This window comes from Pelodiscus sinensis, chromosome 12, assembly GCF_049634645.1.
Source record: "Pelodiscus sinensis isolate JC-2024 chromosome 12, ASM4963464v1, whole genome shotgun sequence".
NCBI lineage: Eukaryota > Metazoa > Chordata > Testudines > Trionychidae > Pelodiscus > Pelodiscus sinensis.
In genome coordinates, this window is record NC_134722.1 from 2380119 (window position 1) to 2493555 (window position 113437).

Sequence of the window (113437 nt, forward strand, 5' to 3'; positions counted from 1 at the left end):
AGCCCAAGCCCCACTGCTCAGCGCTACGGTTACATGCCCCCCATCCAGGGCAGCCGCCCTTGGGCTTCAACTCCCCCCCACCCCCGGCCGCGGGGCTCGGGCAGGTTTGGTCTTTGGTCCCCCTTCCTAGGCTTGTGCAGTATTTTTTGGTGCCAGAAGGGGGTTGCGGTGCAACGACATTTAGGTGACTCTTCCCGATGTGAGGAGGCCTGCTACGAGGTGGAACAGAGCAATTGTGGGGGAGGGACACGAAAGGGGGTTGGAGGCGGGCATCCATGGTGGAATGGGGCCCGGTGCTCTGGAGACATGAAAGGAGACCGGGGGAGAGCAACAGGCAGGGACTGCCTGGGGCAGGGGCTTGCAAGCACCGAGTCTGATGCACAGTGCAAGGCAGAGCCAGAAGATGATTCACAAGGTGGAGGGTGGAAGTAGACCTGCAATGATGTTGGGAAGGCTGATGGATGGGCTGGAGGGGGGAGGAGAGACAGCTCAGCACGCTTGGGATCGTCACAGGGACCCCACTGGAAGGGACCTTGCGGGGTCCTCTAGTCCAGTCACCCGCACTTGGGGCAGGACTCAGTAACGCTGACGGGTTGCAGAGAGGTCGCTGTGTTAGTCTGCTCAGCAAAAACAACAAGGAGTCGGATGGCACTGTAACAATCTGGCTTTTCTGTACCCATGTTGGAAGGCCTGTGCTAGGCCTGAACCAAAGCCGCCTTCTGCAGCCAGACTGAAGAGCAGCAGCCATTCCTGTAAGGCCTGGAGTCACATCCTCACAGTTCCATCTAGATTGTATTACAAAGTGTCACACCAGGCTGTGAGGAGGGGACTTTGCCCTGATCGCTCCCCCACTGTCACCAGATACAGAAACAGATCCCAGGATGGGTAAAGAAAACGTAAGTCCCACCATTCTGTCTGGCAAGACACTGCTTATCCATAGAGAATGTCGTGCAATCCTCGTTCTATGATCATTGTCACTACACTTTCCTATTGTTTGTCCGTGTGATCTCTGGTTTGTAACCGTTTCTGTCTGTTGTATAATTAATTTTGCTAGGTGCAAATCAATGAAGGTGGTGGGGTATGACTGGTTAGGTCATTTTGTTATGATTGGTTAGTAAAATTATACTAAAATAATTGGTTACAGTATAGCTAAGCAAGACTCAGGTTTCATTAGATAAACTGGGGTCCAAGAAGGAGGAGAAGAAGAAGAAGATCAGAAGTGACAGAAGGAAGAAAAGGCGAGAAGAGGACCAGCAGGAGGGGGAAGAAGAACTCACCTCCGAGACACAGCGTAAGACCAGAGAGACCGATATTGCCTGGCCAACGGGGGAAGTCTGCCTGCACCTGGATTAGTGAGCATAACCCTGTGTGCTTAGCATGTGTATTCTGCTTGTTTGGGAATTGTCAGTCAATAGAGGAGAAGGATATTATTGTGTGAGGCTCTTTCAGCAGCTAAAGATCCTGCAAAACCCGCAGGAAGATGCGCCCTGAGCCCTAGGAATTGGGTAAGGGTGGGTGTATAAATTAACAGGGTTGCACCTTGAGTCCTAGGTAGGGGCGGCCCGTCCGTATAGGTGAACTAGGCAGTTGCCTAAGTTAAATGGGGCACCGAATGGTGGTGCAATATCATTGAGGGGTTTGGAGGTGGGGGCGCCCATTGCATGGTTCGCCTAAGGCACCAGTTGCTGGCAGCTAGTCTAGGGCCGGCCCTGGTCCTAGGAACTGGGTAAAGGTGTGTGTCCCTACAGTGTGGAAGGGTTAGAGAAATTTGTGCGGGTAACAAAGACTCCTTCTGCTTTTCCCTGACAGGTGTTTGTCTAACCAGTTCTACCAAGCTTTGGGTGCTGGAGAGTCCACAGCCTCCCTGGGCAATTCGGTCCAGTGCTTACCCACCTTGACAGCCAGGGAGTTTTCCCTAATGTCCAACCCGAGCCTCCCCTGCTACAATGAAACTCTTTGCTTGTCTATCCTCAGCCCTAGCCATCCCATGGCAGAAAGGCTCGGCTGAGAAAGCTGAGATCCGGGCCCTGGCTCCCCATAGCGAGCTGGTGTTTGGATTCATGTTTGCCCTGTAAATAAGCTTCCTGGCTGGGTTGTTTTAGAGACGGCCTTAGAAGGTGACCTCTGAGCACGCCGCCCTTTGCAGACGCAGAAGGGGGCGTGACTGAGCCCAGAGGCGTTTCCTGCTTTCAGTTTTGTTTACACACACCAGCCACTTTCTGTTTACACCAGCGAGTGCCCTCCGGGATTAGCTGGCAAGGCGCCAGCAGGGAAAGGGGGGGGACGGGACTCCCCAAGGAGATGGCCTCACACCAAGCCACAGAATGAATAGTGATTAGCAGCAAGCTCTTTGAATGGCAGAGGACACCCCCCTTGTTTGGGGTAATACCACGATTGATGCGCAATCAAGATATCATTATATCTACCTGCCTGACACCCTCCCGAGCACCTCCCGGTGGGTAGATGGGTTCTAAAGCAAGACTAAAAAGAGAGACGAGGACAAAGTCCAAGCCCTACACCCGGGTGAGAAATACTGTCCTGCCGCAATGCGTTCCCTCTGGGATCTCAAAGCGTGGTCCAGGCCTCCTGTTCACACTCCCGGGAGGTGGCGCATCAGAGTCTAGTCCGGTGGGTCCCAAACTTTTCGGCAGCACATCCCCCTTTTCGATTCTCAAGAAACCCTCAGGCGCCCCTGTGATGTAGTGTTGGTACCTTGCTGGTTGCTAAGCTGCGGCTGGGGGTGACCCCCACTGGCTGCAGCACGGCCCAGCAGGACAGGGGATGAGTCATTAGGCAAGGGTCACCCAACCTGTCTGACCAGTGATCTCCCAGGGGGAGAGACAAAGGAAGGAGGGGAGGCCAGCACCTGGCTGGGGGGCAGGGCTGGAGGGGACTTTTTAGTTTCTGTCTGGTATCATGGAGGAAGCAGCCTAGGAAAGGGCCTGGGATTTAGGGGCCATCTCCCCCATCTCAAGGGGGGCTGAGGCATCCTAGGCCTGCCAGGATTACATCTATGCTGTGCTGTATCCCGGAGAAGCAATAAACTCCCTCTGTTCTACTGGCTGGTGGAGTCTGTTCGTGCCACTACGGGGGTGCAGGAGGCAAGGGAACTCCGACGTGCCGTCACAGCCCCACCCTTGGCAAAAAAAAGAAAAGAAAAGAACTAACTGGGTTCAAAAAACAAAAATAGCAAAACTTAAGGGGGGATTGACGGGGGGAGGGGGTTGGGTCGCCTTGTGCCCCCCAGTTTGTGAGCCCATGGTCTAGTCATTTCACACACTGAGAAACTGTAGCCCTGAAAGGTTCAGAGTTCCCAGCAAAACTGTACCGGCCATGAATAGAAGCCAGGGGCCTGCTGCCCACCCAGTCCCAGCGCTCACCGTTGGACCCGAGGAGCTTTGCCGGAGGTTGAATGCTTTGCAAACGGTTGATTTTAGAAAGCAACGAACGAGGCTTCTCTCCTGAGGGGACCCTGGTTCCAGTTCCCACACTCAGATACCAGCCCCCGTGTCACGAATGCACCTGGGAGCGTCACGGCGGAAACGTGCTTTACAGATCCCGTTTGCTTTTCCTTTCTGCAGCTGGTTTCCTTTTGCGTGCAATTGAATTCGACAAAGCCGCTAGAGCACAGGAGTCCATTTGTCTTTCATTCAGAGACAGCTTCACTCTCCGGCTGTTCTGCAGGCGAGTTCCCCTGCAGACACGAGGAAGCTGTTTCTTTACAACCAAACCGCTTCCATTTTCAGTGACAAGAAACGCAAGGGCGCCATTGCAGCAAAGCAACGGATGCCGTCACAGCACCAGATAAACATACCCCCCAGGGAGCCAGCCCAAAGCACAGGCTCGCACTGGACTGTACCTTCCTTCGCAGGTACGACAAACAGCTTCCTTATTCTCCCCATGAGATCATGCTCCCACTCCGGAACTAATTGCATCTCCCCAGCCAGACGCTGCAGTTCTGCAAACCCAAACACCGGGCCCTAATCCCCCAATATGACCACATCCCTGCAACCGGACATTTGTTCCCATCGGCGTGTGCCGGCTGAGATGTCTTCGCTGTACCTGCAGCACATGCACCTGACGGAGGGGGACAAGAGGGGCCCCTAAATGATCGTCTCATGTAACAGAGGGTATGGTTACACTACCACCCTAGTTCGAACTAGGGTGGTTAATATAGGCAACCGGAGTTGCAAATGAAGCCTGGGATTTGAATTTCCCAGGCTTCATTTGCATATTGTCGGGTGCCGCCATTTTTAAATGTCCACTAGTTCGGACTCCGTGCCCGCGGCTACACGCGGCACGAACTAGGTAATTCGTGGAACAGGAGTACAAGGTGCGAGTCGGGGAAACAGGCCCTGAGAACAGCCCTTCAATAGACTGAAGCCAATGTGACCCGTAGAGCGCTCTTGTCCTTTTCTGGAGGAGCAGGGCTGGAGCGGGGCTGCCTGGTGAGCTAGGACTGGCATAGGGCACTACACCTGTGTGACCCCCCGGATTTCTCTCCGCGTTTCCTGGTTTACACTGGGGGGAGGAAAAGGAGACTCTGCCCACACACAGAACAGCTGGCTTCTGGATTCCAACCCATGATACTCAAATGATTTACCAGCCACCTGGACTGGGACAAATTTCATACGGCAGTGAAATGCCCAGACTGGTCATTGGCAGAGCATTGACGACGACGTCCCATTTCCTGTCCAGATTCTTTTTCATTCATATTTGAATGAAACCCCATCCTCTGGACAGGCTGCAAATAGTGCATCCCCTTATCTATAGCCACGGCGCTAATTGCAGCCTCGTGAGCCCGGAGGGCTGTGCAGAGCTGTTAGCAATATTAAACCCAGAGAAATCTGTTCCTACAGCGACAGCAGGAGGGGAAGTGGCTCCTGCTCATGACATATCAAATCGCACAGGCAACCTGTGGGAGACGGGTGCAGAGGTATCTGCCATAGAACCACCCCTTAAGTCCAAGGCGATCCGCCCTCCTGGCCTGGCCATGCAGACCTGTCCCCTGGGATATTTGCTAGTGATTTCTCCAGGCGAGGTTTAAAAGTCTCTGCCACTTCCCTGGGGAAACTATTCCACACCCATAGAGAGAACGCCTGCTCCCTCCACCAGTGCTGTGCAGGGTCCCAGAGGCAGCACACAACTGCCGTTCTGCAGCCTGCGGGTGCGGACCGAATGCGGGACCTTCTACAAGCAGCATGCAACCCCCCTGCAGGCTCCCTGCCTATCCCCATGCAGCAGGAGTCCAGGGATGGGTTAGATTGCAGGTGCACAGAGCAGTTCCCAATTGTCTATTGGAGCTGGGAGCCAGGGCCAGCAGAGAACCGGGTGCTGGGGAGAGTTCGACGGGGGATTCAAACGTAGCGACTCGAGTTTCACAGCAGAGAGACGGTAGCCATTCACGAGCTCGCAGACAGGCTAATCCCCCCAATGTTCCGCTTAATTGATCCTTCCCTTAATTTCATCCCACCTGCCCACCTGCTCTACTCTTTGTACAACGCTAAAGAATTCCTCCCCTCCCTGCAAATGTACGTCTTTCCAAGGCAGGTCCAGCCTCCCTTAGCTAGTCTCACTGGCCGATACTTGCATAGCGTGGCTATTTGATTCTGTCCACCCCAGCCCTCAACCATGTTAGGTGTTCTCTCTCATCTCCCTGCCAGTTTTTTCCACGTTTCTTGTAGGGATCCCGGAGTTAGAGTCAATATTCCACTTGCCATCTCACAGAGCCATGCCGAGAGGGGTTATATACGGACTGTTCCACGCTGTGATGGCTTTAACAGTATAGGCCAAACTTGCATTAGCCTTGTGTGCTGGGAGATCACATTGCAAACTGAGCTCCTCCCCAGTGCGGCTGCAGATCTCGCTCAGATTTAGAATCATAGAATCCTAGCACACTAGGACTGCCCAGTCCCCTGCCCTCATGGCCGGACCCAGCACTGTCTAGACCAGTGTTTCTTAAACTTTTGAAGACCGAGGAACACCAAACAATATATTTTTTTTATGAAGAACACCAAGGATTTGTTGAGGGGGAAAAAAAAAAAGGTCGGAGGAAAAAGGGTTGCGGGGGAGGGAGAGTATGCCATGCAACACAGTGTAAGAAACATTGGTCTACACCATCCCTGATAGATGTCTGTCTAACCTGCTCTTAAAACTAGGGATGTAAAATCACATTTTAATTGGTTAACCAGTAGGGTTACCAGGTGGCTTCAGAAAAAATACTGGACACACTTGATCTCAGATGGTGGGGGACCGGCCAGGAGGGGAGCAGGGCTGGCCGGATGGGGGTCGGGGGGAGCGGAGGTGGCCAAGGGAGATTGGGAGGGGGGAGAATCGGCTGGCGGGAAGCAGGGCTGGCTGAAGGTGGGGGGTCAGTGGGAGCGGGGCTGGCCGGGAGATATCGGGGGGGGGGGGGGAACCAGTTGACAGGAAGCAGGGCTGGCCAGGAGGGGGTTGGGGGCAGCAGAGGTGGCCAAGGGAGATTGGGAGGGGGGAGAACTGGCCAGCGGGAAGCAGAGCTGGCTGGGGGCGGGAGGTTGGGGGGAGCAGGGCTGGCCAGGAGATATCGGGGGGGGGGAACTGGTTGACAGGAAGCAGGGCTGTCCGGGAGGGGGTTGGGGGGAGTAGGGTTGCCGGGGGAGGGAGAATCAGCTGGCAGGGACGGGACTGATCCGAGCACACGCAGATCCTGGGGCGCTGCCTGTCCTGCGCATGGTCCCGGCGAAACACGAGCAAGTTCGTCCCCAGGGATTCCCTCCCGCCCTGCCCCCGCCCTCCCCTCACGTAGTTGCGTATCGCCTGGCTGGTAGACACACTCACGCAGAGTGAGCATGACTACCAGCCAGGCAGTACACAAGTACGTCCTGATGCTCCTAATAATAATAAAACTGACCTAATTAGAAAATACCCGACATTTTATATGTCCGGTGTTTTCTCAATTTGTTTCCTGGTCAGAACCCTCAAATACCAGACTGTCCAGTTCAAAACCGGACACCTGGCCACCCTACTAGCCACTTAAACGTTATGTTGAGCCGGTTGATCAATTAAATGACGTGAATGGGAGGGCCGCTCCAGCTTGGCTGGATTGGCTCCCCTGCCCAGTGGGAGGAGGCTGGAGTGCCTCCCTGCGGAGAGGGGCTGCTCTGGCCAGGCTGGAGTGCCCCTGCCCACAGTGCACCTGCTCCAGCCCCTGCTGGTTAACTGGTTAGACCTTCACATCCCTACGTAAACCCCTCTCGTCATGACTTGTAAATCATTAGTGGAACATGAAGGAAACATCTGTCCCTGAAGAGCTCAGTCTGCCTTTAACAAACCCAGCGTTCCGCCCTTGCGCGAGCACCGCTTTTATCTGCACCGGCGCCAGAGCTCACGGTACGTGGGCCGCGCTGAGAACAGTGGTGGCAAGTGAGCCACAGTCGCTCAGTCAGGGTGCCCACACCACGGTCTTCTTGTGTGTCCCACCAAAACCGTGGCTTTTAAAAACATGCCTTGGCGATGGAGTTTTGGAATGAAAACCCCTCCCGATGGATTCAATAAATGACTTTAACTAGCCACCCGTAGGCCACAATTTTACAGAGAGTTACATGTAGGCAGGCCTGTGTCGTGGGTGGAGCCCAATTCAGTCAGCAGACCTCTGTGCAGGCCTAGGGATTGTCCCCGGCATCCCTCATTGTGAGATCGGGCCCTTAAATTCCTCCTCCCCGAGGCATCCTTATTGCAGCCTCCGACCCAACGTTCAGGAAACAAGAATGGCAGCGCTGGTAAAGGTCATCAATTATTCCATGCTTCGAATTCCCCGCTCAGTCCGGCCCCTGTCGGAAGCGGATTCACTTCAGGGCATGTGAAATTAGGTGGCGGGACTGGGTTATCTTAATACCCATATGAAGCGTAGTCAGCCTAGCTCTGCCAAGCACATCGGACCGGCCCTCCGCCCTATGCCAGTCCTAGCTCACCAGGCAGCCCCGCTAAGAGATTTCAGCCCCTACTGGGGCAATCTTGAGCCACTTCTGAATAGAAAATACCACTTGCCCCAGCCCAAGGTGCATTTGCGATTGTGGACGAGAGGCGGTGGCCACACGGATTTCCCCTTTTCACCTCAGGCTTCTCCGCCTCACGACACAAGCCCCCAGTCCTGACCCCTCAGACTTTCCTGCTGAAGAAACTGCCTTCCAGAGAAACACGGGATGCTGCAAACTGGAGGCCTTCAGCAGGCAGCTGAGCCCAACCAACTCAGACAGCTCTGGACTAAACCTCACCACCATCCCAAGGAGGGTATTATGTTAAACCAGCCAATCCCCAGCTAACCAGCTTCAGAGTCTCAGTGGGCCAGTATGGCACTCACAAGACGGATGAGCATTTAGACAGACGGGAAAATCAGTCAGGGGCCGCACACGAGTGAGAAGCAAAAAAACCCCTCAGTGACGTGTCCACTGACTAAGAAGGAAAAAGACGCTCCCCACATTCCCCTCACACACCAGAGCCTGGGAGCCCCAGGCTAGTAGACTTGGTGTGCTCCGGCCCCAGGGAGTGCTGGCAGGGGGCTGGAATTCCAGCGCTGGCTCCCCAAGACTAGGGGAGCCCTGAGCCTTGGGGGCTGGATCCAGGCAAGCCCCTGGGCCGTAGGTTCCCCACCCCACTGTAAGGAGCTTTCTTACATTCCAGATATTAAACTCTGAGCTTTGTCTTCAAGTTGAGCAAACTCATAGGCTACGTCTACATTGGCCCCTTCTCCGGAAGAGGCATGTTAATTTCCAACTTCAGAATAGGGAAATCCACGGGAGATTTAAATATCCCCCGCGGGATTTAAATAAACATGTCCGCCGCTTTTTTTCCGGCTTGGGGAAAAGTCGGAAAAAAGCGTCTAGACTGGCGTAATCCTCCAGAATAAATCCCTTTTCCAGAGGACCTCTTATTCCTACTTTCAGGTAGGAGCCAGCCCTTTTCCAGAGGATCTCTTATTCCTACTTTCAGGTAGGAATAAGAGATCCTCCGGAAAAGGGCTTTATTCCGGAGGATCGCGCCAGTCTAGACACTTTTTTCCGGCTTTTCCCCAAGCCGGAAAAAAAGCGGCGGACATGTTTATTTAAATCCCGCGGGGGATATTTAAATCTCCCGTGGATTTCCCTATTCTGAAGTTGGAAATTAACATGCCTCTTCCGGAGAAGGGGCCAATGTAGACGTAGCCATAAAGTGTCTCCTGCCCACAGCACGTTAAGAATTGCTGAGAAAGATGCTAGAGGAACAAGAAGGATAAAATGCTCCACACTCAATTCCAACAGGCCATTCCCAGTAGCAGCTCCCATATTGGCTCGTGCGGAAGCCCCCACTTTAAGATTGGAGGAAACTGCTGGCGAACCTCAGCCCAAATGCAAGACTTCCTCTGCGGATCATGCACAGCCCCACTGACCTTCCCACCACGAATTCCTTTCTTCCTAGCTGGAAGCCATTGTGCTTCTTCCCACAGCCCCCCAGCAGGAATAATTCTGCTGCTTCCTTTCATTCAGAAATGTTTCTCTCTGTGCCCCTAGAGCACAGGTGGGGAACCTGCAGTGTGAGGGCTGGATTCAGGCCCCAGCTTGCCTGAATCTGGGCCCCAAAGCTCATGGCTCCCCCCACCAGTATCAGGGAACCAGTGCTGGTGCTCCACCCCACAGTACCCCCAACGTCAGCCTGCCAATGTACCCCCACTCTGCTCCTGCACCCTACTGCCCTCCCGGGCCCACCAACCCTCTATGTTCTAAGTCTGCTTCCTGGCAGCCCCTCCCATACACTGAACCTCTCAGTTTTGGCCTCACCCCAGAGGGGTCTACAAAATCTACTAGCTGGGCCCCCTAGGCTCTGGTGTGTGAGGGGAAAGTGGAGACTGTTTTTCTGCTCCTCAGTCTGTGCCAGGAACTTTTGTGCCAGGAAAGATAATGGAGCAAGTAATTAAGGAATTCATCTGCAAACCTCTGGCGGATAATAAGGCGATAGGGAACAGCCAGCATGGATTTGTAAAGAACAAATCATGTCAAACCAATTGATAGCTTTCTGTGATAGGATAACGAGTCTTGTGGCTAAGGGAGCAGTGGTGGATGTGGTATACCTAGACTTTAGTAAGGCATTTGATATGGTCTCGAATGATCTTCTCATCAGTAAACTAGGCAAATACAATTTAGATGGGGCTACTATAAGGTAAGTGCATAACTGGCTGGGTAACTGTTCTCAGAGAACAAAAGGGAAAACTATGTAGCACTTTAAAGACTAACAAGATGGTTTAATAGGTGATGAGCTTTCGTGGGCCAGACTCACTTCCTCAGATCATATTCTGAAAGGGAATTGGCATGACCATATATACCAAAGGAATACAAGGAAAAAGTGAACACATTATTAAACTGACAAATCAGATTTAGAACAGAAGGTGGGGCGAGGGAGAGGGACGGAGGGAATAGCTGTTTATAAGTCAATGAATGGCCAATCGGGGGTGATAAGTGGGGAAGCTGTCTTTATAATGTGTAAGGTAATTCGCATCTTTGTTAAGGCCCATTCATGAAGTGTCAAATTTAAGCATGAATTAGAGTTCTGAAGTTTCTCTCTGTAATTTGGTGTTAAAGTCTCTTTGAAGTAAGATGCATGTAGTAAAGTCGTTAAGACTATGTCCAGGTAGGCTGAAATGCAATCTGACAGGTTTTTCCTTGTGAAGATGTCTGATGTCTGATTTGTGGGCATTAATTCTTTGGCGAAGTGTCTGAGAACTCTGTCCAATATACATAGCAGAAGTACTCCACTTAGGAAGGAACAATCTGTGTCACACACACAGAATGGGAAGCGACTGTCTAGGAAGGAGTACGGCAGAAAGGTATCTAGGGGTCACAGTGGACCACAAGCCAAATATGAGACAACAGTGTGACACTGTTGCAAAAAAGGCAAATAGGATTCTGGGAGGCATTAACAGGTGTGTTGTGAGGAAGACACGAGAAGTCATTCTTCCGCTCTGCTCTGATTAGGCCTCAACTGGCGTATTGTGTACAGTACCGGGCATCACATTTCAAGAAAGATGTGGAGAAATTGGAGAAGGTCCAGAGAAGAGCAACAAAAATTATGAAAGGTCTAGAAAACGTGAGCTAGGAGGGAAGACTGAAAGAACTGGGTTGGTTTAGTTTAGAAAAGAGAAGACTAAGAGGGGACATGGTAATGGTTTTCAAGTACCTAAAAGAGTGTTATAAATGGGAGGGAGAAAAATTGTTCTCCTTGACCTCAAAGGGTAGTACAAGGAGCAAGGGACTTAAACTGCAGCAAGGGAGGTTTAGGTTGGACATTAAGAAAAACTTCCTGTCAGGGTGGTTAAACACTGGAATAAATTGCCTAGGGGGGTTGTGGAATCTCCATCACTGGAGATATTGAAGAGCAGGTTGGACAGACACCTGTCAGGGATGGTCTAGACCCGTGGTCACCAACCAGTAGATCGCGATCTACCGGTAGATCTCGGAGGCTCTAAGAGTAGCTCTTGAGCCCTCTCTGAACTGTGCGCCTGCGCGGTACATTTACATTAGAGTTCCTCATTTGAGGAGCAGCTACTCACCGAGCAACAGCACAGGTGAGGAGCTGCGAGGAATGGTGGGAATTTTTTTTTAAAGTAGCAGTATAAGGATTGGGGATAGCAAGTGATGGAAAAGAGGAGAATAGAGAGGGCGGGGCTTCAAGGAAGGGGCGGGGCGGTAGATCTTGGCTTGGTCTGTCATTTAAAAAGTGATCTTGGGTGTAAAAAGGTTGGAGAGCACTGGTCTAGACGGTGCTTGGTCCTGCCATGAGGGCAGGGGACTGGACTTGACGGCCTCTCAAGGTCCCTTCCCGTTCTAGTGTGCTAGGAGTCTATGATTCAGTTGGGGGCCACATCAGGGAGGTGTTTTCACCAGGGCGGGGGGGAGGGGGAGTGCTTCTCACTTTTGTGCAGCCCCCAACTGACTTGTCAGGGGGTCAGTGCCCTCCAACCACTGCCCTAGAGGCTGCCTCGCTCCCGCAGAATTCCCAGGAGGATCCCCCAACTGGATGAAATTCCAGGAGCTTCCAGCCCCTCCTCGGTTAATTACGCCTGATGCTTTAACCCCCCCTGAATCTTCCTGGCCCCTGCGTGCATTTGCAGCTCTGTGCTCAGGGGGCAGCTTCCTGCCACGCAGAGCCACCGCTGGGGCTGCTTCTGGACACGCCACGGCGCTCCTGCCTGCATTGGCGTGAACCCATCTGTCCAAGCCCCGCCTTGCGCGCGCTAAACTGGCGCCACTACCAAGATGGCGGACCCCCAGGCCATTACTGCCTCTACCAAGATGGCAACCAGGAAACGTCAGGGAGCCCGCTAGCCAATGGCTGGGGACGGCGTGTGGGCGCCGCAGCCAATGGGAGCGCGGGGCGCGCTGGTTGCGTTCTGTGGCAGCGGCCGGCGCTGAGGGGAAGGCGGTTGCGGCGCTCGGCCCAGCGGGGATGGCCGCCAGCTCGGGCGGGCGGAGCGGGAGCCGCGCTCTTTCCGAGCTGCTGGGTAGGGGCGGCTCCTGGCCGGGCTCGGGCCGTGCCCCACACGAGGGGCGGGGGGACACTGAGGGTGGGCGGCGCTCAACCCGGTGGGAAAGGGCCCGCCCCCGCCCAGCGAGTCGGGGTGGGGACAGCGAATGAGTGGGCGGGGCCGCGGGAAGGGGCGGCGCTCTAAAGGGCTTGGCCTCAAAGGGGGCGGAGTTCTAAAGGGCGAGGCCTCGGGAAGGGGCGGGGCTGGGTAAAGGGCGAGGCCTCAAAGGGAGCGGGTCTGGGTAAAGGGCGGGGCCTCGGGAAGGGGCGGGGCTGGGTGTTTGATTTTGTTGGGTCAGAGTTGCCAGCCCTGGGGTGGCGCTCGCAGTGCCCGAGGGGTGGGGGTGCCCAAGGCGGTGCCCTCCCCCTGCATGTGCCCCTCTGCTGGGCACCTGTCCCCAAGGGACTGACCCGGCCACCTCTGTGCTCTCAGAACAGCCCCGCCCGTCCTGGTTCACCATGTGGCTGGGATGCACCCAGCGTGCTGTACGCCAGGGGTGGGCGATAATTTTGGCAGGGGGGCACTTAATGAATTTTGGTTGGTGCTCATGGGCAGGCTCCACCCCTAGAAGGGTGAGCTCATGGGGTGAGGCTGGGGACTAGACTCCCTCCCCAGAGTTATTGGGGGGACTGGAGTTTTTGGATTAAAAACATTGTAAAAGGCTTGCAGCTCCTGGCCCTCCTGCTACCGTGTTGCCTGGTAGCCACTCGAGTTTGCTGTGGCTATTTAAAGGGCTCGTGGCTGTGGCCCCTACCAGGGGAGCATGATGACTGTGAGCCATTTAAATAGGATCCTGGTGTCTGAGCTACTGCCTGGAAATCCAGTGGCACAGGCAGCGCAGCAGCATATAAATAGAAAGCAGTCAGATGCAGTTCATGGGCTGGATCTAAGGCTGCGTCTACACTGGCAGCTTCTTGCACAAGAACTCTTTTGTGGAGGAGTTTTTGTGCAAAAGCTCTTCCAGAAGAGCGCATCTACACTGGTATGTGCTTTTGCCCAAGAGATGTGCTTTTGTACAAGAGCATCCATGCCAGTGTAGACGCTCTCTTGTGCAAGAAAGCTCTGATGGCCTTTTTAACCATAGGGCTTTCTTGTGCAAGAAATTCATGTTGCCTGACTACACTGGCTTCTTGCGCAAGAACAGGTGCGCAAGAGGGCTTATTCCTGAGCGGGAGCATCATAGTTCTTGCACAAGAAACCCTGATTTTATACAGTAGAATGTCAGTTTACTTGCGCAAGAACACACGGCCAGTGTAGGCAGACAGCAAGTTTTTGCGCCAGAGCAGCCGCTTTGGCGCAAGATCGCACCAGTGTAGACACAGCCTATGTGTTAGGCAGGGGGGATCTGAGCTGCCTCTTGCCCAGCCCTGCTGTATGCTTTCTTGCAGCTCTCCTTAGCCCTACCATTGCTGTGCCCCTCCATTTCTTTGCCCTGTAGCGTCTGATCCTCTGGGGCAGGGTATGCAATTCAGGTGGCACACAGAGCCAGGGCTGCTATTTTTTAGGCTGTTCAACCGTGATTTTTCCTAACAACTCTGAGCAGTCCAGCATGCACACCTGCAGTTGTGATAGAGAACCAAAGTCAGCATATTGTCTCCCGCACCTCCCGCTGCTGTTTTATTGGCTGTAATCTAAACTGGGTGAAGTTCAGACTATTTTTATGACAGCTGGTGGCTTTACAAGACTTGAAACCAAACTTATGTGGATGTTGGTCCTTCTTCCATGTCATCTGTGTTTGTAAAGCTGTTTGCCTCTCCCTTCCTTAGCTCCATCTTTTCTGAACTCTTTATTGTTCCTTTCCTTGATTGTTACACCTCCCTCTTCTGTGGCCTTTGCCAACCCCAGTTCCCCAGAATGTGCAGAATGCTGCTGCCCCCTTCTTCTCATGTACCAAGGAATGAAAAACAATATGCCCCCTTCTTCAAACTGATTTCTGTTTCATTTTGAGATTGTTCAAAGTTATCCTAAAATAGCACCTCAAGCTTGCTATAATCAGTGCAAAGAGTGTTTTTCCAACATGTTGAACAACCTGTCTCTTAAAAATTCTTATATTGCTGGTCTTTGTTTTGGCACAATGGGCAGTTTGTGTATAGAGCAATCTGGCCTAGGTTAAGGAGCAGCCTTGGGGATCAGAAGGCAGACATTGGCAGAGCTGTGTGTAGCATTAGTCCACACTTTGTCTGGCTCTTGTCAATATCAAGCCTTCCTCTTCATGAGCACAATAGTCATACATTTTAGAAATAAAACCACAGAAAGGGAGCTATTAAGAAAACTTTGAAATTAATTTTAAAATATTCTTAGCAGGAAGAGTCAAGAAACAGAAGTGCACATTTGAAAATGGACAGGAGTTTCAGAAAGCAGCTATTCACCTTCTGAGTTGCCATCAGAACCTGGATGACCTCTTGTTCGAGGTAAGGCAGCTGGCATTTTTGATTTTACCAGTCATAGCTTGGGTTTCTGTAAAACTGTGCAGAAGTTTCATCTAGCTACGAGTCTTTCTGATACAGGTCTAAGGTGTGTGCCAATAAAGGAGAATATCTTCAGTAAGTGAACATGAGGAAAATAGGCACAAAAGAAAACTCAGGAGATTTGTATTCATTCTTACTGTGTTGCTATGGCCTGAAAATGGGTTTAGGGTTGTATAGAGCTCATTCAGGTTAGAGATATGGTGGTAAATTACTATCCTCTTTCTTGGGATCAACACTGGCTTTTCTGTTGCAGAGGGGTTCCCCCCCCCCCCCCTCCCCGAGCCCCTCCTTTGGAGACTCATGTTCCATGCATGCCCACCACTTTCTAAGAAATGTGCTGGGAGGTGGGCTGCTTGGTACCCTTCAGGGAAGGGTGTCCTGTATTCATAGGGAATATGGAAGGAGGTATACTCACCAGGTTGCAGTTGAAGACTTCTTGCCCTGCAGAAGTTGGGCAGTTTCTGCTGCTGGGACCTGCTTCCTGCTTGTCTGCCTCCCATCCTGCTTAGAATAAACAAATGAGATGCTGTTGAAGGGCTAGGGTCAGCAGGGGAACCAAAGGCTGCACCCCATGAGTACTGGCTCATGCACTGACACAGCCCACTTCTGACCCTGGTCCTTCAGCATGGCACACTCTGCTTCCCTTGCACAGGCTCCTTCTGGGAGGGGAAGTGGTTGTGGCTCTGTCCAGAGGCTGTGCTAAGGCCTAGAGTTAGGAGGGGGCTCTGTCCCAGCATTAAGGGTCAGTAGGCCCCGGATGCAGCATTTGGCTCTCTCCTTGCAGAGGCCCTGCTGGCCTACCCAGCAGAGAAGGTTAACTGCCTGTTGGTGACTGCTGTAGCTGAGTCAGTGAGGGGCCATGACAGATAGGGACCCCTGGTCCCAGTAGCCAGTGCCCAGTCTATTTTCTGTATAGGATGGAGCCCAATCCGGACCCTTGTCTCTGCTCATTACTGATAACCTCATCGCTGCGTCCCCACCCCAAGGGTGCAAACTCCACACTTGGAACGCCTTTGGTAGGTTAGTAAGTAAACACAAATTTATTGGAGAGCATCGACTTTCTCTTAATAGCAACCCATGATTCCGCAGTGTGATTTTATAGAGATGTGAGAGATGCAGACATGGACATCGTGCCAAGTTTCTCACTGCATTATCTTGACCTCAGGCTGGAGAAAGCATTTGCTTTTGAGGACTTTTGTAGGCAGATGAGTACTTCCTAGAATTTTTTCTCTAGGATCTTTTCTTTCTATGGAGTTCAGTGGAACAATCTGAGGAGTGCAGTAGAACAATCTCCTTTTAAAAGGACACACTGACTCTTTCTGGTTCCTAATGCTTGTGGCCATCTATGTTTTGGTAAAATGTGACAGTGGAAGGAGCACTGGACTAGGACTCAGACTTGGGTTCTATGCCTGGCTGTACCATGTACCTGTTGGGTGACATTGGACAAGTTACTTTTCTGCTTCAGTTTCACTATCTGTAAAATGGGGATAACGAAGCTGCCCTCTTCTGTAAAGTGCTTTGAGAGCTACAGATGCAAAGTTGTATGCAAGAGCTAAGTAGTATTATTTAACTTTGGGTTTTTTCAGTTGCTGGAGGTGCCTGGAATGCTGCAGCTGGAAAGAGCCATGTAAAAGTTGATATATGTACATACACATGCAAACAGAGATTTAAAAGACTCTTTGTTTCTAGGTGGACAGTTCCAGTAAATCTGGACAGAGTGGTCCAGAGCCACAGAATGCTTTTTCAGAATCGTTTGTAGGTGAGTGTGACTGAAGAAGTATCTGTCCGAAAGAGATGGAAATTGTTTGCCTGACACGCTTGAGTTTCTGCTTGTCCTGTGCTATTAATTTCTTGTTCTGTCAGGCTGCTAGTTTGTTCTTTAAAATGCATAAACAGTTGCAAGTGTCTATAGAGCACAGTGGTTCTCTTTTTGGTAGAATGAGGACAGCAGCAAGCCACGTTTCCTATTGCTGGCTGAGCTTGTGAAGCCTAAATCAGTTAAAAATGCCAGGGAAATGTTTTGTGCATCAGGGGTAGAAATCTATTTATTTATTTATTTTTGAAAACGGGAAAATCAACAGAGAAGCAAATGAGGGATATGCAGAACCCCTGGGATCTGGATAGCAGAGCTAGCAGCTTCACACAGCTCTGTAATTGACCTTCGGTCAGAGAACTGGTGATGGCAGCCATTACCACATTGAGCCAAACAATACCCCTCATTTTAGTTCTGCCAAGTCACTTGAAAAATGTTGGCATCCTGAAAAGGAGAGATGAGGAGAAGTATGGGGAGGCATGGGGAGAATGGAGGCACACTCAGACCTGGGAATAGGGGCAGACAGAGATGTGAAAGGAGGGATAACAGGGGATGTAGCCAGGATTAAAACTCAGGAGTTGTCGGTTCTAGTCTAGTGCTCAGCCCACAGTCCTCTTAAACTGTAAACTTCTGCTTTGTAGTATCCGTTCTGCAGGAGCAGGCCTCGAGGCTGGGAGTACCAATGGGAATCTTGTCAGCCAAAACTACTGCTGCCAACATTGACCAGATTTGCAAGGCTTCCATGGAGTCCAAACCAGCAGCACTGTTGAACATGGAGCAGAGAGTAAGATGAAAATTTGCTCTGGGCATTGTTAATAGTTATTTTTTGTTTTTACACTTTCTTTAGGCCCACTCTCTGTCCTCCATAAATGGAAATGTCGTCCCCAAAAGATTAAAAAAATCCCCAAAGCCAGTAATGGAGCTAAATAGCTGATAGTTTGGTTTATATCTCATCTGTATGTTGTAATATGCTTGGAAATGGGACGTTCTTTTCATAAACGTGAAAGGTACTGAATTGACAGCCCTGGAAACGATGTCCTCTGGTCATCCATAGAGATATAATACAGTGTGAGTAGTGGCAGTGTAAGCTTCTTGTATCTGACTCTTTAGTATGCCCTAACCCTTCCCAATAGAGTTCATTTTGTCTGTCCGTTGTTTAATTTTTAGCATCCCTGCTTGCAATTTTAACTCTCTGTTGGGTTGGGTTTTGTGCGTGGACACCAGGAGCTAAGACTATCAATCGCTTCACCTAGGCCACTGGTGGTGTAAGGGTGACTCCCGCTTCTGATGCTTGTGTTCATGAATTCACATTGTAGTGCTGTCATCACTGGGGTGAACAAGAATAGTTGAAAAGCTGAATTTGACCCTGATTTCAGTCACTCTTGATGGGGGAGGAAAGGGGGGAGTGCATTGAAACTCCTAACCCAAAGGTGAAAGGCCCTCACCAGTCGATCCTTAGAGCCATTCAGTCATTTAAAAATCAACAAATAAGAAAAACCAGGAAAATGGTTTATAATTACATGTAATATTTACTGAGAGGATTTTTTCCATTTTATTTTTGGGGGAAATTCCAGAAGAAATTGTCTTGTTTGCTTCAAACCGTCAAGGATTTAGTGGTGGACAATGCCTTCTGTCGTTTGCTGTTCTGCCAAGAATTGTGGAAAATGCAGGTAAGAGCTCTGAAGACAAATGCTGACCCTGCAGACTGCAGGGACAGAACGCTTGGGTGGAATCCAGGAGTGCATACTAAAGCGAGGGGCAGTTCTAAAATAGGCTGCAGAAATCTAGTAATCTGACTTCCTCCTTGCGGTACTGTTAATGGTGCTTAGCAGCAAGATCAGGAGCTTAGTGGTCTTATTTTTGATGGATGGTGGCCATCTTGAAAACTCCTGGGAGTCAGCATGGTTTTGGGGCTTTAAAAGCATAATCCTGTCTTAATGTGATGGAGCATTGTTTTTCCCATTAACAAATATTTTACCAATAAAATCTATTTAAAGCTGTGAGAATTAATCTAAAAGGACCATACATAGTGGGGAATTAAGCCATTAAAGTTATCCTTTCCCGCAAGTATTAATGACTGTTCGATAGTAACTGCAACAGGTGAGTAGGAGATGGCTTGCAAAATAGTGTTGTTTTTTTTAATACTGTCCTATCAGCATTTTTGGTGGGGGAGGACAAATCAGTAAATTTTCTGGAAAAGAATTTAAATAAAAGCAAGAGAAAATTGCATGCATGTTATCTTCTTAATAATAGGCCTTCCCAGGTGTTTGAAAGCACTTTGCTTACATTCTACTTGACAGTGTTTCTGAAGCATGCTGATATCTGGAATAGTAAAGGTTCCTTTTCATATGCATTGATTCACAGTACCTTCATGTTGGCGGATGCTTGGGTCTGGCATGTAGGCAATGCAGTCTGGGTTGATTAGGTGGTGGTCTGTGCTGATTGTGGTTCTGCCACAGTGATTGCAGATGAGTAAATGGCCTTGTTTTGCTGCTTTCACTGTGGTGGTGTAATTCTAGAAATGTTGTTTGAGCTGTTGGCAGAGGGATTCAGAATATAATTTGCACCACCGGGGTTTTAACTTTCTACCTGTTTACTTCATCTGCAAATTGTGGCGATCTGTTTGGTTAGTGTGGACGAATGGATGTGTTGGGGCCAAAGCAACTGTGCTAGAGAACTTGTGTGCTTTGCTTATCTCCCTACCCTTGTGGAAAGGAGGGAAGGCTTGCCTGGATGAGATGGTGATCAGATTGGGAGAGTGGTTTGACTGTAGGGATGTGAAAGGTTAACTGGTAGCCATCACCGGTGATGCTTTCTGGTTCTGGTTAACCAGTGGGAGCTGGAGCAGCCCTCCACCCAGTGCGGGCAGGGGGTTGCTCCAGCCGTGCAGGGCCTGCCATGGACAGGGGCTGCTCCAGCCTGTCTAGAGCAGCCCCTGTCCATGGTAGGCCTGGGTGCATGACAGGAAGTGGCTGTTTAGGCGGGGTGGCCGCTCCACCCCAAGTGGGCTGGTGTACCCCTCTTAATCGGTTAACTGGTTAACATGGAATCCTGTTTAAGTACCACACTGGGCAGCAGCTCTGTAACTCCCTCCAGGAAATTGACAGGATTGCCATCTGGAAGTCTGTTCCCCACCAGGAATCCTAAGTTATCTTGTTCACCTCGGTGTGCCTCACAGATCGTATAGATCCATTTGTATGTTTTTGGGAAGGAAGGCTCCTGGATTTGAGACTGGAAGGGAAAAAGGTGGCTACATCACCTTCTCTTTTCTACTAATGCATTCTGGAGTCTGTCTTGGCTTGTGACATATGATAGGATGGACTATGGGCAGGGTTAGGGGGGCATAAAATCCTGTTTCAGTGATGCAAGCAAGGCTAGGTGTTTCATTCAAAATGAGATCATGGATAATGTTGGTTTTGTGGACTGCTGACCTTGCATTCACAGCAGACACTTCAGGCTATTTTCTTTCTCTCCCCCATTCGGTATAGGAAGCCCTCACCATTCATGGTGGACGGTTCCTGCATCCACTGTGAATAGTGAAATTTGTGAATTCTGGGAGCCACGGCAGCTCCCGAACTCACCGGGGGGCTGTGAGCAGTGCAGAACTCACTGTGGGGGCTGGGTGCCGTGGTGACTTCCCCGTGGCTCCCCTCTTCCCCCCTTTCCATTCCCTCAACCGGGACAAATGACCCACAAATATGTGGAACAGCAAATAGCGATTCCGCAAATCGCAAGGGTTTCCTGAATTGAGCTTTTGCTGAGAAGGATGCCAATTGTGGATGGCTGTTTGTGATCTGACTCTCAGGAACTGGTCTTGAGAGCACCAAATTCACTTCATTTCAAGCCAGGGAATATGCAGGAGGTTTACAACTTCCTTTGTCCTGAACTGGTGACTAGCACTGACAGACTGTTCTTGTCAATCCGTTGAGGTGTCCTTTTAGAAGACATGTAATCAGGGTTACTGCAGGACTGGAATACCCATGGGGCTCTTGATACATTTCAAAGGCTGAAGCGCTGCAGTGGGAACTGGCGCGAACGGGGACTGCTATAGTCCCCACTCGCGCCCTTTCCCTGCTGGGCCTCTGCCTCCGCTGCTCCCTGCAGAGACGGTGCTAGGGGGACCCAGCTCATCCCTGCACCGGCTCCTGCTCCCCTCCCCTGGCTGCCTCAATCAGCGTGGGGAAGCGACTAGTTGAATCGTACTCGACTAACTGAAGCTTGTGCTTATCGATTAGTCAGCTAGTTGCTTACATCCCTATTCCAGGGATGAATAATTGTCAATTTTAATAAACATTTCAAAAATGGGTAGGAGAGAATAGCTGTCGGATAACGTTCTTGGGATTGATGTTTCATATATTGCTGTTCCACAGAGCAGCTCACGTTTTTCAAATGCTTAACTTGACAGACAAACAGGTTTTTAATTTTCTTTTAACGTTCACCACTGGAAAGTTTGTGTTTTGTAAATGTTACCAGGGTTCGCACTAAGCTGCGCAGCTGTACACGTGCCTAATAAGTCACGCAGAGAACGGCCATGGCTGGGAAGAGATGGGCTTCCCCAGCTTCAGCAGCAGGGCTGGATTAAGAAAGGGACTTTAGGGGCTGTAGCCCAGGGCCCTAGATGAAGGATGTCCCCCTTAATCTGGGGCACTGGGCTGCTGCCCAAAAAGTCGCTGTGTTCTGGGACCCATGTATCGCTGTTCCTCCCATCCTCCCCCCCACCTCCTTCCACCATTCCAGCGGGAGCTGTGTGAGCAACACAAATCTCTGTCCCCACGCTGACTGCAGGTTAGCAAGGGCAGTGCAGAGCCCCTCCCCCCCCCATGGGGCTGCCCCAGGTAAGACCCTGAGCACGCTGCTGTACGCAAACTCTTGCCCAGACACTTCACCCCAACCTCCTGCCCTGAGCCTGCTCCTGCACTCCAAATCCCTTGGCCCCAGCCTGGAGACCTCTTCCGCCCCCCAAATGCCTCATCCTCAGCCCTACTCCAGAGCCCGCACCCCAGCTAGAGCTGCCCTCCTTCCAACACTGAGCCCCCTCCCACACTCCGAACCCCTCAATCCCATCACCACAGATCGTCCATGTGTAGCATGAATGTTTTACGTGCACCAATGTGTAGGTGATGTTGCACATCTTCTCCATATTGGTGCACATAACAAAATTCATTCTGCACATGGACATAAAAAAATAGAGGGAACACTGCATCTGACTGTAGCATTATTCCTTTTAGAACCCACCCATGCTGGAAGTTGTATGGCATCTGCACAGAGGCAACATCATCAGCTTGGGAGAGCTTCTAGAGTGGTAAGCAAAAGTTGATATGTTTGCAGATATCTTTATTCCCTCAACACGTAGCGAAACCTTTCCTGGGATGAGTGGTTAGTGCCTTGGCCTACCATGTGCTGCAAAAGTTCTTATTTGGCCATTGCAAATAACATTGGTCCAGAGTAGGAATCTTGCTGTGTGCAAGCTACATGCTTCTCTCTTTACAAGGCAAAGTATCATGACCGAGTTGTAGCCTACAGAAAAAATTGATCTTGGGTGGAGTGAAGTTAGAAGTTAAGATGTCCTGGAATGACTGTGCTTTCTGATAGACTTTCCATAAGTCCCATTTTAGGAATCATGAGGCAAAAATGTTATCATCCTGAGAATTTACAGATTCAGTTCCTGTGTAGCAGTGATGTGGTTGAAACCCTGCGCACTGTTTTGCAAGTGTGTTCCTCAGTATTCTAATAAGTAAAATCAAACATTAATCTTTCAGATGATTCTCTATGGCAGCGTTTCTCAAACTATGGGCCGCGGCCTGATACCGGGCCGCGAGAAAAAAATACAGGGCCTCAGCATGCCTGGTGACGGGTGGCCTCAGGCCGATTCGGGCCCCGCGCCCCTGAACCCAGAAGTGCCAGCTGGGTCTCTCCCCCGGTTCTGCCTGGTGCGGGCCCCCCCGCGTGTCCTCCCACCCCACCCCCAGAGTGTCCCCGCCGTGCGCGGCTCCTCCTCACCGCCTGCTGCTGCCCATGTGCAGCGTTGCACGTGGGCGGGGAGCACGCCCGGGCTTGACGTGACGTCATGGCCCGAGATTTTAAAAGTCTTCAGAGGCACGTGGCGGGGCCACGCTGGCTCTGGCGGCCTCCGGCCCTGCAGTGTGGAAGGCAGAAGGTAGGGAACGGGCTTGGGCGGAGGCGAGGAGAAGGAGGAGGTAGCGGCAGCGGTGGGCTTGCACGGAGGGGGAGGAGTGGAAGGAGAAGGGGCTTGGGCGGGGAAGGCACCAAGGGACAGGGTGCAAGAGACAGAGACAAATGCCAGGGGGCCAAGTGCAGACAATGAGGGAAAGGGCAGGAGGGGAGGTGTCAGTGGGAGGGGGGGACAGGGTTATGCTAGGAGAGGAGAGGGGAAGGGCATTGGGGGCTGGAGGGGGAGATGCTGGGAGAAGACATGAAAGAAGGGGTGGGCATGAGAGAGGTGGGGATGGAGCAAGTGATGTGTGAGGGCACAGAGGGGCAGGAGGGGATGGGGCAGAGAGTGCTGAGGGGGTGGGTATCAGGGAAAGAGAGGGCAAAGGGGGCAGGGGCAGTAAGGGAAGGGGGAGGCACCAGGAGAGTGTAGGGCTAAGGGAAGGTGCAGGTGCCAGGGGATTCTGGGGTGAGGAGGAGGGGAGAGCTGGCCACCGGAAGCAGCACTGGATGGGGGAATTGGGGCAGGCTGGGGAGATTGGAAGGCCGGTGGAAGCAGGGCTGCCAGGGGGTGCGAGGTTGGGGGCAGGGAGCTGGCCGGGGAAGATGGGGGCGGGGAGAAGAAGCGGCCGCTGGAAGGAGGGCTGGATACAGGCAGTGGGGCTGGCCAAGGGAGATTGGGAGGAGAAGTGGACCTGGCTTCCCGGGAGGGGGTTGAGGGAAGTGGGGCTGGCCAGTGGCACAGCGGGGAGAGCAGGGGGGAGGAATCAATCGGCCTGCGGGGAGTGGGACTGACCTGGCCATATGTAGATCTTGGGACGCTGCCCCTGTTTCCCCCTTACCCCTGCATGAGTTAGTCCAGCCTGGGGATTCTATTGACCCCCCATACACACTCCCCCTCGAGTAGTTGCGAACTGGCTGGCTGGTAGACACATGCAGCCTGAGCACATTTACCAGCCAGGCAGTTCGAAACTACAAACCGATACATCTAGTAATAATACAACTTCCCTAATGAGAAAATACCAGACATGTTATATGTCTGGTATTTTCTCAGTTTGTTTTTTGTGTTTATATTTTTGGGCTGCAAAAAGCAGTATTGGAAAAAAAGGGTTCCAACTAAAGTAAAAAGTTTGGGAAACCCTGGTCTAACCAGCTTTCTGTCTGTCTTACAGTCCATTTATCCAATCCATATTCCTTAACTTGCTGGCAAGAATATTGTGGGCGACCATATCAAAAGCTTTGCTAAAGCTGGCACTGGGGGTTTTGGGAGGACCAGAAACAACTTATTTGAATATTCATCATTTGATTAATGAATATGCAAATATGCAAATGAACATTACTGGTCCTCCAAAAGTTCGTGAATGGATTTACTGGTTCCCGTGTCAAAAAGTTTGGGAACCCCTGCTCTATGGTATGTGAGGAGGATGGAAATATCTTGGCTCCCATGATACTGATATTGGTTTATTTTTCTGTTACTGGGTGGGATAATTGTAGGTATTGCCTATTTTAATTAGTTGAACTTTGAAAAACCAACCATGTGAACTGAAGAAACCATTCACAGGCTGTTACCCTTAGGCAGTTAATTCAAGGCTATGTCTACACTAGCCCCCTGGTTCAATCTAGGGAGGCTAATGTAGGCATTCGAAGTTGCAAATCAAGCCCGGGATTTAAATATCCCGCGCTTGATTTGCATTTTCCCAGCCGGTCGCCATTTTTGAAATGTACAAGTCCAGACTAAGTGCCCGCGTCTACACGTGGCAGGGACCCGGTAGTTCGAATTAAAGCCCTAGTTCAAACTACCTGTTAAACCTCATTCCAGGACTTTCCAGGAGGAATTACAGGTAGTTCGAACTAGGGCTTTAATTCGAACTACCGGGTCCCTGCCGCGTGTAGACACGGGCAGTTAGTCTGGACTTGTAAATTTCAAAAATGGCGACTGACCGGGAAGATGCAAATCAAGTGTGGGATATTTAAATCCCAGGCTTGATTTGCAACTTCGAATGCCTACATTAGCCTCCCTAGTTCGAACTAGGGGACTAATGTAGACATACCCTAAGAGAGCTTTTTTTCTTGAAGTTCTTTGTTGGATATATTGCAGAAATAAAGATTTAATGTATTGAGATTTCAAGATCAGTTCTCTTTGTGGGGCACGATCATTCTATACAAATATTTACAAAGGAAATAGAGCTTTTAGTTTGCACAATTTAAAGAGAGAATACCAGACACTGAGTCGGTTATGGAGGTCTCTCTCCTTTCTTGAGTGTTAGTTGGAGGAAAAACAAATATCACAATTAAGAGGGTGAAACAAATTGAACCTGCTTTTTGTTGTTTTCTCAGCAATTCAGACCCCCCTGCTGTGGTGGAGTGGCTATTCAGTAGCCTTTGTCTGCTGTGTAAGCAGCCAGATAATTCTCCTCCGGATCTGGAGATTTCTGGGCACATACTTTCAGGTAATCCTGTGTGTTTGGTATTTAACACAATGTAGTTCCAAGTACTGAAGCTTTAGAATCTACAACAGACAATATTCAGCTCAGAACTTTAGGTTATGAAAACAGACTTCAACTTGTATTCTTTTGTTATCTCTTTTGATGAAGAGGGCCACGTTTAATAATTAAGAGAATGTCCATTCCAATATTGGTAATGATATCATCAGCGTTTTGGTGTCTCACATCTCTTGTTTCTCTTCCTCCTGCCCTGTCCCCACTATTCCTTTTGTCTTTCATTGCTTTCAGCATGGAGCTTTACAATTAAACTTTTTTTTATATTCTGTCACATTACATGTTAATAGCCTGAAGTTCAGTTTTTTGACCAGGGGTGTTGGTAGGTGGTGGGATGTCACCAGTATTATTTTTCTGCATCCTGATCATATCTTCTCCATATAGTACCCATCTAGATTATCCCTGATGGTTCATTGATATGTGGGTCAATGAACTGCGTCATCTATCTAAATTTTTGTATGGCCACTCTCAATGAAGTATCTGAGCACGTCTGTGATATCTGATCTCTCTGGTCTTTTATAATAAGAAATAATTTTACCCGCAAGGAGAGAGCCTAGCTAGGAAACCTAGCTAACTTCACCGTGTAACAAATGAAACTTTACCAGCAATAGCTCTTCTGGAAGCCTGGATGTGGTCTTTCATTGTAGGTAAAAGAATGCTGAAACAGTTGTCCATTCTTGGTTTGCAGATTTTGTGATTGTGTTTCTTCAGAATGGATTTCAGCAGACTTCAGATCTAGGAAAGAAGATGAAATTCCAGAAAATCCCCCATGTAAGGGAAAATGGTACTATTTATACACTTTTTTCAAGCACCATTGGTGTATGTGTGTTACTTCGCATGTGATAAAGCAAGACGCAGTCCCTGCTGCAAATTGCTCGCAATCTAATATTTATAGGACAATAAATCAGATGAGCAAATAGAAAAGTAAACAATGAGGAGACCAATGCAGGATGATTTTTTGAGAGTTTATTGTGGACCTTCCTGCATTAATTTATGAAACTGGATTTTCCCTCCAAATCACTAGGCTTTGTAAAGGTGGTTTTGGGGATCATGAATTGTCATAGTAATTCTTTTCAAGGTCACCATTTTTTTTTTCTACATACAGATTTGGCTTGATTGCTTCCTTTTGAATATGGAGTGTGAAATAATGTGAAGTAGTAGGGAAAAAATTTGGAAATCCTATAGATTGTGTTTATACTACAAATAGTTCTATGTTAAGAGTTAATCTAGAAAATTTAGGATAATTTAGTTTTTAAGCCAATTGACTTTCTTTGGACATATTTACAGCCTTCTTAAATGCTAAATGTTCTTTAATTTGTTAATTTAAATAGATCTGCTATGCTGTACTGCAAAAAATGTTGATATGTAAGTATTGATTATTTAGAATTTGGGGCTTTGTGCAATTTACTAGGATTGTATTTTGTTAGACATGCCTCCCTTCTTTCCTGGGAGATTTTCAAGGGCACTCAGGAGCTATTTACCACTGTTGGATTTCATTTGTTGTGCTGCATCATGTACATGACTCATTGCTTAAGTAGGGATGTAATCCCGGTTAAAAAGTTAACTGGTTAAACGGAATGTTTAACTGGTTAACAGTGATCCTAAGGTGGGGGGCTGCTCCAGCCCCCTTCAGTGTGGATACAAGTGGGGGGGCTGCTCTGGCTGGGACTACTGTGCTGTGGGTTATTTGGGCTGGGCTGGGCTGGGCCCACCACACCATGGGGGGGGAAGTGGGAGAGGCTGCTTGGACTGAGCCGGTGCAGCCCCCCACCAGTAAACTGATTATCCTGTTAAGCATGCTGGTAAGACACTCGCTTACTGGGTAACTGGTTAACCTTTTACATACCTCTGATGTACCTTTCCCCTCTATAGGACCAGCTTCCTCTTGAACTGCATGTAATCTCTTTTTCTTTATATCTGCTCTCTTTGACTAAGAACTTTGAATTTGCATATTTTATACAAGTGACTGGGTGCTAAGTCTTTGTGACACCATAAAACACCATTTTAAACTAGCAGAATAACTTTTTTTTGTAAAATTTGAAATATCTGTCCATAGTGATGTGTTAATAAGTGCAACATAAACTGCAAGTGTAATCTTCAAATTTCTAGTCTCCCTCTTGTGTTGGGAGTCCAGATGATAGTGCTCAGTAGGCAAGGTGCCTGAATTTTCATCACAAATCACAATGCAAAAAAGACAAACACAAGTCCAAAGCTTTTCTGATCAGCAGCATATGCTGTGCTATCCCACATAGCTTTCTCTCTCTTCAGGGAGAGCATCCAGTCATCGCCACTGATGCTCTGTAGATCAGTATATTGCTGTAATCCTAACATATGGCTGTCCAGCTGTTGACCAGCTGTTCCTGGTTTTTATGGCAATGAAATACCTCCCAGAATGGAACATAAACTGCAAGGTGTTCCACAAAAGAGAAAATAATAAGGAACTTAATAACATTCTTATATGTAGTTTGTTCCACTTACGTCCGTGACGCTGTTGGGCTCATTACACTTCAGTAACTAATCAACTGCCTTAAAGCAGGTTTAGATATTTTATATAAAGTAACTGAATGATTAACAAAGACCTTGGTGTGGTGGGAGAGGAGTGTCAGCCTAAGAGTAGCAGTGGGAGCATGCTTTGTGTTAGGTAATGACTTTTAAAAGCAATGAGGAGACCTGTGACACCTTAGAGACTAACAAAAATATAGAGACTCATAAGCCTTCGTGGGCACAGCCCACTTCTGCAGATGAGCTATATACAGTGTTAGTGAGCTCCTGTGTCTGAAAATCAGAGTGGGGGAGGGGAGAGAAATCAGTCTCCTCTATTTAACATTAATTTATTCCCCTTTAGGAAGCGGGAGGAAAAAAATAAAGAAAATAGAAGGGTCTGGCAGATAAGGAACAAGAGTGGGGCATCTGTGTGTCTCCACATCCCAGTACACTTCCTTTCAAAAGAAGTGGCTCAAAGAAAATCTCAGCCTTAATCAAAGGGCTCTTCATTTAAAGCTCAAGAGTTCTTCGATTTCCCTTCAGTAAACTTGAGGCTTTTGAAGATGTGATGGAGCAAGAAACAGCAAAGCTATTTCCTTGGCCACATTGACTAGAGCAGTGGTTTTCAATCTCTTTCCATTTGTGGACCCCTAGGAAATTACAAATAGAAGCACAGACACCTTTGGAAATCTTAGACATAGCCTGTAGTCCCACAGGGGGCTGTGGACCACTGGCTGAAAACCTCTGCACTGGAGAAAAAGATCAGCATTTAGGCTGTGGTCACTGAGAATTGCTGCTTGATAGGCCAAGACAGTACTGTGTGTACATTGCCAGTGCCCTTCCTTGTCTTCATCAACAATTGATGCAGTAGGCCTAGTCTTTAGTTGAGTGTTAACTTACTAGATAGAACATGGAAATCCCAGAGCTAGGACTGACGGGGGTGAATTAACAAGCAGCATTCTGCTTTCTCTTCAGTATGGTCAGGAGGGTTAGGTATCCACTAAAACTAAAGAATAAGTGAATATATGATCTTCTAGCATAAACCACCCACCTCCATACAAAATGCTATTGCCTTTAGTTGGACTCCACACAGGTGCAAGGATCTGCGGCCCTGATTTGGAGGTTACGTTGTCATGTATAGAATCCTAGAACACTAGAACTGGAAGGGACCTCGAGAAGTCATTGAGTCCAGTCCCTGTCCCTCACAGCAGCACCAAGCACCATCTAGATCAGGACTACTCAACTTTGGAAGCCCCTGGGGCCACAATAATACAGCACATGCCGAGGGCCGCAACTCAAGTGTGGTTGCATGTACATGCAAATATATGCAAATAGCTTCTTTCACACTGATGGGAATGAATACAAAGATTAAGGCAAAAACCACACAACACGCAGGTCCCATTTAAGTAAGTTGTGCTGATATGACTAGAATGCAATAGTTACCTGAATTCCACCCGTATGACAGCACTATTAATGAGCAATGACAGTCCAGGAATTTAACTACTAAAATGCAGATCAACAGAAGACCATTGTGGAGTGTGTTCCCAGTGGAGGCCATATTCAAAGCATCCCACCTGCGGGCCGAGTGTTGAACCCTGTGTAAATCCAAATCTCACCGTGGGCCGCAAACAAACAGGCCATGGACTGCGTGTTGAGTAGCCCTGATTTAGATCGTCCCTGATAGCTGTAACCTGCTCTTCCATATCTCCAGTGATGGAGAGTCCACAGCCTCCCTAGACAATTTATTCCAGTGTTTAACCACCCTGACAGGAAGTTTTTCCTCATGTCCAACCTAAACCTCCTTTGCTGCAGTTTAAGCCCATTGCTTCTTGTCCTGTCCTCAGCGGCCAAGGAGAACCATTTTTCTCCCTCCTCCTTGTGACACCCTTTTAGACACCTGAAAACTATCATGTCCCAATTCTTTTAGTCTTCCTTCATAAGTCACGTTTTCCAGACATTTAATCATTTTTGTTGCTCGTCTCTGAACCTTCTCCAATATCACCACATCATTCTTGAAATGTGCCCGGAACTAGACACAAGACCCCAGTTGAGTCCTAATCAGCTCAGAGTAGAGCGGAAGAATGACTTCTCATGTCTTAAGAACATAAGAACGGCTGTACTGGGTCAGACCAAAGGTCCATCTAGCCCAGTAGCCTGTCTACTGACAGTGGCCAGCACCAGGTGCCCCAGAGAGGGTGGACCGAAGACAATGATCAAGCGATTTGTCGCCTGCCATCCTTCTCCAGCCTCTGACAGAGGCCAAGGACACCATTTTATCCCCTGGCTAATAGCCTTTTATGGACCTAACCTCCATGAAATTATCTAGCTTCTCTTTAAACTCTGTTATAGTCCTAGCCTTCACAGCCTCCTCTGGCAAGGAGTTCCACAGGTTGACTACACGCTGTCTGAGGAAGAACTTTCTTTTATTAGTTTTAAACCTGCTCCCCATTAATTTCATTTGGTGTCCTCTAGTTCTTCTATTTAGGGAACTAATAAATAACTTTTCTTTATCGGCCCTCTCCACACCACTCATGATTTTATAGACCTCTCTCATATCCCCCCTCAGTCTCCTCTTTTCTAAACTGAAAAGTCCCAGTTGCTTTAACCTCTCCTCATATGGGACCCGTTCCAAACCCCTAATCATTTTTGTCTTGCTCACAGCACTCCTGTGAATGCAGCCCAGAATCATGTTTGCTTTTTTTGCAACAGCCACACGGTTGACTCTTATTTAGCTTAGGCCACTATGACCTTTTGGCAGTTCTCCTTGGTAGATTGTCTCTTCCATGTATGTGCATCTTTAAATGGTTTAATTTCTAGCACATGCCAGGGAGACTTTAAAAATGGCTCAAGGTCAGTGCCAGCAGTTTTAAAGCCTTAGGAACATTTCTTAACGTGTAACAAAGAACTGAGTACTGACTGGTTCCTGCTGCCCATTTCCCTAATGGGGTCACCTGCTTAAAAGATGCATAGGTTGCTTGTTCTAATTAGTTCCTTCATGTTGTTTAATGACACTGTTCTTTCCAGCTTTCTTTTTTTTTCTGACTCTCTTTTATTTTGCGGGATCCAGGGGTACTTGATGCAATTGCTAGTGAAAAACAAGAAGAGTCTTCTAAATTACAGGCCGTGAAATGTTGGTAAGAAATCTTATGATTGTCAGTGTGTTTTCCCACTAGTGCATGTCAGTTTTCTACAGACATAAAACTTGATTAAATGAGATCTTACCCTGCTTTACAAATAATTTAAAAGTATGGCTACTTATTTTTGGCATTCTCTCCCTTACCAAATATACATATGTAAAGACCAGAGATGATAGCTGTAGAAAATAAAGGTAAGTGTAGTAAAGTATATTGTGGCAGTACAAGTACCACTCCTGAATTGTATAGTATCTCCACATAACAGTCTATGACTTTCCCAACAGTCATTCCTAGTTCTCCGCTTCCTGTCCCCTGCAACTTCCATCAGTTCAGATCTTCTTCTGAACTTCCTGCTTTGATCCTGTTGCCAATTAGGATTCCAGCTATGCCTCTTTCAGTCATCAAGCCCATCCTGTGTTGTGTAAAGCTGATAGTTTGAGAAGAATACACAATCACTTCTTTATGTATGTGTTGTTAAAAATGTCTGTCAATATTTCCTTCATGTTGGCAATTCAACTGTTGAAAACACATTTAAAGGGGAAAAATAGTCATGAATTGTACTCCATGCGTCACAGATCATGACTCCTATTCATTACTCCTGAACAGTTCCTTTGTTGTTTTAATTTGTAGGCTGGACATATTCACTGTGACAATGTACAAAAGCACCGACTGTCCAGAGTCTTTGCAACAGTTCTTCGTTCACACCCTGACTGAGATTCTTACCTACAATCCTCTGTTGAAAGGTAGAAGTCAAGGAAGGGAAAGCTAGCTCTTCATGCTGTCGCTGGCGCATTAGTCCTCAGCTGTAATGTTATATGAAAGAAGTGGACAGCATGCCCCCCACTGCTTGATGTTGTTTTTTAAATTTATGGCTTCATCAAATGTTGGGGCAAGGGGGCTGCTGCTCTTTGGTGTCTATTGTAAAGTCTGACGTGTCTAGGAAGAAATACAATTCAATTGCAAGGCATGTGGAAAATAGGCCATTGAGCTGTGGTGTGGAGCTGCTTGACTGCTAGCTGGGAGAAGTTTATACTAGTACTAATTGCAGGTGGTCAGTTAAACTAGCCTAACCCCAGAGAAACACTTAACCAGGTGTCTTTGCCCCTGCTGTATACACATAGGCTTGCTCGACGTTGTTTGGGTCCTGAATTCAATTTTTGTTTTCTTGGAAAATAAAATGAGAATGTCCAGGCTTCATTTAAATCATTGCTCTGGGGTGGGGAGGAGGGGGTCAGTATGCAGGCTGCCCTGGGGAGAGAGGATTACGCCAGCCTTCTCTCACTGAAGCAACTTAAGGCCAGGTGAGAAGTGCCTCTCCATTACTGCTGCAGTTCTGGTGGGCGCGGCTAGGGGAGGGGTGCATGTCCCCTGGATGGGGCAGGTCCCGGTCGTTGGCCCCTTGCGCTCCCCAGCCAGAGGGAGAGCTTCAGCTCCTCCTGCCCATTGCCCTCTCTAAAGGGCACTTGGGGGATGGAAGGCTCAGAACTGGGGCAGTCCTTAGGGGGGCAAGGGCATGCACCCAGCCACTCTCTTTCACCTTTTCTGTTTGGTGTTCTAAGAAGCAATCCCTTCCCAGGCACATTTCACTTTCCTGGCACAACCAAGCCCTTACGTTGCTGTGAGGAAGCTGCATACCGAATTTGGTCATCTTAGGTTACGTCTACACTGCAGAGTTTTTGTGCAAAAACTCATGGCGCGTCCACACTACAAGCGTGTTTTGTGCAAGAAAAGGTACAGTAGATTGTCAGAAGACAGGGCTTTTTGCGCAAGAGTTATTCCTCTTTCTATGAAGAATAAACCTTTTGGCACAAGAGCTCTTGTGCTTTTTCCAATAGGGGTTTCTTGCGCAAGAAAACCCTGTTGTCCGTCCACACGCCTTTTTGCACAAGTGCTCTGATGGCCATTCTGTGAATGACCATCAGAGCTTTCTTGTGCAAGAGCATCCATGCAGTGTGGACGCTCTCTTGCGCAAAAGCACATGGCAGCATGGACACACTCTTGCGCAAGAACTTTTTGCAGAAGATCTCTTCCACAAAAAGTTCTTGCTCAAGAAGCCTGCAGGGTAGATGTAGTCTTAATGTTTAGGAGGAGTTTTTGAAGAAAAAGGCCATCTGTGTGTCTGACAGACAAACTCCAATAGATAGCGGATATGGTGCCCTTTCAGCAAACCAGCCCCATGTTTGGTGTGAGTTCGATTAGCTTTGAATTAGTGGTGCTGCACTGAAATCACCATCCTTGTGTGAGCAATCTGCACTTGAATGCTCCAGAGATTAAAGGTCTAAGAAAGATGGTGAATCACTGTCTGTAGTATATCAGGATGCCAGATTTCAGGGAGGTTTCATGTTTTTATTCATTATCTGACTCTAGGTAAAAGCTAAATTTGTTTTCTTTCCTGTGTATGCAGCATCCGATGCCATTCATATGCAAAGAGAGTGGAGTTTTGCAAGAACCTGCCCGCTGCTTACTACCTTGTATCGCAAAGTATGCCTGTCTCCTAGCATTTGCAAAGACAACATTGTTTATGGTTTTGCACAATTTCTGAAAACTTGCCCTGCTTGAGGTGTTAATTGGTATAAGAATATATTCTGATTTTTCTTGTTGCAATCTTAATATACTCTAGACTGAGATCGGGTTTCTCAAGAACAGTGCACTTCAGTCACAAAATCTGGACTATGTTGTAGAGGTAGACAATGGTGTGATGGGGAAAAAAAACATAAGATTTTGTTTGTGCTAATGGATTTTTGCATAACTGTGTGTGCATAAAGGAGGAAGAATGAAAGTAAAAGCACTCCCTGAAATGGGTTTTTGGTTTTGTTAAAGGATTTGACTTTGCTCCCAATGAAATAAATGGGAATATTGCTGTTTTCTGTAGCAGGAATAGGGACAAGACATGGAGATGTAGCTTTGTCGGAAAATCGGGCGGAAGGGAATTGCCTTAATGATGTTCAGGGGTTCCCTATGAGAAAAGAATCGGGGAGGAGGGGGGAGAATTTCACTCTAGTGAGTAGTTTGAATTGATTACTAAAGTAATTCACTGCTCCTGTCTTCCAGCTGTTCGTAGCATTCAGTGCTGAGAAGCTGATGTGTCATTTGCAGCAGATTTTGGAGACGCACGAGGTGAATTGGCAGCACGTGCTATCCTGCTTTTCTACATTGGTAGTCTGCCAGGCTGAAGCAGAGCAGCTGGTTAAAGGTACAGAGGGCTGAGAAACTTGGTAGGGAGCCTGTGTGTGTTGCTGTCTCTTGCTTTCCAAGTGATGAATAGTCCATCATAATTACAATTATATTAAATTTATAATCGCTACTTTTAGATGGCTTCACACATTGTATAACTGTCTGCTATGTTGATAAGGAAATGAACAATTCAGGAGCTCTGCTTTTCCGGTCAAATACATCTGGTTTCACTTTGATGCACGTGCAACATCCTATGACTTCCCCCTTCCCAAATTTTAAATTCAGCTGGCAGCGGTTATGTGATAACCACTGTAACTGCTAATGTGGGTGACAGGGTATTGTAGAGTCTGACTTCTGCCTTCACAATTGTGTTTGCAATATAATACTAGTAGGTAGACTTAATTTTTCTGAGTTTCCTATTGTGCGTTCAGTTGCTATATTCTGTGCGGTGCTTGGAGCTCTGTAGAGTGTAAAGGATTTGTTGAATAACAAAAGTGCCTTTTTATTACAGATGTCAAAAGCTAGTCCCAAAGCCTCTCCCAAGTATTATGTACCGTCACTTGCCCTTGGTTCCCAGACCTCTTTTATCACGGATAATTGGCTCCATTGCTTATAGTCATAGACCCTCACAGTTGTCAAGATTTCATGACGTTTTTACCACAGATATTTAGTGGTTTTGGCCTATTGTTAAACCTTTTCTAGACCTACTGAGCAGTCTGCTGATAAAAGCCTTTGAGAATTACGATATGGAAAACATGATCACTGCATTCCTGATAGCTCGTCAGGCTGCCCTTGAGGGTCCTGCTGTGTTCATGCCTTATGCTGAATGGTTTAAGGTAAGAATAAACAAGGGCTAGCCGGGAATCATATTCCTTAATTGCACAAGGAAGGGTGCACAAGGGTGACAGATGAAAAGATTGGGTTGATATAAATCTGTACAAGAAGATCTTCATTTCAGTCAGGCAGCCTAGAGTAAAAATAAGAGTAACAATTGAAAATCCTGATACTGCTGACACTATATATTATCAATTTTGAATATTGTCTTTGCATCTACAAGTACATCATTTCTTCTTTAGTCATTCTAGCTTTCTCTGAGCTTTCCTTCCTTCCTTTATTTATTGCTCAGAAATGTCTTTTTGCACAGCGTTTGTTACAGTCCTGATAATCAGTCGTCATTAACACAAGCTGTAGAATAGAGAAATGCATGTGTAAGATACTCCAAGGTTACAAAAATATGTATGTAGTTGTAATTGCATGTGATGATGATCAGCTAGGATAACTGACAGTTTGCTTTTACAGTTGTGGTAAATGTGTACACAATTTAGGCATACAAATTGTCATGCATTTTTATATCTGCAAATTGACTTGAAATGTCTGAAAATCTCCTGATAGTGAAATATTAGGATTTATTGAAAAATAACCTGATTCTTTATATTTTGTGTGATCTTGATACACTTACATTACAGAGATAATAAACCAGTCTATTGGAGCAAAGCTATTTACCCTGTGGAGAAACCTGTGTATTTGCTGTTCCTGATCTCTCAGTATATTACCTCATTTAACTACCTATACATGTCCTCATGAGATAGCATTAAGCCAAACTTGGATAGTTACTGTGGAAGATTTTCTGAGAATTGGATAAGAGATTGATTTTTATAAATAATATCCTTGTTGTAGAAATGCTACCTGGGCAGATAAGATTGATGGGATTTCTACATTGAGTGTAGCACAGTGCAGCTGGGGTAATTTTCTCAGGGCAGAAAGACAGTTTTAGCATTTTTCCTCCTTTCAGGTTTCCTTTGGGAATGCCAGTGGTTACCATGGTAGCAGTAAGAAGGCATTGGTCTTTCTGTTCGAGTTCCTCTCAGAATTGGTCCCCTTTGAAGCACCACAATATCTGAAGGTGAGAAGCTTCTTAGGGAGATCAGTTTTTTGCCAGGCTATTGAAGGCCTGCTCCAAATGGCTTCAGCTTATCAAACCAAGGCTTTGGCTGGCCGCATATTATTCTAACTTTTGATATGTCCCTTAGAAGCAGGACCACGTGTTTTTTTTTTTTTCCCTACAGAATAAATTAGCAGAACATTCTTTTAATGCTTTGACATAATGGGAAAAAAAAGAGTAGGGAACTAAATTAAAATTGATAGCAATTTCGTATGTGGAAAGATCTCTCTTGCCATATAATTGGCTTTCCTGTGAGCTCTGAAGCAGGCAACACAAGTGCCTTGTCATTCCTAGGAGCTTTGGCACTAGGCAACCTGTAAGGAGGTGAATCAGATGTTGGCATTTGTATGCTGTCAAAATAATAAACCTTGCTTTGTATTTTACTCTTTAGGTCCACATAATGCACCCGCCTTTTGTGCCCACAAAATACCGTTCCTTTCTCTTGGAATATATCACTCTGGCCAAAACCCGGCTGGCTGATCTCAAGGTTGGTGAACAGCATTCTCTCCCATCTGTGAAATCCTTCTCCCTCAGCATATCTGCTGTTCTCTGACATTTTCCTTGTGACCCTTACAGGTTGCTATAGAAGACATGGGGCTCTATGAGGATTTATCGTCAACCAAGGAAGCTGTGCAGGTATGGGATGATTTTCAGAATGACTTCCAGTAAATTATACTTTTTGTTACTTGTGGTGACACTTCTCAGTACAAAATTACACTGCAGTATTGGCCACATGAAAAACTATGTAACGTATCAGTTCAGTAAATAATGACTACTTTTTAATTGTGTGTAGCATCTGTTGGTTCTTAAATCTAGATGACTCATATTAAAGGTGAATAATCCATTGTGAGGGCTGTCCTAAAGTTTTATACTGTCCCGTTTGATTTATTTTGAATAATAATACTAGTCACAACAGGAATATTTGGCTTTATCTTTTTGAGTCTCACTGGATGCTGTATTTTCTGAAGTTGGATTAGTTGGTAATGCAATAGGAAAGACCGTCGGAAAGTAAAATGAAATAAGTAAAGAAACTTAATTTAAAAGTGCATGAAACAGGGCTGTTGTCAGTGATGCAGCAGCTGAGTATCTTGGCTCACCTCAGGAGGATCAAATTCTGTTGTAAATCCCAAGTGAAAGGGTCATCTAGTCCCTTCCTCGTCTGTATTAGATATATTTGCACATTGGGAGATTGCCCACGAAAGCTTATGCTCCAATACATCTGTTAAGTCTAGAAGGTGCTACAGGACTCCTTGTTGCCTTTGCATATCCAGACTAACACACCTACCCCTCTGATACTGGAATAACGTTATCCATTAACCTTTCACATAATTCCATTGGCTAGAACCAAACAGAATGCGGGTTATGGCAATATAGGGTGTCTCTCAGCAGATTGCTAGTCACGTGAAGTTGCAACAACTAGTGGCAAAGACCCACTTCGTCAGATGCATGTCGTGGAAATTTCCAGAGGCAGGTATAAATATGCAGGCAAGAATCAGGCTAGAGATGATGAGGTGGATCCAGTCAGGGAGGATAAGACCCACTTCTAGCAGCTGATGTGGAGGTGTGAACACCAAGAGAGGAGAAACTGCTTTTGTAGTTGGCTAGCCATTCACAGTCTTTGTTTTATCCTAAAATGATGGTGTCAAATTTGACTGTGAATGGCTAGCCAACTACAAAAGCAGTTTCTCCTCTCTTGGTGTTCACACCTCCACATCAGCTGCTAGAAGTGGGCCACGTCCTCCCTGACTGAATTGACCTCATTCTCTCTAGCCTGATTCTGGCCTGCATATTTATACCTGCCTCTGGAAATTTCCACTACATGCATCTGACGAAGTGGGTCTTTGCCCACGAAAGCTTATGCTCCAATACATCTGTTAGTCTATAAGGTGCCACAGGACTCCTTGTCGCTTTTACTTATTCCAGTTAACCAGTGAGGCTGGAGCAGCTCCCCACCCACTGCGGGCAGGGGGCTGCTCCAGCCCCACAGGGACCGCCATCCAGAGCTGCCCCTTCCACTGTGGGCTAGAGTTGGGGGTACAGGCAGGGGCTGCTCTGGGCTGGGCTGGGCTGGAGCAACCATCCCCCCCTTAATTGGTTAACTGGTTAAATGTCACATTTAACTAATTAGCCAATTAAATGGGATTTTACATACCTAATGAGTGCCAAATTCAACTCTATCCCAAAACCAAAGTGCATGAAATGCAGAAAATAGAGCAGCCTTCCCAGGATACTTGCTCTGTCACTCTCAATAGTAGCCTGCTTCAGCTACGCAGCTGCACCTTTCATCTGTCTGCTGTGAAAATAAGACCGCTATTACTAACCATGAAAGAAAAATAATTACTTACTCTTTTATGCTATAGACTTCATTATATTGTTCCCCCTTTTCTTCTGTGTGAGCCAGCCCCAATGCCAGGCACTTGAAGATGTTGAAAAAGCCATTCGGATATTTGAAAATACAGGGAAGATCCCGATAAGTGTGATGGAGGCCAGGTACAGTATCTTTCGATAAATTTTTCAAAAGATTCTGTTTCAAGAGCACATCAAAGGAAAAACGAAGAGAAAAGCTTTGGATGGAAGCAGAGAAGCACTGAAGGAAATCTGGCTAATTTATTGAGTGCTGCAGTAATCATATAAGATCAGGCAATTTGTGCAGATGGTACTCAGAGGATTAGAAAGGCCATATATGCACAGAAAGAAGACAGTACTACTACAGGCAGTCCCCGAGTTACGTGGATCCGACTTATGTCGGATCCGCAGTTATGAACGGGGCTTTTCTCTCCCTGGAGGACGGGAGCGGCGGGACGCCCAGATGAGCCGCGGTCCCGCCGCCCACGTTCTCCGGGGCGAGAAAAGCTGCTCCCCGTCTCCTTGGTCTGCTGGTCAGACCAGGCAGACGGGGAGCAAAGCCTCGGAGGCCGCCCGCAGCAGGACAGCCGCGGCGCGCCTGGGCTGTCCCACTGAGGGTGTCCTCTGAGGCTTTGCTCCCCGTCTCCCTGGTCTGGCCAGCAGACCAGGGAGACGGGGAGCAAAGCCTCGGAGGCCGCCCGCAGCTCCGCGTCTCCCTGGTCTGCTGGGGGGCGGGGAGCGCAGCTAGTGCCCCCTCCGCCCCAGCAGACCAGGCTTTTCTGCCCACGACGCCTGGGGTTGAGCAGCTGGGGTGCTGCTGGGTTGGTCCCGCAGTGCCGCTCCTCGGCGCTACTGGACCAACCCGGCAGCACCCTAGCTGCTCTGCCCCAGGCGTCCTGATTCAGCCGCTGCTGGTCAGTTTCAGCAGCGGCTGAATCAGGACGCCTGGTGCAGAGCAGCTGGGGTGCTGCTGGGTTGCTCCAGTAGCGCCGAGGAGCGGCGCTACTGGAGCAACTCAGCAGCACCCCAGCTGCTCTGCCCCAGGCGTCCCCAAGTCAGCCGCTGCTGAAACTGACCAGTGGCTGACTACAGTAAGCCCGAGGCAGAGTTGCTCTGCACCCGGCTTCCTGGAATCAGCCGCTGATCAGTTTCAGCAGCAGCTGACTTGGGGACGCCTGGGGTTCTTAAGTTGAATCTGTATGTAAGTCAGAACTGGCATCCAGATTCAGCCGCTGTTGAAACTGATCAGTTTCAGCAGCGGCTGAATCTGGACGCCAGTTCTGACTTACATACAGATTCAACTTAAGAACAAACCTACAGTCCCTATCTTGTACGTAACCCGGGGACTGCCTGTATTAAAAAGCCATCTTTTGAGGATATTACAAATCAAGAAATGAACATGTATAAGAATGCAATGTGTGACAACTCAGTGTTTCATGGTATAAACATTACCTGGGAATTTGTACTCTATCTTCTGAGAAATCCCACACTGAGAATAGTTAACAAGGGTACGGTATTTCTCCATTTTAAATTGCTGGGTTTTTATGGTTAACAAAGTTCTAGTTTTTTAACTATAGCAACCACACCCAAATAGTCTTATTTGTGTAGCAAGAAGAAGTCACTCCTAAGAATAGTAACAAAATTGTCCTCTGTATTTAGTTGCTAATCTGTTTGTCTTCTGTTTCAGTATTTTCAGAAGACCTTATTATACTTCCCACTTTATTCCTGCTCTACTCATGCCCCGTGTGGTTAGTAAATTTCTTATCCTTTCATTTAGAAGCATGATTTTGGATACTAAAGGCATTTCTGACTTGGCTGCTTTTTGTTACAGCTTCCTGAAACTCCAGATTCACACATGGTTTTTATAGATTCTTTAAAGAGGTATGAAAATAAAGCACTTAAGGCAAAGGCAGTTTCTGATTTTTCTAGACTGAGTTGGGAATGTTTGGCTATAGGATCAAGTTATCTGAGGCTCAGGCTCTGTGATACCTTGTTTGCAAAATGGTAACTAGCTATTGGCATGGATAGGATTTCTCACCCTCTGAGACACCTGGCTTCAGTTGGCAGGTATAGTGCCTTGCTGCTCGGGATGGGTTTGCTGCAATGGCAATGTTTCAAGATTTACTTTTATGATTTGCTAGGCTAGTGTCCAAGGAGGACATGTCCCCTGATAAGGATTCAGTCAGTCTGAAATGTAGACCTGGGAAGTTTTCTTGCCCAATTGTGGGAAAAGCCTGTTTTAAAACCAGTAGTTTTTCTGTAGCTAACTTTAACACACGCTTTCCTGTATGAATGGCTCCAAGTGAGCCATTCAGTTGTGTCTGTGTAAGACTTGGGGCTTGTCTACATGGTAAGATAATGCGCTGTACAAGGGTGTGACTTCTAACGGATTGAGTACTAGCAAACTTATCCAGCATTGCCCAGGTCCTTCAGGGCAGGGGCCTGGCCGTGGGAGGGGTGCAGGAGTCAGGGCGGGGCTTTGGGATGTGTGTGTATGGGGGGGATGGGGCAGTGCAGGAGGCTGGGAGCAGGAGAGGTGCAAGAGTGAGGGTTGGGGGGGGTGAAGAGGGGCTCAGGACGGGGCGGGTCCTATCCAGCATGGGTGCTCTCTCTCCCGAGTCCCCTCCCTCCCCAGCGCTGCAGCTAAGGGCTGGGGCGGTAGGGTTTTGGGGTAGGGGAGCTACTTACTAGTGTGATGGCAGGCAAGATGGAAGAGCCCCAGCCCTGCTGCCCCAATGGACACACTGTAAGGATAGCTCTTCCCTGTGGGCTTGTCGTTCCCAGTAGCCACTGTCATATTGCATCCTTCCAAACAGCAGCCCCTCCCTTCCATGTTATGGAAAACAGTCCTTTGCTGGGGCTTCCGGTTGTCCTGCACAACCAAACCTCGACCTTGCTTAAAGTTAGGAGAAGAGGAAGCTGCCTACCAAATTTGATTGCTCTAGTTCTTGCGTTTCGGAGTTCTTGATAAATATATAGATAGATTACTTATCCTTGTAGACCCTACTGGTATGCAATGTAGTGCTGTCTGAAACAGTACTATATTAAAGCTCACTATGGAATACTCAGTGTCCCCCATCTGGGTCTACATGAACCGAAAAGCACATGTTACTTCACTTTAGAACTCACATCCCCATAGAGCACATTACTGCACTGCGTGGACAAGCTCCTGGCTACATGTTATAGCTTAAATGGATTTAATTGGTCTAATCCTACTATAACAACTGTCATGAACCTTTAGTATTGTATACCTGCCTATCGGTGTACGGAGGTCATGCAGCCTTTGATCTCAGTCTTGCCCTGCACTTGATGAGTGTATTTGCTGTCCTGTAACTTCCCTCTTGTGTACTCTTGCCCACAGATATCATATAATATTGCTAATCTCTATGTGCAAATAACTCAGTCTTATGCCTGGCAGTATCATAAAAATGTTAAGTGCAGTGTCTGCTATATTGCTATTAGTCTATGGAAAAAATTATGTATGCCATATAGTTATGTGTTTTACTTTAACGAGTCTGAGCATTGAATGACGTTAAATGGTATAAACAAAAATATTTCTTATTGCAGAGCTGACAAAATTCCACCAAACTTATACTCGAGGTATCTCCAAGCCTGTCATTCTTTGAAAGAGAAACTGTTACAAGGTGAGAGAAATCTGTAGTTACTTAAGCATTCGTTTTAGAGCAATGACCCAAGATAAAACATATTTTCACGGGCCTTTTAGATGGGAATTTTTCCAAGCATTATAAATCAGATGCTTTACCTAATTATAGACAGCTGTGATTGGTGTTTTATTATTACTTAAAACAAAATATATTTTAGCTTGATTTGGAGTTTTATTAGGCTGTTTGTATTGTGTGTGTATTTGCTTGGATATCGATCATCTAAGGTGATAGGTGGAGTGGAAATGTGTAGATAAATATATGAGTGATTTTTTGCTTTTCTGTAAGACTTTGGCCTCTGGATTTCTTCCTCCGCAGCTTCTCTAGCAGTCAGATGTGTACATATAATTCTGGTGAGAATTTTGCTGGCTTTTGACAGCAAGGTGATGCCCTGATGAGTTGCTGCAGGTTTTTCTGTCTGTCCTTTGTTTGACAAGTGGATGATGGATGCATATTTGTACTCTTGGGGTATAGTTCCTTGAGTCACACTGACTGGAAAAATTGAGTCAGTTTCAGAGCCTTGTGCTAGCAACTCAAGAGATCTGATACAGGATCTGCTCCATGTGCTTTACTATTTGACAGCAGGTCAATCACTTTTCCAGTTTCAATGGTCATTGGGGGATCTGCAAGAGATGTGTTAATATCAGTCTGAGTCAGTTGAGGAGGCAATTGATCATGAATAGATGCTTGATACATTGTTACTGCAGTGGTGGGCAGAACACTGCATGTTTTTTGTCCATGAGTAATGTAGTACCATTGGCACTCAGTACAGGAAATGTTCCTGATGTCCATGGCCCATAGACGGTCCTCAGAGCACCATAGAAATTCTTTGTATTATTCCTCGCTGCATAGGACTGACTCATGCTTTGTTGCTTAGCCATGAGTTCTGCATTTCTCTAAGGCTGTGTCCAGACTCAGGGGTTTTTTCGAAAAAAGTAGCCTTTTTTCGAAAAAACCTCACCTGCGTCTAGACTGCAGCCGCGTTCTTTCGAAATTAAATCGAAAGAACGCGGCTTTTCTTTCGATGGCGGTAAACCTCATTTCACGAGGAAGAATGCCTTCTTTCGAAAGTTCCTCTTTTGAAAGAAGGCGTTCTTCAATGTAAATAGGGCTTCTTCGAAAGAGAGCATCCAGACTCACTGGATGCTTTCTTTCAAAAAAGCAAGCCGCTTTTTCGAAAGTTCAACGTGCGGTCTAGACACTCTCTTTCGAAAGAGGCTCTTTCGAAAGTATCTTTCGAAAGAGCCTCTTTCGAAAGAGGCTTGCAGTCTAGACATAGCCTAAGTGTGCATTGGACAGCCCTCTTGATGCAGAAGACTTCTTTCTTAGATATGGATGTGCTGTCTCCTAAACAGGCCTTTGAGCTGATGTTGCTTGTTGAATAGTCTCCCTATGTCAGTATTGCTTTTATCAGACTAATCTTTCATCAAGTTCATCAGTGGCCGTTAGCCAGGATGGGTAGGAATGGTGTCCCTAGCCTCTGTTTCTCTGGGAATGGGTGACGGGGGAGGTATCACATGATGATTCCCTGTTGTGTTCCCTCCCTCTGGAGCACCTGGCATTGGTTACTGTGGGCAGACAGGACACTGGGCAGACAGACAGGACCTTTGGTCTGACCCAGTGTGGCTGTGATTATATTCTGAATCTTGATGGTTATACGTGTTGGAACCATAGGTACTGGATGCAGCTAATACAGTCTTTAATGCATGCCCAATTTTTCTTGATGTTACTAGTGTAATAATTGATGCAAACAAGGCCAGTTCTTCAGCAATCACCTGTTCCACATTATTTTAATTTGGCTATATTAAGCTTTCTGGGTGCTTTCTGTGCCTTGCTGTCAACCACTAGGATCTATGCAGGTATTCAGCGTGGAGAGTGTAAGCCTGGGATGAGTCCAGAATTCTGCTCTTCAGGCCTTTGTCGTTGTAAGTCCGCCTGTCTGGTCTCCTGATGATGACCGTTGATATGCTGTGCTTTAAGCACAGACGCATCCAAGTAGGAACATTTAGCTGGCCCTTGTGGGGGAGCTGGGTGGGGCCAGGCAGTGGGACCTAGGTTGAAAATGGTTTAACCGTTTTAATGTCCCTACATCCAAGACATCTTGTCAGAGTTCAGCAAGTGGAAAACTGTATTGGTGTTGGGCAGATTTCCTCAGCAAGAGGAGCCCGTCTGCTTACCTGGTAAGCATCAGTCTTATCAGGATAACTGGTTAACCGGCTTCCCAGCCAGAGCTGCCTGTGACGTGGTGCAGCAGGCCACTCCAGCCCGGCCGTGTCTCTAGTGATAAGTGGAACCTTGATTTCTTTTGTGATTGGGACTGTTTTGTCTGTTTCAATGTACCCAGCCAGAGATTTTTGTCGAGTTCTTGCTTTCTTGTTTGAGAAGAATCTGAATACTTAGTAAAACATTTCAGAAATACAAAATTAAATGCTAATGTTTTCCCAGCCTTGCTGGGAGAACAGATACTTCATAGGATCACAGCAATGAAGGGCTGGGAGAGACCTTGAGAAGTCTAGTCCTGTCCCCTGTACTGATTTAGGAGCAAGTAAACTTAGACCATCCCTGACAGGTGTTTTTCCAACTGGTTATTACAAATCTTCAATGATGGGGTTACTACACCCTACCTGGGAAGCTTATTCCAGAACTTAACAATCCTTATTTGTCAAGTTATCTAAAACTTTTGTCAATGTTGTTTCTCTCCTTTGGACTCTCACGCCTCACGCGTGGGGCCTCACCTGGGCTGAGTAGAGCCAGGCAGTTACATCCTGTGTTTTTTACATAGGGATGTTAAAATGCGGGTAATTGGGTAACCATTTAACCACTGAAAATTTCAGCAGTCACACACACCCGCTGGCTCCCTGTGAGTCCTGGCACCCGCCTGCTGTCCCCTCCCAGGGATCAGAGGCAGCAGCACGGGGTGTCAATCAGCTTCCTGGGAGTGGGGCATGTAACTGTGTAAACAGGTATCCTATAACATCCCTAGTTTTACATATGACACTGTTAATATACCCCAGGATTGTTAGCCTCCAGAGTCTCTTTAGCAGTTCAGCCACCTAGCCAGTTATTCCCCATTTTTGTAGTAGAAAGTTTTAATTTTTTTTCCTTCCTAGTTGTAGTGTGGGAATGTAGGACTCGAGCCCCGGTTCGAGAATGTAGAATTCTCTAAGATTTTGAATTCTAATCCTGTCCTCCAATGTGCTTGCTTGCAACCCCTCTGCAACTTGGTGTGATCAGCCACGTCTATAGCATGTTCTCCACTTTGCTATCCATGTCATTAATTAACATATTGAATAGTACTGGACCACATTGGCTAGCCCTTCAAGTCTGGAAGCTAACCATTCGTAACAACTCTTCGAGTGCGGTCTTTCAGTGAGCTATGCACTACTTAACGTTGTAGTAATTTTACCTAGACCACATTTTCTTAGCTTACTTATGAGAATTTCTGGATGCTGGAAGCAAAGGAGAATAGGAAAGAAAATATGAAGTAAGATTTCATTTCTTGGTCTGAAAGTTAAATTCCTTCCTGAACTGGACATGAACTCATACCTGACTAGTCAAAGTAGCTTTGTGAGGATAAAAATGATTGTGTGCATTGTGGCAGATCTGTGTTATATCTGTGTACTAGTTTATGACCCAAAGTGACTTCTGCTTTCACACTAACCCTAAGTGGAGGTCAGTGAGTCATTGCGTTAGGTTTTGTGTATTTAAGCTTGTTGTTTTCACTCACTTGAGTCTGGTGAAGCCTCAGCTGGAATACTAGGTCCCGTTTGGCTGCCACACTTTGAGAGATGTGGACAAACTGGAGAATGTGTGGAGAAAAGGGGCACAAATGATAGGAGGGTTAGAAAACCTGACCCATGAGGACCCTGGGTATGTTTGGTTTTGAGAAAAGAAGATTTGAAAGGACCTGATGAGCCTTGAATAATTAAGTACTAGAATATAGGTTACTGAATGAGGCTGGGGATTCCCTGTCCCCTGGAGGTTTCCAAGAACAGATTGGACAAACATCTGTCAGATAATCTCTTGAGGTCCCTTTCAGCCCTCTATTGCTAGTATGCTAATAGAGATCAATCATTTAGAGCACCCTCTCTTCTCTTTCTATAGAAGGATCAACAGAAACAGAGCCTGCTCATCTCAAAGAGCCTATCGAACAGCTGAAAGCTGAACTGGACGAACTAAGAGTGCTGATGACAGACCAAGGCAAACATGATGGTATGTAAGGAGGCATGTAGCAGTTGCCTTTAAAGCAACGTTCACATAAGAATGCTCGCAGAAACAGCAGTGTCCTACTTTATGCCAAAGGATTGTAACCTCTCTGATTCATAGAATTTGTCCAGATTTGAGGTTTTTTTGTTCGTTTGTTGAGAGTGCCTAATGAGCTTCTGACGGTTAAGCTTTAACTTAAAAAGAATGTCAGTAAAGCTCCCATGACAACTCACTCATCTCTGTCAAATGTTTGAGGGGCCCACCTCAACTCCTGTTTGTGCTTGTAACAGCTGCTAGGCAGTGTAGTGTTGGGGACAAGGGAGCTGCCAGTGGGGGCTCTTCCGGTGATGGAAGATGAAATATGGTTCTTGTCACAAGTCCCTGATGAAAGTTAAAGATCCCTTTTTTTTTAAAAAAAAACAAGTGATAATTATTGTGTACTGACTTCCATTCTTGTGAGCAATGAAGTGAGTTCTAATCTCCTTAGCACTGTGTGAACGATTACAGAATGCATAGCATTTGCTCCATTACCTGCCCCATCACTTCTCTTGTGCCGCTACCTAAAGCACTTGGAGATACTGTATTTCATAGTTTGAGGTTTGTGAAAACAATTCTAAATCTATACAGTTGGCTTTTTACTGGCAGTCAGGAGGGATGGTCAAACTTTTATTTGTGGTGAAATCCATCATTCTAGCAAATGAAAGAAGTTGCAGTGGCTGAAACATAATACATAAAACTTCCATCGATTTAGAGGACAGTATATAATAATGTGGTGGCTGTTTAAAATTTGGGATTCATGTTTAACACCCCAAACATCCTAGTAATTTACCCCTAAAGATGTAAATATGCTCCGCACTCTGCAAGCAGGGTGGCAAGAACATTTGACTTGGTTTGGAAGAGGATGGGAAGGTCTCTGCTTGTGTGACAGGGGTCTTTAGATAATAACAAAGTGACTCATCTTTCCCTAAAGTGGAGAATATCCTGTGGCTTGACGCTCCTGGAGCGATACCAAGGAGATGCACTGCAAGGCAGTGACCTGTGTCACAGAGTGTGGGGGAGTCCCCAGGCCCCGCACCCCCGTCTGCAGCCAGATGTGGCTCTCAGACAGCAAGTAGAACAGAAGGGTTATTGGTTCACAGGGACACAGCGTAGCTCAGACTCCTTGTGACAGGAACCAGGAACGTTCAGTACAGCCCATCTTGGGGAAAGGGGGGCTCAGGGCCCCAGCTCTGGGTCCCTTCCCTGGCCCTGCAGGCCAGCTAGGCTGCCTTCTCCCCCAGCCAGTGGAAAACCAACTCTCACTCACAGCCCTGCCTCCTGCTTTGTCCTGTTTCCAGGCCCAAGGTGTTATTTGCTGTCACCTGGTCCTCAGGATGTGAGAGACTGAATAAGTGAGTCGTGCCCAGCCTCCCTCTCCTCATCCAGACAGTGCTGCAGTGCCAGGGAAACTAAGGTGTGCGCGTGCACACACACACACAGTCACTGGAGAGCAGCACAGTACCGTAGCATCACAGAAAGCACAACAAAGCTTTCTTTGATAAGATAACGAGCCTTGTGGATAAGGGAGAAGCGGTGGATGTCATATACTTAGACTTTAGTAAAGCATTTGATACGGTCTCGCATGATATTCTTATTGATAAACTAGGCAAATATAACTTAGATAGGGCCATGATAAGGTGGGTGCATAATTGGCTGGATAACCGTAGTCAGAGAGTTGTTGTTAATGGTTCTAAATCCTGCTGGAAAGGGATAGCAAGTGGAGTTCCTCAAGGGTCTGTTTTGGGACCCGTACTGTTCAATATCTTCATCAATGATGTAGATATTGGGATAGAGAGTACGCTTATTAAGTTTGCAGATGATACCAAACTGGGTGGGGTTGCAACTTCTTTGGAGGATAGGGACATAATTCAAAATGACCTTAGCAAGTTAGAGAAATGGTCAGAGGTAAACAGGATGAGGTTTAATAAAGAGAAATGCAAAGTGCTCCACTTAGGAAGGAACAATCAGTTCCATACATACAAGATGGGAAGCGACTGTCTAGGAAGGAGCATGGCGGAAAGGGACCTAGGGGTCATAGTGGACCACAAGTTGAATATGAGTCAACAGTGTGATGCTGTTGCAAAAAAAGCAAATATGATTTTAGGTTGTATCAACAGGTGTGTTGTAAGCAAAACTCGTGAAGTCATTCTGCCACTCTACTCTGCACTAGTTAGGCCTCAGCTGGAGTACTGTGTCCAGTTCTGGGCGCCACATTTCAAGAAAGATGTGGAGAAATTGGAAAGGGTACAGAGAAGAGCGACAAGAATGATTAAAGGTTTAGAGAACATGACCTATGAAGCCAGGCTTCATGAACTAGGCTTGTTTAGTTTGGAAAAAAGAAGATTAAGGGGGGACATGATAGCGGTTTTCAAATATCTAAAAGGGTGTCACAAGGAGGAAGGCGAAAATTTGTTCCTCTTGGTTTCTGAGGACAGGACAAGGAGTAATGGGCTTAAAGTGCAGCAGGGGAGGTTTAGATTGGACATTAGGAAAAAATTCCTAACTGTCAGGGTGGTCAAATATTGGAATAAATTGCCAAGGGAGGTGGTGGAATCTCCCTCTCTGGAGATATTTAAGAACAGGTTAGATAGACATCCGTCAGGGATGGTGTAGACGGAGCGTCGTCCTGCCTTGAGGGCGGGGGGCTGGACTCGATGACCTCTTGAGGTCCCTTCCAGTCCTATTATTCTATGATTCTATGATTCTAAAGCAACCAGTGAATGCAACAACAGAGTGACACCATGGCTACAAGAGTGAACACAGCCTCCACTACATCACATGTAACACATTGGTGTGAGCTGGAAATGCAGGGGTTTCATCCACTGTCATTCTAAGCAGCCATTTTGGGTGTTTCCAAGGCAAAAGATATAATTTATTCTGCATTTTGAGCACCTTTGCACTCTCAGCCCTGTTTGTGCCAAGTTCTGTGAGCAGGGGCCTGCCTCTTGCTCACAGCTTAGCTTGGCTTTATGTTAGCCATGTTTTGTCCATAGCTAGCTAGGCCTTGGGCCTCAAACCAGGCCTGTGCTACGTGGGCTTATGTTTTAGGCCTTCATCTTAATACAGAGGGAATTTTTTTTTTGCTGCTTTTCAGGATTTTAGATAGTCTGCTGTAAATTTTAAAGGCAGTGAGTGGGGCCTCTTCCCTTGGCATTAAAAATCCATCAGCCTTGGAAATGGATGTGTGTGTGCATAATTCCAGCTCCTTTCCGGCTTTTACGCTCATGCTCTCCAGTTTAGTACTTCTCCTGCTGCTTTTTCCTGCAGCTGTGCCAGTCCATATTGCACTGATCTCTGAGAGACTGACCACTGTTCTGAGATGCACCAATAAGGAAAGTGAAGCTGCAACCTTCAGTTCTCGGATTCAAATTAATATTTGTGCCCCAACACTTCAACAGCAGGATCAGAGTGTGAGTATTGTAATAATAAGCAAATGGGTCAGGTTGAATAAATGTAAATACTTGTCAAAAGCTGTCATGTCTCTGAAGAGCAGCATGCACCTTCAGTGCTCCATAGAGAATATAAACGTATATTTAGCCTTTCAGAAGTCTTTGGCTGCCTGGTGAAGAGACCTAGGGGGGCACAGTATGCTAAGTAAATCTTTCAGATGGATAGGCTTTCTTTACAAGACACATGTCTGGACGTTAATTGGGAAGATATAAAGCATTATATGGTATTATAATACAGGACTTTAATTTCAGTTTCTTGGCACTCGTGATCTTGTGTACATATTATAAACACTAACTGTTTTCCGTAAGACTGTGTGTTGGGAAACTGAATGTATAGACACCTCATAAAACTAACCTTAGACACGATCCATGGAGTAGAAATGAATGAGATGTCTTTTGTTCCAGGTCATTGACCTCTTACTGACATCCTTCTGCCAGAATCTAATAGCTGCTTCCTATTTTGACCCTCCTCACAGGTAAGATGCATAGTGCACATGCAGGCAGTTCCATGCTGCTCAGTGCCCCATAATACTTGTACTGTGCAAGGGTCTAGGAAGGCCCTCTCCCCCCCTCCTTATTCAGAAGTGGGATATGTCTTACTGGTGTCTTCAGGCACTTTTTGCACCACAGTGGTTCAGGATAAAGCAAATACTTTGCTAGATGAGAGTAAAGTACCAGGTGCTGCCCCACTGTCATTGAGTCTCCTTGAAAAAAGCTGCCTACTATGTGACAGGCCTTTTAAAATATCCCTCTAGCTACTGCTGCCTTTTTGCGATATTAACACTGTTGTAAGTATGGGGTTGCTAAAAGGGGACACGTCCCCAATTATCACCCCTAAGGTCATTACCTCACAGAAACTAACCTTCCCCCCTCACTCCCACTCTGTTCTAAAATTTGATTTGTCAATTTCACATGTGTTCATTTTTTTTTGATTGTATCACTTTGGTATATATGGTTGTGCCGATTTTCTTCCACATATTGATCTGAGGAAGTGGGTCTGGCCCATGAAAGCTCATCACCTAATAAATCATCTTGTTAGTCTTTAAAGTGCTGCATAGTCCTGTCTTTTGTTTCAGCTACACCAGACTAACACGGCTACATTTCTATCACTGGAGCAAAGTTTGATTTTTATTTTTTGTAGCACATTTTGTCTGAAACAAATCCAATCAGACGCTGAATATTTTTCTTTTCTTCTGTGCGTAAAGCACTAAAGTGCCTTGTGAGTTTGTGACGGACCAGGCCGGGTCTGGGCACGGCTGAGGGCGTCTGCTTAGGGTGAATTGCTCAAACTCAGGGCTCCTTACGGCCCCTCACTGGAAGCCCTTCCCAAATAGGCCACAAACCAGTCACACAGAGCACTCCAGCTGCCAGCCTGGCCAGCCAGAAGCCTCACGAGCAAAACCCCTCTGACATCCTAACTTTCCCTGTGCTCCAGTCAGTCCCAGGCCTGCACACAGGTGAGGGGTTATAGAACCCAATCTCACCTACCCCAAACGGGTTCTTCCCGGTCCCAAGAAACCAGCCACAGTTCCCAGGTCAATTTACACTCTGGATCTCATCCACAAGCTCACACTGAGCCAATCCTTTAGAATCGAAAATCTAAAGGTTTATTACTAAAAGAAAAAAAGCATGAGAGTAAGGTTGTTAAGGATAATACGTCATATGCATCGAATCTCCCAGTTCTCAATACAGGCTCTTAGCAGTTTATAACATCTCTGCTATCTTAAAAGTCTTTGGTGTACATCCTATGTCAGGATGGGTCCACAGTTCTTTCTGGCTCATGGTTCCCTGCAAGGCTGCATCTGGGATCAGGAGCTAAACTCAAGACCAAAATGGAGTCTGCCACATGGCATTTTATATCCATCCCTGGTCTCTTCCATGCTGGAGAGGGTCACATGGTCAGTGGCCAGGTGTGTCTTTGGCATTTAGAGATCCATTGTCCCTGGAGCTCGCTCGTTAGCATATCCATTGGCTGAGCATTCCTCGCCCGTTGCTCAATCACAGACAGAGAAGTTTCTGGCATCCATACAGAGTACATATTTATAACTCCACATACAGACATTATACAATTACATGAACAACATCTACAGAATCAGTAGAAGGTAAGCTTTTGTTTGACACCTCACATGCCCCCCCTTGTATACATTTTGGGGCAAATACAGCCCCCATGGGTGCAGCAGTGATCTGGCTGCTCCCCTTAAAATCCAGTAATGTGACAGAGTTATTTTTGGTACAGCAAGTGCAGCTCTGTGTCAAGGCGCCCCAGCCATCTGCCACATGAAATGGATGAAGCATAAAGCTTACTGCTGAGGAGACATCATCAAGAGCAGAATAAAGCATTTTATTTTTCACTTTGATCTTAAACCTGGGCGTGCCTCACTTTATTTCAGAAATTAAATATATGTTTGACCTGACAAATGGAAACTCTGAAAGTATGACTAGATTTCACTGTGCTTTACCCCAAGTGCCTTTTTGCAAGAGGAATACGGCGTTTGATCATGTGTGTCTGTTAGCAGAAATTTGTAAATGTTATGGTTAAAGTAGTTTCTTAGACAGAAACTTCAAGGGCAACTTCTAAGCTGCCTGCCATCCTGTAACTTAGACTGTAAGCTACTTGAGGCCAAGACCTTTCCATGCCACATGGCGCCATGCACATATAGTGATACATATTTCAGTTAGAATGGTGCTGAAAGGATTCCGTTGATGAAGTGATAGTTGTGGGGTGAAGGTGCTTCAGATGCAGGATGTTTAACTGTCTCTTAAATCCTATTCTGCGTTAACCTTTGGCAGTAACATGATCACCTGCCTTGTGTCTTCTGTAGGCAGGGGCTCTGCTTGTCTCTGTTTGTGAAGATGATTTGTGGACACAGGCATCTCTTATCTGCCCTGTTGACTAGGCTCTGTCAGCTTATTTATCATCAGGTTAGTTTCCCAGCATAAAGAATTTGATGGTAGCCATGTGTATTAACCAGTGGGGGCTGGAGCAGCTCCCTGCCTATGGTGGGCGGGGGCCTGCTGCAGACCGGGGCTGCTCTGGCCCATGCAGCCTCACCTGCACTCCTGCCTGACCCTCCTTTACTTGATTAAACAATATGTTTAACCAATTAAATGGGGTTTTACATCCCTAATATAGAGGGATTTCACTAACTTCTACTTTTCCAAAAGAGTTCTCATTTTAACATACTTTTCAAACCTGGCCTCAGAAAATGCAAAAGTCGTGTCCTTGCAGTAATGTGACTTGGCCATATTGTTCCTTCTATGGAGCGCATTTAACAACATGAACTGGAATATACTAACTTTATGTGCATACACAAAAAAGTGTGTAATGTGGTCAGATTAACTCTTGTATTTCTAGACTTTCCAATAGTTAATTGTACAGCCTTATTAGTAACAAAAAACTATGTATTTAATGCATAATAAGGGTGAAGCATTGATGTTTAATTAAAAGTAGCACTTGAGCATTAGAGACCTGGAGTAAATGCTGTATCTGTCTCAATCATTTTTGCCTCTTCTAATTTTCATTCTGAGCTGATGCAGGTGGTATTACATGTCTAGTAATTTTTCAGACACAGCTCTCAGTTCTGCAGCTAGATTCTGTGTTGCATCTCTCAGGAAGCACAGCACAAAAGATCAGTTCCAGGAACAGGGTTATGGGGGCCAAGATGACTTCATACTACTGATCTTAACTTAATCCTTCCAGTACAACAGGGTAATGAGGCTGATAAATTAATCTACTTGCCACAGAATCTGCAAAGCCATTGGCCTTTAAAATTGTTCAGTAGTGTAATTGCAGAGAGCTGCATCAAGGTACTGCTGTCGAATTCTCTTATTTCTCTTGTAGAAGCTAACCAGAAACCGCGTCACAATTCTGGACAAGGAGGAAGTTGTCTAATTTAACCTGGTGCCTTCTATCCGCCCAGTTGATCCTTTACACTGACCTAGTCACTGTCTGGTTGCAATATTCTGCCCTTTGATTAGTTTGAGGTTACATTGAGATTGTGTTGTTTTTTAACAAATGCTGTGCATCTTTTCATTTGTTTGACTGCAGGGTCCTGCCCTAAATAATGCTCATGTTTTAGGGCTCGCTGCCTTAGTGATTCATTTAAATGAATCCAAATCTTTGATTCCTGAAGTGGAGATTGTATCCAAAGTTCCCCAGTTTGCCTCTGTAAAGGGCCTTTCTGTTACGGAGTTCTGGAACCATTTACTAGTGTGCAGGACAGGGGAGTCCTTAGCCTTCTGCCTGAGGTGAGTTTCTTCTTTCATCACATATTAGCTTTCCCTGTTTTGAGGGATCACTTGAATTTGGCCCAGACGGGGATTTGGAACAGTCCATCTGCCATGCAGTGGATATCCCTCTGATGTATGTGTGTCATTTACACTGTTGGACATGTTAGTGCTTAGGTTGAACATTTGTATTTGAAAACTAAACTTAAAAGTAGACACGTTAGACCAGATGTGACCCAGATTTGCCCACCAGTGGTCTGCCTAAGACGTTTGGGAGGAGCCCCAGGATTGCTTCTAATTAGCATGAGTTGGAACAGACTGAAGGCACCCTCATCTTTCAGTGTGGAGGTGTGATCCATGGAAAATCCTTCCTGGTCCCTCAAACCAAGGCAAAGCTTTTTTTGTTGGTTCTTGTGATCTTTCCGGATTTGCTGGATTCAGTGGATATAGTGTACTTAGATTTCCAGAAAGCCTTTGACAAGGCTTCTCACCAAAGGCTCTTGTGTAAATTAGGTTGCATTGGGATAAGAGGGAAGATTCTTTCATGGATTGAGAACTCGTTAAGGGACAGGAAACTAAGGGTAGGAATAAATGGTAAATTTTCAGAATGGAGAGGGGTAACTAGTGGTGTTCCCCAAGGGTCAGTCCTAGGACCAATCCTATTCAACTTTTTCATAAATGATCTAGAGAAAGGGGTAAGCAGTGAGGTGGCAAAGTTTGCGGAGGATACTAAACTGTTCAAGATAGTCAAGACCAAAGCAGACTGCAAAGAACTTCAAAAAGATCTCACCAAACTGAGTGACTGGGCAACAAAATGGCAAATGAAATTTCATGTGGATAAGTGTAAAGTAATGCACGTTGGAAAAAATAACCCCAACTATACATACAATATGATGGGGGCTAACTTAGCTACAACTAATCAGAAAAGAGATCTTGGAGTTATTGTGGACAGTTCTCTGAAAATGTCCACACAGTGTACAGCGGCTGTCAAAAAAGCAAATAGGATGCTAAGAATTATTAAAGAAGGGATAGAAAATAAGACGAAGAATATCTTACTGCCCCTGTATAAAACTATGGTACGCCCACATCTTGAATACTGAGTACAGATGTGGTCTCATCACCTCAAAAAAGATATTTTGGCATTAGGAAATGTTCAGAAAAGAGCAACTGAAATGATTAGGGATTTGGAACGGGTCCCTTATGAGGAGAGGCTAAAGAGACTGGGACTTTTCAGTTTAGAAAAGAGGAGACTAAGTGGGGGGATATGACAGAGATCTATAAAATCATGAGTGGTGTAGAGAGGGTGAATAAAGAAAAGTTATTTACTTGTTCCCATAATAGAAGAACTAGAGGACACCAAATGAAATTAATGGGTAGCAGGTTTAAAACTAATAAAAGAGAGTTTTTCTTCACACCACGCACAGTCAACCTGTGGAACTCCTTGCCAGAGGAGGCTGTGAAGGCTAGGACTATAACAAAGTTTAAAAAAGAGCTAGATAAATTCATGGAGGTTAGGTCCATTAAAGGCTATTAGCCAGGGGGTAAGGAATGGTGTCTCTAGCCTCTGTTTGTTAAAGGCTGGAGAAGGATGGCAGGAGACAAATTGCTTGATCATTGTCTTTAGTCCACCCCCTCTGGGGCACCTGTCATTGGCCACTGTGGGCAGACAGGACACTGGGCTAGATGGACCTTTGGTCTGACCCAGTCTGGCCGTTCTTATATTCTTATGTTGCACTCCCATATTAAAAATCAGAGTAGCTCTGGGTCAGCCCTGAATTACACAGAGTAGGTCTGCAGTCTTCTTGCATCTTTTTCCAGACTTCCTGTGTCAGCTTTTTAAATGACTGATAGTAGTTACTCTTATGGCCTTGTTCTTTAAAATCCATTGTCAAACCTCACACAGTATTCCAATATAATTAGACAGTTTGACTAGATGGTTACGGGATGCCATTGCAGTTCTTTAGAACATTTTGAAGCACAATATCCTTGTTTTAACTTGGCCCTGGGCTCTCCTGGGTGGAAAGAAACTGCAGTTGAAGATGGGGTAGATATGACAGATGAACCAAACCAAATAACTGCGCTCACTCTCTCTCTCTTCTCTCAGGTTTTGTACTGCTGCAGTTGCCTATTTTTTGTGCAAGTTTCAGTCCCTCCCTCATGATGATTTATGTAACTTGCTTCCCTCTGGCCTTATAAAAAAGGTAACATTTTTAATGAAAAAAATCTATTGTCATCACTTATTAAAATGCAGTGCTGCCAGAACTTTCTGTTTCCGTTATCCGTAATGTATTCGCACTAATTGCAGTATTTATCCTTTTATTTTATATGGGAGCTATCTTTTGATCTCTGCTTGTTCATTCCATAAGGTATACAACATTATGTAGCCAACTCTGTTTGCTTTCTTTTTTCCTAACACAGTATTGGAAGGTTTAAAAGTCTATTGCTACATCCTAACCCTTTTTGTCCCAGATTCCATTATTTCTTGATCTAAATCCTCTTTCCTCTACATGCCCAACCTATGTTTTTTAGTTTTTTTTTGTGTCAAGTAGCTGAGTAGCATGAGGAAGAACGAAACCAATGTAGCTGAGACATTTTAGTTCTATTAAGTTAAATCTTGGGTCTGTTTGGGAGGTTAATAGAGAGAAGAGAGTAAAAATAATAGTGCTCCAATTCTAAGGACTAGACTCATGAACTTGGTTTTAGGGCCTGATTTTTAGTGACACCTCAACTTTGTTTCTGCTTGCACAAACACATTTTTGCCAAATAATAAATTACATTTTTGGTAGAGTATCCTCTGTTTCCCCCCCTCAATACTTCATATAATTGGGTATTGCACAGGGCTTTTTTCATTGATGGCAATTTGTAAGTTTCTACTGTCTCTCTATTTTAGTTACTGTATGCTGTGCCACGGCTGAGCTTAGAGGCTCGAGAAATTGGCCATCATGGGGATGCACCTGAACTATCTTGGAGGTCTCTCTCCTGTTCTTCTGTAAACTACACAAAAACCAGCCTCTGTTTATGGAAGCAAACCTGCTTCCAAGAACTCTTGAAGGAGAAACCATTCCAGGTAATAGTCCTTTCGTATCATAATGCTAATTCTGCTGATCTGTGCGTGGGGATTTCCCAGGATAGATATGTTGTTGTTAGTGGCAATAGCTGCTCCCCATCTAAGGTTACTTAGTCAGTGTTTGTACAACACTTTCAAGATGCATACAACCAGATTGCAGTGTTCAGGTATCCTTATCCTCGTCTGTGTAATCTACAGCTAAGATACAGACAGGAGACATGTTGGCTTTATAGAGAATTTGACAGCAAAAAGTAGAATAGGTTCTAATGTGGTAATGCAGGAACAGTTCCTTGGAGGCTTTTAAATTACAACTGTTTGATAAATATATTTATATCTCTGATGTCTGCCTAACAAGTTAATAGAAATGGACCTATGAGAAGGACCAACGTTTTTGAAAATGCTCATGAACTTTTCCTGGAAACCAATTCAAATACATACTGTCCCCTGAAGTGCATATGAACATTGGATTATTTGCCTACACCTGTACATGTTTGTTCATGTATCAGTAAAAACCCGGGTAATAAATTTCAGATTTATCCCTTTTACCTCAACTTGGAAATTCATCTGATGTGACAATTATACTTTTTATCTAATTTTTCATTAAAATAGATTTATGTAGAGAAGTCATGGAATATTGTTGGGTTTATTTCACTTGGTTAAAATGGTTAATACAGTAAACTATATTTCCATATATCATGTGTTAAGATTTTGAACAAAATGTATTTGATTAGTCTGCCTGCCTTACTGGTGTTTTGAAATTTTTTCTTTTCTCATTTTATTTATATTGCTAGTTCCCTACTGGTGTCTTGATAGTGCAAATGTGGGCACATTAGAAAAGTCGAAGAGATATGTGCATGATGCTTTTAGAAGTCTTTGAAAGGTAGTGTTGGCTTGGTTTAGATTACTTGCTAGGAAAATGCTCCAGGAACAGAATTTGTTCATGTGACTTTGGGGGGCGGGGGGGAGGGAGAGAAAGAGAAAGAGACAGACAGACAGAGTTCTCCTTGGTAAGCTAGCTGCAGATGTCATGCTTTCTTGCTGATGTAGTCTTTTATTGTGCTGAGTCTCTGCCTTTTTCCCAGCTGTCTTTTCGAGAGTGGCTGCTATTTGAGCTAGAAGTGCAGCCTGAGAAGGATATCCTTTCTGCTTCTGAAAGGTAAGTGCAGAACAGTCCTGTAAAAATGGAAGTCATTCAAAATGCTTTTCCAGTTAAGTGAGAAATATGAGAGACCGTCTTGAGTTTGGAGCTTGATGACCATGTAAATCAAATGGGTTGGGGCATAAACTTCTAATGACCTCTACATCTCAAGCACGCACTCAAGATACGTTAGAACTGATGGGTTTGGTTTCCCTTGAGGAAGTGATTTAAGGTAAACTTTGTCCCCCCTCCCCCAAGTCACTAAAGCATCTTTCTGTCTCGACTTTGCCATGCTGCAAGAGATGTTTGCCACAGGCCAACCTGCAAACACTCCATGCCCAGCCTTACCCCGTCTCTGTATTGTTAAAAGTCCCTCAAGGGAGCTGTTAGTTTTTAATCTATTCCTCTGGGAGCAATCCCTTTCTAGTTTCACATAGATGTATCAGACACACAGGGTCATGGGATAACCTGTTTCTGCCATTCCATGTGACTTGGTGTACTGTGTGCTCTTTAAAACATGGAGAGGAAGCACTAGAATATGATATAAATCCAGTCTTCCTTTGTTCAATATTGCAGGCAGGACTTCCATTACTGGGCATTGTACCAGTGGTATCTTCCAGCCACCTCTGTTTCTGGAGGCTGTGATGGAGACCTGGAAAAGGCATGTGGTGTTCTTATTGGTACAATTCTGGATTTCTTCCAAAGGTACTTTCTCATTACACTTTCACAGCAGTGACCGTTTCTCGGTGCATATGGGGCTAACAGGGTAGAGCAGCGTTTGACTGTAACAGCATAGTTGGGAAAGGTTTATGTGTTGGGTTTTAACGCACACATAGGCCCACCTGTCCCATTGACTCGTGCCGGAGCAATGCCATAGAACGTTGCCTCTCGCTCACTCCTTCGTAGCGGGCATGTGGAGTGTGTCTAACCATTTCCTAATGCTGTGGATGTCCAGTCTACCCAGTGTTTGATTTTTTTTTGAGGCATAAGGGAACTTGTGCAAAATGGTTTTTTTTGCGCAAAACGGCCCCGTCTACACTGCTTGTTTTTGTGCAAAAACCTCTTCTGCCAAAAGCATCGGCAGAGCATATGCAAATGCCAGCGCGACAAATGCTAACGAGCGTTTCATTTGTCTCTGCCGACAAAAGGCTGCGGTGTAGACATAGCCTCAGTTACAGTGAGCTTGCTGCAAATCATGGCTTTCAGGGCTTCAGCTGAGCTGACCAATTCCTCCCTCCTTTTCTGCCAGCACCTTTTTTTAAAATCTCCTCAGCATCTTTTGATCTCTTCTCTAGCCTTAGGAAGAGAAAATCATCCTCATGTGGGCGGTGTCAGCCAGGTAGCCTCCTTCCCACCATTGAGGGCCCAGCCATTGTTGTGTGTAGTGGGTCTTATCTGTGTCATTGTTCTGTTCGTCCTGGGTTCCTTAACAGCCTTTCTTCGCAGCCTCCTTTGATTCCCCTAGATGTATTCAGTTAGGCATAAATCTGTCTGGATAGTTTAGAAATGTGCCTCTGTCTGTCTGTTCAACAACTCCTCTGAAACGGTAAAAGCTGGGGCCACCACATTTTGGTAGGCAGCTTCCTCTTCTCCTAACTTAAAGCAAGGTCAGGATTTGGTTTGTGCCAAGAAAACAGGAAGTGCTGAGAATGGGACGGTTTTCCATAACATGGAAAGGGAGGGGCGGGTCAGGGGGCAGTGCAGTACTGAGAGTGGCTGTTTGGGGCAGTGAGTGCAAGGGAAAGCTATATGCAGAGTAGCTGCTGGAGGCAGCTGCCCCACCAAGAGAGTGGCCAGAAGAGCTGGGTCTCCACCAGACCGGGTAAGTAGCCCCCGTGCTGCAAATCTGGGGAGTCAGGAACGGAGATGGAAGGTCCCTGGCGGCTGGGAGGGTGGGAGAATGGCCCACTGGATGAGACACTCCACTCCCTCTCCCCCCCCCCCCCCCCCCCGCTCTGAGCCTCTCCTCACTTCCCCAGCCCTCACTCTTGCTCCCCCAACCTCCTGCCCTGCCTCCCTTTCCCAAACCACCATGCCCTGCCCTGACTCCTGCATCCCCCACATCGCCAACCCCTTGCCTGGAAGGACTTGGGCAACACCAGGTATGTCTCCTAGTATAAAGTAAAATTGAACAAGGAAACCAAATTACATAATGGGCATGAGAACTAATGCAGACGTTCCCCCAGCTTTTTCCAGGCAGCGTCATCCGGAGCCTCTCTTAATTCCAGGTCAAAATTGGACAAGTGTGGCCAATTGGAGAAGTCCGAGTTTTCCCTACACAGCAGGACAGTCAATCCTGATGTTCTCTGTAGATTACAGGTGACTTTTAGATCCGCATAAAGATCTGTGACTATGGCACGACAAAACTTTCTCTCAAGTTTCAGAGTACAGAATGCCGTACTCAGTGCTTAGATGTATGATGATTGATGCTTTTTATACACAAAAATAGATCAGTAAGAATATATTCTCCACTGCGTTAGTGTGTTAATTCACATTCCCGTAAGGCACTAGACCCATCCTGCCTGCCTTGTTACAAGCTGTGCGACAGAGCCATGGCTTCTGAAAACGTGCAAGTGGCTAGTCTGGAAGCCGAGACGGTGGCCTTTTGCATTACATATTGATTTACACTTACAAAAGTGGAGTTCTGTTGTAAGAATTGATTTTTTTTGTAGTTCACTCACCCCACCTCCGTTTTGTTTACCAAAATACCTACATGCAGGTCCTTGAGTAGAGAGTTGCCCCAGTTAGCTTTGTAGAGGAGCAGTGTGTCCATCTTGCAGAGTGAGTGAGTGACACTAGGCATTTTAGAACCCTGGTAGCTCCTCTGTTTGTAACTGATTCTGATTAGTTGCCAAGCTAGTCAAGTCATATCTCTGCCTGTACCTGACTGTATTCCAAGATACAAATCTGCCTTTCTCCTGAAGACATCAAAGAAACTAACTTCCAGCCTGATCCTTCCTGATCTCCCCAATCAATAGCAACAGGATAGAACACACACAGACCCTCTTGGAAAGTGAAATGTAATCCGGATAGCCCCCTACTCCCTGCGGGCACTAAAATGAAACTGGGTTCCACTGAAACTGGGGAACCGAACTTCAGAGTAATCCAAGTTTAGTAGCCTGTGTTTTGCATGCACCAATGTGCTTTGCAAAGCCCAACCCTAAAGAAACAACGTTCAGAAGAGTAAATTGGCAACTGCATGCTGGATAGATGTAGCATTCAGAAAGGTCAACTCTCCCATTTCCTGGGTTATTCAGGGAGTCCTGTCGCTTCCTTGTGTGTGTTAACCCAGGCTGGGATTTCTGAGATCATGTGCAGTTGCTGTAAAACTACAATCATCTCAGTCAATGGTACTGTGGGATGAAAGATGATTTGAGATGCAGGCTGATGTAAAGTTATGACAAGTTTTCTTTCTCTGTCCCAGGAAATGGTACTTGAGCTGGGGTGTAGGAAGACTTTACCCACTGGCTGCTGGTCTGATAAGGGACACTTCCTGTTTAGGGTTTTCCAGGAAAGGTTAAAAACAATCGGAAATGGCTCTGCTGTAGGTGAACGGCTACTGAGGCAGCAAGAAGTGCTGCTGCAAAAAAGGTAAATACAAACAGGTTGCTAAAATGAGAAACTTCTGATATAAAGCTGGGGGGGGGAGGGATAGCGAGTGGCCTGCTAAACCCAAGGTTGTGAGTTCAATCCTTGTGGAGGCCATTTAGGGATTTGGGGCAAAAATTTGTCAGGGATGGTATTTAGTCCTGCTGTGAAGGCAGGGACTGGATTCAATGACCTTTCAAGGTTCCTTCCAGTTCTAGGAGATAGGCAATCTCCATTAATTTAATTTATTTAATTTACTTTCAGAAACTCCTCTACACCACAACAATGAAAGAACTGCACATCCTATGGGATGATAATTAAAGTGGGAATATATTACATATTTTAGCTATGTCAAGCAGTTAAAAATTAATCATGATTGTGTGATTAATTGCACTGTTAATAGAATATCATTTATTTAAATATATTGGATGTTTTCTACATTTTCAAATATATTGATTTCAGTTACAACACAGAATAAAAAATATACAATGCGCACGCACCCACCCACCCACCCACCCAGAATGGGAAATGACTGTCTAGGAAGGAGTACTGCAGAAAGGGATCTAGGGTCAGAGTGGACCACAAGTTAAATATGAGTCAACCGTGTGATGCTGTTGCAAAAAAAAGCAAACATGATTCTGGGAGGCATTCACAGGTGTGTTGTGAGCAAGACACGAGAAGTCATTCTTCTGCTCTACTCTGCTGATTAAGCCTCAATTGGAGTATTGTGTCCAATTCTGGGCACCACATTTCAAGAAAGATTTGGAGATGGTCCAGAGAAGATTAATCAAGAATGATTAAAGGTTAGAGAACATGAGCTATGAAGGAAGACTGAAAGAATTGGGCTTCTTTAGTTTGGAAAGGAAAAGACCGAGGGGGGCCATGATAGTGGTTTTCAGGTATCTAAAAGGGTGTCACAAGGAGGAGGGAGAAAAATTGTTCTCTTTGGCCTCTGAGGACAGGACAAGCAGCAATGGGCATAGACTGCAGCAAGGGAGGTTTAGGTTGGACATTAGGAAAAGCTTCCTACCTGTCGGGGTGGTTAAACACTGGAATAAATTGCCTAAAGGGGTTGTGGAATCTCCATCTCTGGAGATATTTAAGAGCAGGTTTGATAGACATCTATCAGGGATGATCTAGACGGTGTTGGGTCCTGCCATCAGGGCAGGGGACTGGACTTGATGACCTCTCGAGGTCCCTTCCAGTTCTAGTGTTCTATGATGCTATTATATTTTTGATTACAAGTGTATGCACTGTAAAAAAGCAAAAGAAATAGTATTTTTCATTTCATCTGATATAAGTACTGTAGTTCAGTCTCTTTAGCATGAAAGCTGAATTTACAAATGTAGAATTATTCACCAAAAACTGCATTCAAAAATAAAACAGTGTTCCAGAGGACATGCATCCATGCCAATGACAGATTGTGCTCAATAACAATCCAAATCAGTGTGGACTGATACATGTTCATTATCTGAGTCAGATGCCGCCAGCAGATTGGTTTTTCGTTTTTGGTGATTTGGGTTCTGTAATTTCAATGTCAGTGTTGCTCTCTTATGCACCACTGCTTGTCCCTCTCTGATTTTGCAAGGCAGTTCAGATTCTTAAACCTTGGATTGAGTGCTGCAGCTATCTTTAGAAATCTCACATTGGTACCTTCTTTATGTGTTGTGAAATCTGCGGTGAAAGAGTTCTTACACATGCTGGGTGAAATATATGGCAGAATGTGGGTACCGTATTTTCCGGCGTATAGGGCGACTGGGCGTATAAGACGACCCCCTATCTTTTTAATTAAAAGATAGGGTTTCATCTTATACCCCAGCGCCCCTCCGCCTCCTTTGCTCCCGGTGTCCCTGGTCTGCTGGAGATGGTCCCCAGCAGACCAGAGGCACCGGGAGCAAAGCCGCCAGGAGCGCCTGGGCTCCCGGGCTCCCCCCCCCCCCCCCGCCGGAGCCCCTCCGCGGCTTTGAAAGCCTCGGGGGAAGCCGGCGGGGGGACATCCCAGGCGCGCATGGGCTGCCCGCCCGCCGGAGCCCCTCCGCGGCTTTGAAAGCCTCGGGGGAAGCCGGCGGGGGGGGCATCCCAGGCGCGCATGGGCTGCCCCCCCCGCCGGAGCCCCTCCGCGGCTTTGAAAGCCTCGGGGGAAGCCGGCGGCGGGGCATCCCAGGCGCACATGGGCTGCCCCCCCTCCGGAGCCCCTCCGCGCCGCCGTGGAGGGGCTCCGGAGGGGGGGCAGCCCATGCGCGCCTGGGATGCCCCGCGGCCGGCTTCCCCCGAGGCTTTCAAAGCCGCGGAGGGGCTCCGGCGGGCGGGCAGCCCATGCGCGCCTGGGATGCCCCCCCGCCGGCTTCCCCCGAGGCTTTCAAAGCCGCGGAGGGGCTCCGGCGGGGGGGGGGGGGGCAGCCCATGCGCGCCTGGGATGCCCCGCCGCCGGCTTCCCCCGAGGCTTTCAAAGCCGCAGAGGGGCTCCGGCGGCGGGGCATCCGGCGTACAAGACGACCCCCGATTTTTGGGGGATGTTTTTTAACTTCAGAGGTCGTCTTGTACGCCGGAATATACGGTAACTTTTTTAACAAGCATCATCAGCATGGAGGCATGTTCTTTGGAATAGTGGCCAAAACATGAAGGGGCATACAAATGTTTAGCATTTCTGGCATGTAAATACCTTGCAATACCTGCTACAGAAGTGCCATTCAAGTGCCTGTTCTCACTTTCTGCTAACATTGTAAATAAGAACCAGCAACGTTTTCTCCTGTAAATGTAAACAGACTTGTTTGTTTTAGTGATTGGCTGAACAAGAAGTAGAACTGAGTGGCCTTGTAGGCGCTGAAGTTTTACATTTGTTTTGGTTTTGGGTGCAGTTATGTAACCCACAAAAATCTACATTTGTAAGTTGCACTTATCAGAACAAAGGATGCATTACAATATTTGTATAAGGTGAATAAAAATACTGTATCATGTTTACAGTATAAATATTCATAATAAAAATGTTTTTCAGTTGCAACAGAATATAATACAGATGAAAATATAGAAAAAACATCCAAATATTTAATACATTTCAATTTGCATTCTGTTAACGCAATTAAAACTGCAATTCATTTGAGTTAATTGCATGAGTTAACTGCAATTAATGGACAGCCCTAATATTTTTACTGATAATCTTGTGGATTGAGGTGTGTGTTCTATAACTCCTGGGTATTTGAGCTTTCATTCATACACTGCAGTTACCTCTAAAGGATTATCCTGATAGTAGTCCCAAGAATTCAGTCTCCTGGACCTTGCTATTTACAACCATCACCATTCTTAATTTCGCCACCTGCATTTTGGTCATCATTAACATGCTTTACTTCCCACTGGGGTTGAGAAGGCCATGCCACCATTTCCAAGGCTATTGTTTGTGTGTACGTCTAAACTACATGGCTCCGTTGACGGAGCCATGTAGATTTGTTTTTTTTGGCAAAGGCAAATGAAGCCGCGATTTAAATGATTGCGGCTTCATTTAAATTTACATGGCTGCCGCGCTGAGCCTACAAACAGCTGATCAGCTCAGCGCGCTAGTCTGGACGCTCCCCTGCCGACATCAAAGCCCTTTGTCGGCAGCCCCGGTAAACCTCATCCCACGAGGAATAACAGGGCTGCTGACAAAGGGCTTTGATGTCGGCGCAGGAGCGTCCAGACTAGCGCGCTGAGCCGGCAAACAGCTGATCAGCTGTTTGTCAGCTCAGTGCGGCAGCCATGTAAATTTAAATGAAGCTGCGATCATTTAAATCGCGGCTTCATTTGCCTTTGCCTATCTGTCTAATCTACATGGCTCCATCGATGGAGCCATGTAGTCTAGACACAGCCTGTGTGTCTTGAAAATGTTCTGAATATTTTATTGAAACACCAGATCCATTTCTGGACACCTGGAAAATCCCCGATGAGTAATCTGTACATTTCCTGCTAGCAGATGTTTAAGGAACTGAGTCGTGGAAAGTTTTTCTAAATTCTGCTAAAAATCAGCCAGGCTTAATATGACCCGAGAGCTGTTCTCTGTCTCCTTCTTGACTGCATGCTTTTTACATTTTACTTCAGGATTCTGTTGAGTCTTCCTCCATCAGTTGTTGTCATGACCTGTCGAAGAGGAAAGAAAACTACCTTGGATTGTGAAGATTTCTTTCACTTTGTAAACACAGAGCTGGTGTGTACAGTTTTACAAATAGTAGCAAGTCTGGTAATTGTCTGGCTAGGGGTCTTTAAACTTAAGAGTGGGGAATGGAGAAGAGACCAAACCCCATCATACTTGAAAGCAGGAACTCTGTCATTGTGTTGGAATCTCAGACAACCTGTGCTGCTACTGTAGTATTCCTCCATGTGCTTTCTCTGCAGTGGAATAAGTTTGTCTGGATTCACAATGAGTAAATTATGCTGATGAGAGAGGGCTCTTTAGATAGTAAAAACAAGTGATCCAGAGGCAGATATGGGGTAAAAGGGCTCCTTTATTCCACCTTGGACCTCCATACCCTGGGTCCAAGTGAGCAATTTATTAACCACAGGTACCTTTTTATCTTAGGGTACATCTACACCACAAGACAAGGTCAAATTAAGATGCGCAACTTCAGCTATATTAGTTGCGTAGCTGAAGCCGAAGTACCTTAACTCAAATGTTGGCACTGTCCACGTTGCAGGAAAGTGAAGGGAGACTGTTCTCCCTTCAACTTCCTTTACTCCTCATAGAAGCAGGACTATTGGCATCGACCCGAGTGCCCATCTCCGTTTGAATGAGCTGTCTTCACTAGCCCCCCTAATCCCAACCCTGGAAGATTGACAATGGCAGATGAACACCCTTATAATGCACAATTATAACCATGTGATGAATATAATTCTACCCACCCGTTTACTGTTTAAAGCTTTTTAGCTGGAGCAAGCAGTTTTACATTACAAACTTCCTGAAATCAGCAACTTACAAGGAGAAAAGGACGTGTGACCCTGGATGTATATTTTAGAGCAGTGGTCCCCAACGCGGTGCCCGTGGGTGCCATGGCACCCGCCAGGGCATTTGTGTGTGCCCGCCGAGTGACCAGGGCCAGCCCAAGACGTTCTTGTGCTCTGGGCGCATGCCCGCGGGCGCCCGGCAGCCCCAAAAGGTTGGGGACCACTGTTTTAGAGTAAATGGGACTGGACAAGGGGGTAAGGAGATACTGTTTGTTTCACACACAGAGCATTCATTAAAAGCTGCATCCTTTTAAGCGTCTCTATCCCAAGCAAACCGGAAAGGAGGAAAATTTGTTTAAACCAACACAGACAGTGCCTGCCTATGCTGTACCCCCATTGCCCTGGTCACGATTACCCATATCCCTTATTTAACTCTTACACACCCCAACAGTCATCTGCCGCTTTGCTGGATGTGGTGACTATACCACAAGGGAGTGCATGTCTGAGTGAAATCGCTGCTCAGCAGTTTAGATTTTTGACCTGCAGGGGGATTATCTAACCAATTTGTGACCAGTAAGATTAACTGGTTTCAGTTCTGTGACTGTGTTTAAGACCGCTTGTGCAGAGTAGCGCGTACACAGAGAGGGAGTCCTCTGGGCTACACCCATTTCATTTGTTGTTATTCCATCCCTCAAGTATAGGTCCCTTGTTATGGCTCTTGGAGCCTGTTCTCTACATTTTTGTTGCCAGTAGAAGTCATTGACGAGCACGTGAAGTAGAGAACCCTGCAGCATTCCCTGGAAGCGAGAGACTGAGCTTGCATCCCAGTCTCTGAGTTTCCTGACACATCAGGGCACTGTGCCAAGTCCCTGCCGTATATATTGAAAGTGAGACCCTGTCATAAGCTGACTTTCCAGCTTGAAAACATTGAGCTGTTTGGAAACATCTTAGTAGTTGACATAAAACGGCTTCATAATGGTTGTGCCATCAGCTCCTGGGTGTCTCTCCCTTTTGCATTCTCCTGGTTTTAATCCGCTCTATTTCTCTGCTAGGCTAATGACCCCTTGCAAGTCACCCGTCTCTATCCACTGGAGGTGCAGCGAGAGAAACCCAGTCATCCAAGGAAAGGCACTCTGTCTAAGATCACTTCTGTCATCTAGTGTACAATGAGCAGCATGATCTGTGTTGCTGCCTGGTAGCGGGAACTGCAGAGCACTAGCTAGGGACTGATGTTGCTTCACAGGAGAGATTGGGTCCTGCGAGAGTTCTAATGGGAATGAGTAACTGTGCTTTCAGACAGGGTTCTTCTGCATTGTCAGGCCTTGCCCTGTTGGGAGCTGTTGCCAAAGGGTTACGAACTGTTAAAACCCTGTGGTCCTCGATTGAATAAACTCTTGTCTGTCTGCTTCTGTTCCAGAGGAACATCTGTTCCAGAGGCTGCACCCTCTCCTATGACATCACTGCTCACTTCTTCAGGGTAACTTCTAGCTTAATCTTTCCCCTCGTGCAAAGACAGAAGTCGTCCGCGAAGAAAAACAAGTTAGGACCCTCCTCTGACACTGTTACTAGACCTGGAATGTGCAATCCTCAGCTGTTTTGAGAATGTAGAATGGGAACTTTATGTAAAAGTAAAGTCCCTGGACAAAGATTCTGAACTGTAGATGTGGGAGAGAAGTGATGGATGTAAACATTGTATAGGAGCTGGTGAAATGTGTGAGGGATTGGTCTACAGGTGTTGAAGTTTTACTGAAATAGTGTAACTTTTAGCACATTTTTCACAGTAAGAGAAAGCTACGTTCAGTGTAGGATTTGTGGGGGTGACTTTTTTTTTCCTTCCTGAATAATGCTGGTTCTTACAGCTGTTTTTTAGCAACAGATGGCTTTGAAAGGTACATTATTAGGCAGTCATATTGCACTTCTGCTCCCCAGGGTCTGCTGAATGCCAGTTTGGAGCATGAGGAATCCGCACAAGTGGTTAATGATGTTTTGAAAACATGCCAAACCAAGTGTCCCGTTATCATTTCTTCTGCAGCGGTAAATGTTCTTCTAGATCTTCTTGGAGTCTATTACGGCCCGTCAATACAGGCAACCTAGACAGTTGCCTAGGGCGCCAAGATAAACAGCCATTGAGGGCTTTGGAGGCAGGGGCGCCAATCGTGCGCCGATCGTGCATTTCGCTTAGGGTGCCAGTTGCCGGCAGCTCGTATAGGGCCGCTCCTGATTACATACTGGCTCCAAAATACAAAGCAAACTGTAAATTAGCTTTGAATGTGACAAGAGGGACTATGGGAGGCAGAGGGGAATATTTTGTGTGTGATATTTTGGGACATTTACAGTAAAACGAGGTGCATTGCCTTGACACGTATAGGTACATATCTTAGTACACAATGAACAGTATTGAGCAACGTACTGCATATTGACTGTATATTGTTTTATCATTTCCTTTTTCCCTCCCCAAAATTATTTTGACACAACCCTAATATGGCGTGTGTAGGTTGTGTCAGTTCAGGGCAATTGCATGTGTATCCTCCTCCCGCCCTGGGGGTCCAGCAAAAGCATCTACTCTGAAGCTATAGCTTTTTTTGGTTTTGGTCTCACCCCAACATCCATACACAAATGAGTTTCTCTGTGGCTCCAAAACTGACAGCGTGGCAGTAATCTCTCTGCATTGAGACTTCTAGGGCTAGTAAGGGTAAATCCTGGAGCTTTCTGCTTCTGTTTCTTCGCTCCAGCCCAGTGACAGTCCACGCAGCAAAGAGATTTTTCTTGTGTCCCGGCTTTTCTCCTCCTTCCAGCATTCATGCTGATGAGATGGGCTTCCTTTCGTGTAGCACATTCGTGGCCGCGAGGGCCACGAACCAAGTCTGTGTTGTGACGTTCCACGACGGCCCTTTTAGCTTTGATTTTCCTCCTTGAGGGGTGGTGGACATTCCGCCTGACCTATATACAGTTTCAGAGCAAGTATCTTCAGTTACAAAGCATAGCTTGCATATAAGAACATGAGAACGCCAGCCGGTGAGTTCCCCACCTTCTCAGGGCGTTGGGGCTCAGAATTTGGGCTTCAGTCCACAGGGTGGTTGGGGAGGCAGATTTGGGTCACAATGCTTCAGGTTCTGGTTTCCCATTGTCCCTACCGCCCCCTTAGCCACCATGCAGGGCTAAATTTGTCTTCCGATTTCCCGGTGCTGAGTAAGTCTGCTGTGAAAAGTGCTGAGTGTGTTGGTTAACGTCACTCGTCGCAGCAGACCGACTAGCCAGTAATACATAAATGACAGGGATTTGGACATGGATGTGTGCATCTGTTTTTCTTAGTGCTGATTTAGTATTTTAGGGAAAACCATGAGAGCGGCTCCCAGCCAGAGCTGGTGACTGCGCTGAGGCCACCAGATAATTTGTCCTGAGAAGCCGTGTTCTACCTGCTGTGCCCGTCCCATCTCTCTCACAACTCCCCTGTTCGCGCTTTGGACCCCTGTGCGCCGATTCTAACTTGGTTGGTTTCCACTGTTCTTCTAGCGGTGGTGGCAGAGGTTGGAGCCGGTGCTGTGCTCCCAGTGGAAAAGGCTGTTTGAGGCTCCGTTGGCACAAGGACTGCAGAGGATGAGGAAATGGCATCATTCTGCTGCGAGGTGAGTCTGAGGCGCCTGCCGATCCGCCTGTGGGCAGCAGCGAGACTGCCGTCGATGCAGCTTGTCATGCTGCGGGAAAATTAAGTGTGCACGACTACACTGAAACCGACGGCTGGACTGTCTGCTGGCAGTACGGCATGCTCATGGGGACGGGCTTGCAGGACAGCGTCCTACATCGATTCATTTCTGGATTGCAAGGCCCGAAGGAACCATTATCCTCTCTTAGTCGGACCAGCTAGAGAATGTCACCATTTCTTTTTGGGACAGAGCCGAGCCATACGGAAAATATAGGTTCTTCATGGAATAGTGTAGAGGAGAAGAGTTATTGTTAGACAACAGAGATAGGAAGATAGCCTTGTGCGGGGTGTTGAGTCGGACTTACTGATGTTATAGTCCCCCTTTCGCTCTTGATTTGGTGGGTCCTCTCCGTTTTCATGAACCCACATACTGGTGCTATGCTGCAGAATCTGCAGTCCCCCAAACACCACTTCTTCCTATTCCGGTTCTGCAGCTTTCCTGACTTACAGTGGTAGCTGGGCAGAGCTGGGGGCTCATATGTTTCACTTCACATTGATGGCTCTTGTAGGCAATAACTAGATGCTCCCATTCTGATGATCATACTACGGGTTGAACCTCCTAAATCCGGGACGCTGTGGTCCGGCAACATCTGTGGTCCAGCAGGCGAGCACTAGGGATGTAAGGGAGTAGTCGACTACCCAAGAAGCCTATGCTTATCGGGTAGTTGAGTCGACTGCCTGCTCCCCCCGCTCCTTGCTGCCTGTGTCAGCAGGAGCTGGTGCTGGGGGCAGACAGCTTAACAGCTGGTTCCCCCCAGCACTGTCTCCGTGGTGCTGGAGGTGGGGAGTAGGGGAGGCAGAGCCGCAGCGGTCCCGGAGCTGGCGTGAGCTGGGATTGGCTCACACCAGCCCCGGGAGCTAACCCTGCTGCGGCTCTGCCTTTTAAATGTAGTAAGAGCCCACTGCGGGTAGTGGGGATAGCTTCTGGGGGTGGCGTGAGCTGGGACTGAGCAGTCTCAGCTCGGGCTGGCTCTGGGACCACTGAGGCTCTGCATTCTCAACAAAACCTCCACCGGGGCTCTTACTACATTTAAACTGCAGAGCCACAGTGGGTTAGCGCTCAGGGGCAGCGCGAGCTGGGATAGCTTAGTCCCGGCTGGCGTGGCCTTCCGGGACTAACCCTGCTGTGACTCTGCAGTTTAAAGGCAGTAGGAACTGTGCGCACAGGGGCTGGACTAAGCAGGTCCAACCTGTAATGCTAAACGCTGGTTTGGAGTTAGAAAGTTTGTGACTGAGCCACCCCTGGAGCGGACCTTTGGGCAGATGGTTGGGTTATGGCCACAATCCCTTGGAGAGATGTAGGACTGCCTATATGCAGGAACCAAGTTGGGGGAAAGATCTGTCAGGCAGAAACACCTGGTCTCTTGATCCCTTACTCCACTGTGGCCTTGAGTCAAGGCTTGATTTCTCTCCTTGCGCTCTCACCCATGGGTGTGTCTGCTGAATTCTTACACTGTTTTCATCTCCCAGCTTCCTCGCTTCAGAGGCAGAGTTTTCCCTCTCTGATACACCCTGGATTTCTGCAGCTTTTCTACATTTCGCTGCTCAGCAGCAAGCAGCGCCTGGACGAAGGAGAGCTGCACTGAAGAGCCTGGGAGGTCTCTCAGAGCAGGCAAGACTAGGCATTTTTAACCCTTTGCAGGTTTCTCTCTGCCTCTGTTCTTAAACCATTCGTAAATCGGAACTTGATCTGACTCGTATTTTTGTAACACTAAAGGAAACGACTGTACAGCACTGCCCCTGGTCGTGAAATCTGGTTGTGGGGAGGAATATGGCTCTTCAGTCTCTCTCTTCTCCCCGGTAAAGCTGCATCCAGTGTGTCTAATTAGGCTATGTCTAGACTGCAAGCCTCTTTCGAAAAAGAGCGTCTAGATTACAAGCAGTACTTATGAAAAAGCAAGCCGCTTTTTCGAAAGAGCACCCAGGCAGTCTGGATGCTCTTTCGAAAAAGCCCAGTTTGCATTACATAGCGCCTTTTTTCAAAAGAGCACTTTCAAAAAGAAGTGGTGTTCCTCGTAAAACGAGGTTTTCCGTTGTCGAAAAAACTGCCACGTTCTTTTGATTTACTTTCGAGAGAACATGGCTGCAGTCTAGACGCAGGAGAAGTTTTTTTTTTCGAAAAAAGGCCACTTTTTAAAAAAAAACTTGTAGTCTAGACACACCCTAACTCAGCTTGTTGGGCTTTTCTGACAAGTGAAAAGAAGAGAGAAAACCCTTCCCCTTACACTGCAAGGCCAGAAGCCAGGCGGGAGAGCTGGGACCACTGTGGCCGACATCTCCTGTCTGGCCTCCGCAGCGCTGGTGAACTCGGCAGCTAGCAAGGTGGTGGCTCAGAGGTGTGCACAGGATGTGAAGAAGGGCGCTCTGAAACTGACAAGAGATCCTGAGAGCCCCCTGGAGATAAAGCAGACCCAGGCATTTCTTCACCGGGGTCTGCCATCCCCCCCAGTAACACGGGGACAGGGGAAAGGGAAATAGCTGCTCCGTCAGAGTGTGGTGTTTTTCAGGGGAAAGGAGGTCTGGTGCCCCTTCCCAGAGCATTCCCCCAATGCAGGGACGTTCGTGTGTGACCAGCTGCATTTCAAAACAAAGATCGCTGGGCAGGTGGCAACTTGTCACTGGGAAATGAGCAGTCCTGCCTCTTCCAGCCCTTGGGACAATTATTGCTGCTGCTTCTGCCATTGGTAGCTCTTAGAGACTCCAGGAGGGGAAGAGGGCTCTGTTCTACTGGGCACTGACCAGACTTTCCTCTTGGTTTCTCTGGAAAGCTCTCTGGGGCTGCTGGATTTCTGTGGCGTTAAAAGGGGCATCCCTTTCCCCCCTCCCCCCCGCGATATCCCAGTCTGTAGTGGTCATGTGGTGACTGGCTACACTGAAGCCTTTTTGGCTGCTTCAGCTGTCATGTGCCTTAGAGAGGAGGAGACATGGGTTCCAAACCAGGGTTGGCCTTCCCCTGATGACAAAACTACCACACCGTTTTCCGTGAGTGGCAGGCCCCCAGAACTGGCACAAGAGGCATGTTGTAGGGTAGGACTGAGCGTGCTGCCGGAGGGGCCCAGCGTGTGCTTGGCAGTGCTGCCCCTTGCGGGGCGGAGACCACGTCCATCTGTGGACTTGGAAGGATGCACGTCCTTTTGGATGACTGACTTCCAATGAGCCTCGCTCCTGCGGGCCAGAACTTTGCGATTAATATGGAGTTTTGTCTTCAGAAATGGATGCTGCTAGCCCAGGGTCACCTTCTGTCTCGGCTCCCAGAGTGCCGGGGGCCCACGTGAGCCCCGGGGAGAATACCCCACTGTGCATAACAGCCCGAAGAGCCTAGGGACACGTTTGGGGGCTTTGTGGGTAGAATGTCCCATTTGTCATTTGAGGATATAAGTAATATACAGCTTCTTTCACTTGTAGCTCCTCGTCTGTCTGCTGTTCTTTTCACTCATGGATTTCATCTCGACCAGATTCGCACCAAAGGTAAATCCAGTCCCTGTCTCGTTATTAGACTGTGTGGGCTTAAAAAGGCTGGTTTGCCGCCTAAAACTCCATTAGACCAGCACTGCGCAGTTCACTGGAGCCTCCTGCTCGAGTAGGGAGTAAGGGATGTCTTGCAGATCGCAATGGGGGTCCAGGCTGTCTTCCCCTGTTCCTAAGCCAAACCCAGCAGCCCTTCTCTGCCATAGTAGTATTTCTTGTTTTCTTGGCTGACTCTCTGTTTTCAGACCTTCCCATTCAGTAGACTTCCAGCCTTGCTCCCCTAATGCTTGAATACAAATAATGCTGCCTAGTCTTTGTATGGCGTTTGGCATATATTGTCAGCCACTTTCCATAGGGCAGAGAGGCAGAGCTCTTGGCAGGAGAGAGCGCCCCAAAGGGGGAGCAGGATCTCTGTCCTACTGGCCCATAGCAGCTGGATTACTCTGTGCCACCAGGCCTGGAGGGGTTTTCAGGGAAAGTGTTTGACAGAGGTTGGTCTGAGCTGTTTCAAGCAAAGAGGGGATGTGCAAGGAGGCTTGGAGACAAACCAGTCAGGAGAGAGGCATGAACTGTGAGGCAGAGTGGGGGGAGAGCTGTCTGAATGCTAACTAATGCCCGTAACATCCTGTGAAATAACTGGGGGCCAGTGTTCCCTCTAATCTTTTCCATCAGTGTGCGGAATAATTTATGCACTGAGGCATGGTTGAATGTGCACCTCCAACAGAAACACACAATGTAGCTGTGGGTGCTCTGCTGATTGCTGGGGGGCATTTGAATTTCTCCGGCGTGGCCGCCCAAGCGCCCACCTTCCAGAGAACACAGGTGGGGAGAAGCTGCTGAGCGGTGCAGTGACGTTTCCCAGGCTAGATGCTGAACTCTTTGGAAATGCTTTGGTCATGGGCTGGCCCTGCTGTTGCTTTTCTACAGCTCTGGAGAAAGCTCCGGGTACAGCTTGCTTTCTGCCTTGGGCCGGGGGGAGCTGGAGCCTCCTGCGTTCTCCTCGAGGCCTTTGACTGCAGTGAGGCGGAGGAAGGCTCTATCTGTGCGTTTAGCGCCGTACTAAGGCTGGCATCGGGGCTGCACTTCATAAACAGTCACAATTGCCGGGGCAGCTCTCTGTCTGAAACGTAGCCACAGCTCTGAGAGGAGGCCGCATGTTCTTTTCCGAAATGTACAGGAAGGGAGAGAAGAGCAGAACTCTTTGGAATGGTGCCTGGAGCTTCTCGGATGCCTGGAAGAGCAAGGCAGGTCCTGGCTCGCACTCTTTCATTCGGCAGAGAAAGGTGAGTAGGCTTTCCCTGCCCTACACGTGGGAATGCCAAACTTGGGGCCGGGGGCTTCAGGGATTCCCTCTTGGGTCCAGGGAACGTAGTTGTCTGACGGAGCCTCTGCACCCAACAAGTGGCACATCAAACAGCCTTCTTTGCGGCATCAGCTCTTCTGCCCTGAGGTGACACCCGGTAGCACTTTGACTTAAGGATGTTACAATGCAATATGCCAGTCGATGGAATTTCCGGCAACTAGTCGATAGGCACTTCCGCATTCCTCCCGCTGGGGCTCTTGTACATTTCAGAGGAGGAATGCAGAACTCTGCGTACAGCTGGGGCCAGCAGGAAGTCCTGCTGACTCCGGGCTGCATGCGAGTGCCAGCTCGGAAATGCACAAGAGTCCCCAGTGGGGGCTCTTGTGCATTTCAAATCCATGGAGCCCGGGTCAGTTAGTCCCCCCACTGACCCTGGGCTCCATGCTATGCTGACCCCAGGTTCCACGGCAGGAAGCTGTCCCTTCGAAATGTGTGGAGCCGGCGTTTTAAAGGGGCAGCGGCTGTGGATCAGCTGTGTGGGGCTGCCCCTTTAAAACACCACCTCTGTGTGAGACTTGGACACACCCCTCCACACGTGTGACCGGAGTCTGACCCAGATGGCAGCTTAGGCACAGTCTCCAGCTGCTGCCTGGCTGAACTCTGCCCAGCGTCTGCACTGCTTCAGAAGCACCCGACGAGACCCCCTTATAAGACATTTACCTTTCTCCTGTCTTTGGCTATTGCAGACCGTGGACTGTATCAAATTCTGCACAGCACAGCCTCAGACCAGTACATCCGCCTGTTACCTGTGGCATTCTACAGGTAACAACCAACCACTAAGGGAACCCTTGGCTTCTCACATGCCCGTCTCCAAGCAATTCTCTTCATGTTTGGAGAGTGGAGCTTGGCCAGCAGTGTGTGTGGGAAGAGAATCTCTAGGAAGTGTGATTGCCAGTTGGGTGGCTGGATGACTCTCTGGCAAACCAGACTGTATCGGCCACTTCAGGCTTACCCAGCAGCCTAGGAGTGAAGCAAACTGGTAACTTTCCCAGCTAAAAACATCTGCAGCCCTCTGAAAGCCAACGTTCCTGCTGCTTGATGGTCCAGGAAAGCTTCCCTGCTCCGAGACCCCCTACAAACCATGACTTCCAGCTGGTGGGATTCCAGCTAGACGGGTCCATTCCCACGCGCCTGTGTTCCAAGCCCCAGGGGGGCGGGAGAGCAGTGTCTAGGGCTGAATACAGCGAGTCTGGCCGTGAAATCCCACAGGCGAGTGTTCCTGTGAAGGGTGTGTGCACTTTTGCCCCTAGTGTGTTTAAAGATGGATCGTGCGATCTGGGTGCACTATGCTCACGCTGTACTTTGTGTGATTCTTTTTAGCCTCATCCCCTGCTTTCACCAAAACCTCCTGCAGAGAGAGCAAAACTTCCTGTGTGTTGCTGTTGACATGTACACCCGGCTACTTCGCCTGTACATGGACGGGGAGAATCCTCAGCCATCCGATCAGACGGGGCAAAGCCTACAGCATGTGAAGCTGGTGAGTGGTATTCAATCTCATACCTACCCTGGACTGTTAACACCGCCTAGCCACAACCCCCGTTATTTACTTGCACTGACACAGTACGCTCCTCAGCCCAGGGGTTCTGAGACCGAGGCCGGGGGAGTTGGCAGAGGACCTGAGAGTGCATTTTCATTGTACAGGGATGGGATCTGTAAACAGGAGACATTAACGTGCCCAAACCACTTGTAGAAGTCAACGTTCTTTTAATAAAGAGGGTTTTGAGTGACTTTGCTCTGTCCTGAACCAGCTGTCTTTTCACTAGGTGGATTCTCTAGCGGTGGTAACTAAGGCTCGTCAATTTCTGCTACATTCAATTGCACAGTGCCCCCAAAAGAGCTTTATACATATACAACAGGTATGCTGCGTCCTCCTGTATTTGTCAAGTCGCTGTAATGCCCTGCATACTCTCCACTTCGTGTCAGCATCCATGCAGCCCTCGGCCTTTTGTGCTAGACTAATCGTGAACTCATACTGCCCCCAAACCATACAGCACGTCACTGCCGCTACCAGAGTACTGTTCTGGCACTACAGATCCACTGTGTGCATAGGAGTCAGCTGGTGCCTGGCCCCAAACCAGTCTGTCCCCCGAACTGAGGCATGTTTAGGGAAGTTTACTAGTAGGAGGCAGGCTGAGCTGGTACTGAGCTTAGGTTGCTTTGAAGTAGTAGTAACAGGCCTTTAATACCGCTTGCTTTCTTTTTCCTGCCAGGTACTGGATCCCTGTGGAGAATTTGACCCAGAGGTGAAAGCTGCCCTCTGCTATTCCTGGAAGCGCACTGTAGCTGAGGATTTCTATGATGAACCAGTCCTCTTCTAAGTGGTGCTGGTGCAGAACTGTAGCCTAGGCAAGGGCAGCAGAGAAAGACCCGTGGCTAAGACCATTTTTGTGGCATTCAAAGGAATGGATTGACAGGAAAAACTATCAGAGGTTCTCCATCGCTGTAGCCAGGACTACTTGATTCAGATTATTTGTAAATAATTTATTACAAGCAAAACCTTGAAGCTCTTGTTAACAATAAAAAGGAGGTTAAATTTTTCATTTTAGAGTTGCTTTGGGAATTGCCATTTTTTAAAAACGAGTTTTAGGTCGCTCCCCTGGGGCCTGCATACCTGTAGAGCCTGAATAGGAACTACGGCCGTGCCTGCAGTGTTTGCAGCTACCTCACTGATGTGGCACGGCCTGGTTTCTGTCACCGCGTGGGGGCGCCTAGAACACCCAGTTCCTTTGCCGGCGATGGAGACGTTTAGCACAACACTGCTTAAGTGGAGAGATGCATGGAGAATCACACCGTAAAAGCTTTTTTCTGAGCAAGCTGAAGCTATTTCCACTGAGGTGGGTTTTTTGTTGAGAATCTAGTCAAGTGTTTGTTAAAATCCCCACTCTGCTGCTGAAGGGTGGATCCAAGGCCGGTCGGTGCACAGCTCCAGCCGCCCTTCAAGTAGGCTCCTGCTGGGCCGTCAGTTCGGGTTTTACCGCCTGGCTTTCCGCAGTCCCTGCAGGATCCAACGGGAGAATCTGCTCTGGCTCCTGGGGCTTGGCTTTGTCCTGAGTCTGGGTCAGAGGGTGCACCATGGACATGTGGACGTTCAAGTTATGGGCCTTTTCAAAACGCTTTCCACACTGGTCGCAGGCGAACTCCAGCTCGGCCTCCGCTTTGTGTTTGGTCATGTGGTATTTGAGAGACGCTCGCTGCCTGCATTGGAAACCACAGATTTCACATCTGGAAAGCAAAACACAATTAGCGCAACACCGTGGCCCCAGCAGCAGGTAACTCTGGCTGGCGACAAAGGAGGGAGCCCCTGCCCCATGCTGTGGCTGGCCGGGGCTAATTGATTCTGCCTCCCCCAGGAGTGGGGCTGGGATCAGCTGATCCCAGAGGAAGCGGGGCTTGTTCTGGTGCCTGCTTCCTTTGCTGCTGGAGTGAGGAAGTAGCAGCTGCAGCTGCCTCACCCTCAGAGGCAGGGAGAGGGGAGTGCCTGAGCCCAACCTGTGAACTAGCCAGCCCCCATCTCCAGAGGGTTGTGATCCAGGGGGCACAGCCCAGGCGTGTAGTTTGCAGAGATGGCAGGGGCCATGGGAAATGCATCTCAAGTAAGTGCCTATGTCCAGCTGTTTGCAAGACCCTCAGCAGCACTTCTGGCCGGTTTTTTCTTTCTCTGCACCAGCCTGTGTCCGTCGGGTCCGTCTCCCCAGGGCGTGCCGTATTTGTGGCTGGAGATAGCCCTGTGCCTGGCTTTGTATCTCTCCTCCCTCCCCCATCCCTCCAGGGAGCCGGATTTATTTCTGTTGCCCCAAAAATGCCTCTCGTCCATGCCTTGTCTTTCCTTCATGTGAAAAGTCTGGTGGGGACAGGCCCATCTTGCTAGTGTTCAGTAATTAAAAAACCCAAACCTGTCTCTGCTTAGTTGTAGTTCATGATGCAAAGAGTAGATGGGGGTAGGAAGAAGTTATTTTAGAGAGATTAAAGGTGAATCAAACCCTTAGGCTATGTCTAGATTGGCATGATTTTCCGCAAATGCTTTTAACGGAAAAGTTTTCCCTTAAAAGCATTTGTGGAAAAGAGCACCTAGATTAGCACGGACACTTTTGTGCAAAAGCACTTTTTGCGGAAAAGCGTCCGTGCCAATCTAGACACGGTTTTGCGCAAGAAAGCCCCAGTCGCCATTTTCGCCATCGGGGCTTTTTTGTGCAAAACAGTTCTCGGCTGTCTACACTGGCCCTCTTGCGCAAAAGCATTTGCACAAGAGGGCTTTTTCCCCAACAGGAGAGTCATTGTATTTGCGGAAGAACACTGACAATCTTACATGAGATCGTCCGTGTTCTTGCGCAAATTCAAGCGGCCAGTGTAGACAGCTGGCAAGTTTTTCCACAAAAGCAGGTGCTTTTGCAGAAAAACTTGCCAGTCTAGACACAGCCGGTGGGTAGAGGAAGTCCCGCCCCTTCAACCAGGCGGCGCATGCTCCAAGTGCTTGCCAGTCTAGACAGCAGCCTTAGAGTTTTGCTTTTACTCATTCTGTGTCTATGCAGATTAACTTATAGGAGGGGAAAATACTGTCTTGAAAAATTGCTTCAGGCACTTGCTTTGCTGGGGTTAGATTCAGGCATGTTTACCTTCAGGTTTACAAGCCAATAAAACTTATCAGTTACTTCAAATAAATAAAGTCCTTCCATCATCATGGTCTTCCCAGGGGCAATTACACCAGGCTTTTAGTCCTGAGAGGCCTCTAATTCACACATGCTACAACCTCTAGACTGTTTCCCCTCCTCTCTTTGGGAGCGTCCTGTTTCTTTAATTGTTGTATTTACAATGACTGGATCTGGTTTTAAATGCATGTTTTGGGGGAAGCACTTAGCATGTTGTTTCAGATGGAATGTGGCTGTTCTCATATTGCAGGAGAAAGTTGTGATTTACGTTACGTATTTTGTTAATTTTTACAAGCACATCACAGGCAGCTGTTGTGAAAGTAATGCTGAGAGTTACTGCTGCTAAAGACATCTTACTGGCCACACCGATAGCGTTCTTCAGTGTAAGTCAATCACCAGAGCAGCTGTGTGTTTTGCGAAGGCTTCTCCACTATTTGTCAGCACGTAGATATACAATGCGTATCCATGTAGTACCGTTGCCTTTGCAAATGTTGCATGCACTTAGGCAGCTATTTCTGACTGTGATTTGTGCTCCAGGCATCTTGTTGACACAGGCATCTTGACACTAAAACAAAGGGGGGCCGGTTGTGTACCTGGAGCACAAATCACAATCAAATAGGGGGGCAGGTGCCTGAAGCAGAAAAGCAGCCAGCAGGGCCGTGGAATGGGAGGGAGGCAAGGCGATGGATTTGCTGTGAAAGCCATTAGGGAAAAGAAAGGGTGTGTTTTCTTAGCTAGTGCCTGATGGCTCCTCTTCTTACTAAACTGCGCGTTCCAAGCCCCTCTGCATTGGGCGGGGGGAACGGAAAGGCCCTTGGGAGGTGACAGCCCAGACGCCTGGCTGCAGTAGCAGCAGCTATTTCCTGTGTGTGTCTCAAACTGAGGTGGGCCAGGGCTGGTATCTCAGCCATCGTGTGAAATGCATCCCTGTGGCTGTTTGCCAGGCACCCAGCAGGATCTCAGGGCCTATCCTAGGAGAGGAGGGAGGCGCTGAAGGGTGACTTCCCAGCCAGCGGCCTTTGCTGGAGCTTCCACGTTTACTTATTGACAATAACATTTGCATAATTGTAAATTATTGGGCCCAGACTATTAAATGCCCTTGGAGGGGGTCTGGGGGGGAGGGCACAGGGCGTCGTGGTGATCGCTGGGTGATGGTTTACTGGGCTGGGGCGCAGGTGGGAGGGATGTGCAGAGGTTGGAGTGAAGGTAAGTGGTGGAGTTAGGTGCAGGACAGGCAGGGGTTAATAGATGGGGGAGCCCCTGGCAGCCAAAGGCAATGGGGCGCCAACATACCAGTTTGCCAGGGCACCATTTTCCCTAACGCCAGCCCTGGTACCATTCCCCACGTGGATCACCCTGTAACTCTCTTTGTTCAGCTCAGAGCTTGCTCAGCACCAGGCGTCTTTTCTAACCCATTACTCTGTGCTGGGCTGTGAACGGGAGGGAGCCAGTATTCCAGCAGCGGCTGCCCCAGTGTCCAAGACACAAACTCTCACTGTGATTTCCCTGGTTCTGCACCCAAGGGCCACGAGCTCTTTTGGGCCCCCGCCGGCACTCGTGTTCGGCTGATTATCCACTTACCCCCTCTCCCCCACAAGTCTTACAGGATGGGGAGGCAAGGCGTTTACATCACCATTAAAACAGACGCTTGTCCCCGTTTTCCCACACACACTCCAGCTTGCTCTGAAGCAGGGACCTCCCATTATTTACCAATCCCCCTGTGTGTGTGAGAGAGGAGCAGGGGCCAAGCACACATGAGAGCACTGGAGAAGCAACGTGCAACGGGAACGCACTAGCTGGAGCAAAAAGGAGGCCTGCGTGCACCTAACACCTCGCTAGTTTGACTCAATTGGTCCAGGTCACGGCTGGTCACAAACCCAATTTACAGCCAGGAAATGGCTCCCTCTAGTTACTCACATCGCCACTCTGCATTTTGCCGGCAGCACAAGGCTTCTGCCAGTCCAGCAGGACTCCAGGTTTTTGAACTTTTTCTGCCCTGGCCCCAAGCGGGTCTCTGAATAACCTCTGCACCTGTGCGAACAGCGCACATCCTCCCCAAGCAGCCGCTCTGGGTTTTCTGATGAAAACATCTCACAGGGCCCTTTTCTAAACTCACTTCCTGAGCACCCCACTTCCTTGCGGCTCTGGCTAGTGGAAGGAAACCCTCCGGGTTTCCCCCTCAGAGTGTCTGCAGTCTTTGATCCCAGGGCTGCAGCGTTCAGGTAGACGGGGCAAACAGGTCAAGCTCTTTCAGAAGCAAAAGGCAGCCGGGTTCCTCCTTGGAAAGGGGGTCCCAAGGGGTGACCCCGTCTCTCCGTTGTACTACACCCCACCACGGTACGCGAGGGCAAAGTGCACTTACTGGAGGGGTTTTGCTCCTGAGTGGCGCATCTGATGGACTGAGAGGTGTTTGCGTTGTTTGAAGGTCTGCCCACATTCGTCACAGATGTAATTCCGTACCTCTGCAGGGACGAGAGCGAAAGGTGCGGGGGTCATTGGCGCCTCCGACCCTGATGCACGGAAGCAATGTGAGCTAATCCGTGAATTCCAGAGTCCCTGCGCTAGCACCGGAGGCGGGAAATAGCTCAAAGCCCCCCCAACAGTGGCAGATCCTGGAGGCCTCTGGACCAAGCAATGGAAAGGAACCAGGGGGCCGTTCTACGCAAACCCTGCAGTGACTGCGCAGTTTCATACCCAGCATGAGTTCTGGGCCCTGCTCCGGCTCCCCGAGTTCTGGGCCCTGCTCCGGCTCCCCACGTTCAGGTCCAGAGACGTCACCTTGTTCCTGCAGAACCCCCCTTCGGCTGTAAGCAGCCCCGGTCAGCGGGACATACCTGTATGAATGAGTTTCACATGGCGCTGTAGGTACCGATCGATCATGAACACCTTGTTGCAGCCAGGGTGGGGACAAGGCCTCTCCCGAACTTCTTCATGATGCTCCTTGATGTGTTTCTGCAAACGAGGATTGGAGACAGGAATGGCTCCACCACAGGCTCCTCCCCAGTCGCTTACGAGCCAGAAGAGTCAGTGCAATGGCCCGGCCCGGCTGCCCGCCCGGCCAATCTAGTTTTGCTGTGTGAAACGACGCATGCTGGGAAGCCTGTTCCTTCTGGACGTTTTCCACCTGCCTCCCACAAGGTGGCAGATCCCGGAGGCCTAGCGGTACCAAATCAACGGTGGAAAGGGGGCAGGGGCTGTTCTCAGCGAACCCCACAGGGACCGGGCAGTTTCATACCCAACGAGTTCTTGGCCCAGCTCCGGCACCAAGCAGCCCCTACCCAGTGGCCTTTCCGAAAAGGCGCCCTAGCAAGCAGGACAGCGTGAGCCAGAGACCGGTGTCTCTGTCCTAGCCCGGGTCACTGGCTGAGGGATGGGAAAGTGCATTTCATTCAGTGAACATGTAACCGTTAAATGCCAGCGGTTCCATGGTTACACGTGGGGCGGCCGTGGTGCACGTGGGCAGCCAAGTCCCCACGCGCACCTGCTCCTGTCTGTCCCCTCCCCACTGCCGCCTCTGATACAGCAGCATGGGGAGGAGCCGGTGCACACAGGGAGCCAGCTTTTCAGCCGTCTCCCCGCAGGTACCGGGAGCCAGTGTGTAACCGGGAAGGTTAATCCATGGGCCCAGGCTCACGGGTTCACCATGTACCCGGCTACACTTCCACATCGCTGAGCTGAACTAGTCACTGGGACCCACCCAACCCCTCCTCCCAGAGCCCTGGCAGCCGTGCCTGAATGCCATTGGACTCTGTGCGCAAGGAAGGGGACTTGCCCCCTTGATACCTCGCAGCACCTGCCCTGGGAAGAACTAACTTACCTTCATGCCGTCAGCTCCTCTGTACACAGCCGTGCATCCCTGGTAAGGGCACTTGTAAATGGTAGGTAGCTCCTCCCTGAAAAGAGAGAATTATCCCAGTGGCAGTGTGAATCCCGCCGCTCCCGCGCCCCCGGCCCGCTTCGTTACCTTTCACATTTGATCTTTTTTTTCCAGCCTGGCTTGGGTCCCGGCTTCTTTCTGATTTTGGGCTCGTCGGCCTTCTTCGCTTCCTTGCTTTCCCCCTTTCTGTGGCTGGACGCCCTGCGGCCGGGAACAGCAACGCAGCCAGGAATGAGAACGCTGGGCGACTTGGTTTGGCTTCAATCCCTCACGTCTCGTTTCCCCTGCGCAGCCGGCCCAGCGCGGCACAGTAACGCGGCAGAGGCCGGGAGCAGCCAGCCTGCTGGTGCAGCCCCGCGCCGTCTGCAGCGCTTGGGGGGAAGGAGAGGAGGGGGAAATGCAGCCCAGGTGGGATCGCGTTCACCTGTCCGGCAGCTCAGTGAGCCGAGGCGCTGTGAATCCCTGCCCTGGGGCCAGAAAAGGAGCGCGGGAGACGGGCGGCACTCAAGTTCCGGGTCACGAGAAAGCAAAGAGTCTTCCCATGGCTGGCCTCCCCCGTCCCACAAAACCCAACCAAGCGTGGGAAGGGCCAGGTGCCGCCTGGGCGCCGCCTCGTCTGCATCAACAGAGCCAAGCTCAGTGACAAAAAAGCAAGTGGAAAAGCCTCTTACTTCTTGTCTGGATAAGGCTCAAAGGAATCATCTGAAGACTGCCCGGTTCGCTTCTCGTTTTCCTCCTCGCTCAAGAAGTCTCTGTGAGAGAGGGAGGGAGTTTTACTACACGTGGTCTGGATGAGCCTGCAGCTCTGACGCGCTAACATGCAGGGTGCTGGGGCAGGCAACACGATTTGTTCCTTCGTCGCCTGCACACAAGTCACAGCAACTGAGGCCGCAGAACACCCCTCCCCCCATCTCTTACGGCAAGAACTCCCTCCCCCCCAGGAACACGTGAACCACTGGAGACTGCAACACGCCTTCCTGCTGGGCTGCGGGGCGAGTCCGGCCCTGCAGTCTCAGGGATTTCTTGCAAGGTGCCAGAGTGGAATTGGCACAACCGGCCTCCGCGATGTGAGCCCCACAGCAGCCTTGTTCTGACGCACTGTTCATCAGGCCGCCTCTCTTCCCCCTCCTCCCCAAAAGCCAACAGGCTGTTACCCCAGGGACACAATTCTGGGGGCGAGGAGAGAGAACAGTCTGGCATCTTTCATGTGACTCTCTTCAGGCTCTCGCCGCGCTGACCCACCAGGCTCGCAACAGGCGCATGCGTCCGACACGGCCCAGCCACACGAGACGGCCACTTCCTTAGGTGTTTCGTTTTCCACCCCTTCCTGCAGGGATCTGGCCTCGCCTGCCACTGCCGTGGCGTGAAGAGGCTCCCAACCCCGAGTGCCACAGGGACTCTAGGCAGGCAGTCCAGTATCGGCCCACCCACATGGATTTGCCCCAGGCACCCACCCATGGAGAATGCTGGACTCCAGCAGCCGGGCCCCCAGACTCCACACGGCGCTGGGCAGCACCAGCCAGACACAGGGCCGCTCTGCTGGGATACCCTGAAAGCATCTCGCGGGGACTTGGACGTCCTTTCCTAGAGAGCAGCCTGGGCCAGGAGGGGTCTCTACTGACCAGCTCACGGTGGAGACCAAGACCCCAGGGCTGGGGGGGGAATAGTTTTTGATGGGGGGCACTCCAAGAACAGGGGAAGTGGTGAAGGGCCGCCCTCTTCTCCGTTAATGGAGCTGTGTGGGATGGAGCTCGGGGGAGAGGGGTGCAGGGTCTGGGAGGGGCTATGGCTACCGGGGCAGTGATGCAGGAGGGGGAGGCCGTCCCAGGTGCTGGCTCTGGCCAGGAGGTGCTTATCTTGGGCAGCTGCCAGCCAGCAGCCCAGCGGAAGCATCAGCTGGTTCCCTGCCAGCTCCACCCCACGCACAGCTCCAAGAGGGCAGCGGCGGGGGCCATGCGCATCTGTGCCCCACGTGCTCTCCCCTCCGCCCCACCCCGCGCTGCCCACATGGTCAGGCTGCTCCCACTGGCCAGCTGCCGGTCAGGGTGGGGCAGCTCGCAAAGCCCGCCCCAGGCACAGAGACGCGCGTGGCCCGAGCAGCACGCAGGGAGCGGGCCCTGCCCTAGGTGCATCGTTTCATGCTCGCAAAGAACAGTCAGGCTGTTTCAAACCCACTCTTCTCTCACCCCTCAGAAAGGTCACTGAACTCGGCCTTTACCCGCTCATCCGCCGGCGCCGCCAGAGCCTGCTTCCCACTCCGCTGCCCTGGGGAAGGAAGCAGAGCGGCGTGTTACAAAGCCGCCAGGCCATGCAGCTGGCTCCATGCGTGCGCTGGGGTAACCACGTACGCCAAACCCAACCGGCGCGAGGCCTGGGGCCTTCTCCTATGCGCTGGGACGGGGTGGGCACGACGCAGCCGCGGGCCAGACCCAGGTCACCCGGATTAGCCCCTGGCGAGCCAGCACGGCCACAGCTAGGGCTGCTCAACTCCCATTGGCCACTGAGCACTGTTCCCAGCCAATGGGAGCTGCGGGAAGCAGTGTAGACCGGGACTTTGCTTCTCATTGGTTGGGAACAGCGAGCTGTGGCCAATAGGAGCTGCGAACAGGGTTGTAAATAAAGTGTCTGGCCCACAGGTCACTTATTACCCACCCCTGCTCTAAAACCGCTGCGGCCCCTTTCTGCCCCAGTGCCCAAGTTCTCGAGTCTCAGCCATTCCGGTTTCCGATTCGTGCTGTAATCCACCTGAGACCAGGCAGCGTCCCACAAGGGAGGTCAAAAAGCGGGTCACTGGGTAAACGTGTCACCTCTGGAAACCTTGCGGTTACACAGGGTGGCAGCCGGCTCCCCAGGAGCCAGTGCGCCCTGGGAGCCAGCTTTTAAGCCAGCTCCCGGCACACAGCAGCTCCCACCTGCAGCCCTGCTCCGCGGGAGCCGGCGTGTAACGGAGCATTAGCCCAGGCTCCTCGCTTGCCCACTGACACGGTTACACTTTCCCGTCCCTACTTCCGATTACGTTTCCTCTGGCCAGCGCCGGGACACTCTCGCGCCTTTTCCAGGGGCATGAGCCAGAACCCAAAGGGGAGTCGCCCCCCAGCACCTGTTCAAAGGCAGGACAGCGCCCCCACTGGTGTCACGTGCCACCTGGAGAAGGGCCGAGAGGAGAAGGTGCCAAGTCAGGGCGCACGGAAGCGGCGCTCGCAGGACTCAGGACTCACCTGTTCCCCGCTGGAATCGCGCTGGACGTTTTCTTGTGAATGGCCCAGGGCGGGGCCCGGCCTCCCCCAGCCCCTGCTGTGGAGCTAGAGCAGGAGGCCAGGCTGTGCACCCAGTGACTCAGGGGCCCTCCTTTTCCTTGGAACGCTCCAGGAAGCGATGGTAGTGTGGGCGCCGGGGCAAGCTGCCATGGAAAGGGACTAACAACCGCCCTGGCCACCCCTGCACCCATGTCCCCCCCTCAAACACCGCACGACAGCCTGGGAAACGCGGAGAGCTGCCCCCCACCAGACAGGGACACTTGGGCACCCGGAGGCAAAGGGACTTGGTTGAGGGCACAGAGTAAGTCAGTGGCAAAGCCCCAATTTGAGGCCACGTGCTTCTGGCCAGGCTCAGTGGCTCGATTCCACTGCTGGCTTTGAAATGCACTTCCTGTCCGCACAGCTCCGTGTCCAACGTCCGCGCGGACCGAGCTCAGAGTGGAGCCGGCCCCATCCGGCAGGGGCGCCCACCCCGGATGTGACAGCACAGCCTCGGAGTCCAGGCAGGGCAGGGGGCCACTCTTACCTGCGGCACTGCTCAGGGGAGAGGCAGACGGGGGCGGCTGGGACTCCTGTGCAAAGACGGGGCAGTCCGGCGGGGACTGAGATGAATTCCTGCTCGGTGGCAGCGGATTCTCTGGGCTCAGTGGCTCCGAGGGGGTCCCGGGGTTGCCTGGCTGCTCGCACGCAGCTGTCCTGGCCGGGCCGAGCTGGGGCCTGGGGGCAGGGGTGGCCCCAGCAGAGCCGGTGCTGGCCCCGTTGTCAGTCACGCGCTGGGCTGGGCTCTTGTTCCATTCCCACGTCACTGCCAAGGCGCCGTCGGCGAGCGCCGCGCTGCAGTCGGACTCCGTCTCCATCATGTAGTCATGCCCCTGCCCGCAGCCCCAGGCGGCGCGGATGATCCCGCAGTACTCGGAGGACAGCACGCGCCGCAGGCTGGGCACCGCCGGGCAGCTCCCCGCGTGGCTGTGGGTCCACGTCACCAAGCCGTGCAGGCAGTGGGGGCTGGCGGTGATCGGGTCCACTGGGCGCGGGGGAAAGAAGAGCATGAAACGATAAACCGGGTGGCAGGACCCGGCCGGCCCCATTGCCGGGCCTGTGCCCGGAGCCAGAGTCCCAAACAACTGGGCGGCACTAAGGGAAGGGGGAGCTCAGGGAAGCAGGGGACCCGAAAGTGCCTCTGAAAAGAACAGATCTACTGGGCCGTTTTAAGGGACCGGGTTAGAAACGGAGCCGGAGGAGCCAGGAATGACGCAGGGCTGCTTTCTGCTGCCCCGCCGGCCTCCAGGGACTTGGGGGCAGGCCCAGGAAAGTGACCAAACACTCAGCTCCCCGTGTGCCTGTCTTTCGTCTCCCCGGCCCAGCTCCCGCGCGGCTGGGGACAGGCGCTCCCATCTGGGAAGGCTCCACCGCCCTGGAGTGGCGTCCAGTGGAAAAGCCCAACCCCAGGCCAGCGCACAATGTCGTATCGTTCAGTGCGGCGCTTACCCAAACAGGGGGCTTCCGGGGCCGACGGGGGCTGCCCATCACTGCTCCTGCATGCAAACAAAAGCAGCACGTCAAGACTCTCTCCCCGGGAGACAGAAACCCAGGAACCCCACAGCAGCCAGCGCCAGGGCCGCAACAACACGAAATGCCTCAAAGAGGCAGGAGCCGGCAAAGGGTCACCGCTGTCTGCGGAGAAAACCGAGTCAGCCACTAGCTGGTTTCAGCGGCTAAAAATACCTCCCGCCCCGGAGCTCAGTGCCCAGAAATTCCCCCAGGAAACGGCCGCCGCGGCCCAGCCCGCTCAGCGTGCGCCCCGCCAGAGGGACGGGCGCCCCGCACGTACTTTCCTTTGGGCTTTCTCTGGCCCGTGGGGGAGGCGTTCACCCGCTGGATGAAGGACTTGAGGATGCTGCGGCATTTGTAGAACTGGGCATGGCACTTCTTGCAGACGTACTGCGGGAGCGCGGGGTCTTGCTGCACCGCCACCCCCACCAGCCGCTGGAAATCCGTGAAGAACACTTGATCCACCCGGCGCTGCTTCTCCGAGTTCGCCCCCGTGACCGGGACCTTCCCAAAAGCGTTGCGCAGGCTCCGGGAGGAGAACTTCCCGTGGCAGAGCCGGCAGTACGCCGTGCTCAGGGCTCGCCCCACGCCTGCAGAAGGGGGAAAACATGCAGGGACTGGCGCACGTGTCCGCATGGCACCGCACACGTGGCACCACAGGACAAACGTTACACCACGACTTCGGTCCAAGCCATGCCCCTCACAGCTGGGGATGTTAGGAACGTAATGTAAGACCGGCCAGACTGGGTCAGACCAAAGGTCCCTCCAGCCCAGTGTCCTGTCTGCCGACAGTGGCCAGCACCAAGTGCCCCGAGGGAGTGAACAGAACAGGGACTGATCAAGCGATCTCCTCCCTGCCATCCATCTCCACCCTCTAACAAACAGAGGCTGGGGACACTATTCCTTACCCATCCTGGCTAATAAATTCATGGAGGTTAAGTCCATTAATGGCTATCTAGTTCTCTTTTAAACCCTGTTCTAGTCCTGGCCTTCACAACCTCCTCAGGCAAGTTTATGGCTGACCTAGAACAACGTTTCCTCAACTCCTGTCCCCTTTCACCCCTCCTCTACCTACGGTACATCGATGACATCTTTATGATCTGGACGCATGGCCAAGAAACACTGGAGACATTCCACAGAGATTTCAACAACCTACACCCCACCATCAACCTCAGCCTGGACCATTCTACATGAGAGATCCACTTCCTGGACACCACAGTACAAATCAACAATGGAAAATTAGACACCACTCTCTACAGAAAACCCACCGACTCATACAGTTACCTACATGTTTCCAGCTCCCATCCAGAACACACCACACGATCCATCGTCTATAGCCAAGCCCTTCGATACAACCGCATCTGCTCTAATCCCACAGACAGAGACCAGAAACTTCAGGATCTCTACCAAGCATTTATAAACCTCAACTACCCACCCGGAGAAATAAAAAAGCAAATTGAAAGAGCCAGACGAATACCTAGAAACCATCTACTTCAAGACAGACCCAAGAAAACCAACAATAGAACACCACTTGTCATCACCTACAACCCCCAACTTAAACCTGTCCAACACATTATCAATAAACTACAGCCTATATTGGAACAGGATACCATACTCCAAGAGGCTCTGGGAGACAGACCCATAGTCTCCTATAGACAACCACCTAACCTCAAGATGATTCTTACCAATCACCACAGGACATACCACACTAATACCAACCCCTGTACCTTCCCTTGCAACAAACCCCGTTGCCAGCTTTGTCCACATATTCATTCTGCTGATACCATTATTAGACCTAACCAAGTGAGTTATAAGATCAAGAACACATATTCCTGCGCATCCAGAAATATAATCTACGCTATCATGTGCCGAAAGTGTCCGTCTGCTATGTACATTGGACAAACATCTCAGACACTTCGCCAAAGGATTAATGCCCACAAAACAGATATCAGACGAGATCACAAAGAAAAAACAGTTTCTTGCCATTTTAACCAGAAAGGACACTCTCCCAATGACTTGACTTCACCTGCATTCTGCTACAAAGACCTTTTACATCTGCACTTGAAAGGGAATCCTCTGAACTGTCATTCATGTTAAAATTCGACACTCTCCAGGAAGGAATGAACAAACACTCAAACTATCTTACCCATTATCAAGATAGCTTCCCCAATTATCACCTCTAATACCATTAACTCACAAACATCCCACTCTCCCCACCTCTTATATCATCAATTCACAGACACTTACCTTCCTTCCTTCCCCCCCCCGCATCCCCCTTCTGTTCTGCAATGTGATTTGTCCTTTTCATATTTGTTCATTTTTTTAATTGTATCCTTTGGTATATATGGTTGTGACTACTTTCTTCCACTATTTGAGCTGAGGAAGTGGGTCTGGCCCACGAAAGCTCATCCTCTAATAAACCATCTTGTTAGTCTTTAAAGTGCTACATTGTCCTGCATTTTGCTTCAGCTACCCCAGACTAACATGGCTACATTTCTATCACTATTCCTCAGGCAAGGAGTTCCACAGGTTGACTGTGCACTGTGTGAAGAAAAACTTCCTTTTCTTTGTTTTAAATTGGCTGCCCACTAATTTCATTTGCTGGCCCCTAGTTCTTATATTGTTACATTTCATTGAATTGGCTCGTTGAGTAGTCGATGGAATTTCCAACCACTGCTCCATCGGTCGATGAGGGGGAAACTGCAGAGCCGCAGCAGGGCGAGCGCTCAGCCCTGGGAGCCAACCCCACTGCGGCTCTGCCCTTTATGTGTATTCAGACGTGTAAAAGGCAGAGGTGTAGCTGGGGGACCAGACAAGAGCTAGGAATCAGCTGATTCCCAGCTCTCCTACGTCCCCCACTGCACCTCTGCATCTTTTGCCCCCCAGAGACAATGATGGGGGACCGGCTTTCAAACCAGCTCGCACCAGCTCCTGCTCCCCCCTTGCTGTCCCTCTCTGATAGAGGCAGTGGGGGGGGGGGGGGGGAGAAGCAACTGGTCAAGTTCCTACTTGAGTACCTGGCAAGCAGATGCTTATCACTAGTCACTCACATCCCTACTCACAACCAGCTTGAGTTCAGAGCAACCGGGTAGGCCTTCAACGTCACAGACCCCACCCCCTAGGACTGCGAGCGTGGAACCGGGCGCACAGTTAACCCGTGCGACTGGGCTCACGGGTTAACCTTCATGGTTCCACGCAGGCTCCCGCTACGCACGGGGAGCTGGCTTAAAAGCTGGCTCCCGGGGAGCCGCCTGCCGGCCCGTGTGGAACCACGGATGTTTTCACTAGCTCCACGATTACATGCTTACGCGCATTTTAACATCCGCGCCGCCTGTCCCAGGCTGAGCAGCACTCCCGCCGGCAGGCCCAGCCCCACGCCAGAGTGTCACTCTCGGCCCTGCCAGGGCAGCCCGCTGCACACCCCCAACCTACCCTGGACAAAGGGTTGCGGTTCTGCCCTCACACAAAGTGACGGTTACTAACTAGCAACAGCAGGGATGAGTCCCTTCCCCAAACCTCTCTCTCTGTCTCTGTGGCTGCATCTACACTGGCAGTTTCTTGTGCAAAAACTCTTCCACAAGAGAGCGTCTGCACTGGCATGTGCTTTTGCGCAAGAGCAGCCATGCCAGTGTACACGCTCTCTCGCGCAAGAAAGCTCTGACGGCCATTTTAGCCAAAGGGGTTTTCTTGTGCAAGAAATTCATGTTGCCTGTCTCTACTGGCCTCCTCTGGAAGAGCTCTTGTGCAAAAGGGCTTATTACCGAGCGGGAGCGTCAGAGTTCTGGCGCAAGAAGCCCTGATTTTATACATTAGAATATCAGTTTACTTGTGCAAGAACACACGGCCAGTGTAGACAGGCAAGTTATTGCGCAAGAGCGGCCAGTTTTGCGGGAGATCGCACCAGTGGGGGGGGGGGGGGTGTGTGGAGAGAGAGAGAGAGAGTGTGTGTGTGTGTGTGTGTCCACTCACATCCCAGCTTAATACAGACCCCAGGCTGAGCCCTGACCTAGGGGCTCGCCCGTGACCTCAGCGGGCAAGGGAGCACAGCGAGGTGTCTGCCCCGAGCCTCGCACACGCGCCGCTTGACAGCTAGGCCTCAGGCCCCACACCAAGCCTGTGCGACATGCGCTTGCATTTCAGGCCTTCCTCTTCCTACAGCCTCCGAGGAGCTGGTGCAACTTTCCGAGCCTTGTTCCTTAGCCCTCAGCAGCCAGCGCGGGACCCGCGCCACGAGAATTCAGGCGCGAGCCCCCGTGTGTTAATTAGCAGCTGGGCACAGCCCACCGGGCAGGGCAACAACATGCGTGTTCGCTGCATCTGTGCAAAACCGGGCTTATGGCACTGCAACGGAGACGCCCTCGAGCCGGAGCCTGGAGGGACGGTGGACTTGCCACGACGGGTGAACCCTAAGCTGGGCCGCTCTCCCCCATCCCTGCCTATAGCTTCTCCTTCTGCCCCGGTGCAGAGCCGAGGGGCGCAGGCCCTGGGTATCGCACCCACAGGGCACTATGTATCCAGCAACGCTCGGAGGGTGTTCTGTGGGAGCGGCCGTGCCGCCTGACACCAGGCCATCCCCGCAGAAAACGGGGGCGTGCCCCGCACCCACGTCTGCACTGACGAGTTGACTGCCTCAAAGAACACCCCCCTCCGGAGAGGAGCCCCCGTGGGCGCAAACCCCCACGCTGCTCCTCTCAGCGTTGCCGACAGAGCTCCAACCCTGGGGCCGGCCGGGCGGGTTTCAGCTGCATTACGGCTGTGGCAGCCTGGCTTCAGTGTAGCCCTCTCCGCTTTGAAAAACAATGTTTCCCCTCCAGGCAACCAATGTAGCTTTTTCAGCTACAGCCACCCCTGGCCCACGTTTACACAGCAGCCCTACGGCACCAGCGCGCTCCAGAAGGCCGATTGTCTCGGGCAGGGGTGGAGAACCACAGGTCTGGCGGCCGCATGTGGCCCTTGGCTTGCTTGGGTCCAGCCCCTGAGGCTCTGTCCTCCGCCCCAGCATTGGGGGCCCCCAGACTCCGGTGTGCAGGGGAATGTGGGGAGGGTCTTTCTCCTCGGGGGGGCACAGTGAGGGTGTTTTCTCGTGCTTCTCACGTGTGTGCAGCCCCCAACGGATTTTTTTGTGGGTCGGGGCCCCAGACCCAAAAAAGGTTCCTCGCCCCCTGTCTAAGGGGGCCAGTGCTCTGGTCGTCCGGACGCAGACTTAACAAGCCTCCCTCCCTTCCAGCCGTCCGCCGAGCGCCCTGCCCAGGAGAGCCTGAGCGCTGCCCTGATCAATGACCCCTGGAAGGTGCAATCGCAGCCCCGCGTGTCTCCCCTGGCGTGGGCGGCCCCTGCCCCACCGCCGTGCTGGGTTCTGTCACCCAGGCCGGGGGCCTTAACTCGCCGCCTTGGGGACCCTTCCTTCCCCCAGACAACTTCCCACTTCGGCTTCTTCCCGGAGATTTCTCCTCCCACGGCTGGGCCAGTCTCGGCCATTCCCCTCCCTCGCTCCCCTTTCCCTGAGGAGCGTCACCCCGCCGCCTCCCCTTGTGCCCCGGGCCCGCGCTGGGGGCTTGGGCCAGCCGGCCAGCGGCACAGCCGCTCCTAGTAGCCACCCGGCCAACAGGAGGCCACAGAGCCCGGCTGAGATCCAAGCCCCCCTCCTGCGAGGCGAGGGGCAGAGGCTGGGCTCCTGCCAATGGGGGGTGTTTTGTGCGGGGGCTGGATTTAGCGTTACCCGCCCCCCACGCCCGACAGGCCAGAGCCGAGCTGGTTTCCTGGGTGAAAGCAGGGGGCCCCCAGCCACAGAGCAGCGTCCCTGAGGGGCTCGCAGTGGGGGCCAGGGTTTACCTCCCTGGGGGGGCCCAGCTGCCCCCCGCCCTGCCCCCCGGCCCCGGAGAGCGGGGTCACCCTGCAGCCAAGAGAAGTCACTTGTGGCCCAAGCGCCCCGCTCGCGCAGGCAGGGCCCCCGGGGGCTGCACGCCACGTGCCCGGCTCGCCACCGGCGTCGGGCAGGGGGGCAGGGCCGGGCCCTTCCGCGCAGGTGGCTCCGTCCGGCTCCAGGGGCAGGCCCGCCGGGCACCACATCTGGGTCAGAGGCCACGGAGATGGGCGGGGCATGGCTACCTCGGGGGGGGGGGGGTCAGGCTGGCCCGGAGGGGCGAGAGGCGGCCCGCGGGGGGGGGCGAGGGGGGACCCCATGGGGGGGATTCCCAGCGGGGGGGGGGCGCTAGCCCGGCTCGGCCCGGCCCCGCCTGCACCCACCTGCCTCCTCGGCGGCTTCCCCCGGCTCGGGCGCCGCCCCCTGCCCCGGCCCGGCCGCGCGGCCCCGCCTGGCCCCGGCCCGGGGCTCCGGCCTGCGCCCGCCGGCGGGGGACAGGAACCGGCCGCGCCGATCCCGCTTCATCCCGCCGCCCAGGGCCGCTGCGGCTCCCGCCTGGCTCGGGGCGGGGCGGGGCGCGGGGGGGCGGCACAGCGCCCCTGGCGGCCCGGAGGAGCCCGGCCCCCCCCACGCAGGGACCCCGCCCCACGCGCGCCCCGGGAGGGGAGGGGAGGGGGGCCGGGCCGGGCCGGGCGCGCTGCCCTCCCGGCCGGGGGGGCTCCCGCAGCGCTGCCGTCGCCCCTTCCAGGCCCTTCCCGCCCCCCCGCGCGGTCAGCCTGCGGGCGGAGGCTCGGTCCCGGGGAAGGCGGGCTGCCCCGCGGCGGGGCCGGGCTGTGAGCTCACGGGAGCGGGGCCTGGGCTGCTCCGGATTCGTCATCTGGGGGCAGGTGTTTCCACGGCCCCGTGCCTCAGTTTCCCCTGTTGTGGAAGGGGCGGGGCCGGGGAAACCCCACAACTCAGATCGGCCTGGGCCCCGCCCCGCAGCAAAGCCCAGGGACGCGGGGGCGGGTCTCCCCGAGGGGCCCGCAGAGGTGCCCGGCGCTGCACGGACCAGACCAGCCCCGCCCCCGGCCAGGCGAGCCGGGGGGGGCGGGGGGGAGGAGGAAGGATGGGTCGCTGCGCAAGCGCAGTAGCAGCATGGTCGCTGCTCGCAGCTGCGGCTCAGCCCCGGCTCCCGGCCCTGCCCCGGCCCCCGCCCCCGGCTCCCCATGGCGGCCGGCGGGGACGGGGCGGCGAAGCCGCTGCAAAGCGCCATGAAGCTGGCGACCGGGGCGATCGAGCTGGACACCGGGAACCGGCCGCGGGTGAGCTGGGCCTGGCGACGCCCCCCGTGTCCCCGCGTGGGAGGGGTCCCTGGTGTCCCTGGTGTCCCCGCGTGGGAGGGGCCCCCGTGTCTCCTGTTTCCCCATGTGCCCTGGAGCCTTTGCTGGTCCCGGGGCCCCTGGAGCCAGTGTGCACCGGCCCGGCCTGTGGGACAGGGATAGGGTTCTCCCTGCAGCGAGGAGTCCCACTGGTGCACAGGGGCTGGCCTGGGCTGAGCAGCATTGAGCCCGACCCTACAGCAGTGCTAGCCAGTGCCTCACGGGAGCAGACCCGTGTCCGGGCAGAGGGGCCGTGTCTGTGGCCTGCCATGCCCAGCGCTCGCTCCGCTCTCCAGTCCGGCCTGGGGGCAGCGTTGGCTCACGGGCACTGCCGGGAGCCAGTCTCTGGATTTGGCTGCACAGGCGACAGGACAAGGCAGTAACGACCCCAGTTTCTCCTGGGCCGAGAGGGACGGTCCCCTGAAGCCCTTTTCAGCATCCACAGTCCAGGGCTCCCATAGGAACCTGCTGCAGGATGTGCCCCAAGCGTCTGCCCCTGTGCCCAGCGCCAGGGGCGGGCAGGCCCTAGGAGAGCGGCCCTAGGGTCTGAGCCCTTAAGTGCTGGGGGCTGGCGCGAGCTATTACCCCTCCCCGTGCATCTCCCGCTCCCTCCAGCAGCCTGCCAGGTTCCCCGACCCGGGTGCGGGGCTCTGACTTCCTGGCCAGCGGCTGAGCGGGCGGCGCTCGGAGGAGCTGAGCCGGCCCCTCCCTTCTCTTTCGGGACAGGAGGCCTATGTCGAGTACCTGAGGAGCATCAGCTTCATTGCCCAGGCCTTGCTGGAGGAGGCGACAGCAGCAGAAGGTACTAACAGCCTGGCCTGTCTCCCGCCCGCCTCCGCCTGGGTGGCTGCCCCCTGCCTCCCCGGGCCAGCCTTTCTGGTCGGCTTCTCCTGGGGCTTGGGGGGAGCCTGCCGAGCAGAGTGCTTCAGCTGCGTGGGGCTTGGGGTCTTCCCCCGCAATTCTAAACCCTTGAGCCCTGTTTTCGGGGTTATTTGGGTTGGTTAATTACTGTAAAATGGGGGGGCCAGTCAGCCTCTGCGGGCCGCATCCGGCTGGCCAGGACGGTTGGTCTGGCCCACGGCCAGCCCTTCAAGACCTGGGGGTGGGAGGAGCCTCCTGGCCCCGCCCCTTCTGCACAAGGCCCTGCCCCCTTCCGTGACTACTTCTGAAATTTGGGAAGTGCCTCCCCCTTCAAAAAGTATTGCCCCCTCCCCCCCCCCCCGCTGCAAAAGCCAGCGGTGGGAGGAGTGCAGCACAACTCACTCCTAAAATACAGTCGCACAGGGACAGCTCTCTGGCCAGCTCAGATCCTGGCTGCCTCCTTCCGCCAGCCCCCGGGAAGGTGGCAGGTTTGTGCGGGGTGGGCGGTGGGCAGCGGACGAGGGGCAGTACCATGCATAGCGGCGTTGCTCTCCACCCCGGGCACGCAGGACTCAGCATCCGGTTGTGGAAGGGACCAGCGACCTCCGGAGACTCCGCTAGCCGGCAGGGCCTAGCGGCACGAACGGCCAGACTAGCCATGTGCAGGCTGGGCTGCTGCACCGTGGTCCGTGCACGTCGCTCGTCACGCGGTGTGGCCTGGCAGCGAGGGTGCGGCCGGCGTGCTTAGGCCCCTGCAGTGACCCCTCCAGGGCAGCGTTGGCGAGGGCGGCTGGGAACACCCTGTGCCCCCAGGCGGGGGTCCAGAGGAGGAACTGCCCCTGCCCGTGGGTTTATAACACCCAGCAGCCTGCTAGGGAAGGAGGCGGTGCCGGGTGCAGGCCTGGGGGGTGGATCTAGCTCCCTCCGGCACTTGATTTGCGGGAACTCCCCAAGGAAACCCACTGACCCCCCCCTCCCTTGCCTGCACCAGGGGGCAGCGACGCCGTGACGCCCGACACCCCCAAGATGCTGAAGCTGGCTGAGCAGTGCTTGGAGCGAGCCAAGTCCAGCGCGGCCGTGCTGGGTGAGTCGCCCCGGCGGCAGGGCCGAGCGTGGGGGAGGGGGCCCCTGCCGCTGGGAGCCGGCACAGGCAGCTGTGGGCAGAACCACCGCAGGGGCATGGGTGGGGCGGCCCTGGGCTGGCCTGCCCGGACGATGGCCCTGCCAGGGTCGGGGGAAGGGCAGCAGCTGGGGGCTGGCCTGCAGAGGCAGGAGGGAGCTGGCAGGTGTCATTGATTCTCTCCCAGGAGCCTTTGGAGACAGAGTCCCCGGGGAGGGGAGACTGGCAGCTTCCCTGATAGGAGGGCAGTGCTGCCTCCCGCTTCCCTGGCCGGCTCGCCCGGCCCTGCCGCTCGCGGGCGCTCGGCTGTGCCGGGTTTCCCTGCTCGTGTCTGCTAAACCCAACGCCCTCGTCTTCCCCCCATCCCAGGGCCGGTGAAGCCAGCTGCCCCCGAGAAGGGGCCCGGCCCTGCTCCCGTCTCCAGGCACCGCAGGGTCTTCTCGGATGAGGGGGGGAAGCTGTCTCCCTTCCTGCCCCCCGAGATCTTCCAGAAGCTGCAGCTCACCAAAGCTCAGGGCACGAAGAAGTGAGTTAGGCGGGGCTGGGGCGTGGGGCATGGAGTCTCCCCAGCCCCACGGGGCTGCAGGGTGGGGGGCGCTGAATGTGGGGCTGAAGAGCCTAGCCCTCCCAAAGGGGAGGCGCCGTGGTGGCGGCTTGGCACGCGTGGGGCCAGCTGGTGGTGGCTGTCCCACAGGCCCTCGCTCAGCCCTTCCCGAGGGGGCCGGGTGCTGCCCGCTGAGCCTGGAAGATGCAGGGTCAGTGGGTTTTGTGTCCGGGAGGATCTAGGTGCTGGGCTTCTAGCAGCCCCCCAACGGCAGCCCCCCCCGGCCGAGGCTCCAGCTTCCGGGAGGGTGGGGCCTGAGCCGCGTGGCAGGGGAGCTCTGTGGTCGGGGCCGTGTGGTCCGGCGGCTGGTGCGGAGCCTGGTTGGGAGGCCGAGGGGCAGGACCGAGGGCAAGGGCTGGGGAGATGGGCTGTCGCTCCAGGAGCCCTCCTGCCGGGGGGCAGGTTCCTCCTGGGCGGAAGGGAGTGCAGAGAATCGTGGCCTTCGTGCTGGGCCGGGTCAGAGCAGGGGCGCAGGGAGACCCGGCTGGCCCCTTCCCCTGGGCAGAGCGGATCCGGGGCTGGCGCTCAGAGCGGGGCCAGCCCTCCTGCAGTGACCCAGCGGCCCTGGTGCCCTCGCAGGGAGCTCACCCCGCTGGAGGAGGCCTCGCTGCAGAACCAGAAGCTGAGAGCGACGTACGAGGCCCGGGTGGCGCGGCTGAACCCCAGCCAGGCGGTGCAGAAGACCTCCCTGGCAAGTGGGGACCCGCGCGGGCAGGGAGGGCGGAGGCTGGAGCCCTCGGCGGGAAGCAGGAAACGGGCACTCGCTCCGCAGCACCCGGCGGCCTCCTCTGCTCCTTCCCGGGGGCTGCCCCTGAGCAGGAAGGGAGCAGGCACCTGATCCCGGTGCCTGCTGCCTGGCAGCCAGGCGCCTCCGGCGGGGAGCTGCCGGATAGCGTAGCTGGGATGGCCGGGGGGGTCCCGCTGCACCTACGGCTCCATGCTGCCAGGGTGCAGAAAGAGGGGTTGGGTGGGAATTAGGGACTGGCGAACCCAGACTGGCGGGGGGGAGGGGGAGAACGAGAGTTGCTACCTCAGAGCATTCTGGGTAATGGCATGCAAATGAGCGTGGCCTCCCGGAGCCGTGGCTCTGGGCCCCCTGCTTTCAGAGGGCCCCCAGGGGGCACTTGCGTGGGCGTGCCCTTGCCGAGCGCCCGGCAGCTGCCAGCCGGCCCTGAGCTCCATCAGGCTCTGGCAGCACGTGGGAGGGCTGGGCCGTTCCTGGGGCGCAGCCGCTTCCTTTTGGGGGACGGCCCAGTCCGTGCTCCGTCCCAGCACCCCCAGCGCAGCCGGAGGCCCCCCGGGCGCCAACGAGGCCTCTTTGCTTTGCAGACGCTGTCGCTCCAGCGGCAGATGATGGAGAACCTGGTGGTTGCCAAAGCCCGGGAGGAGACCGTATCCTGCCCAGCTGGCAGTGGGGTGCCCCCAGGGCCTGGGGCGGGTTTAGGGCCACGGCGCTCCCTCGCCTCCAGGGGAGAACGGGGGGAGCGGCCCAGAGCATTTGCTGCCGGGGGGCAGGCGGAGGAGCAATTCGGCTCCTGGCGCAGGGTCGTGGCCTGGTCCGAATCTCGGGGGAGGGGCGTGGGAGACGGCGCCTCTTCGACATACGCGCAGCGGCGCCGCTCCCGTAACGACGGCTGCGCTGCCTTTGCATCGGCTGCTCGGGCCCCCTCCCCGGCTGCGGCTCCCCCGGCCTGGGTGTGTCCCGAGAAGCACAGTCCCTCCCCGTCACCCTCCGCGCCGGGCGCCGGAAGAACAGCGAGTCGGACGTTGCTCTGCAGCGTGGCCCAGCCCAGGCTGCTCTAAAGGGGGGGGCGGTTGCTGGAGTCCCCCGGGGCTCCCCTCAGGCCTGGCTTTGAGAATCGGCCGTGCGGCCCCCTCTCCGTGCCGGCTGTGGCGCTGGTGGGGCGGGGTTCCGCCAGGGCTGTGTGCAGGCCGGCCCCACGCTGAGGGTGGGGCGGGAGCCGCTGCGTGCCGGGCGGTGGGGACGCGGCTGTGGAGCCTTAACTCGGCTGTGCCCAGCTCCAGAGGAAGATGGAGGAGCGCCGGCTGCGGCTGCAGGAAGCGGCCAACAGGTGAGCGAGGCCTGGGCTCGGGGAAGGGCCCTTTGTCCGGGGCAGGGCCGGAAACAGCGAAGCTGTTGGCTGGCTGACACCCGCCCATGCCCGCGGGGAGCGCGCCCGCCCTCTGGCTCCCTCGGCCGCCCGGGAGGGTGGTGGCAGGGCTGCAGGGGGGTGATGGCACAGCTTTACCCAGCATGCTCTCCCCTTCGGACCTGCCTCCCATGGGGGCTGGGCTCCTGGAGAGGCGTGGGAGTCTGGGGGGCTCTTCTGGGTCCTCTCTGCCCAGAGCCCGAGCAGCCGTCTCGCCCTTCCCCTTCCCCTTCCCCTTCCCCTTCCCCTTTCCCTCGGAGAGCGGCTGCTGGGTCGGGGCATCCTGCCGCTGGTGCTGGCCGGGGCAGGCTGGGCTCTCGAGGCGTCTGCGCAGGTTCCGGCTGGAGTCGGTGCCCTGCAGCTGCCCTCCTGCCCGTCTCGGGCGCCCTGCCTGGCCTCCAGACCGGAGCAGCAGCGGGGGAAGAGTCTCACCTGGCCTGTGCGCTCTCGGCAGGAGGTTCTCCAGCAGCATCGCCCTCACGCCCGAGGAGCAGGAGCAGCGGGTGCTCTACGCCGCCGTCCTGGAGTATGAGCAGGACCACGTGAGTGCCCGGCTGGTCGCTGTCCCTCGGCAGCCGGCTGGACTGTGGAGGCCGGGAGCCGTTCCCTCCGCGCTGGCTGCCTGTTGGCTTGGCCCAGCCTGGCCGGAAGGGGCCAGGGAACTATGGCGGGGGACCGGTCTGGCGCCTGCGGTCTGCTCTCTGGTTGCGGCGGCAGGCGGGAGCTGGCCAGGCTGGGGCTCGGGATGCGGGGGGCCGTGCGCTGAGGGAGAGGGGGAGTCGGGAGCCCTTCGGGGCTTGGGTGAGTGGGGGAGTCGGGAGCCCTTCGGGGCTGTGGTGAGTGGGGGAGTCGGGAGCCCTTCGGGGCTGTGGTGAGTGGGGGAGTCGGGAGCCCTTCGGGGCTGTGGTGAGTGGGGGAGTCGGGAGCCCTTCGGGGCTGTGGTGAGAGGGGGAGTCGGGAGCCCTTCGGGGCTGTGGTGAGTGGGGGAGTCGGGAGCCCTTCGGGGCTGTGGTGAGTGGGGGAGTCGGGAGCCCTTCGGGGCTGTGGTGAGAGGGGGAGTCGGGAGCCCTTCGGGGCTGTGGTGAGTGGGGGAGTCGGGAGCCCTTCGGGGCTGTGGTGAGAGGGGGAGTCGGGAGCCCTTCGGGGCTGTGGTGAGTGGGGGAGTCGGGAGCCCTTCGGGGCTGTGGTGAGTGGGGGAGTTGGGAGCCCTTCGGGGCTGTGGTGAGTGGGGGAGTCGGGAGCCCTTCGGGGCTGTGGTGAGTGGGGGAGTCGGGAGCCCTTCGGGGCTGTGGTGAGTGGCGAGAGGCGGGTATCTTCGGGGGGCCCTGTCCCGAGCTCGCGGCCTCACTGCTCTGTGCTGCTGCGTCCCCCAGGAGTGGCCGAAGCTCTGGAAAGCCAAGCTGCAGGCGAACCCGACCGACCTCTCGCTGGTGTCCGGCCTCATCGCTCACCTCCTCAGGTAGAGCCAGTGGGAGGGCTGAGGGGGGCCCCACACGGGGGGGCTCCGCAGGCCCATGTGGCCGAGTGGCTCCTCGGCTCTCGCGGCTGCCCAGACGGTGCCGGGGGTGGGGAGGTTTCCAGTGGGGCTTGTCTGGGGACGCAGCCTGCTGGCCACCGAATGGCGCGGCGGGATCCCCGGCCAGGTGCTCCCCAGACGCCTGGGTCGGCCTCTAGCGCGTCCCAGCAGCCCCTGCCCCCGCCCTGTGACGAGCGCCGACCCTTCGCTTCCAGCTTCCCCGAGCACCCCATCGCCCAGCTGCTGAGGAGGTTCCAGCACGCCGTCTACAGCCGGCTCTACCCCGCGGTGAGCCAGCACCTGGCCGAGCTCGGCGCCGCTCCCGGGGGCTCGCCCCTCTCGCTGGATGCTGAGGGGCTGCTGGGCCCAGCCCTGGGGGGCCGGCGGCTGCGGTCCTCGCAGAGCCTGCACTGCATGGCCTCCGTCCAGGAGGACAGCGCCGCCGGCCTGTGGCCCAGCCCGAGGGAGGACGAGCACGGCAGCGGCCTGGGGGCGCAGGGAGAGGCCGCCCGCGAGAGCTCCTTCGAGGACCTGGAGCTGTTCCTGGCCACGCCCGAGAGCTGGCCCCCGGGCCCGGCTGCGGCGCCCCAGGCCCCCGCTGAGAAGAGGGCCCCGGTGCAGGAGCAGCTGAAAGCCATCGTGAAGGACATTCACAACGCAATGGGTGAGGGGCGTGGGGGCCGCGTGACTCACAGGGGGTCCCGCCTCAGGCCCCCGCTGGGGGGAGAGTGGGGTGTTCCCTCCAGGGGCGGTAGTGCCACAGCCCTGAGGAGAGCCCAGAGGGCAGGCCCGGTGCACCCCTCAGGCCCCCGCTGTCCGTGCAGACGCCCTGGGCTGGGTTGGGTCCCGCCACACAACGCTGTGTCCTGCTCCCAGCGCCTGCCAGACAGGCCGGGGCCTGCAGAAGGGCGAGGGTGACACCTGCGCTGGGAGGAGGCCCCGTTCAGGAGGTGGTTGTACCCTAGCCCCGGCCTCCTCGCTGCACGGCGCCACCGCTTCCCTCTGGCCCGCCCCTCCCCTTCCCAGGCCACGCGGGCGCCTGTCCAGACACGAGGTGAGCTCTGGGCCCCCAGCCCGCCTCCTCGTCCGCTCCCGCCTGCAGGAGCAGCTTGCTCTGACGGGCCAGCCAGACAGCCACTTCCCTGGGGCTGAAGCCTGAGCCCCCTTTCCCAGCACACGCGTTGAGAGCCTGAGCCAGCGAGCTGCCTGTAAGCACCCCCTACCGGCTGTTCTCCCTGAGCCAGCGAGCTGCCTGTAAACACCCCTGCCCGGCTGTTCTCCCTGAGCCAGCGAGCTGCCTGTAAACACCCCTGCCCGGCTGTTCTCCCTGAGCCAGCGAGCTGCCTGTAAACACCCCCGACCGGCTGTTCTCCCTGAGCCAGCGAGCTGCCTGTAAACACCCCCGACCGGCTGTTCTCCCTGAGCCAGCGAGCTGCCTGTAAACACCCCCGACCGGCTGTTCTCCCTGAGCCAGCGAGCTGCCTGTAAACACTCCCTGACCGGCTGTTCTCCCTGAGCCAGCGAGCTGCCTGTAAACACCCCCTACCGGCTGTTCTCCATGAGCCAGTGAGCTGCCTGTACTCTCCCCAGACAGGCTGCTCTCCCTGACTCTGCTGGCTTTCGAGGGCCTGAACTCCACCTCCTCCAAGGACCAGTGCCTGGCATGTATAGAAGATGCTTTCTTCTCCCCTCTCTGGGCTCCCCTGCTGGCCCTCTATAGGTACGGTGGCTCTCCTGTGCCGCTGGCCTGGCCCGGGTTGGGCAGGCGCAGGGCGCTGCGAGGGCAGGAGACGCTGCGAGGGCAGGGGCAGGGGGCGCTGCGGGGGCAGGGGGCGCGGGGCGCTGCGGGGGCAGGGGGCGCTGCGAGGGCAGGGGGCGCTGCGAGGGCAGGGGGCGTGGAGCACTGCGGGGGCAGGGGGCGCTGCGAGGGCAGGGGGCGTGGAGCACTGCGGGGGCAGGGGGCGCTGCGGGGGCAGGGGGCGCTGCGAGGGCAGGGGGCGCTGCGGGGGCAGGGGGCGTGGAGCACTACGGGGGCAGGGGGCGCTGCGAGGGCAGGGGGCGCTGCGAGGGCAGGGGGCGTGGAGCACTGCGGGGGCAGGGGGCGCTGCGAGGGCAGGGGGCGCTGCGAGGGCAGGGGGCGTGGAGCACTGCGGGGGCAGGGGGCGCTGCGAGGGCAGGGGGCGCTGCGGGGGCAGGGGGCGTGGAGCACTACGGGGGCAGGGGGCGCTGCGAGGGCAGGGGGCGCTGCGAGGGCAGGGGGCGTGGAGCACTGCGGGGGCAGGGGGCGCTGCGAGGGCAGGGGGCGCTGCGAGGGCAGGGGGCGTGGAGCACTGCGGGGGCAGGGGGCGCTGCGAGGGCAGGGGGCGCGGGGCGCTGCGGGGGCAGGGGGCGCTGCGAGGGCAGGGGGCGCTGCGGGGGCAGGGGGCGTGGAGCACTGCGGGGGCAGGGAGCGCTGCGGGGGCAGGGGACGCGGGGCTGCCCCGGGGCGCTGAGGCCAGAGGCTCTTTGCAGAGCCCCGTTCTCCAGACCGAATTCCGGGGCGTACGGTGCTGCTGGCTGCCCTGCGTGTGGCGGCTCCGGGGGCGCGCCGATCCCTTTTCCGCAGACCGTGTGGGTGCCGGTGGGGCCGTAACCCTTCCCCGTGGCTGCCTGCGTTGGCGCGGGGCCCAGGGCGGGCGTGGCTCACGGTGGCTTCAGGCTTTCACTTCCCTGTGACTGGGAGCGGCCGGGAGGCGCCTGGTTTCCTGGCCTGCTGGTGCCCCACTCCCGGGAGGGGCGCGGTTGGCGTGCGCGGGGGCTCTGCCCCGGAGAGCCCGGCGCCACAGGCCGCCCCTTGCACCGGCCTGCTTCTCTGCCCCCACAGGCAGGTCTACCAGGCCCGGGAGCTGGCCCTTGCCAGGCGCATGGAACATCACCGGCACGTGCTCCCCTCGGACATCGGCGTCTCCGCGAACCTCTTCCCCCAGAACAGCGCGGCCCCCGCGGCAGGGTCCTACCCGTACAGCAGGGCCGTGCAGGAGCTGGGGCTGATGCTTCTGGAGAGCTGCCCGCAGAAGAAGTTGGACTGCATAGGTGAGGCTGGCCCTATCTCTGGGGGGCGGGGCCGGGGGGGCACCCCAGGAACCTGCCTCGTTCGGTTTGGTTTGTATCCGCTTTTCACGTGCACATTCACGAGGGGCCTGTTCAGAGCAGGGGAACCCCGGGCTCGCTTCTCTGCTCCGCGGCCTTGGCTAAGTCGTGTCTCTGGCACGTGCCTCGGTTTCCCCCAGCTGGTGCTCACCCCCCGGGGCAGCGAGAGATGTGCCCGGAGACTGTGACGGGAGGGACAGCCGCTGCGGTTTGCTTGTTTCTGCTCTGCCCCCCGTCTCAGCCCGTGACTTGTGATCTTAGCGCTTGGCCCATCCTCACCCCTCCGTCAGCCGGCTCGTCGCAGCCGCCTGGCTCTGCTGGGTGCGCCTGCTCTCTTCTCCCACAGGCGGAGCCAGAGGGAAAGAACGTGGCTCTTGGAGTCCAGAGGCTCTCGGCAGTGAAGTTCGGCTCAGTCCTCTCTGTGCTCCCTTGGCCGGGAGAGCAGGCCCGGAGCCGGGACCGCAGCATGAAACCCCCTGGCCAGGGATTGCCCAGGAAGAGTCTGGCTGGCCTGCCGGGGGCAGCCTGCGGCTTTAGGCCCGTCCTTCCTCTCTGGAGAGTGCCGGGCGTTTGCAGCCGCCCCGGCGCTAGCCCCTGTCTCCTGAGAGGCCGCGCTCTGGCACAGGTGCCTGGCGGGGGCTCAGAGCGAGACTGGCTTGCCCAGGGTGGCTGCGGGAAGTCGAACCTGGAGCCCGTGTCTAGCGGGCTCCACGCGGGTTGCTGGGAGAGCAGGCTGGTCGCCCGGGTTCCTCACTTCTGTCTGCATCCCCACCCCCAAAGGGGCCGGAAACGCACAGCCGCCTTCCCACGGGGCGCTGGCAGGAGTCGCTGCAGGGCCGGTAGCAAGGGCGGGTGGCCCCGTGGTTCAGGCGTTCCTCTGGCCCTTGGGAAGCCCAGGTTTGGGTCCTTGCTCTGCCACACACGCCCTGGGGGACCTTGGGCTTGTCACACAGCCTTCCCTCTCTCCGCTCCAGCGCCGTGCTGAGGGGCTATGGAGGGGAGGGGAGGAGAAATCCGTTCGCGAGGCTGTGGAGAGTCCCTGGGAGAGTCAGGGAAAGCCGTGGCGGGTGGGGGCCGGGCCGTGCGATGGGAAGGTGCGTGACGGCGTTTAAGGCTCCTGAGGGCAGCCGGCCTCCCTTAGCCGTGGGAGGGGGAAGAGACGCCGGCTGCTGAGGTCCATCCCTGCCAGCGCAAAGGGCGCATAGAAACTGGCCTCGTGGGGTCTGCTCTGAGCCCGGAGACCCCCCCCCCCCCGCAGGGTGAGCGCGTGGTGCCTGCTGCAGGCCCGGCCGGTTGGCACTGGAGTCTGTGGCTGGTGCCTTGCAGTGCGGACCCTGCGTGTCATCTGCGAGTGCGCCGAGGAGTACTGCGCCGCCCAGGAGAGCCGGCCCCCGCCCGCCGCCGCCGCCATGTGAGTACGGCCCCAGGGCGCGGGAGAAACCGGCCTCCGTGGAAACGAGCTGGAGGGCAGCCGAGGCACCTGTGACCCCCAATCAACGCCCCAGAGCTGGAGGAGCGTGGCGGGAGTGTGCCAGGACTGCTAAGTATCAGAGGGGAGCCGTGTTAGCCTGAATCTGCAAAGCGCCGAGGAGTCCTGTGGCACCTTAGAGACTAACTGACGTGTAGGAGCATAAGTCTGTAAGGTGCCACAGGACTCCTCAGCGCTTTTCCAGGACTGCTAGATGTCCCCCCCTCAGACTCCTGCCCTCTGGCTGCAGGCAGCACCCCTCAGCCCTGCCCCACGGCCGCCCGCATGGCGCCATTCCAGCCCCGAGCCCCCTCAGCCCTGCCCCACGGCCACCTGCATGGCGCCATTCCAGCCCCGAGCCCCCTCAGCCCTGCCCCACGGCCGCCCGCATGGCGCCATTCCAGCCCCGAGCCCCCTCAGCCCTGCCCCACGGCCGCCCGCATGGCGCCATTCCAGCCCCGAGCCCCCTCAGACCTGCCCCACGGCCGCCCGCATGGCGCCATTCCATCCCCGAGCCCCCTCAGACCTGCCCCACGGCCGCCCGCATGGCGCCATTCCATCCCTGCGCCCCCTCAGCCCTGCCCCACGGTCGCCCGCATGGCGCCATTCCATCCCCGAGCCCCCTCAGCCCTGCCCCACGGCCGCCCGCATGGCGCCATTCCATCCCCGAGCCCCCTCAGCCCTGCCCCACGGCCGCCCGCATGGCGCCATTCCATCCCTGCGCCCCCTCAGCCCTGCCCCACAGTCCCATTCTCCCCTTGAGAGCAGGGTTCCCGCTGGCTCGATCTCGTCTCCGGGCCGCGCCAGGAGCTGGAGCCGGCCTGTCAGCCAGACGCCTGTGCTGAGCCGTGACGGATCGCTTCCGACAGCCTCCCGCCCCCGGGCCCCATCCCGCTGCGCCCAGGCAGCACTGGGGCCAGGGCTGCCCATTAGCGAGCCTCGAACCTGTCACTTGCACTTAGGCAGCCCGCCGGAGGGGAGGCGGGGGGGGGATCCAGTGCCAGTGGCTGCTCCAGCTGCAGCTCTGGGCGAGTGGGAAGCAGGTCTGTCGAGGGCACTAAAGCGGCGGGAGGGAGCCAGGCTGTGGCGCGGGGGCGGGGGGGGGGCACATTTCGAGCAGAGGTGAATGCTCCCTGCAGAGCGGCGGGGCCCAGCCACAGCCCGCGGAGATGCGGCTCGGCTCATTTCCCATGCACGGACCCTCACTGCAGCCCTTGGCGCTCGCTGCTCCCTCACCCTGGGGTCTGCCACAGCTCCTCTCCTGGCCTGCAGCCCTTCCTGGGGGCCCCTGGCCAGCACCCCTCGGTCCTGCCCCACGGCACAGTCCCAGGCCCCCCCCCCCCCAAGCCGGATGCAATGACCCCTCTCATCTAGTCCCCTCTTGACAGATGCCAGGTTTACTCCTTTGCCACTGACCGGGTGACGTTTCTGCGCCAATGGGAAGGGGCGTGCGAAAGCAGGAGGGTGGCGTCCGTTCCTGTGTGTCACTGGCCTGGTGGGGGGGGGTAGGGGTGCACGTCTGCAGGGACTCCCCTGGCCGGTGTGGGTTCCAGGCTGGGCTGGCAGCCTGGGGGTTGGGAAGGTGGGGTTCTTCCCTAGCCCTTTCCACATGGGGATCGCAAAGCATTTAGCAAGCCAGCGGGTCTTGCAGCACCTCTGGGAGGAAGGGCACCATCCAGGTAAATAGTCTCCCCAGGCAGGGAAACTGAGGCATGGTGCCCAGGGGAAGGGGGGGGGTGACGAGCTCAAGCCGGTGCTCTGGGTCTGGAGCCGTATGGGGAGAATTGACACCGACCTCTGTCCCCTGCAGTGGTGCCGACGACCTCCTGCCCATCCTGTCCTACGTGGTGCTGAAGAGCAACCTCCCCCAGCTGGCGGCGGAGTGTGCGGCGCTGGAGGAGTTTATCCACGAGGGGTAGGGCCGGGCGGGGGGCGGGACGGGAATAGCAGCATTGTCTGTAGTTAGTGAACTGCAGGGTTGGTGTCTGGTCACTGTCTTCCAGAGCAATAGAGCTAGTAGAGCTCATCCTCTCGCGTCCAGCGTGTGTTCCCTGAATGGGGGAGGGAAACAAGCTGGTTTCTTAACTTTGAATGAACCGCAGCAAAGGGAATATTCTCCCTGCGCCTGCGCCTGTCTCAGGCTGATTTGGCCCTTCCCCAAAGTCAGGTTCTAAGGGCTTAGCCAGGGACTTTCTCCCGTTCGAAGCTCTGGCTTTCTTTACAACTTGGCAGCAGACACTGCTGCTTATTGCATTTCATGTCCATGATTATAACGCAGAAGGAGCTGCGGCCTCACCATGGGTTGTCGGTTTCAGATTTAATTTTCGGTAGGGTTCTTTCCGACGTGGAAGCCAGTATGGAATGTATCCGCCGCTTGGCTGTTAACCCGGAGCACTCACTGCTGAGGGCGCGTGGAGGCCAGTGGTCTGGGAAAGAGAGGGGCGCTTCAGTTCTGTGCTGCCTCCTTGCCCGGGTGTGGGATGGGCCGGGGGAAGGCGATCGGTGCGTGCTGGGGAGCTGCTGAGGGCTAGCCCTGTGTCTGCAGCACATGGGGGGTGGGCTGGCACTCTCTCCGAGGCAGGTTGTGCTACTGTGGTTTGAAATCCCTCCCTGTGGCTTTGAGGGCGCCCTGATCTCCTGTTTCCGTGCCAGGTACCTGATCGGCGAGGAGGGTTACTGCCTGACCTCCCTGCAGAGCGCGCTGTCCTACGTGGAGTCTTTGCCCGGAGGCGCGCTAGGGCAGTGAGGGAGCCTTGCCTCAAGGGGGATGCCAGAGTCTCCTCGCCCGCCTGCACCTCGGCGACCGAACATCCCCAGGCAGAGGCGTCCGGCCGTGTGCCCCGCCACGTGTGCAGGAGCAGCGGGGAGACCGTCCTGCCAGCGCGGAGATGCAAGGGACGCGTGGCTTCCTGAGACTCCGTGGCGCCCAGGGCCGCCGGGCTTGGAGAGAAGGGACCAGACGTCCCCCCCGCCCCCAGCCCGTCGCCCGGCCTGCTGGGAAGGGCAGGGCGTGGTCTGTGCAATGTTATGGGGTGGGAGCAGACCCAGGGGTGCTCTGCGCCAGCTCTAAGCACTGTGGAGCGAGGAGGGGATGAGCTGCTGGCGGGATTCGACCCCGCGTAGCCCCCGTCGCTGCTGCTGCTTGGTCCTGTGCTGATGCTTTGGCTTGGGCTGGGCGTTCGAAACGCCTGTTCTAGAAAGAACGGGTGTGCAAGCACGCGGTTGTGATACCCCGTGTCTCGTCACCCGCTGCCCGAGGTGCCCCCTGGGCTGCCTGTGGGCCAGAGGCTGACGGGGCAGTGGGGGGGGTGTTCCAGTCTGCGGAAGCCGTGTGTGTGTGTGTGTGTGTGTGTGTGTGTGTGCGCGCGCGCGCACACAGATAGTCCCTTCTGATCAGTCTGCGGCGTGGGGGGCAGGGGTGCGGCCCTGCTCCCCCCAACCAGGGGAGGGCTGCAGAGCAGCGACTTCCCCTGCCTCCGATACTGAGCCGGTTTTGGCTGCTGCTCCAAAGGCTACGGACCCTGGGGCAAAATCCCTGGAGGAGGAGAACCACCACTGGGTCTGCCCGAGTTACTTGAACTGCCGCCTGGCGAGGGTGGCTGGCCCTCCCGCGAGGGGGGTTGGCGTGGCCCCTGGGGGCGAAGCCCTCGCGCCCCCCACTCCCTTCTGGCGGGGGAGGTGGCGGCGCGGCTGGTGCCCTGGCATGGGCTGGGAGAGCAGGGATTCCCCGGGGGGAGGTGGGTGTATTTCTATAGAACAGCTGGACTCGGAGTCCTGGGTGTTACCAAGACCCTGTCGCTGGCCAACACTAAGCAGTGTCCAACAAGGCCTGCTCCCCCCCACCCGAGGCAAGTCCCCCTGAAGCCCCCCCCCGCCCTTGTGTGAAAGGGACGTGCCCGAAGACGAGGCACAGGAAGCTTTAGCAGCGCAGGCACGATCAGGTTCAGAGGGGCTGCGTGTTAGCACCTCCCTGTTCTCCGAGCTGGTGGCTGGAGGGTTTTTAGCTCCCCCCCGGTCTCGGGGACGCTGGTGAGAACTGGCTGGCTGGGCCAGGGAGGAGTCTGCTGTCAGGGCCGTTAAAAACACCGTAACCGTGGGCCCGATGCCCATGCAGCCGCTGATGCTGGTAAACGCCCCGTGGGCTGCCGGGAGTTGAACCGGCAAGGTTAACCGAGGCGCTAATGCCAATCGGCGAACCGGTTCAACGCCGACATCCCTAGACAGACCAGCAGAGCCGACAGTGAACCCGGCGCGGGCGCCTGAAACCACAAGCCGAGACCCAAGGCCACAGTGGGGGGGGGGGGGGGTGAATTCCTGGCCCAGTTGGTGGGATCCAGCTGGTACTGACGGGGCCCGCTCAGGGCCTCTCTCCCTGGGGTCCCAGGAGATGGGGGGGCAGCATGGTGAAGCTGACTCCAATAGCTAATCCCCCCCCCCCCAAAAAAAAGTCTAAGGACTCCCAAGGGGCATGTTCCTTCTACTCTTTTCCATCCATCTGTGAATTTTTTCCGCCCATGTGCAGAATACATTTTCTGATGTGCGCTGAGGCGTGTGCGGCTGTGCACCACCAGGAGACACACACCCCAGCTGTGGGCTCTGCCGATCAGCTGGGGGGCACAGTGTGCAGGCCCCACCGCCCGACGGGGCAGCTGGCCGTGAGCCCGGCCCCTCGTTATGCCGGCTGCAGACCAGGCCTAGTTTCTCCACGCCCGGTGGGGTTCCCCGCTGTCTGGTTCCCCAGGGAACAGCCCTGGAGTTGCAGCGATGGACCTGGGTTCCGCCAGTGCAGCCTGTCGCCCCCGCACCTCCCCGCCCACCCCGTTCTCGGTGGCTGGGAGAGGTTCGTGCTTACGGGCTCGTCACGCCTGAGCGCTCAGGTGGGCCAGGCGGTTACTGCAACGGGCCTGTCTGCTTTGCTCCGGGAACCGCTGGGGACCTGGATCCCCCTCCCTCTGGGAGCCCACGCCACGGGCTGGATGGCACGGCTGCCGGCCCAGCTGTTTCCCTCTCTAGTGCCCGGTGGGGGCCATGCTCCCTGCCCCCGCCATGGCGATCCAGTAGCCCCGTTGGGCTGGTCTCTGCTCGTCTGGCAGCTTCCCCACGTGGGTGGGCGGGGGGTGGCGGGAGCTGCCCGTCGCCCTCTGTCAATGCAACCGGAGCCTCCACCCAGCATGTTCCTGGGGCTGAGCTGGGATGTCCATCCCCGCTGCCCACCGCTCCTCTCCGCCTGCTTGGCTTGACCGTGGCCTCCTGGCAGCGGAGGGATTGTAGCGTAATAAACGTGGCTGCTCCTGAGTGTCCCGGCTGGTGCCTCTCGCCTGGGTCTGGCGTGGGAGGGAGCTGCGCCCGGAGCAGCCGGTGCCCGTGAGCTCCCCGTTGGGGCGTTGGCGGAAGCTGTGCTGGTCCTGTCACAGGAGGGGTGGCAGGGACTCAGGCTGGCACCCAGGCCCCACTAGTGCCACCCTGGGGGGCGGAAGGGGCTGCCCACAGCAGCATGGCCTGGGCAGAGCGGGGATCACTTGCCTGCAGGTGCGGGCAGAGTTGGGCAAGGGGAGTGTTCCCAGCTGGGACCTTCTGTCCCTGCCCCTTGCCTGGCCGTGGGGAGATTCCTGGGGGAGGGATGGGACAAGTGTCCCTGCCTGGCAGCAGCAGGACAGGGGGAGGGGAAGTGTCACCAGTGCCCGCTGGCGAGGAGCAGCCCTTGGGCTGGCTGGCATCGGTGGGTATTAGGAAGAGGTTTGAGACCAACATGGAGGAGGCTCCGGTGCCATCATGCAGCTTTCTACTCTGGGGCCCCCTTCACCTGGTCTGTGAAGAGCTGGTTGGGGAGAGATGCCAAGAGGCTTGGGGGTCCGTCTGGTGAGGAGCCAGCCAGAGGGATCTCAGTTGCTGTGTCTCACGACACTTGGGGAAGCAAGTGGGCAGAGCAGGAGAAAAAGTATTTTCTCCATGACCCCTGGAACTCCCTGCTGCAGGCTGTGGAGGCCAATAGTTTGGTACGTGTCAGAGCTGGGCTTTAGACATTGACAAGAGCACTGTGGTGTCAGCGGCGGGATCTGTGAGGCTCAGGCAAGAGGGGCAGGGAGTAGTTGGTGATTCCCCTCTCCACAGCCTTGGCTGGGGCTGCAGATGGCGAGGCTAGCCAGGATGTGGGGCGCAGGACTGGCCTGGCCTGGCCACGTATGACGGTGTGGGGCTGGGTTAGCCAGGATGCGGGGCTGGGCTGGCTGTGTGCGACAGTGCAGGGCTGAGCTAGCCTGGCGTGGGAAGGGCAAGCTGCGCTCCGGGCTGCAGACAGACTTCTCCAGAGCTGACGCTGACGCACCCTGGCAGGCGTTGACTCTGCTTGTGGCTCCCAGCCAGGGCCCCGAGCCGGGCAGGCGCGCGGTGGCCCAGCAGACACGCCAGCCTGCCTCAGACACAGCCGTGCGGCACGGCCCCGGCCCGCCCTGCATCCTGCCCCAGGCCCCAGCGCAGCGGGGGGCCTGCCTGGCCTGTGCGCTCAATGGGAGCCGTGCTGCGAGGAGACAGGCGGGGGCCGGCCTGCTGGAGCCCCGGGCCTGACGCTGGGGAGGGATCGCGGGGCTGCCTGTTCGCTCCCTCTGTGGGAAGGGACATCTGGTCTGCCCCAGCCTGGCCGTTCGTGCT

General features: G+C 52.5%; 3 protein-coding genes across 6 annotated transcripts; 2 read left to right on the plus strand and 1 right to left on the minus strand.

The window, feature by feature from the left end:
* The first annotated feature begins 12371 nt into the window (after window positions 1-12371).
* Window positions 12372-77931, plus strand: FANCA (FA complementation group A). The gene is given in 44 exon segments (XM_075939817.1): window positions 12372-12397; window positions 12399-12511; window positions 14837-14946; window positions 16693-16762; window positions 17458-17600; window positions 18391-18486; window positions 22045-22118; window positions 25325-25437; window positions 26174-26256; window positions 26817-26850; window positions 31037-31103; window positions 31734-31846; window positions 33508-33584; window positions 34155-34296; window positions 34980-35113; window positions 36070-36180; window positions 36611-36706; window positions 36796-36855; window positions 38621-38709; window positions 40253-40313; window positions 40397-40446; window positions 42133-42209; window positions 46332-46439; window positions 49740-49882; window positions 50327-50397; window positions 52744-52843; window positions 53970-54169; window positions 56253-56349; window positions 57039-57215; window positions 58298-58371; window positions 58930-59058; window positions 60582-60672; window positions 61778-61944; window positions 66013-66118; window positions 68270-68329; window positions 68782-68886; window positions 70366-70478; window positions 72026-72167; window positions 73961-74023; window positions 75201-75306; window positions 76073-76148; window positions 76707-76863; window positions 77150-77242; window positions 77597-77931. Coding segments are annotated over 44 exon segments (4425 nt in total). The 3' UTR covers window positions 77705-77931.
* On the minus strand, window positions 76860-95835 carry ZNF276 (zinc finger protein 276). Of its 3 annotated transcripts, none has more exons than XM_075939819.1 (11): window positions 95424-95835; window positions 88998-89307; window positions 88655-88701; window positions 87693-88190; window positions 86096-86174; window positions 84581-84661; window positions 83997-84110; window positions 83850-83925; window positions 82867-82984; window positions 82395-82494; window positions 76860-78581 (listed from the first exon to the last, which is right to left on the minus strand). In XM_075939819.1, the coding sequence occupies exons 1-11, from the start codon at window positions 95833-95835 to the stop codon at window positions 78323-78325; spliced, it is 2094 nt and encodes a 697-aa protein (XP_075795934.1). In that variant the 3' UTR covers window positions 76860-78322. The 3 variants fall into 3 exon arrangements, with proteins under 3 accessions (XP_075795934.1, XP_075795933.1, XP_075795935.1); XM_075939818.1 differs by having other exon boundaries at window positions 76860-78608; XM_075939820.1 differs by lacking the exon at window positions 95424-95835 and adding an exon at window positions 94964-95193 and having other exon boundaries at window positions 76860-78608.
* VPS9D1 (VPS9 domain containing 1) lies at window positions 95753-112084 on the plus strand. Of its 2 annotated transcripts, XM_075939824.1 has the most exons (15): window positions 95753-95884; window positions 96668-96743; window positions 97794-97886; window positions 98292-98448; window positions 99106-99217; window positions 99856-99918; window positions 100546-100598; window positions 101131-101218; window positions 102050-102135; window positions 102408-102856; window positions 103783-103912; window positions 105056-105264; window positions 106648-106732; window positions 108600-108704; window positions 109442-112084. In XM_075939824.1, exons 1-15 carry the CDS (start codon window positions 95789-95791, stop codon window positions 109533-109535), a joined length of 1896 nt encoding a protein of 631 aa, XP_075795939.1. In that variant the 5' UTR covers window positions 95753-95788; the 3' UTR covers window positions 109536-112084. The 2 variants fall into 2 exon arrangements, 1 of the variants encoding a protein (XP_075795939.1); XR_012906621.1 differs by lacking the exon at window positions 106648-106732.
* The last annotated feature ends 1353 nt before the right edge of the window (window positions 112085-113437 follow it).

Excerpts from the sequence above, each read along its gene's own strand:
- VPS9D1 (XM_075939824.1), top strand. The coding sequence starts at position 95,789 with ATGGCGGCCGGCGGGGACGGGGCGGCGAAGCCGCTGCAAAGCGCCATG. Across the intron at positions 98,449-99,105 it reads AAAGCTCAGGGCACGAAGAA|GGAGCTCACCCCGCTGGAGG; the intron begins GTGAGTTAGGCG and ends GTGCCCTCGCAG. Across the intron at positions 102,136-102,407 it reads CTCATCGCTCACCTCCTCAG|CTTCCCCGAGCACCCCATCG; the intron begins GTAGAGCCAGTG and ends CTTCGCTTCCAG.
- ZNF276 (XM_075939818.1), bottom strand. The coding sequence starts at position 95,835 with ATGGCGCTTTGCAGCGGCTTCGCCGCCCCGTCCCCGCCGGCCGCCATG. Across the intron at positions 88,702-88,997 it reads CAGAGAAAGCCCAAAGGAAA|GAGCAGTGATGGGCAGCCCC; the intron begins GTACGTGCGGGG and ends GTTTGCATGCAG. Across the intron at positions 86,175-87,692 it reads TCCCCTGAGCAGTGCCGCAG|GGCAGCGGAGTGGGAAGCAG; the intron begins GTAAGAGTGGCC and ends TTCCTTCCCCAG.